At 45.4% G+C, this 144179-nt stretch overlaps 1 protein-coding gene and 1 long non-coding RNA gene across 2 annotated transcripts; both read right to left on the reverse strand.

Annotated features, from left to right (window-relative positions):
* Positions 1-8006: 8006 nt before the first annotated feature.
* Positions 8007-64978, reverse strand: ACOX2 (acyl-CoA oxidase 2). Its single transcript, XM_088478699.1, has 14 exons — positions 64709-64978; positions 62974-63136; positions 54950-55101; positions 52093-52200; positions 47365-47484; positions 44596-44711; positions 39862-40034; positions 29306-29468; positions 27264-27454; positions 24263-24424; positions 15025-15130; positions 11821-12038; positions 11533-11665; positions 8007-8521 (listed from the first exon to the last, which is right to left on the reverse strand). Exons 1-14 carry the CDS (start codon positions 64851-64853, stop codon positions 8459-8461), a joined length of 2013 nt encoding a protein of 670 aa, XP_088334825.1. The 5' UTR covers positions 64854-64978; the 3' UTR covers positions 8007-8458.
* A 22010-nt stretch (positions 64979-86988) lies between these two features.
* On the reverse strand, positions 86989-94186 carry LOC148517425 (uncharacterized). Its single transcript, XR_015879292.1, has 4 exons — positions 93847-94186; positions 91640-91773; positions 88725-88781; positions 86989-87166 (listed from the first exon to the last, which is right to left on the reverse strand). It is a non-coding gene; the product is annotated as an uncharacterized LOC148517425 (long non-coding RNA).
* Between the last annotated feature and the right edge of the window lie 49993 nt (positions 94187-144179).

Here is a 144179-nt window from a genome sequence, read left to right on the forward strand (position 1 = left end):
GACCAGACTACAGGCCACTATCCGCCAAGAAGTGGCTATTATTCAATTGGATATGGCTGAACTGGCGAATAGGATAGACGATCTGGAAGATCATAAAGAGGTGTCCGGTGATGCTTTTCTGCAATTCACAGATGTTCTTTATCATCAACAATCCGAGATTCGTTCTCTTAAATCACGTATAGATGATTTAGATAATCACGGTAGACACAACAACATCAGAGTACGAGGCCTTCCTGAGGATGTTACTCAGCCCAATCTTACGGAAGTACTCACGAAGATCTTTGGCGAGATTTTGGGCCTAGACCCTAATAGTGAGATCCTGTTTGATAGGGCGCATCGTGCTCTCCATCCTAGAGGTCTACCTACCGACAAACCCCGCGATGTCATTTGTTGCCTTCATTATCACAACCAAAAAGAAGCCATCTTGCAGAAAGTTCGCCAACTTGAAGAGGTTGATTTTAATGGAGATAAGATTCAGCTGTTTCCGGATCTATCATGGCATTTATTATTATTATTACCAGCTATTTATACAGCACCCACATATTCCACAGCGCTTTACAGAGAACATTTGGCCATTCACATCAGGCCCTGCCCCAGTGTAGCTTACACTCTATATTCCCTATCACATGCACTCACACATATACACACTAGGGTTAATTTATGTTTGGAGCCAATTAACCTACCAGTATATTTTTGGAGTGTGGGAGGAAACCGGAGCACCCAGAGGAAACCCACGCAAGCACAGGGAGAATATACAAACTTCACACAGGTAGGGCCATGGTGGAAATCAAACCCACGACCTCAGTGTTCTGAGGCAGTAACGCTAACCATTACACTGTCTGTGCTGCCCATACCTTGCAACAAAGGAAAACCCTAAGACCACTAACGGAACAGCTTCGCAAGCATTCCCTGAGATGTCGCTGGGGTTTTCCATTCAATTTACAAGTCACCCACAATAGGAAAAGTATCGTTCTCCATACACCAACAGATCTCCCCTCTTTCGTCTCAACTCTGGGTATCGATCTGGTGCCACTCCCCGATTGGGAGGCCTTGCACAGCCCCTTGGTGATTGCTTCCCTACCCTCAGAAGGAGACCATTGGCAACGAGTATCCAATACAAAGCGGAAGACAAGGCATCTTTATATACCAGCACATTCGGAAGAGACTTGATCATCTCGTCTCGTATTAGAGATTGGTGAGACTGTTCTATTTTTTCCCTGATAAGGATTTAGATCCTAATCCTATATTGAAATGCTTTGCTGACATTACTTATTTTGTTGCTCTTCATACCTTTATATATTTTTAAATAATCATAGTAATTCCTGTGTTTTTACATTATGTGTCTGTCAGCTCTATGTATGTACGATTCTCTTTGATATTTCCTTAATAGGAGTTAATTTAACCTTATATTACATTATTATGTTTAATGGGTTGTTTCTGTTACCGTCCCTCTGAACCCTTTGTGCTGCATTCTACAATATCCTGATATGGAGCAGATTTTTTGTCTCCTGGTTATTCAGATGCAGCATTCCGATGTTTCATTTTCTATCTATATTTACCGTTTTAAATATGTATTTTCTATTTATGATTGTTTTTTTTTCTTTTCATTTCCTTTTTTTACCATTCCCTTTTTCCTTCCTTCTTTCCTTATCCCATACCTTTGTGCCCCCAAGGCAGACTTGTGTAGGTGGGTGACTATTAATATGTTTAGATGGGCTATATGTTACGCTACTTGCATATTGACAAAGTATGTCTAGTCAAAAGCCTGGGTTAAAAATTGTTTCTATTAACGCTAAAGGATTGAATATCCCGGAAAAAAGATCCCAAATGCTTCGGTCTTTTCGTGCAGATAAAGTAGATATAGCTCTTATACAAGAAACGCATTTTAAAAATGGCCATGCCCTTCCCTTAAAGAATTATTACCCACATGCATTTACTAGCGATAATTCAGCCGGCAAAACCTTAGGTGTTGCTATTTTGTTTGCTCGCAATCTCCTGATCTCTGAGGTCTCCATACATAGACTTGTGGAGGGTAGAGGTCTTCTGGTTAAATGCACAATTCACCACCAGCGTTTTTCTTTATTAAATCTTTACATGCCCAATTCTGGGCAGCCTTCCTTTATAGCTTCAGTTTTGGATAAAGCCGATACTTTTTTAGAAGGGATTATAATTGTTAGAGGTGATTTAAACTGGTCCCTTGATACCTTTCGAGACACCTCTAATAAAGCATCACATAGGCCGGGAAGGAGTTCAGACAGGTGAGACGCTCCCTACACAACCACCAGCTGCCTGATTCCTGGCGAATAACCCACCCATCTAAATCAGATTTCACCTTTTTCTCCCGCCCACACCACACTTATTCAAGAATTGATTATTTATTTTTAAGTCATCGATATTTACACCTCATATCTGATACTTCAACAGGATCGATAACATGGTCTGACCATGCACCAGTTTTTCTTACACTCTCCCTCCCCCAACACTTGCTCAACCCTTGGTCATGGCGTTTCACGATCTTCTTATAGAGGACGCTTATTATAAATCCCAGATTGAATCCTCTTTGGATTCTTATATCGAACAAAATTATCAAGATGACATTTCCAAGGTAACGGTCTGGGAGGCACATAAATGTGTTCTGCGGGGTAAATGTGTACAATTAGGTTCTTATCTTATAAAACAGAAAACACAGCAAAGAGATACCCTTCTCGCGGAGATCAAATCCCTAGAAACATCACACAAAGCCTCTTTGTCTCCTCATTACTATTCTAAATTGGAGGAAGCTAGACCTGCCCTCCATAGACTTTCCATGGATAAAATTAAGTTGTCATACCGAAAATGTCGCAATCGCTTCTATCAATGGGGAAATGAACCGGGTAGGATGTTGGCTAAGGTATTACTTGAGCAACGCGCAGTCACATTCATACAAGACATAAAAGACCCACAACGAGACTAAGAAAATTGCTGAGTCCTTTTGCTCCTACTATACTAAACTTTACAATTTAAAAAACACAGGCCATAACTCTGATACTTTCAATCATCAAGAAGCAATAGCAGCGTACCTCCATTCACTTAATTATCCCACGCTATCTCAAGAAGAGGTTGATATGCTTGATTCACCTTTTCTTGTTGAGGAAGTTGACCAGGCAATTTCCTCTTCCCCGGCTGGTAAAAGCCCCGGTCCAGATGGATTCTCTTCAGTCTACTATAAGGCTTTTAAGGATAGACTGACTCGTGATTTTAACTCAATTTCAGATAGGACCCATTTCTCTAAACAATCTCTTGAGGCGCATATCACTGCCTAAAGAAGGTAAGGATCCCACCTTATGCCCTAGCTACAGGCCTATCTCTCTCCTCAACATCGACTTGAAGATTTTGCTAAACTCTTAGCCAACCGATTGAAACTCCTTCTGGCCAAATTGATTCATGATGACCAGGTGGGTTTTGTCCTAGGCCGTGAGGCTAGAGATAATACCACTAAAGTTATTAATTTAATACATTATGCCTCTCTTTCCTCCTCACAGTCTATTATATTATCGACTGATGCAGAGAAGGCTTTCGACAGGGTTGACTGGAAGTTTATGTCGGGCCTTCTGCGCCACTTGGGCTTGGGGTCGGCCTGTTTGCATAGAATTTTAGCTCTATACGATGCCCCATCGGCGAGAATAAGAGTAAATGGGTCCCTCTCTGATTCATTCAACATATCAAATGGCACAACACAGGGGTGTCCGCTCTCCCCTCTTCTATTTGTCCTCTGTATGGAGGCTCTGGCGAGGGCCATTCAACTTAATGAGAACATATCTGGCATACACATAGGTGGACAGGAACATAAACTAGCCCTCTTCGCAGACGACCTCCTTTTGCATTGATTATTAATCCAATTACTTCTCTCCCGAACCTTCTACTAGAATTCCAGAAATTTGGTATGCTTTCAAATTTTTAAATTAATCAATCTAAATCTGTGGCTATGAACCTGACTGCACCTCCGTCCCTGGTAAACTGTTTGAAACAGTCCTTCTCCTTTGTCTGGCACCCTACTAAACTTAAATATTTGGGAGTCTATCTGACCAAAGATCTTTCCCAATTGTTCTCGAATAATTTTACGCCATTATTACAAGTTATTCGTAATGATTATATTAGATGGCGCACCACGCATCTATCTTGGATAGGTAGAATCAATGTGGTGAAAATGAACTCCTTACCCAAAATTCTATAACTTATGCAAACCCTTCCAAGTCATATCCCCCATCTTGGTTTGCGGAAATGGAGCGTCTCATCCGTAGGTTTGTTTGGAACAGTTCCACACCACGCTTTAAGCATGCTATACTATACCGCCGCAAACGTGAAGGTGGTTTGCAGCTTCCTCACATTACTAGTTATTATCATGCTATCATGCTTAAACGTGTGCTGGAGTGGTCTACAGCAAAAGGTTCCAAGCAGTGGATTATGATGGAGGAGAGCAGTCTGGGTCAGGCTACAAAACTTGTCCCTTGGCTCCCCAAACTCCCAACCATTACACACCCAACCATTACATCCACTTTGCGTTGTTTGAAGAAACTTCATCTCCCCCATATTTCGTCCATTACTTCCCCTCTCACATCCTTTCTAGGCAACCATAACTTTTCCCCAGGACTTCACATACTTTCTTTTAAAAACTGGTTGACTAAAGGGTTCTTTCGAATGGGTCAGATGGTTTGTTCATCGGGGGTGCGTCCTTTCACAGAACTCCAAGAGTCTTGTGACTTTCCCCAGTCCGAATTTTGGAAATATCTTCAAGTAAGACACTTTATTACCTCCTCATGAAAACTCTCTGATCTCAATAGGTCTCCCACTTTATTTGAATCTCTATGTTTAGCCTCCCAAACTCCGTCCCATACTATATCTACATTATATTCAGTAATTATTGGAAATTTGTTTAAACTGCCCCCATTATTCACAAAAGCATGGGAAAAAGAACTTCAAGATACAGTTCAGGATATCGCCTGGGGGGTGGTTTTTAGTAATACATTTGCTAGTTCATCCTGTGTAGCTACTTTTGAAACGCTTTACAAAGTTCTAACACGCTGGTATAGATACCCTGTCCTTCTAAATAAAAGGTTCCCGCAGGTTACTAAGAATTGCTGGAGATGTAATTCGGCTCCGGGTAGCCTTCTACATATATGGTGGGATTGTCCTTCCCTAGTCCCATTTTGGAAGAATGTGTTTGAATGTTCTAAATTCTTGGAGGGGAGGTCCCCAGAAACCCTGGGTTTTGGCTTTTGAACATAACCCCCTCTTCCACGGCCTCATATAAGAATTCCCTATTACGGTATCTAAATAATGCAGCTAAGGCCGTCATCCCTGTTTTATGGAAATCTATTTCTCCTCCCTCCATTAAAGATTGGTTTAAGAGAATAGATTATATGGATATGGAGGACATTGTTTCTTTCTCTAAAGGTAGACCTACCGACTTTACTGCCATTTGGTTACCTTGGTTGATGTTTAAAGACTCCATATTATACAATAATTTAAATGGAGTACTTACTACATCCGTTTCTGCAATGTCCTAATTTGTAGTGGTTTAAGTCAGGGAACACTCTGAAGTATATACATTAATCCTAGGCCGGACAACGTTAAATTGTCTCCTCTAATACCCCCGTTTGTCTCCCGTTCAATCCCTTCTTCCCTTCTGACTACCCTCCCCTTATCTCCCCTCCATTCTTGTTTATTTTTTTTAATTTTATTATTTTATTCTTTTATTTCTCTTATAATTAATTTTTTTATTTTTTGGGTTATTGATTGCTATATTCTGTATTTTTTAATCAACTTTTTATATTGATAATTTTATGTATTACTCAAAATGGAATAAGCAATTGTTTATATGTGTATACACTTTATCTATCTGTATTTCATTTGGAATTGCTTGGTTCTTTTTCAATAAAAACAGTTTGCATTAAAAAAAAAGTATATTATAGGGAGGGAGCCCGTATAGGGAAGTATATGGGTGGTGACTGCAAATGGAAACTAGAGACACATGGAGGGGGCTGCACAGGGAGACACATGGAGGGGGCTACACAGGGAGGAGAGAGCTGCAAAGGGAGACACATGGAGGAGAGGGCTGCAAAGGGAGACACATGGAGGAGGGGGCTGCACAGGGAGACACATGGAGGAGGGGGCTGCACAGGGAGACACATGGAGAGGGTTGCACAGGGAGACACATGGAGGAGGGGGCTGCAATGAGAGATACATGGAGAGGAGGGCTGCACAGGGAGACACATGGAGGAGGGGGCTGCACAGAGACACATGGAGGAGAGGGCTGCACAGGGAGACACATGGAGGGGAGGGTTGCAGTGAGAGATACATGGTGGGGAGAGCTGCAATGAGAGACACATGGAGGAGAGGGTTGCAATGAGAGACACATGGAGGAGGGGGCTGCACAGAGAGACACATGGAGGAGGGGGCTGCAATGGGATACACATGGAGGAGGGGGTTGCAATGAGAGACACATGGAGGAGGGGGCTGCAATGAGAGACACATGGAGGAGGGGGCTGCACAGGGAGACACATGGAGGAGGGGGCTGCACAGGGAGACACATGGAGAGGGTTGCACAGGGAGACACATGGAGAGGGTTGCACAGGGAGACACATGGAGGAGGGGGCTGCAATGAGAGATACATGGAGAGGAGGGCTGCACAGGGAGACACATGGAGGAGGGGGCTGCACAGAGAGACACATGGAGGAGAGGGCTGCACAGGGAGACACATGGAGGGGAGGGTTGCAGTGAGAGATACATGGTGGGGAGGGCTGCAATGAGAGACACATGGAGGAGAGGGTTGCAATGAGAGACACATGGAGGAGGGGGCTGCACAGAGAGACACATGGAGGAGGGGGCTGCAATGGGATACACATGGAGGAGGGGGCTGCAATGAGAGACACATGGAGGGGGCTGCAATGAGAGACACATGGAGGAGGGGGCTGCACAGAGAGACACATGGAGGAGGGGGCTGCACAGAGAGACACATGGAGGAGGGGGCTGCAATGAGAGACACATGGAGGAGGGGGCTGCAATGAGAGACACATGGAGGAGGGGGCTGCAATGAGAGACACATGGAGGAGGGGGCTGCACATAGAGACACATGGAGGAGGGGGCTGCACAGGGAGACACATGGAGGAGGGGGCTGCACAGGGAGACACATGGAGGAGAGGGCTGCAAAGGGAGACACATGGAGGAGGGGGCTGCACATGGAGACACATGGAGGAGAGGGCTGCACAGGGAGACACATGGAGAGGGTTGCACAGGGAGACGCATGCAGAGGGTTGCACAGGGAGACACATGGAGGAGGGGGCTGCAATGAGAGATACATGGAGAGGAGGGCTGCACAGGGAGACACATGGAGGAGGGGGCTGCACAGAGACACATGGAGGAGAGGGCTGCACAGGGAGACACATGGAGGGGAGGGCTGCACAGGGAGACACATGGAGGGGAGGGCTGCACAGGGAGACACATGGAGGGGACGGCTGCAATGAGAGACACATGGAGGGGACGGCTGCAATGAGAGACACATGGAGGGGACGGCTGCAATGAGAGACACATGGAGGGGAGGGCTGCAATGAGAGACACATGGAGTAGAGGGCTGCAATATGAGACACATGGAGGAGAGGGCTGCAATGAGAGACACATGGAGGAGGGGGCTGCTCAGAGAGACACATGGAGAAGGGGGCTGCAATCTGAGACACATGGAGGACATTTTGATGCATATTGTTTTTATTTTGTTGACCAATGTGATTAAAGGTAATGGGATTACCTTTGTTCTGTTCAATAGACATAACTGTATCATGAGGTGCAATGTGCAATTATGTGCTTTATCCCCTAGTAACAGGCCAGATGCCAGTTTGTAGCAGCCTAGTGTACCATACAGGTTTGAACATGTGTTGTACAGTCACAATGTTATTAAATAACCACTTTTGTTTATAGAATAAGCTACTTCATTACAAATACACAATTACAAATTGCACTTGGAGCAATGGAAATAAAAGAAGACATTAATTTTTATTGTTTCAAATATTTGACTTTGTAGCTCAATCAAAATTGGTCAGATGCATAAGCCCCAAGTGTCCCAATTTTCATGGGACATTCTCGATCTCCCTTGGGCAAAGTGTCATGGTCACTGAGTAAATGATTACTCTACATTCTTAGTGTGATTAGGTCATACATTTACCATTCATGAATGCTGGGAAAACCATATATTTGATAGAAAATTACAAGTATGCAGGATATTGCTTCTCTACAATACGATATTACATGTGGTTTATTTGCTATACAAAACCTGAGTTATATTTCAGAGGTTTAACACCAGCTGACAGCATCAGAATAGAGTACTGCAGGAGCCAGAAAGTGAGAGGTATATATATATAGATAAGACATGTGACATATTTAAAAACATATTAACTTCACATATCAGGATCTTCAATGTGAGCTCTCTTCATAGTTTTGATTGATTGCTCTGCAAATATGGCTTCAGGCAACTCTCAAACACGGAACTCACCTAATAAACAAACAGAACAAGTATCTTATATGTACACAGTAATTTATTATCTTGTTATATAACTAAAGTATTGTTTACTGAGGCAAGGCCTTTAAAGTGGACCTGTTGGCATCACTTGCGTTATCCTCACTGTCTCTGGGAGGCAGAACTGACCCCAGGACACATGAAAACTGTGATCGACAACACGCCCCCTGTGATACTGGGATCTCAGACATCTAGAGAACCAATAGAGGATCCAAGTGACGACAAATGCATTGACACTTGGACCCAGAAAAAGCGAGGATATTGCAGCCAGGTCAGCAACGGGAACAAAAAGCTCACCACCAGGCCCTAACATTGGGTCTACCAATAGATTACCTCCACTAGCCAGACTCTGAGAACAATTATGGCAAGAACACATATCTACAGCCATGACCCAGGAATTGGGGGTAAGCAATAAAAAAAGGAGGTGCAGGATGCCAAACTCCTGTACTGCTATTTAATGTAATAATATCAATACCCCTGATAAGCGATTTTACAAACTTGCTGGACATTTAATTGTCACAACTATAAGACATTATACTTAGGGCAGCACAGATGGTGTAAATGGTTAGCATTACTGCCTCACAGCACTGAGGTCGTGGGCTCGATTTCCATCATAGCTCTCACTGTGTTGGAGTTTGTTATATTCTCCCTGTGCTTGCATGGGTTTCCTCTGGGTGCTCTGGTTCCCTCCCACACTCCATAAATATGCTGGTAGGTTAATTGGCTAGCTCTCAGCTTATACAGTATGTGCTGTTATTATGCAGTAAATTAATATGTAATTATATGACCCAGAGTGGGTGCTACTATTAGGTAGCATTTATTATTTTGGGGTGAGCGTTTGGGCGTGGGGCCCTGAAGTTGCTCTGGTTGGCCTTTTTTCAGGGCATCACCACTTAATTCACATAGATACTTTTTTCATCACTTTTCTATGTGTTTGTTTATTATTTATGGAATTTTGATTCTTTCTCTTATTATATTAATACTTTATTGATTATCTTTACACATCTATACTTTACACTTCACTATCACCTCCTTTCCCTTTTTCATGCGATGCCCTGGGCATGGTCCCTTGGCTTGACTCTTTTGAGGTGCCCTGCGCCTCAGACGTGAAAACCCCTGAATATTAGGGACGCCAGTATAGAGGAGCCTTGATGCTGGCCCGACGCTTAATCATATATTTGCAAATGTATGCAACCAATACCTCTGAATTTCTATTATCATGTAGGGGTTCAAGTATTTTTTGCTGATATTGTTGCAGTGAAGCTGGAGGGAATACCCTTTTCTTCTGAGGTTAATTGGCTCCCAACAAAATTTACTCTAGCTCCACTTGGGCAAGGACTAATGTGAATGGCCAAATATTCTTATGTAAAGCGCTGCGGAATATGTTGTGCGCTACATTAAATAACTGGTAATAAATAAAATTACTGCCGGACTTGACAATAACCATTTGTGGAGTTCCTTGAACTTATTTCCACATCAAGGGCAAAATTTAATAAGTGTCGGGTTCTAAACCTTGGCGGTTTTGCTATCCGCAGATTTACTAAGGGGTTTAGAACTCACCGCTTAGTAAATTTTGCCCTTAGATTTCAATTTCACTGGGTCCGGCTTACATTATCAATGATTTCATACCAGTTTTCGTAAGAAACAAAATATAATTTAGGATTTTTCTTACTTTAGTTTATTACCTGTTCATTACATTTAATCATTGCAAAGATTTTGGACACATGATGTTGTTTTTAAGAGTTTATATGTACATCGTCACTGACATATTAGAAGTAACTGAGCGCTCACTCTTCACTATGTCTCCAACGTTTAGTCTGATAGTAACTCTGGTAATGGTTCGGTGTGTGTAACCACTTGGTACATAGCTGTTCTTTACTGTATACCTTATAAGTGATTATCCCCAGCTGTGCAGCATAGGAGGGAACATGAATTCCCATGTAGGTTAGTACATCCCTCCTTACACGCTCAGTACGCGATGTAGTCAGAATGTCGACATACAAAGTGTGGACACTATACAGTCCTATAAATTCAGAATGTCAACAGGTTTGGTCAGAATGTCAACATTTAACATGTTGACATTCTCAATCTTGACACTGACAAAACATTGACATTATGAAATTAGGGTTATGCTCTGCTTAGGGTTAAATAGATGTGTCAACAATTATGACTATCGACACTCATAATGTCAACAAAATGATCAGGTCTACATTGTGTCATTGTCGACATTCTAAACATGTCGACATATCATACCACACCACACTCAGACACTTAGGCAATCTGCTATGTAGAGAGATTACACCTCTATTACATCCTATTCCCGGCCCTAACTCCCCTTATATATAAGTAACCTGTGCAGGATGAGAATTGGTACAGTACATGCCTAGCAGACTGAATTTATATTGGTGACAGCTGCACCAATATAGGATGCAATGAATGTGTACTACAGAATGGTAAATCATTTTCTTGTGATCTGGGCAATAGGCAATTACCAGGACTAGTGCACAGGAGAAGATACACAAGTAACTTACTGCAAAACCCCTATGGTGTGGAGGGGATGCATTTGGCACCCCGGCGGTTGGGATGCCAAAGCTTAAAATTACTGGCGCCGAAATCCCCTATGCTGGTCAGATTCCCGGTGCCGGCATCCCGTCCACCGTAATGCCTAAGTGTAAATAGAGGAAATTGGGGGTAGGTTTTAGGCACTAGGGGGACAGGATTAGGTTTAGGGTGCTGGGAGGGGGAGGTTATGTTCAGGCACTAGGGGGGGGGGGGGGGGGGTGGGGTTAGTCACCAATGAGGGGAGGGTTAGGTATTAGGGTAGAGAGAGAGGGAGGGTTAGCATACCATCCAACAAGTGTCGGTATGTTAATACTGTTGGGATCCCGGTGTCAGGATTCTGACTTCCAGGGATCCTGACTGCTGGCATCCCAAACCCAACCCGATCTGGAGCTCTGACAATTTTCCATAACACAGCTGAGCCTCACCTTCTTGTTCTCCGGATTTTTCTGAGCCCACTCCAGCAGATTATGATACACATTCCCGTCATAGCTCCCAAGGGCCGATAATAACTCCTCATCTGTGTAATCAAAGGCATCCACTAGTAGAACTGCATCTTTCCTTCAAAGAGAAGCAAAAACTTTGTGTTGGTCCAGAGCACAACCCTGAATCACTCCGATTCCTGGTCCGATAATAGTGAAGCCAAACGTTATAATAGTTCCATTTACTCTTTTTGTGGCAATATGCACAAAACGCTAAACAGTATGGTTACTCACCGGATCTCGGCTAAGAGGTCCAAGTAAGCTGTAGTGACCATGTCCAGCTGCTTCCCTGACAAGTGGCCGTGTTGCAAGAAATCACCGGCACTTGTAAATATCCCGTGCAATGCATACAGGTCACAGAGCCGCTTCAGAACGGTCTTGATTTCAGGCTGGTTTGAGACTGATTTCAGCTCCAAGATGAAAAACTTCACCGTTAGGTAGTGTATGTGAGCCTATGCATAGATGAGAGCATTACAATTGATGTATGTATACAGTATGTTTATGTTTAATTTTAAGACTTAATATTTTTGTTTGAAGAATTTCACTTTAAAAATTTCTTTAATCCATAAAAATAAAAAGTGGAAGAATATTATCTTTATTTTCCAATTTGGTCATGGCTAACTGTGACAGTAAACATAAATGTGTATTGGACGGCACAGATGGTGTAATGGTTAGCATTACTGCCTCACAGCACTGAGGTCATGGGCTCGATTCCCACTACGGCCCTAAGTGTGTGGAGTTTGTATATTCTCCCTGTGCTTGCATGGGTTTCTTTCAGGTACTCGTTTCCTTCCACATTCCAAAAATATACTGATAGGTTAATTGGCTTCAAACAAAAATGAACCCCCTAGTGCAGTAGTTCCCAAACTGTTTTGAATCATGGCACCCTAGTGTATTAGCATTGTTTTCACGGCACCCCTAAGTTTAAGTTTGTTATTGTGAAATTCAGAAAAAAATGTAGTAAAATAGTAAAGTGTAGTAAATTGTACTTACCTGTCATCCCTAGGTCCAGTTATGTTGTGGTGTACAGGTTTGCGCTTCTCTTTGTCCACATATTAACATTACATTGACTACAAATAATTTGATTTGGACCACCAACTTGAGGCACCCCTGCAAGTGTCCTGAGGCACCCCAAGGTGCCACGGCGCACAGTGTGTGAGCATGTGGTAGGGAATATAGATTAATTAGAAGAAAAAGAAGGGGTTTCTTCTTCAGTGCACTTACCCCTGAATTAACATACTATATTTTATTCTATGGATTGATTATTCCATTTAAAACATAACTTTTATTATTCCTAAAATATATAGTTACAATAGCGTCGAAATATTTGTATTAAAATAAATAGTCGTGAATATAAAGCTTGAAAAGGTGATTAAAGTCTTTTCACTTTAAAAGAATGTCTTTGAGTAGTCAGTTTTATACTTCAGCTCCTATGAATGCTGGTTAGTATACTAATATTTGTGTTAGCTTATTGTACAGCTTATTTATTTCCCGCTTAGTATACTAATGTTTAATGAGGGATCTGTTATTCATCCCTTATCTAAGATGTCTGATTTGTTATAGGTATTACTAGATCGTTCAGATCCGTATGGGGATCTTTTAGCAGTTTGTGTCCAGATAGTACCAATCTTGTTTTGTTACTGAATTATTTACCTTACATTAATATTATGTTTTATATTTCAGTTATCGATGGAATATAGTAGTGATGTGGCTTATATTGTATAATGAAGTGACGGCATGTAGAAAAACAGATCTGTACAAACAGCCATATATATTCCGGCTGTGCGGCCGAAATACAAGCTGATCCCTCTACTGTGACAGCCTGCAGATTAGCAGATTTACAGCATCTAAATAACTACACGTACTCAGGCTGTGCTGCTGTAATTAGATAGATCGCAGCATTGTGACAGCAAAGTAAACTACATCTCATCCTACCTGCACGGCAATAATATATGCCGAATAATACACTGTGATAAATCTATAGATCAGAAGATCCTGTAGCAATAATGTGATTATACACATACTAACTATGCCAACACAATTTATTCTGAACACTGCATATATTATGGCCAACAATCAAACTATGATCCAGTCAATCACATTTATGTCCAACTCTGTAAAAGGCTCTGTACTGTATATTTTTCTTTACCATTTCCTCTCCCATACGGCTTCTGATTGGTTCTACTACTCAGAATCCCTCAGCAGTCATATTAGGATACCAAACACAAATATTCCCAAACTCTGGCCCTGATTCAGAGCCGGACGCTCTGACAGAGCGCTCTCTCTGAATCAGGGCCGTTCATTTTTTTTTTCAGAACGGCCTCCTGGCCGCTCGCATAGCTGTGGGTGACCACCCACAGCTATAGCGAGCGGCCATGATGATGGTCGCGATGGTCAAGACCATCGCGACCATCGGGCTTGCGACAAGACCCTTGTGGTAGGGTCTCGTTGCCGCAAGCCCCAGAGAGCTTTCGGCTCTAACAGAGCTGAAAGCTATCCCACTGACATCACTTGTGATGTCAGTGGGGCCGGCCCCAGACGGTAGGCGCTCCCATGGGAACGCCTCCGTCTGGGCAGCCACGCCCCGGCCAGCCCACCAAAGGGGGCGTGCTGTCACTCAACCGACAGCACGCCCCCTTTGGTACGAGACCCGGAGCGACGGATTGCCCGCCGCTATCCGGGTCTCGCGCATGCGCACGACGGAGCCGGCGACGTCGTGCGTATGCGCTCTGGGCCACCATCGACCCGCTTGCGAGCGGGTCTGGATCAGGCCCTCTATTCTCAAAGCATGTTAACAGTCCAGGTTTTAAGGATATCCATGCTTGATCACAGATGGTTAAATCAAATTAACTTGAGGTACTAATTAAACCCCCTGTTCTCAAGCATAGACCTCTTAAAAACCTAGACTGGCCCCGACACACCAGGCTGTTTTTTGTTTTCACCATTTGCCTGATTCCGACGCAGCAGAACAACAAATTGTTAAAATCACACAGGGATTCCCTACATGTAGTCCAATCAGACAATGCGGCTGACAACTCCATTCAGCAGGATGCGGCAGGGTCCAACATATCAGGCGGTCGGGCACCGGATCGTCCAGTGTGTACGGGCTGTCTGACATGTTGGGGGACACATCGCTGGGTACACACATCGTCTAGCATTAGGGTGCCTTGAGGACTGAGATTGGGAACCACTGCATTAGGTGATGATGCAGCTTCAGCAACACCAAAGTAAAGATTTTTTTTTTACCTAGAAGTAACTTTTATAGACTATGACACAAACAGGAATTTTATCAAACTGAAACACAACTTAAAGCTGCACTACCAGTGACTTATTTAAATGTTTTTGCTAAGTGGCATAACAGCTTTGGAGGACAATCACTGTCATGGCATTTTTATAGGACACTGTGTCATCATTTACACTAGTCCAAGTGACACTGACAATTGAGGCCTTTACAAGCTCCACAGAGTTGTTGTTCCACGCCATGTACGGTTCCATTCCTGACGATACCAGGTTCTCAATTTTTTTTGCTACAGATGCGACCAGTCTGGAAAAAAAGTTATAGATCAGAATTAGAATAATATGAGATATGGTAAGAACTTACCCTTGTTATCTCTATTTCTACGAAGTCCATAGGGTTCCACAGGATACCTTGGGGTATAGGTGTGACGTCAGTCGCAGGGCACCAAAGAGTTAAGCTTTCAGCCTCCCAGGATGCACTAGGTCCCCCTCCTATAGCCCGCCCCCGAGCCAAGGCATCTCAATTAGTTACCAAGCCATAGGCCGGAGGAGGAGAAGGAAGAGAGAGAACAAAGATCTGGACACATACAAGAATCACATTCTCACCAGAGGGAGACGGAAAACCGGTGACCAGAGCAAAGCCCATCTGCAGCACAGGTGCGACAGGGCGGTAGTCCTGAGGAACCCTTTGGACTTCGTAGAAATAGAGATAACAAAGGTAAGTTCTTACCATATCTCATATTTTCTACTTCAGGGTCCATAGGGTATCCACAGGATACCTTGGGGATGTCCCAAAGCAGTATCCTTTAAGGGTGGGGACACTCCTGTGCAGAGAGGAGAATCCGCCGCCCGAAGGAAGCATCCTGAGAGGTGAAGGTGTCAAACCTGTAATACCTCACGAAGGTATGGACAGAGGACCACGTAGCAGCCTTGCAGATCTGGACTGCAGAGGCACCACGTCGAGCTGCCCACGAAGGACCCACAGACCTAGTGGAATGAGCCTTCAGAGAAGGAGGAACCGGTAGGCCTTCATGAAGATAAGCTTCAGAAATAGCCATACGGATCCAGGCTGCCAAAGTTTGCTTTGAAGCAGGCCAACCCTTTTTACGGAAGCCATAGAGGACAAACAAAGCGTCCGACTTCCTAAACGAAGAAGTGCGGTCAACATAAGTCCTTAAGGCCCGCACAACATCCAAAGAGGCCTCACCCACGGTAAGACCCGGTGAGTTAAAGGCCGGAACAACGATTTCCTCGTTAACATGAAACTGGGAAACAACTTTGGGAAGAAACTCGGGCCGAGTGCGGAGTACTGCCCTGTTCCCATGAAAAACCAAGAAAGGGGGTCTACAAGAAAGAGCCCCTAACTCAGAAACACATCTGGCCGAAGCAATAGCCAGAAGGAAAACAGTCTTAGCTGTTAGCCATTTAAGATCCACTGATCCCAGTGGTTCAAACGGCGGTCCTTGGAGAGCCCTCAGGACCACAGCCAAATCCCAAGGCGCCACAGGTGGAACAAAGGGCGGCTGAATGCGGACAACACCTTGCATAAAGGTGCGCACATCCGGGATTGTAGCAATCATATGGTGAAACCAGACAGACAGGGCCGAAACCTGTACCTTCAAAGAAGCAAGGCGAAGCCCATGATCTAGTCCCGCTTGCAGGAAGGCGAGAATCCGAGACAGACGAAACTCCCACGGTGCACAACCTCTCGGTCGACACCACTGGAAGAACGTATGCCACACGCGATGGTATATCCTCGCAGAAGACGGTTTCCGAGCTCGCAACATGGTACGCACCACAGAGCTGGAAACCCCCGGGACCTCAGCATGGCCGTCTCAACAGCCACGCCGTCAAAGACAGCCGAGTCAGGTCCGGGTGATGACAAGGACCCTGAGACAGGAGGTCCGGTCGTAGCGGCAACCGCAGAGGACTGTCCACGGACAGACCCTGAAGGTCTGAGAACCAGTGCCGTCTGGGCCACGCGGGAGCTATCAACAGGAGCGTCCCTCCTTCCTGTTTGAATTTCCGGATTACCCGTGGAAGAAGGGAGACCGGAGGGAACAGGTATGCGAACCGGAACATCCACCGGATGGACAGAGCATCCACCAGAGACGCCCCTTCGTCTCTTGTGCGAGACCCGTACACCGGCAACTTGTTGTTGTGCCGGGACGCCATGAGGTCGATCTCTGGAAGACCCCATCTGTCCACCAGTAGTTGAAAAACGTCCGGGTGCAGGGACCATTCCCCCGGATGAACGTCCTGGCGACTTAGAAAGTCTGCCTCCCAATTGAGCACTCCCGGGATGAAGACCGCTGATATGGCCGGAAGATTGCGCTCTGCCCAAACCAGGATCCGAGACACCTCTACGAGAGCCGTCCGGCTTCGGGTTCCTCCTTGCCTGTTTATGTAGGCCACGGTGGTAGCGTTGTCCGACTGGACCTGTACCGGGTGACCCTGGAGAAACCGATGTGCCTGCTGGAGAGCATTGAAGACCGCACGGAGTTCCAAGATATTGATTGGAAGCTCCGCTTCTGTCGGCGTCCACCTGCCCTGGAACAGATGTGGACCCGAAACTGCTCCCCAGCCCCGAAGACTGGCATCCGTTGTCAACAGGACCCAATTTGGAACCCAGAACGGACGTCCCTCGCTGAGTTGGGTCGTCTGTAACCACCAAGCAAGGGACAGGCGAACCTCCGGGGTGAACACAATCGCCTGGGACTTCAGAGACTGAGGCAGCCCGTTCCACTTTGACAGGATCAGGTGCTGCAGAGGTCTGGAGTGAAACTGGGCATATTCCACCATGTCGAACACCGACACCATGGAGCCCCGTAACCTCATCGCCGAGTGTAGAGACACCCGGCGGCTGTGCAGACAACTGCGCACCCTTGACTGTAAAGCAGAGATCTTTTCCTCCGTCACGAAGATCTTTTGCTGTCCCGAGTCCAATAAGGCTCCAAGATGCAGAATCCTCCGAGACGGGATTAGAGTGGACTTCTGCCAGTGGATTAGCCAGCCGTGCTGTTGCAGCAGGGCAATGGTCAGGTCCAAGTGGCGTAACAGGAGCTCTGGAGATCCCACCACCAATAACAGGTCGTCCAAGTACGGCAACATGCGGACTCCCTGCAGCCGCAGAGAAGCCGCCATGACCGCCATCACCTTGGTGAAAACACGTGGTGCTGTCGCCAGGCCAAAAGGTAACGCCCGAAACTGGAAGTGGTCGCTGCGGATTGCAAACCTGAGGAACTGTTGATGGCGCAAAAGAATAGGGACATGCAGGTAAGCGTCCTGTATGTCCAATGACACCATGTAGTCCCCAGGTTCCAGCGCCAGAATGATGGACCGTAGGGTCTCCATCCGAAACTTCGGTACCCGCAAAGACTTGTTGAGTGCTTTGAGGTTGAGAATCGGACGATACGACCCATTGGGTTTCTGTACCAAAAAAAGATTTGAATAGAAACCCTGGCCCCTCTGGGAGAATGGAACAGGCACTATAACTCCAGCCTGGAGCATAGTGTGCAATACCTTCCGCAGCTCCGTAGCCTTGTTCCGGTCTGATGGTAGACCCGTGGTGAAGAATCGAGCCGGGGGTCTGTGCCGGAAGGAGAGGGCGTACCCGTGGGAGACCACCTCCAGAACCCAAGTGTCTGTCGTAGTGACCGACCAACACTGGGCGAACTGCAGCAGGCAGCCTCCCACCCTGGGATCCCCCAAAGGGAGGCCCGGACCGTCAGGCCACAGCTTGTCATCTGGCTTGGGGGCCGGACGTCTGGTACTCCATGCCTGCTTCCGGGGCTTGACCGATTTCCTAGGGCCAGCCTGACGAGGAAACGACTGTGGTTTGGGCCTGCCCTGGGCCCTAGATGACCGAAAGGACGATGGTCCAGAACCAGAAGGAGCAGCGGCCGACGGGAGACAAGCCGATTTGGCTGCCGCCAGCGTGGCCACAATCTTATCCAGATCCGGACCGAAGAGAACTTCTCCGGTAAACGGCAACGCTTCCAGACCCTTCTTGGAATCTGCGTCCGCCTTCCAGGATCGCAGCCACAAGGTGCGACGAGCAGCTACCGCTGCTGAAGAAATTCTAGACACCAGAGTACTAATGTCTAGAGCCGCCTCGTTGATGTAGGTGGCCGAATCACGGAGATTGCCAATCAACTCCGCCTGTTCGGCCGGACAGTCGGAATCAAAAGAAGCCTCTAATGAATCCGCCCAGCGCTCCATCGCTCTGGCAACCCAGCAAATGGCCATAGCCGGCCGTGCTGCCCCCCCGCAAGGGAATAAGCGGACTTCAGGCAGATTTCCACCTTGCGGTCCGTAGCATCCTTAAGGGAGGACATGGATGGCATCGGCAATGTGGCACTACGGACAAGACGGGTCACGTGAGAATCCACTTGTGGAGGGGATTCCCACTTAGCAAAATAATTATCCGCGAACGGATAAGCCACCGCCAGGCGTCTCTGCGGCTGGTATCTTTTGCCAGGCTGTTTCCACGCCTCCTCTAAATGGTCCACCAACTGACCCGAAAGAGGAAAGACTGTGGCATCGCCCTTCACGTCTTTGAAAAAGGCATACTTAGACTTAGCCACTGGGGGAACTTCGTCCTCAATCACCAAGGCTGTGCGGACCGCCCGAATAAGTCCAGGAATATATACTTTGGACTTAGCATCAGCGTCCTTAGTATGGAGAGGTTCCTGATCGTAAGGATCCAGAATCTCCCCATCATCAGACGTCCCTTCGTCATCCTCATAAGGAGCGGACAGAGACGCCACCGGCCGTTTATGAGGCCGCATCACAGACTCCCCTTGCAACACATCCGACAAGTGCTGTACAGAACTCGTCAGGGAGTTAACCCACGCTGGCTCCTGAGAAACCGGGAGCGGGGAAATAGGGAGACTGTGGGGTACCACCAATTGTCGTGGGAAACCCTGCATGGGTGACGACACCACAGACTGCTGGGACAAACCCATCGGAGTAAACGCGGGCTGCGGAGCTAACTGGCCCACTAAAGCTGTTAGCGCCTGAGCGAAACAAGCCCAGGGCGGCTCCTGTACCGGTGCTGTAACCGTAAGAGGCCGCGCCATGGACAAACACTGCCGGCAAAGGCCCTCCGCGCTACCCTCCCCCTCCGCTAACGGTACTTTACACGTGGTACACTGTAGCCGGAGGGGAAAATCACTTTCAGACATGATGGCACCACGTATGTGACCCCTCTCACCAATTATATATTAAATAGGCGAGAGACCACCCTGCAGCACCGCACCGCAAGGGCTTAGCAGAAAGAACAGGGACAGTAATAAAGCTGACAGTCTTGAGAAGAAAAGTTACAGGCAGCAGCGCTAGCACAGTCACATACAATGCAAAGAAAATCAATTCCTGCACTAACAGCGCTGATCACTCAACTACACAGACACAGGGCCTGGTAGGACACAGCGCTGCATACACAGACCTGACCACAGCGGAGGAGAGGTATGCGGGGGGACCCAGACCACGATGCTTCCAATGCAGGCTTCCAGCAGCGTTCACCATGCTTCTGAAAAGATGGCCGCCGAGGAGCAGAGAGAAGGCTGGCCTGGGGGAGGAGTGCTGACACAGGGCCAGTCAGCACAGTGCAGAGAGGGCTGTGTGCAGTGGGGGAGGCGCCGGCTGTGAGACAGGGAAGGCGCGCTCCCCTGGCATGCATTTAACCCCTGGGACGCCACAGCGCTACCGCTCTGCTGCGGTCCGCTGTCCCAGGGGGTAGTGGAAGCGCAGGTTGGTTGCCTGGCTCCACGCTGCAGCCAGTCCCCAGGGAGCCCCCTGCCTGGGGACTTAGGACCTTGTGATCAGCGGGGACCCACCGCGGGACCCCGCTGCTTACCTCTGTCCCCCTTGAATCCGGTCATGGTCCGGAACATCTGGGGTCACCGCTAGCTGTGACCCCAGATGCCCACCAGCATCCCCGGATCAGTACCGGCGTTCTGGTACCGTCGGGGTGTAGGGAAGACAGCATGGACGTCAGGACTGACTGTCCATGCTGTTCATCCAGATGTGCAGCCACAGCTGCATGAAGAAAAAGCTTCAGGGGCTCTTCTAGCCCCCACTCCAACAGGTGCACCCGACTCCGGCCGGGCACCAAACTAAACTGAGATGCCTTGGCTCGGGGGCGGGGTATAGGAGGGGGACCTAGTGCATCCTGGGAGGCTGAAAGCTTAACTCTTTGGTGCCCTGCGACTGACGTCACACCTATACCCCAAGGTATCCTGTGGATACCTTATGGACCCTGAAGTAGAAATTATATAGCTCTTTTCCGTATACTGCATTTATGTTGCATTTAATGCTGAATTCTCAGAAGTGTCTTCTTGCCAGAAAAAACATGTTCTAACTATTTTATTATTGCTAAATCTAGAAGCAACTCAATCATGTAAACATTACAGTTCATCTGCTTTAACCACTTGTCTGATGTGTTGCATCGTTTACGACCACACAAGGCTGCGCGTTACCCGACATGGTCACAAACAACCAGTCAGAAATGCACATAGGGTAGCTGCCGGAATATACTCCAGCGGCCGCCAATGGCAGAGTGATCTACCGGTCGCTCCCTACCTCGCTGCACCCTCTGCCATGCAGCTGATCCCTGCTGAGAGCAGCAGGCATTGGGAAAATATAAATATTGCAGCCCTCAGCCCCCTAGTGTATACCAGGCGGCTACTCAGAGGAGCAGCTAATAGGGAAATACAAAGTCGTGATGTAGCAATGGTCCGATCATCAATAGTCCAATATATCGATAACCAATATTTAAAAAACAAAACAAAAAAAACAATATATATTAAAAAAAAATGGTTAACTTTATATGTTTTTTTTAAAAAAATGTTTTCATAAAATTGTATTGGATAAGTTATAAATAGATGTTCTCTGCTCCATTAAAATGGTCTTAAGGAACTACTTTTTAATGGAAGAAAAACACTATTATTGCCAATGTTAAGCCACACCCACTTTTACAATTAATTTCAGAAAACTTTGGCTGTGCTATTGTATGTCATAAAAAGATTTTTCAAAGCTTAAGTTAAACATGAACATAGTTTAATCTAAAAATATAAAAAACACATAGATATACAAGAAATGTCCTAAAACCCAAATATGTAACAGTAAAATTGCATATACATGGAAATACACATTGGGCAATAAATTACCATCAGTAAAACTGAAAAGTAATAAATCAGCTCTTAAATTGAAAAGTCTCGCTAGAATATAAATGCAGGTGATGTGTTTAAATTTCTTAGATACGATAGATAGATAGATAGATAGATAGATAGATAGATAGATAGATAGATAGATAGATAGATAGATGAAGTTCATATAGACCAGCACTCTGAATATGATAAAGTTCAGCTTATCATTGTTTAAATGTAGGGAGTCAGCGTGTCCTCTGAGAGAGACAGTGGGTCTGTTTCAGCAAGGAACGCAAAGGAGAGAACGCACGCACTCGGCCGATGTTTGTGCACTGTGCATGCATCGCACTGCGTGTGCGAACTAGCCAGTGCGATCCGGTAAGCGTACGCAGACTACACGCAGACCCCTTCCGATATTGATTGACAGGAGGTGCCGTTTGTGGTTGGTGACAAGGTGTGGTTTGACGAAAGCAGGCGTGTCTGTGAGTTGGGACGCTGTTGCAGGGGCGTGCATAAATTAGCGATTGCAGCGACTTACGCAGTGATTAGACTCCGTGCACGCAGGAAGTAGCCAAGATCCTGCATGAGATCTGATCAACCACTATTATGCAAATGTGGTTGAAGGTTCTCGATGTTACCGATGATTACGCTAGCTTGCGTACTCATCAAGCTGTGAGTTAAGGGAGATGGGCGGCCTAATATGAGGCTGGGCGTCTGCATCTTGTGCTGCTGTCTCCGTGCGTATGCATTGATTAGCATATGCTCGCAGCCAGGGACGGTTCTAGGGGCGGGCTAACTGGGCCGTCGCCCGGAGCGCCGGCCCCTAGAGGGCGCTGCTGAGCCTCCCTGTCATTTTCAGGCTTTTTTATTGTTTTTTTCATTATACTGTAATTTCTGGCCGCCGGGCAGCTGCTGCTACTGGCTGACTGATTTGTACAGTATAGCAGCAGCAGCATACTTAAGTTGGAGTCTCGGAGGCAGAGCCTGAGAAACTCCGCCTCCTTAAGCTCTGCTCTCAGTGCTCTGGGAGCGTCCCGTTCCACCCGATCATGGATGATGGCTGCTAGCAACAAGGAAGTGTGTGGGAGGATGACAGCAGTACAGAGAACAGAGACTACAAAGCCGACCGGAAGGAGAAGACCAGCATAAGGTAAGGATTTTTTTTAACTAGTGTACTGCTGTATGTGATGCTGGTGCTGGGGTGTTGGTAATAGGGGGTTAGTGTGGTGCTGGGGTGTTGGTAGGTGGGGGGGTAGTATGCTGCTGGGGTGTTAGTAAGGTGGGGGAGTGTGCTGCTGAGGTGTTGGTAAGAGGGGGGAGTATGCTGCTGGGGTGTTAGTAAGGAGGGGGAGTGTGCTGCTGGGGTGTTGGTAAGGTGGGGGGGTGCTGCTGGGGTGTTGGTAAGGGTGTGTGTGTGCTGCTGGGGTGTTGGTAAGGTGTGGGTGTGTGCTGCTGGGGTGTTGGTAAGGGTGTGTGTGTGCTGCTGGGGTGTTGGTAAGGGGAGGGGTTGTGTGCTGCTGGGGTGTTGGTAAGGGGGGTGCTGCTGGGGTGTTGGTAAGGGGGGGGTGCTGCTGGAGTGTTGGTAAAGGGGTGATTGTGCTATTGGGGTGTTGGTAAGGGAGTGGAGTGTGATGGGGTGTTGGTAAGGCTGGGAGTGTGTAACTGCTGCTAGTTTAAGGGGAGGGGGTGTTGCTGCTGGTGTAAGGGGGATGTAACTGCTGCTGGTATTAGAGTGTTGGTGAAGGGGGAGCAAGTAATTGAGGCAGGCTCAGCAACATCCAAATACACCTGTAGCACCTTACACCTCCGTAAGTGCTGGGCACACCTCAACGTGTGATGAATTGGTGGTGGTCCGCAAGAACACGCCCCCTGAACCGGCCCTGCTCGCAGCAGACGGGTGCGTGCATCTGCTGGTGTGCGTTCCTTGCTGTATCAGGCCCAGAGTCACATATGATAGGAATAGTTTCTGGCTTACCTCTGTATCTGCCAAGGTATACAAGATACAAATGTGCATAAATGCGAATCTTATGAAACACTGGGAGTAATAAGAGAACTATCTCCTAGAGTCCCTACGTTGTAAAAAGCAACAAACAGACCCGATAAGGACTGCTCCAAGTGTGTTCCACCGTAGAGTGAGTCCCAGGTTTCCAGAGTGCACAGTGTCTGTAAAAGGGGCTCTGTTTACAGTTTGATGATCATATTCTAGCGCCACCAGTGATTTAATAGTTCATAATTTCAGAAAACGGTCATGGAGTTCAAAGGGTACATGTTCACTCATCCGCCACACTGACCTGTAGGCCCTGTGCTCATAGGCCTTTAAATACACATCTGGATTCAGAAAGTCTGAGTGTGTTGTTGCTTGGCACCCACTGGTAAGTGGTGAGGACAGGTAGGACACGGTGGTCGGTAATGGTTTTCCTGACTGGGCCCCGGCAAAACATTTAACCAAAAACCTACGAAAAAATACAATGAATAATAATGATAAAATTATATAAATCTACCATATACCCATACCTCCCAACTTTTGTAGTCCGTGAAGAGGGACCCTTCGCGCGACGGGGCAGAGCTTCACGGCAAATCCGTTTGTGTCACTATAGGGGGCGTGCAGCCCCCAGGCTCTCCCTACACTGATGAACATCTGTTCACCTTCTGCACACCCGGTATCTGCTCTCCCCAACTTCCCCCCCACCACGGGACACTGTGGCCCGCGGGTGGGATAGCGGGACAGTCCCAGAAAAACGGATGAATATTGGGCCTAAATTAGTTGTACGCAGTTAGCATCACTGCTACAGCTTTGGACGCAGCAGCAATGCCAGCACATGTGTAATACCCCAATATTTGAGGTATTACAGCTGCTGCAGAACATTGTGCTTTTCCACACATGCACAAGCAGAGAGGAGCCCCGTGACAGTTAGTAGAAGAGTAGCAGTTGGTCAGAGTCTGGTCTGAGGTAGCAGCCAGGGAGGACGGACCTGCACCACTGTGAAGGAGAACAGTTTACCTCAGAGGATCGAGTGACCTGCAGAGACATGTGAGAGATAATAACTCTGTTTGAGGTAAAACAAGAGGAGGTTTCTGACATCTGGAGAGGGACTGAACCCAGCTACAGTGTGAATCAGATCAGGTCTGCAGCATATTACACAGACCAATTTTCACCTCACCCTTATATGAGGGATCAGCAGCAGAGAGTCACACAGGCATTAGAGTCTACGTAAATGACCTGTATAACCAGGAGAGCACAGCCTTCATCCCTAGTTATAGGAGTATAAAGGACACCTTACAGCAACGCTCAGTAACTTTAGTTAGAGATGTAAGGAACATATCTGATGCTGAATGACTGTGACTAAGATATAGCCAGTGAGTCTGTGACGCTGCATAAACCCTATAGAGCAGGGGCGTCTTAAGAGAGGAGGGGGCCCGTGTGCACTCCCCATGCGGGGCCCCCTCCTTTCTTCCCGGTGGCCGGCAGCCGACTGACGTGGCTGGCCAGCCACCGGAGCATTAGTAGACTCCGGGCACTAGAGTGTGCCTGCAGCCATTTTCCAGTGTTCTGTGTATGCACAGTAAACTCTGGGCACACTCTAGTGCCCGGAGTCTACTGCGCATGCGCAGAACACCGTAAAAATGGCCGTGGCGGCCATTTTCCGGTATTCTGAGCAGCGCTGACAACCGCCGCGGGACCAGGGGCAGGTAAGTTTAAAATAATATGGGTGCAGGTTGTGCGGTGCGGGGCCCTCCTGGACCTGGGGACTTGTGTGCCCCGCACACACTGCACCCATTGTAGATATCCCACTGCTATAAAGCAAAGCAAAGAAATATTGTGCACCTCCAAACTCCTAATCTGAATTGAACTTTACATTCAGCGGAAGTGTGTAGTTTATACTGCAGTATAAATATAGTGAGATACAGTAGGGATTAATGTGTTTAATTGTGTTATGTAATAGAGTATTAGACAACAATATGACACAAAACAGTTTATGGTTTTAGATAACTTGTCATTATTGAATATTGAAAATGTAGTGCAATGTGTGTGTCATGAACTAATCTTTTCTTTCTGGAATAGTTAGCCAGAGGAGGCAACTGTTCCTCCGTGACAAATAAAGTTAAACTAGTTGTAACTATTGTGTTCCTTACCTGTGGTTATGTAAACCTAACCCTAAAGAGTAGTAGGGGAACTTGCCTCTCTGAAATGCTGGGGTAATTAAGGAAGGGAGCAGGAGGAAATCTGATTTACCCATCACTTCATACTAACAGACCTGTTGAGCCACTAATTATAGTGGGCGGTGGGTTTGGGTTACCACATATGCTAATGTTGCAGGAGGTGTCTGAGGACAAGAGACGCCCCAAAGAAGCAACATTGATCATAATCGCGACCAATGGTCGCAACATCGGCCATTTGAGTCAGCCTAAGGCTACTCCAAATGGCCGTTGCAGCTCCATGGCTGAGGCCATTAAATCTGCGTTGGAAGATGCAGACATTGGTATTAGCACTCCCAGATAACAAGGGGTAAAACGCCCCACTGTTTCTCAGGGAACGCTGGAAGTCGCCTACATTCCTTGCCCACAGACCACTGCAGCATGTCAATCATGCTGCAGCTTAGGGGCACTGCGCAGGCCTGGAGACAGGGGATGTACAAGGGGGACACCTGTCCCAGGCTCCAAGGCAGTGCAATAAGTAAAATCAGAAACTGAAAAGTAACCCCACCGGCTACCTAAATGTCATCCAGTGCAATGCACTCAATGACACTGTGGCGCTTCTGTCCCTGCATTCCTGTAACCTGCCCTGTCTCGACAGCCTAGGAGCAGCTGTAGGACCCAGAAGCATACTACACTGCTAGAGACACCCTCCATCCATCGGTGGAGGATTTGCAGTCAGCAGCGGCACACTAGGCAGCATAGCAGTAGTACCAGGCCAGCGATAGCGGCTACAGTGTAGTTTGCAAGAAGAAGCAGCACACTGGCAGGACAGTGGTGGTGTATGTTGAGTTAATTTAATTTCCTTAACCAGCCACCCTCATCAACTTGGTACAAAGTTATTAAAGCACATCATGGCCATCCACACAGACAAAGTGGTGAAGGGGGGTTCGAGGGTGGGGGGCCCCAGAGACAGTGTACCGGGTCCCAAAATTTCTGTTGCCGACCCTGGCACTAAGACTGTAGTCGCAGAAGTAGACCTATACATGTGAAGTGCAGATCCTGTGCATGCGCAGATCCTCAACAATCGAGGTTGTATGCAAACCATCAGGTTTGCATATAACTCTGAAACAGACACATTATTACAAACAGCATTACCTTGCAGCCTGGAGATACAGGACAGTGTTCTCCCCTTCATAAGTACATGAAGCGATAACCTTAGTGTACAGCGTGGGTAAGCCGCTGTAGAGCGAGTAACCGTGGCCGCCACAGGCCCTACGACAGACCTCCACCCCACCCGAGCAGACTTCTGTAGCAAAACCTTTCATCCCACATGTAAGAGCATGGAGCTGAAAGAAAAACACACACATAAAAATACAATGCAGAATGCAATATAGAGGCCTGCAGTTTATCCTCTTTCTCTAGCTATGCACAAATATATTTTATTTTAAGAGGAATTATTTTGGTATGTTGGAGGGGCCTTTCATAATTGATGACAGAACAGTCCTGTTGCGCACTGGATGCTACCATATTTACTTGCATTTTATATCACAGGTGACAGCATAAGACACTTATTACCAGTGTATGTATCTTCCTTATTTTTTATTTTTTTTAACCACTTGCCTGGCACTGTCACATGAGATGAGAGGCGACTATATCAGAGGAGACTGCCGGCAGTTGCTGGAAGCTAATCTTCTAGGAGTTACCAGGCTCAGCCCACCTGCCCAGTCCCTCAGTTGTTGTGGCAACCTCCGTAAAGCTGACCAGGCTATAGAGAGAGTGATCCTAAAAGGATCACATACCCACTTCTGCAGGAAGAGCTTTTTATTTTTTTTAACTGTGTAAAACTATTTTTCAAAAAATTTCTCCAAATTAGTTTTTCTTTTTTTTAAATGATCAAATTATGTAAATAAGAGCTATTTAACCCTTATTCAGTATAATTGTATTAACAAACCTGCATATTTGTTAAGAAAATTATTCTAAATTGGGTTTATATAGCTATTTACACAATTTGATAGAAAAAAAAAATGATAAAGTTTTGATGACTTTTTGGCAAAAATATTAGCCAGTTAAGTGATTAAAAGATTCATTTAGCTGTCCTTAGTTAGTTATCACTTTTATTTCCTACTAAATATATTTATATTACCGCATGCACGAAAGGTGCCTATCCATTAGGCAACCTGGAAGTCTGAACGTCTAGCGTTCAAACCTTCAGGTCGCCGAGGTGCGTTGCCCGCACTGAACGGCGTTAACTGAACGTCATTCAGTGCAGGAGCCCGACCTTCTATCCCTGAGCGTCGTCAGGTTGACGGGCATGTTCAGTAGATAGTAGGGTCGTTCACACGCATCGCTGGTCCTTGCCGGCTATCCATTAGCAGACTTTGTGAACAATGCGACCAAAACCTCCTGGTTTTGTCCGGATCGTTCAGAAAGTAATGGATAGGCCCCTTAACGCTTGAGGGATCGTTATGGAAGTCTTCGTACAACAAAAGATGAATAGTATAACTCGTGTGATAGTATGACTGCAAATAAATTACTCTTACATAATCTCTTTAAAAAATATATATATTTTGATCAGTTCAGTTCCACTTTATTTTATTTTTAGTGTTACCAGGTCATTATTATTATTTTTTTTAAAATCGAACACAATACATGTAAGTTCATCACTTGTAAATATAACCTAAACAGCCAGTAGGAATCAGCTATTTTGTGAGCTGAACTAATATTTGTGAAAGCACAGCCTATTAGGTTACTAAGAAACAGTGACATCATCGAGACATTTAATCCAAAATAACTGCCGCCACTGTCAATAAAGGTGCCCACACACATAGCGTTTTTTTTCCCGATCTGGCCGATTCCGACACATTGGAACGTCAGATCGGGTAAAAAATGCCCAAACCGTGAGTCCCCATTCACGATCACGATGCGATGCGCGCCCCCGCAGGTCGCACATCGCATCTTCAGATCTGCCGTGCAGTACGGCAGATCTGACAAACTAGGACACAATGCACTATAAAAAAGTCTGGCTGCAGAAGATCGTATAAAGATTGGACAGCATTTCGTGTGCTGATCGTGTGCTGATCGTGTGATGAGCTTCCGGGGAGAATTTCAATGGAAATCGGACACATCATCGGATTGTAAGTATATCGGTATGTGTGTGGGCACCTTAAGAGTTTAAATTCAAACAAACATCATGTTACCTGAGGAAGAGAATTAAAATGTTCCATCCTAATTTCTTTGTAGACATCGTTGTAAATGTTAGCCACGTATTTAGTAGTAAAAATAATGGCATAACACGTAGCCAGGAAGGGAAATAACTTTTGTTGCTGGGTTTGATAATCAAGGATTTTTGCTTCTCTGTCTCTAAAATAAAATTTGAAAAGTAAATTAACCACTTTTTAAAATGAAATTAATTTAAACTTTTAAAATATTTTTTTTTTTCTATCATAAAAGCATCAATGCTGGTTCTAAAGCAGACCTACCCCAAACACACAATTGCATATTGTTATAATAAATAATATTGAAAAACCTAGGTGATTGAGGGACAACAAGAATAATAAACTAACAAACTCTGGGGTGGAATTTATCAAAAAATTATTGTCAAAAATAACTGATTTTTGTTGATGTAATGCAACAAGCTTTTATAAAAGCAAAACCAGGCTGCTTTAAATTCAATTGTAAAAATCACCCAAAGAAAACTTTTTACAAATTGATATTCATGACCTACCCCCCAAAAAGGTTTGTATACAAAGTGTAGCAAGAAAAACAGCGCACTTTTATATACTCTACCGCTAAGTAAAAACATTGGTGACACACCTGAATTGTGGATAACTATATACTGTACCTGGGGATTTTCACTCAGAGAAGAACAAAAAAAAATCAAGAGTTATGGTATAACATACCTTAGATAACTCTTTTTCTTCGAGGTCCATAGGGTCCACAGAATCTACCTTGGGGTATGTAGTTGGAAAGATCCATTGCATCAAACAGCTACAGCTTTAAAGCTCCCAGCATGCACTGGTCCTCCTCCCTATATACACCGCCTCTAGGCTTTCCATACGGAATTTGGGCACATGGATGAATCTGTTGAGAGACTTCAGATTCAGGATAGGGAGATGTGACCCATTTGGTTTCTGAACCAAAAACAAATTTGAATAATAACCCCTTCCCTGTTGCGTCACAGGAACGGGGATTATGACTCCCGACCTCAGGAGGGCCCCAATAGACTCCCGGGAGGCCGAAGACCTGACCGGGTCTAAAGGCAGGGTTGTACCAACAAACCTTTGAGGAACGTGGCATCCCCCTCAAGTGACCAACTCTCGAACTCAGGCATCTGTCGTGGTCTGATGCCAGGCTCGAGAAAACTGTAGAAGTCGGCCTCCAACCCTGAGACCCCCCAAGGGGAGGCCCGCCCCATCAGGCAGTGGGCTTACCATCTGGCTTGGAAGCAGAATGCTTGGCTGACCAGGATTTCTTGGTCTGTCTCGAGGAAGACTGTCACTTTGCCCTACCCTGTGGGCAAAAGGATCGAGCTGCCTATACTCAGGGGTAGTTGTAGATGGTAACCCTGCAGATTTAGATGTCGCCAGGGAAGACACTATGTCATCCAGCTCTGATCCAAACAGTACCGTCCACACAAAAGGCAAGGATTCCAGGGCTTTCTTGGAACCTGTATCCGCTTTCCAGGTTTTTAGCCAAAGGGTTCTTCGAGCTGCAACTGAAGCTGTCGATACCCCAGAAGCCAAGATACCTGCGTCAATGACCGTTTCCCCCATATATATAGCTGATTCTCGCATCTGACAGAGGGAAGACAGCTGTTCTCTTCATCTATACTGAGGACAGATCTAACTGTTCTCACCAGAGAGGGGTCATACACAGAAGATTGATGGTCTTCTTCCACTGAGTTAAAGCCAGAACTCTGAGCATCAGAGTTTGATGAGGAGGGTGGGTCAGAATCCTGAGGCAATGTCTGAAGAGAACCGCTCTTATGCCCCTGCTTCTTTACTGCCCCAGGTCTATTCGCCTGTACCACCTGCTGGGGGGCTACAGACGGCAGCATACTCTGACTAGAGTGAGCAGACAAATCAAACCAACAGGGATTCATAGGGGATATGTACATAGAAGGATGCAACTGCTGTGGGTATCCCACAGTAGGAGGCAATATCGTGGTAGGAGCACGCGACACTGCGACCTTATCACCATAAGCAACAAAACCTGCTACCAAGACGCCACCCACGATGGCTCTTGTGTAGGTGTACCAGATAGGAAAGGTAGCTGTTTACAACAGGCACTACACAAGCCATCCTGCACAAAATCCTGTTCAGACAGGCCTGCCAAACAGGATTTACATGACTTGAACACCGGAGGCTCACCCTTCTCACCTTTACCCTCAGACATAACAAATGTGTGATCGGTATAAGGTGTACAGTATAAATGCAATGTGACCCACTTCACATATGAAAAACCCCACACACCTTTTCAGAGGGATGAGGAGAAACACAGTGATAGATATAACTGACAATTTGAAAACAAAAGACAGTGTACATACAGCAGCTAGCATGAAAGTCACATACAATGCATAAATACAAACATTGCTATTGCAATTTGACTCAGAATCAACTGACCAGCCCCGCCGAGGTACTGGCAGGATATAGAGTGCTATATACCAGACCCAGAGGAGAGGTATACAGACCAGACCTCTGAGATAACCAGCCTGCAGCAGTACGCACAACTGCGATCTACAAGCGTCTCACACACGAGGTGGTCAGAAGAAGCAATCCAGAGGCGGGAATCCATAACCAGAAGTTGCGGCTGGGTTGGGGGAGGAGCGGGTGGGGGAGCGCCTATCTCCCCTAAGCTGCGAATTTGATGGCACGGGTACGCTGGCCTCACAGTAGTAGACGCTAACTAGTGCATCTACTACTCATCCCCGGTGGCAGACGATATGGCCCTGGCCGCCTTAGTGAGTAAACATTACACAAGGCCTTCACCTGCAGCCTCCTCTGGTGCATCTCCTACACCGGAGACCTGGACTGCATCGCGCACGATTCACCTCACAAGGAATTGCTTACCTGCCATCTCTATGAATCCAATCGCAGTTCGGACCTAAGCGACGTCACTAGCTAAGTCTCGCTGAGGCCCGCTGAAATCCCCAGGGCATATAGCGGTACTGGCGTTTCGGAAATGGCGGAGGGAGATGGAGTCGCAGTACCTGCGTCCTATTCGGCGCTTAGTACCAGAAACCAAATGGGTCACATCGCCCTATCCTGAATCTGAAATCTCTCAACAGATTCATCCATGTGCCCAAATTCCGTATGGAAAGCCTACGGTCAATTATGCTGGCAATGGAGCCTGGAGATTTTATGGTCTACCTGGACATACAGGATGCATATCTGCATGTTCCGATTGCACGATCCCACCAAAGATTTCTAAGATTGGCGGTAGATCAGCAACATTACCAATTCAGGCTCTACCCTTCAGGCTGGCCACAGCCCCTTGGGTATTTACCAAGATAATGGCAGTGATGACGGCTCATCTCAGACGATAATGGGTCAGGATACTGCCATATTTGGATGACCTCCTGATATTAGCACAATCGCAGGAGTTGTTACAATGTCATCTGCAGATGACCATTATCTGCTTACAAGACCACAGCTGGATAATAAATTGTAAAAAGTCATCTCTCTTTCTCCAACTCAGTGGATAGTGCACTTGGGGGCAGGTGGGGACTACCAGACGTAGACCTCATGGTGTCATGCCACAACCACAAAGTCCTCAGGTAAGGCTCCAGAACGAGGGACCCCTCAGCTGCCTTCGTGGACGCTCTGGTGGTGAGGTGGAACTTCAGGTTGGCATACCTGTTTCCTCAGATATCCCTCCTCCCAAGAGTCATCAGAAAGTTCAAGCAGGAAGGCGACAGGTTAATATTAATAGCTCAGGCCTAGTCCAGGAAACATTGGTTCATTGATCTGACATGTCTATCCATAGACAGGCCACTTCCACTGCCTTTATGTCCGGATTTGCAAGTGCAGGCCCCCTGCCTATATCCGGATTTACCTCTGCTGGCTTTGATGGTGTGGCTATTGAGGCTTCCGTCTTAAAGGCCAAAGGTTTCTTTGCTTCTGTGATCCAGATGATGATGAGGGCAAAGAAGCCTGCTTCAGCCCGCATCTATCACAGAATTTGGCATTCATATTTTAGTCGGTGTTACCAAACAAAATATGACCCTAAGGTTTTCAAGGTTTATAAGAGTACTTGCTTTTCTGCAGGCTGGGCTAGACTTTGGTCTGCGCCTGGCTACCTTGAGGGTTCAGGTTTCTGCTTTGTCAGTTATGTTCCACCGCAGAAATGCGCCCCTGGCAGATGTAAGAACATTTTTGCAGAGGGTTCCTTGACTGCAACCTCCGTTGTCCCTCCGGTAGCACCATGGGATTTATCCTTTGTTCTCAGGGCGCTGCAAGGTGGACTTAAGATGGTTGACGGCGAAGACACTTTTTCTCCTTGCTATCTCCTCAGCTTGTAGAGTTTCTGACTTGGCAGAACTGTCATGTCACTCTTCATAGTTGATTTTTCATCAAAATAGAGCTATCCTTCGTACTCAGGCGGGTTACCTTCCGAAGATAGTATCCCGTTTCCATATAAATCAGGAAATTGTAGTCCCGGCTTTTCAGAATTAAATAGATTAGAAAGATGAGGAACAAGATGTGGGGATAGTAATTTATATTAGGCAGCTGACAGACCATCTGGACCTGGCGTTTTACCTGTAGGCAAACCTTTTATGAGTGACATAAGTTCTAAATCAGTAACTGTGGCCGTTAAAATGTTTCTGTCTTCCTCCGTAAGGGTTGGAAAATCAGCCTTATATAAAAATTCCATACCTTGTGTGGGGTGGTCAGGAGATTCCAAATAGAAAGATTCAAAGTACCTAAGGAAATCCTCACTAATCTGGTTTGGAGTGGAACCCACTGAACCCGAATCTAATTTAATGGATGAAATATGCTTAGGTGCAGTTGCAGATTTCACCAAATGCGCCAATAATTTACCCGGGCGATTACCCCAGCGAAAATATCTATTATTACGATAAGTAATATTCGTTCAAGCTTGTTCTTCACAAAGGGAGTCGTAAAAAGTTTTAGCATCTCTATATGATATTCTATTTGCTTCTGTTGGGTTTGATAATAGGGCAGAGTATTTAGAAGACACTGTATTAGCGGTTTGGGAAAATTTCTGTTTTATAGCTCTTTTTTTTATGCTACATAGGAAATCAAATAACCTCGCACAACTGGTTTCAATGCCTGCCAAAAAAGATTAATATTTCCAACATGCTCAGAATTATCAGATACATAATTTAAAAAAGTCTGTTGTAAATATTGTTGAAAATCCTCAGAGGAGGCCAAATAATCAGGAAAACGCCAATTTGGGGAGGGAAATATAGGAGATTCCAACTGTGGGCCTGATTCAGAGCCGGACGCTCTGACAGAGCGCTCGCTCTGAATCAGGGCCGGCCTTCTGTTTTTTTAGAGCGGCCTCCTGGCCGCTCGCATAGCTGTGGGTGACCACCCACAGCTATAGTGAGCGGCCAGGAAGATGGTGGCGATGGTCAAGACCATCGCGACCATTGGGCTTGCGACGAGACCCTTGCGGTAGGGACTCGTTGCCGCAAGCCCCAGAGTGCTTTCGGCTCTAACAGAGCCGAAAGCACTCCCACTGACATCAGGTGTTCCCATGGGAACGCCTCGGTCTGGGCAGCCACGCCTCCGGCCTGCCCACCAAAGGGGGCGTGCTGTCACTCAACATCGACAGCACCCCCCCTTTGGTACGATACCCGGAGCGACGGCTTGGCCGTCGCTATCCGGGTCTTGCGCATGCGCACGTCGGAGCTGGCTCCGTTGTACGCATGAGCACTGGGCCACCATGTAGTAAGGAATTGGACATCAGCCAATAATCTAATCTGGAAAAACTTTTATGGGGATGGGAGAAGAAGGTATTTTCCCTAGAGATCGGGTGAAGATATCGCCAGGGATCAATTAGCTCCAGGGAATCTAGTAGCAATGCCATGGTAGAGGGAGCAGAACGAGCCCGTCCCTCATGTCTTGGGCCGCCAGACGTCCAACGAGGAGTCTAGAGCTACATTAAGATCACCTCCCATTATTAAGGTGCCCTCTGACCAAACACATTTTAGAACAGAATAGAACAGGGCTGTCATTTAGAAACCGCTGCAAAACCACCACCAAACCCCCGGGGTTTAGAACAGAATAGAACCCGCCACCAAACCGCTGGGGTTTAGAACAGAATAGAACCCGCCGTCAAACCACCACTTAGTAAATTTTACCCTATGAATGCAGAGAGGTGATAAGAATATACTTACCCATTAACTCCTTCTCTGCTGGTCTCCTCTGTCCAATTCAGCTGTCGAGTGAATGGGGGTAAGTGGGCCTCTGTTTGTATATGCGTTTGATTTGGTGAGCCAAATTGATGCTCACACTGACTATGTATAAAATCAATTTATTTGCTGATAAAGAAGTTAAAGAACATCAAAATCATAATACAATAAATAAACTAATATCCAATGTTACCAACGCGTTTCATCCCGTTTACGGGACTTTTTCAAGGGTGTTAACCAGACTGTAGTTCAAGTGCACTTTAAATACCTTATTGATTGCCCACTCAGTCTCTGAGCACCTTTCGCGAATTGCCGGTACTTCCGGGTTCCGTCTTTCGCGCCTGCATATTGGAGTAGTTCTCTGCTCTCTCCGTTTGGGGATACTGCGCTTGCGTTGACTCTAACTCCACGTGTGTTGTTAGTGCTGTAGGGCGACCTCTACCTTATGCTGCATAGATTAAGCTATGCGCTGGCGTCGAACTCCATTCTGGGGACAGTGGAGTTCTGTGTATTTCAGGCTTGCTGGTTCCGTTCCTCCTCTCTTAAATCCTGCACTTGTATGTAGTATTGTCCCCTATATGTAGACGGCCATTTTGTTGTGGTCAAATCCACATTGTATTGGATTAAATTACTGTAGTGGAAGTTATAACAATTCTTATTCCTTCTAACGTATTAACCAAAAGGGAGTATTTTACACAATCCCAATCTCTTCATAATACCACGCATAACAAGATCCTTATCTCACTACTTATTACATTAACATATACTAACTTGTTATTACATTATTATATCATTATTGGTGTCATAAATAATGTCTTATTATCACATAGGGATACAGTGTATTGTGTTCACTCTCCAAACTATGCACTTGTTAAATCTTGTCCCATTGTTATAAATAACGAAGGCATAAATATATACCAAAATATATAACATGAATGAAAAATATTGACTCATATGACATCTATGATCATAAATTGATCATTCTCTATGATGGAAACCCCACATAAATGCATGTATATATACATACAAATAGACCACAGAATTAGAAACAGAGATTATCATGATTGACACTTCTGAACACCAATCAGGACGTATACACGCAACCTGGAACATCCCCAATAGTTATCAAGACCTTTAAATAAGACAGATGGATCAGTAGAACCACCACATTCCCCAGAGGAAGACCAACACCTGGTTGAAATGCGTTGGGAGTATTAGACACACAACTTTCCACATAAAAGGAAAGGTACAGATATCCGGACGGGAGCTCAAGCACTGCAGTGATCACGTGATCCATCGATCGCCCGGCAGTCAGCGTGGAGAGGAGAAAGAAGCATCACGGACAGAAGGGAGATCTGGCCCGGGTACGAAGGAGCAGCCAGCGCGAGGAACACACAGGTGACTCTCCATAGCAGTAGGGATACCCGGCGATCGGCTGTCACAAGCTCTGACCCGACCTACCCCTACCCTAGACGTCGGCAACTTCTCCATGAATGCCAGACACTGGGGGATGTCTGTAACAAGGCGGATCAAAGTGGTCTGGTATCCAGAGACTGAGCCAGGTCCGGAGCCCGTGTAGTTACCTATGCCACAAGCCCTCGGCATCAGTGTCATATCTGGCCCCTTGCGCTGCTGCAAGTGCACCAACTTATTCCTCACCTAACCCTCCACATCTCTAAAAGCAGGACGCCGCTGAGACTTTTACTTTGTCATTTTGACTTTCATTCAATTTTTATCAATTTCTATCAATCAAGTGGCATTTACCCCAACATGTGGATCCCATCTAATTTAATTGGATTCAACAAGTGAGCCTGGATTTAAAAGTACTATTTCGCAATCAAGGACATTAGATGTTATTTGTTTACTTATACCTTGAATATTATATATCTATAGCCTGCGTGCAGATTGCAATTGTGATCCATGCTAAATCAAGTCCTTAGTTCCTACTAAACTCCACTCCATTTTTCCTGCTACATCCAAAATGTGTTGGAGACTGTGGTAAAGAAAGTACATTTTTCCACATTTGGTGGTCTTGTCCCTCTATTCGCCTTTTTTGGAACTATGTCCACCAAGTGGTTAATTAAAATCTCAGTACAGGATTTACCTTGGGTCTGGTGACAGCATTATTGAATGCCCCACTTGTTGGCATCTCCAAAACCCAAGACAAACTGATTACTCATATTTGCAATGTCGCTAAAACCCTTATAGCCATCTCCAAAACCCTTATTGTTGGCATCTCCAAAACCCAAGACAAACTGATTACTCATATTTGCAATGTCGCTAAAACCCTTATAGCCAAACACTGGAAAAACCACCGCCCACCTACGAAGGATGCCCTTGTGGCTAAAATTAACTATATTGCTTCAAAAGGAATATATTTCCAGCTTGCAAACAACTTGATGGCTAAATATCACTCGATTTGGTCTCCATGGTTTTATTCTCAAGCCCTCTCTACACCTGAAATCTGCTGATTTCCCTATCCTAACTCTTCCCTCCCTCCCCTCCCCTCCCGCCCCTGCCCTTCTCCTCTTCTTTTTTTCACAGATGTTATTTTTCTCTCTTTTTTCATTCTGCATCTCATTTTGTCTTCTTTCTATTTTTCATAAACTAAAATCTTGGGGTAACCAGGATTAAAACATTTACATTTATTTTTTGTGTTTCATATACTGTAGTTGAGTTCTGCTAGTATATTAGTTTTACTACCAAAGTACTTATATTATTAATGTATATCTGCTTTGGTAAATTTGTACATTTTGAATATGTTTCAATGTGTTATGTGCTCTGTACACTATTTTGCTGAACTCCTTCTGGTGTCCTTCTATAAAATCATTTTGTTTTAAAAAAATAAAATAAAAATCTCAATATCCTAATGCTTTCTGTAGTGGTAATAACCAGATATAACTAAGGGAGACATTGAAACAGGATGCTCTCAATTTTCAAACGAAGGCGACTGCGAGTGTGCATGTCACATGTTAAGCTGGATACTCATTAGACAATATTTCGGACGCTCCAACGGATCCGTCCATAATATTGTTAATATCGTCTAATGTGTATGCTCTATGTCGCCAGATGCACGCTTCCATTTGGACGTCAGCTGTATCGTCAGGTCGTCCCTACATGCAACTCAATCTGACGATGCGATTGACGACCCCATGCAGCGGTATGCATCAGAGGCCGACATATCAGGCGGTTGGGCACCGGATCGTCTAATTTGTAGATGTGTGTCGATATGTCGGCCCGTCAGAGGGGGGGGCGCCGTTTGCATCGCTGGGTACACATATAATTTAATTTGTACTAAGCTTTAAATGCCGCCCATCAGCCGGCTCTACTAGTATTTCTGTAAGTGCAGGTTCATGTGGTGTGGTGATCACCGGTGATCATCTCTGGATTTCCTAACACTTTCTGTAGTATAGGGTATTATCACCTGGTGATCGTTCAAATATGGGTGTCCCTGTTTTTATCAAAGCCAAGATGAGAGAGATATTCCCCAACCCTGGGCTTCTCAATGAATTCTGAAGTGCAGGGGTGCTCTTTGGTGATACCACATGGTCACAAAAGAGCAACTCACATCTATGACCCCTTTAGACTAAGGTTGGGTACACACTGGAGTGACGGGCATTCACTCCGACATCGAAACGAATGCCCGTCAACAGTGACTGTGCTACCACACTGGACACTTTTAATGAATGACGTAACGATCACCATAGCGTCACTTATTAACAATGTACTGGCCACTAGTGATATTGCTAGGTTTGATGTGCAGCATATCAAATCTGGTGACCGTCACTAACGAACGCAGGAGCGCGCAATCATGCATACACACTGAGCGATGTAGGTGATATGTTGTAACGAAATGGCAAATCATCCAGACATCGCTCCAGTGTGTACCCAGCTTCAGGAGCAGTTGAAATATGTTCTCTGGAGTGATGCATCACTCCGTAGTGGTCCAGCCAAGTGAAATCTTAATGCTGCAGCATACAATGACTAGAGTAATGTGTGCTGCCAACTTTGTACTGATCATCTTGGGAAGGCCCTTTCCTGTTTCAGCATGACAGAAAGCCAGGCACAACAAAAAATGTTTCGGAGAGTTTAGCATTTAAGAACTTGTCTGGACTGCACAAAGCCCCAATCTCAGCCTCATTAAACACGTTTGGGATGAAGTTGGGTGCCAACTGATAGCCGGGCCTTATATCTAACTAATGATCTTGTGGCTGTGTGAATGTAAATGGCCGAAGGCATCTAAAATCTAGTAGAAGCCAAGGCTGTTTTGGCAACCCCACAATCGTTTTGGAATAAGCAGCACACACGGGTGTGATGTTTGGGTGCCCACATACGCTGGCCATGTAGTCGTTTGTATCATTGGTAAGAACTTACCCTGGTTTTAACTCTGACTGGCGTCTGACGGCAGAGTATCGGATAGAGATGGTGCACGCTTTCATCAGGGACTCCACCGCCTCACCGCGGAGCAGCGAGACCCGCACATAAATCATGGAGAAATAGTTTATCTTATCAGTTCCACGCTTAATATAGGATCCATCAGGCAGAACCTGTCATGGGAAAATTAAACACATTTGTATCTCAAAAATAATTGTAACCATGGTTAAGGGTTAAAATAAGTACTATACTAATTATTGTAATATTTCTAAATGTACAATTTGTGAGGTAAAGTATATGTATTTAATTGTATTCATGTACATGGCCCTTCTATAATTTATGTATACAGATATATCTATTTTGTGTATTTGTTTATATGGTACTTCTTTCTTTGGTGGGGATGTGCCTCATTGTATGGGATACACACACACTAGAAGAAGGGACGGAGTGATTTAACTGAGAGTGGTTTGGTTCCTGTCAGGAAATTAAGGGCAGGGACAGACAGAGACAAGAGGAGCTGCCAGCACTGAGAGGGCTGGAGTGCTCACCCCCTGTGTCCCAGGTGGCAGTTGAGTGGTAGCTAGGCTCCTTGCCACAGGGGGGTGGATTTGGAGAGGAGCATGGAAGCTGGTAGGAGCAATGGTTCCTGTCTTGCCGGAAAGGCGTCTGTCAGTGCTGATGTGTGTTAGGAGTGGGTACAGGACAGGGGCACCCTGGCTGGCAGCTCTGAAAAAAGCCATCACGAGGGTTGGTGAGCAGTGGCAATGGAGGAAGCTGCTGGCAGTAAGGATACAGCGGCTGTAGCATCCTGTGACCAGGGGTAGAGAGCTGCAGTGGGAAGGCAGCATAGCACTTTGTCATACAGCTGATTGGCTATTCTATCTGATGAAGGCTCCGGTGGACTTTAGTAAATGGCCGGACCAGCCTTAAGCAAGGCAGCTGCTGGAAGTACTGCTGGGGGCAGGTTGGCAGTGGCTGTGGCGCCCTACCACTAATGAGTGATCTCCTTACACTGCGCTCACCCCGGGCTTAGCAGCGGCACAAGTGAGGAGAGTGTGGAGGCATATGGGTGTAATGGGGGTAATGACCCTGGGCATAGTTACAGGAGAAATTTGGGGGAGTGAAGCAAGTTTCATTAGTCAAGTTGTACGGATATTGGAGGGATTTCATGCAATATATCTATTTAGCACTACCAGAAGAATAGTAGTTGCTGATTAAATATATACTTTCGGTGTTAATGAGTTGTAATATAAGTCTATAGCTGCAGCTAAATTACCGGAGGATATTGGAGCCCATGATAATTACAACACTGCTCCTAGCTCATGGTGCTGGCTTATACATCAGCTGTGATGTCAAAGGAAGTGTATTAGACATTGAAATTTTGGGGAGGAATACTGCAGATCTATATTTGCATGAACCATATATCATAACTTTATACTGAGCTTCAAACTGCAAGGGGCTGCTCCTATACGGGAGGGAGGCTGCTCCTATATGGGAGAGGGGCTGCTCATATATGGGAGAGGGGCTGCTCCTATATGTGAGAGGGGCTGCTTCTATATGTGAGAGGGGCTGCTCCTATATGCGAGAAGGGCTGTTCCTATATGCGAGAGGGGCTGCTCCTATATGTGAGAGCTGCGCTAATTATTTTCCAATTAAAGGAAAACAGACATTGCAAAGAACAATACTTTTGCTAAAACTTAGTGGACTAAAAAAAGACCCATAAAAAAGGTAAATACAATACATAACGACATTTTAACACATGCCTAAAGACCCTCATATAGAGAGTATTTTTTTGTTAGTTAATTTTTTAAGACAACTATAATGGAGTCATATTTGTATAGTTTGTACAGATATTTACATTGTATTGTAGAGCTGTTCACTCGAATTCAATGTTAAACAATATTTGAGATATGTTGTTATAGTACTGTGATTTGCATGTTGTCTCTGTAATGTTTTGGGTCTATTTGCCTATATAAAGAAAAAGTGTTAAGATATATCTAATATTGTCTTACTTACCTGGAGGAGTGACGAGGGGAATCCGAGGTCATCGAAAGCCAAAGACACAGATGGTTTGTTATAATAACTCTACAATTGCAAGATACACAGTATCCTACAGGATAGAAGATAGGGGGTATAGTACTAGGCTTACCCAAGCGAGCCAGGTGAATAGAATACCAGTTAAGATAGCTTGGGTGGAGGCACTGATAGAGAAAAGGTACACCACTTACAGAGAGGTTAAGGGTGGGTACAGTAGACAATATGGGAGTTAGTAACCTGGTGACCCTTTACAGAGGGAAGCGGTATGATTTACCGCCGGACCCCTGCCGGGCAGCTGGAATCCCGACACCAGGAGGCCGGCAGAGGAGGAAATCCCGATAGTCGAAGGTATTAGCTAACCTATTTCTAACCCCCTAACCATAACCCTCTTTAGGGTGCCTAACCCTAATCCCCCCCTCTAAGTGCCTACATCTAACCCTCCTTCCCCGCCGCCTAAACCTAAGTCCCCCGGGGGGGTGCCTAACTCTAAGTCCCCCCCGAGGGTGCCTAACCCTTAGCCTCCCTCCCCCTAGCCTAACCTTAACCTCCAGGGGGGTGCCTAACCCTAAGTCCCCCCCTGAGCCCTAAACCTAACCCTCCCACCCTCGCGGCTGCTATATGTCTGTGAACAACATAATTTACAGACATATCGTTTGTACACACTGGCTGACGTGCACACAATAAATCAGCCAGTGTATACCCAGCATAACAGACATAATAATAAATTATATGAATTATAATACTTTAAAGAGACTACTTTAGGATAACCATCTGCATGTCTCTCTCCCACCACCCTAATGTAGGAAATAAGGTCCAGAAATTCCATGTGAGCAGTTGGTACCGTGGTTTGCTTGTAGAGGAAGGGACTCTTCCTATTGGTTACATGGGTGCAGAGGCGGCTCCAGAGGTGGGGCTGCAGCGCAGTCCAAAATTAAAAAAGTTAGCCACACCAACTGCCACTCCTAACGCTGCCAAACATCACCGGCTGGGACTAACTGGCAGTTGGTGTGACTCCCGTTTTAATTTTGGACTGTGCTGCAGCCCCACCTCTGGAGCCGCAACTGCATGGGTGTATACGGACACACAATGGTGCAGTTATCAATGAAATTAACAGCCAAGTGAAAGCAAATGTGAATATATACTGTAAACATACACTATATATGCATAGTGGCTTAAAAAGGTATTTAACCCCCCTAAAAAGGCAACAGATGTGTCTGTATTACGCTACTACAAATAAAATTTACACTGAATGTTCCAGAAAGTATTTTTATGGCAAACTCGTAGGCTCTTAAAGTACATTTTGAAACTCATAATTCATTATTTGTCTGCAGATTTAAATAAAAATTTAAAACTGTTGCTTACATCCATATTCAACCCCTGTGCTGTGGAAGCTCACAGTTTAAGGCTCATACACCCTTTTAACGATATGTTCCATGAGCAACATCGTTAAGTATTATCCCTTGAACTGCCGGGCTCAATGTCGGGAACGACATTGAGCATACACATGGAACAATATAGTTCAGTGACGTCACGATATTGTCAGGTTATCCTGCAAGTTCGGACGATGAAAGACATTGTTAACGATCCGCGGGAGCGCGCGTTGTTAATGATATTGTGCATACACACTGGACGATCTTGAAAAATATGAATGATAACGATATCGTTATCGTCCAATTTATCATCCAGTGTGTATGAGCCTTAACTCAGATGAAAGATATTGCCCTAATAATTGGCTTTCAATTGGCCTCTACCGGTGAAGCATTAAATGGATAAAACACCCCCTAATTCAAATAACATTAGTCATAGTATGAATGTGATGGAAAGCAAATGAAGCCCAAAGAACTAAATAAGTCTTAAGCTGGCCACACACATAGCGATATTTTACCCGATCTGGCCGATTCCGACACATTGGAACGACAGATCGTGTAAAATGTGGCCAAATCGTGAGACCCCAAATAAATAATAACTAATGATCTAAGGCATGCTACATAGTAATAAGCTCATCTCCTTTTGCACTTCTGAAGAAAATATGTGGTTTAAATACAGAGAATGATTCACTACGGATCGCTGTAGCGATTACGTACGCAGGTCTGCTTCGAAAATATGCTAATGACTGCAATTGCAAAGCCATTGCACGGCGAGGATAGCGACGTCCACTTTGCCTATCTCACATCCGTAATACCTTGTAGTGCTGCGCATTCATCGGTACCATGAAGGAACATCAGCCCCTCACGCACAATTACAGCAGGTCTAACCTTACTCAGAATTTACTAACCTTTCTGCACGCAGTGAGCACACAAGCTCCGTATGCAATTGCAGTGGCTAATTTATCCACGCCCATGTAACGGCGTTCAAACGGACAGGTACGCCTGCATTTTGACAATTTCCCTGTCACCACCTCCAAACGCGCACTGCCTGTCACTCCCTCTGCGATGGCTGACTGTGCTCTGCGTGATCGCAGTTCAGCCACCAAGCACGCAGCACTGCGACGCATGCGCAGTACGTGACAATCAGGCATCTGCATATGCTGTCGCAATAGCGATCAGTAGTAAATCAGGCCCACAGTACATGCATCTCCTGAATTCATCCAGGGTACAGTAGTTTCCTAATTCTTGCCGCTGCATTGTATAAGAAAATCTACCAAGTTTTTCACATGTGAACTCACAGGACATGTAACAACCATGTATGTAGGAGTACCTCGCAGTATTTGCTTAGCATGTTTTCCTTAGGGATACGAATGTTTCTCATCATGAGGAATCCATTGTCAACGTTCTCAAAAGCCATCTTGGGTCCAATGTCACCCACAGTTATTCCTGAATAGAGGTGGAATAACCACAAATTTCACATTAAAGTAGCAAATTGTTAATGGCCTCCAAATGACATTAAGGGGTCTATTTACTAAGCAGTGTTAGGAGACAAGAGTGAAAAGTGATCAGAAAAGTGATAAGGTGCCAGCCAATCAGCTCCCAACTGTCATCTCACAGGCTGTATTTCAAAAATGACAGTTGGGAGCTGATTGGCTGACACCTTATCACTTTCTTATCACTTTTCACTCTGTCTCCTAACACTGCTTAGTAAATAGGCCCCTAAATTAGCAATTTTGATCTATGTAGTTTGTAAGATACTGTAGTACAGACACATAGAGGCTAATCATACAATTTTATATAATAGTTAATATTGCGCCAATGGGTCACATGTGTCCAACGTGATCACTGGTGCTTTCTGCCTTAAAATGAGGAAATTGGAAATAGATGCACTAAAATTAAACTACTGTTACCTCATGGAAAAGTTTTTGCATTGATTGCAGAGGCTTTAAGCTGTGGCACCTGTATTTGTGTGGTAGGGGTAAGGCTGCATACACACACGTAAAGATTTTCTGTCCATCCATCCAACTAGTTGATTGGTTGGAATGAAAATCTGGTAATGTATGGGAGTAACTGATGATCAGCAATTTGCTCCTAAATGCCAGAAAACAGATGAAAATGGTCGTTCAGACAAGTTTGTTAAATGTTTGATCTAAACAATTTGTTCAAACAACAGTTTTTGTCCAGTTTTTGTTATGTGTGTACCCAGCTTAAGAGGCAAATCACTTCTACAGCCTTGGGGCAGGATGCATCGTGCATTGAATTTCGAATGCAATGCATCCCATCACCGATCACATGCATACAGAGTTTTTTATTAACTCCGTATGCATGAAGATTTGCAGTTAAAACTGCAAAGGGCAGCTGTTCTGATAAGAGCGGTCCTCTGCAGTGTTAGGACTTCCAGGTTTACGACCCGGGAGTCCTTATCCACATGCGTAGCCATCAGCTAGTACATACGCAAGCTGCAGAGAACACTGGGATGGATCCTATTGGATCCCTCTCAGGGAAGTCTCCGTTAAGAAGCCCATAGGCTTCTATTAGGCAACGCCAACTATAGATGCCTATAGGGATGATGACAAACACAGCAGCTGCAGAATAAACAGCAGACCTGTGCATGGGCTTTGTATTTGTATGATCCCAGAGCATCACTGTGCCAGTATAGTCACATGAGGTCAGTCAGGTACTCACTGGGGAGGCCAGTTCTCTCTGTATCTGTCACATACATTGCACACAAAGGGCGGAATTCAATTGATTATTCCCCCCTTCGCACCCGACGGAGCTATTCTATTGTTGCTCCTGTCGGGTGCGATCAGCTGCTAGCGCTCAATTTCAGCTCGCAGCCCCAGAGGGGTGCGGGCTGAAATCGGCGAAAAGTGTCCTGTTTGGGCGCCCAAACGGCACTTTTCGCGATCGCGCCCAGCACTTTGGTCGGGGTTAGCCGTATTACGCGGCTAAACCCGACCACTTTGGGTGCGATCAGCGTGAAACGCTGGCACAATTGAATCGCGGCCCGCGATCTCCTGTCACTTTAGACGTGAGATGCGGGCCGCAAAATCAATTGAATTCCGCCCAAAGAGTGAAATTATTACTAAGGGCATGTGGAGGAATAGGACATACAGTAAAAGGGGCATGTATCTGGCATAAATTGGACATGTGAAAGAGTCTGTGGCATAAAAGGGGCCTGCAGAAATTTTTCATAAAAGGGGGTTGTGTGGCATAAAAGGGGCATGTTGAGGAGGCTGGTGGCCTAAAATGAGCACTTGAGGGAGTCTGGTGTCAGAAAAGGGACATGTGGCAAAGTCTGACATAAAAGGGGCAAATGTTTGGCATAAATACGGTATGTGGAGCAGTCTGAAGGAATAATTGTGGCATATGAAGGAATCTGGAATAAAAGGGACATGTGTCTAGCATAGAAGGGACATGTGGAGAAGTCTGATGGCAAAAAAGGGGCATGTGTCTAGCATAGAAGGGGCAGTGTGTAGAAGTCTGATGGTATAAAAGGGGCATTTGTCTAGCATAGAAGGGACATGTGGAGAAGTCTGATGGCAAAAAAGGGGCATGTGTCTAGCATAGAAGGGGCATGTGTAGAAGTCTGATGGTATAAAAGGGGCATTTGTCTAGCATAGAAGGGACATGTGGAGAAGTCTGATGGCATAAAAGGGGCATTTGTCTGACATAACAGGGGCATTTGGAGCAGTCTGAATAAACCTGACATGCCAGTGCTAGCCTCTAGTCTCCAGGCTCAGCTTTCACATTAAGTATGATACCACTGCATTTGTTTTGGTTCATTCTGTCAAAGTAACAAGTGTCACAAATATTCAGAAAGTCATACCTTCTAGAAAATGGTACTTCACCTAAATTGCATAGAGGTCATTTGGTACTTGCCAAAAAAAGAGTTGAGAACCACCATCCTACAGCGTGTACCTAGCTCCCGGGAGACACAGCCTCACTTCTGTCTTCCCCCCCAGTGCTTGCAGCCAGTATACCCAACTCCCACCACGGATTCCCCGGCTGCAGGTGCTGACAGGAGGGTACACTCTTAACCTAACAGCATGGTCAGTACCTGGGTGCTATAAAACTTATACAGAAGACCTAATGTTACCTGGGAGAGGCGAGTGGTCCTCGAGACTTCGGACCTGGACTATGAATGGATGCATGCCATATGCCTTTCCTTTGCTGTATAGTTGGGCCTGGACAATAGCATGAGTGCATGTCTTCCCCACTGTACACGTCAGAGAACACGGATACAAATCACATAGGTTAAAATGTGGCCAGTAATAATCAGACATCATTGGCTTATTATCATTAGCTCTGTATCAAGAACAATGATTATTATATGGAGCTGAGCCAACAGAATCTTAATTGACAATATTCTTTTTGGAGTGTTTTCCCGCTTAACATATCTAAACACAAGAACAAGCATAAGATATATAACTATAAAATGTGTCTCAGAAGAGCAAGCCATGCACTCTTCCATACATGCTTAGCACTGGGTGGCCATATGTAGGAAAGCTTACAGACAACAACAATAAAGAGATAGCCTTAAGGCCCCCATACACGGTGCGATTGCACCATGCGAGGATATAGGGGATCCGTCGACCAACATATCAGGCGGTCCACACACACGGTGTGATCGGGTGGCCGACCGCCCGATATCCTGGGTCCCCCTGTCTCACCCGCAGAGCAATCCATGGGATCGCACATCGCATCCCCTGATCTCATGGTCCTGCAGACAGATCATGGGGTGCGATGTAAGACTCCGCGGGAGCGCGCTCGGCCTGATATCAGGGCCATACACGGAGCGATATAGCAGGCAAATTGCACCAATCAGTCGGATCGCCTGCTATATCGCCCCGTGTATGGGGGCCTTTAGTTATCCGGGTGACCAGTCCCAGAAAGGGCATTCAAATATACTTTGCCTTTACAGAAGTACTGGATCAACATGCTAATTAATTAGACAAATATACTTTATGGCACCATATATTTAGGGGCAGTTCTATGAGCAAAGAAATTGAAAACCCCTACCACTAATAAAAAAAAAAATGTAATCACAATTATTTTATTTGATGCCATTTTAGCTTACTTTTTTATACTTTACTAGAGTATTATTATTATTAAACTTTTTTTTTTTAAAACATATTTTTATTCATATTTACAAGATAATACAATACAAAAACACAATCATCAATAAATAATCACAATTGACTGTTACAATCCATAAAACAGAAGCAATTTTACAAAATTCTCTTTTAAGCGATATCTGTTATGGTAATTTACTATTATGTAAATGGAAGTATATAAAGGAGCCCAAGAAGTAGTCCGGTTTAAGTCATAGCAATTGACTTGTTATTGTCGTAAGATGAAACCTATACTTTATACTTTGGACTTTGCACTAGACATATTGTAAGAAAATAAATTACGTAATCTTATACTGAATTCAAACACTTTACAGATGTTAAATTATATAGCATTATCAAAAGAATCTACATAAGGATCCCAGAAATGTCCCTATATTAACAATTTGTACATGATTTCCCTGGTTTCTTTTATTAGGTCAGCCATTGAGAAGTTTCAATCTATCTCTTCTCTATTAGCTATTGTCCCTCCGCTCTCTTTCATTCCATCTAATTAAGGAAAAACATTCCCTATTCTGGTCTGTATTGGTGTAGATAGGGTTTGAATGTATCCCCCCCATATGTTTCAAAAAACTTCTCAAGCTTTTTTCCTTCTTTTCCGTCTGGATGGATGCTATTATTATTATTATTCTTAATGTGCTTGAGTATTTTAAATTAAGGAAATACTAAATTGCACAAAGCTCTTAGGGGTATATTTACTAAAGGTCGATTTTAATCGATTTAAAAATCGATAAACAATGAAAATTGATGTTATGTTTCTGGGGCTAAAATTTACTAACAAACAAGTTTTATTTAGTTTTTTTTAAGTATTAGTAAATGTGTGTTTTAGCCCCAGAAACACAACAACGATATTGCTCAATTTTAAAGCGATCAAAATCAATTAAAACTGACCTTTAGTAAGTATACCCTTTAGTGTGTGTTTATACTCACTGTCTTTTTCTAAAATAATTTGGACTTAACATTATTTAAATAAAAGCAAAAGATTTACAGTGAGAAACACATTATTGTATGATTATCAGTTACATGCAACTTGGAATGCAGACGCATCCATTGACTTTTCACATACTGTGCATGAGTCGCTGGCTGCACGGGTATCTCTGCAAATGTACGCAGGCTTCAGAGCCATACGCATCTCAGCTGTCTCTCTGCAGCCGCTAAATGCCCATTTCTGGGTGGTAACTGGGCAGGCACAATATGAATGCAAGCAGAACCGTCTTCAGATGGATCTACTTCACCTAGCATGGGGCAGGTGTAAAGGTGCATACACACATAGCGATTTGTTTAGTTAACGATTCTCGTAAACGATTTCCCTTCAGATTTTCCCTTGAAAAATAGAACGAATCTATGTAATGAAAAGAACGATTTTCACAACGATTTCATCAGCGATGATGGCTGTGCTTAGCTGAAATCGTCATGTAGGACAGTCAGAATGGGCGATGAACGATAACTACCAACTACAAACGGGAGCGCGCATTGGTAGTTATCGTTCATCGTTCAGCCCCTGAAACTGGACGATTTTTTGAACGACTTAACGATAACGACGTCGTTAACGACAAATCGTCCAAAACATCGTTACGTGTGTACGCACATTAAGTGCTGATGTTAATGATGATGGCTGCTCTTTCGGACGGAAGAGTGGAACATAAATGTGGCATAAGTGGGTGATAAATCTGTTATTAAGCTATCCACATAAGACTCCATCTTGTGACAAGATGGTGTGTGCCTTTAAATATTCATAGCTTTAAATGTGTAATATTACAAAGAATGATTTCTGCAGAGCTTTGAGCCGAAGAACCTTGACTTCAGCAGATGTGTTCTACTTCTAATATAAGCATGAATAGAATGTGTATTCTATACTCCTATGTGTGCTGACCTCCCTTATCCCCCCTAACAGTTCTCTCCCTCATGTATAAGATAATAATGTAATGAATGCTAACAAAGACTGCCGTAGTGAGATATAATGTGTGAATATTCTGATATGTTGCAATTACAAGAATGCTATGCTTTGTATTATTGTATGATCCGCAAATATAGCCAGAAAGAATCTTGAAGTCAAGTCTGGTGGGGGTGATTCTGTCTCCTGAGATCTCAGTAATGCAAGGGTCTGACATACACTACTGAGCTTGGGCTGGTGATTAATTACAGAAGATTGACTCCGATCTATCAGTGGGGCATTAGGACGTGCATATAGGGACTGCTTTAGCAACTTGGCAATCATTCGCCAGGACAAGTATGTGCACATGGATGGAGTTATGGCATTCATACGGCTTGATCCATCCATTGATGTTTGCAGCGTGCAAACGCAGATGAATCACCTGTTTCTGAACGATCTTTTGCACTCAGCATGGAGTGGGTGCAAGTCCCAAAACTAATGATGATGACTACTGCTACGGACAAAAAAACAGTGGGCAGGATGCACTTCCACATGCCAGGGACGTGCAGTCAAAGGTAGGCAGGGGAAGCAGAGCCTCCCCTGTCATACTCCTAAGATTTGATATCAAAATTATTAGAATACTATAAAGAAGATATTTATAACTTAAAAACATCTTCCTTGTTTATTGTAATAATTTTTATAGTTAACACTCACCAGCTATGTGGAGCTCCATGGGACTGCAGGGATGAGAGATGAGGCAGCAACTGCACAGCCTTGCTTCTGTATAGTCAGACACTGCTTGCAGGGCTGGGGGTGGAGCCACACCAAAGGCAGCAGGCTGCACAGAAAGAGAGCTAATAGAGACATGCCTCTGAGTATGGGGGACATGCCTTGAGCACTGATGGACACCTGGGATGTGTAATGTGACCAGGAAGTGCACTGCAGTGTTTAGAGATCAGAACCCAGCGGCAAGAGAAGACACAGTGCTGCAGGTAGGAGAATCAATGGACATTGAAGTGTAAAGGGAGAGTTACAGTGAGTAGTGAATGACACAGGCTCCCAGCACTCACACCCATCTCCATTTGTACCTCCCCAGCAAATAACCTCACCGCATGTCACTGCCACATGCAGATGCATGGATATTCAGCATACACTTGCGAATTGTTGATTTAGCATAAGGAATTAAGTAGTAGTCTGTTACTGGAAGACACTGGAGGGTAAAGGGAAGAAAGGACAAGCCGGGATCAAACAGCAAGAGTTACACAGTGCAGTATCAGCTCAGAAGACAGAATTGAAGTCAAGAACAAGTCAAAGAATGGAGCACAGTAATACAACACAAGATGTCTGCAGCAGCAGGAACACTGGTGGTAGTGGACCGAACACTCTAGCAGCCAGCAGTGCATGAGACACTGCAGGTTTGAATTTGGTGCCCTTGTGACATAAGTGATCAGCTGACCACAGTGACCAGGGAACACGGAAAAACCACTCAGCCATGCTACAGAGAGATTGCAGGAGAATAGCGCCGGACTCCGAGGCTGGCAAATGCACGCTGGATTCCAGAGATCGGCATGTAACGACAGTTCATTGTCAGAGCACTGAGAATTGCTCATTGTTTGTGTCTGCTTCAACTGCATAAACTTAATAATTGCTGCTTCTTTTACATTACAAGTATGAAAACTCGATGCCAACTGTGAAAATCTTAGATCTTTACACTTTCAACCTAATTCCTGTAGCAAGTGAGAATTAGGTTGAAAGTCCGACTGAAATATGTTACCTAGTTATGTACAATCAGATTTATGCAGTGTGTAAAGGGTCAACTTACAGTCTCCTGGCCACCATTTTGTTGCTGTTATCTGCGGAGTGTCTATTATAAATTCCTGGGTGGCAGGGTCAAAGGTTGCAGTAGTTTCCAAACCACGAAGATATGTTCCTGCAAGCAGACAACAGTGATGCATGAACTTCGTGCCTATAGAAATGTAATATACTTTGTGTTGTGAAATTTCCAACGCTACAAATTGTTTTGAGGATCCGGAGAATGTTCTGAACCCTGGATGCTGTGTTACTGTAATATCTGTGCTGCAAGTCACAACAATCTATTACAACCCCACAGGTCTCTTTGCTGTTGATATCCCGGACAGTCTGACTGTTGTGACTGCCTCTGTACCATCCCTGGATTGTTTGCTGATGCTGTGTCTGTGCTGCCTGCCCTGACTCTATATCCTCTGACTTTGACTCTTCCTCATCCTAGTAATCCATTACCTTGCTCTGTCCCACTGACAGGTGCTCTGATAACTGCATAATAATGCAGGGAAAGCTACTAACTTTGTTTCTAGATTAACAGAAACCTTGCATAATGCAGTTCTCTTAATGCCAACAGTAGGTGTATTAGGGGATTTACCAAATCATGCTTACAAGATATTACCTTCATAATAAAAAATTAATTTAATAGCTGCTGAACCGCATGAAAAACACAATAACCAATCTACAGTATGTGCTAGTGGGCAACAGGGCAGAATTCAGCGGCCGGTGTATCAGGGGAATCGCCCTTCTTCATCAGCGCATAACACTTCTCTGGCTGCTATATAGCAGCGCAGCGGCACATCATGCAGGGAGAGAGCAGAGACTGGCAAACAGTATGGTTGGTATAACGTTTAGCATTACTGCCTCACAGCACTGAGGTCTTGGGTTCAGTTCCCACCAAGGCCCTATCTGTGTGGAGTTTGTATATTCTCCACATGCTTGCAAGGTTTTCGGTCGGGTGCTCCAGTTTCCTCCCACAATCTAAAAAAACTTACTGGTAGGTTAACTGGCTTCTGACAAAAATTAACCTTAGTGTGTATATGTGTACATATGGTAATGGTGCATACACACGGTCAGATTTGTCATATTTGTCAGATGAACGATTTGAATATTTGAACGATTTTACCAAAGATTTGAACGATTGAACGATTTTTGACTGCATTAAAATGAATGGAATCGTCCAAGTCTGACTGCAAACACATCAGATTGCAGATATTGTTATCTGACCATCGGGATCGTTCATCGTTCAGGCATGTCAGATATGTAAGATTTTCCTTCAGATATGAACGACTGAACAATTTTTAAAATCTTTATCATTCAGATCTGAAGAAAAATCTGACCGTGTGTATGCACCATAAGGACAATAATGTAGATTGTAAGCTCCGCTGGGACAGAAACTGATTTGAATGACTGATATATTCTTTGTAAAGTGCTGCTAAGTATGTGTACAGGGTTGGGACGGGATGCCAGCGCTCGGGATCCTGACAGGGTAAGAATACAGACACCTGTCGGTAAGTATCCTAACCCTTCCTCCGAAGCCTAAACCTAACCTCCGCCTCTAGTGCCTAACCCTAACCCTCCCCCTAGTGCCTAATCCTAATGCCTAACCCTCCCCCTAACCCCACTACTTACCGTCGGGATGCCGGCACCAGGATTTTGACAGGTGACGGGATTTCGGTGCCGGCATCCTGTCAGTATTATAACTACGTCCCTGTGTACATTATATAAATAACTGTTAAGTGATAATTGACATTATTTTTCAGTCAGTCATCAAAGAAGGCACTAATGCTCACATACAGTACATTACAATTTTGATCTGGCAGCAAATATAATGTACATAGAAGGGGGATCGGTATGAAATACCAGCGGCTCAAATTCCGACAGCAGGAGCAAGACAGGAGGGGATCCCGGCAGCAGCTGGTAAGTACCCTAACCCTCCACTCTTCCCCCCCAACCCTAACCCTCCCTTAGGGGTGCCTAGACCTAACCCCCCCCCCTTCCCGTACTGTAAACCTAACCCTTCTGGGGGGTGCCTAACCTACCCCCGGGGGTGCCTAACGCTAATCTCCCCCCCCCTAAAAAAAACTTAACCCTAACCCCGCTACACTCCCTAAACCTAACCCTCCCCCCCCCCGCGCGGCTGACGCTAAGGACGCCCCGGAGTTACCTTGTTCAGGCTGGTGTCCTTTGGCGTCGGGATTAAGATAGGTGTCAAAATACCGACGCCTATCTTAAATCCCCCGTCGGGCTTCTCCTGTCGGGATATAGACTGGCGGCATTTAGTCCGCTCATTTATAACCTGCATCCCCATAGCAGGCTATGTGCATGACAATCCAAAGCAAGCAGTTTTTACTTGTGTGTGTTAGAAATTAGTAACATAATCTAAAATAATCCTGGTTTATCCATCACAGAAAAATCTAAAAAAAGCATTTGTGCACACTTCTCAGTAAATATAGATTTTAGGGGTCTATTCACTAGGTAGTGTTAGTAGACAGAGTGAAAAGTGATAAGGTGCCAGCCAATCAGCTCCCAACTGTCATTTTTCAAACACAGCCTGTGAGATGGCAGTTAGGAGCTGGTTGGCTGGCACTTTATCACTTTTAACTCTGTCTCCTAACACTGCTTAGTAAATAGATCCCATTATCTTGTGAGCAGGGCCCTCTTAGTACTACATTTATCTGCGTTTTAGTAAAGTGGAGGAACATGTTGGCGCAATATAAATAAATGTTAATAAATAATAATATTAATTATTATGTATTGATATATTATTCTTAATAGTACTGTATTTGTTATGTTCTGTGACAAAAGATGGCTAACCAGAGCAGTGTTTAAAAAAAAACAAAAACAAAAAAAAAAACACAAGACCTACTAGTACATACCATGTCCGAGTTCAGTTTGGGCATAGGTTCCTATAATCTTATAATTAGTTGCAAGGGGGACCCACTTGGCAATTTGGTCTTCTGTCCCCAGAGTGCTGATGGTTTTTATGAAGATTCGGTGGATGTTAAGGCCAGTCTCTCCTCCTAGCGCCCTGAAATGACACGATCAGAAGTTTTAAAGATGGACAATAGGAAAATTTAAACCACAGCAAACACCGAAAAACTTATTTTTTATTATTATTATTATTAGCATATGATTTACAGCAATTTTCCTCCAAAATAATTTGGACAGCAATACTATGAGCAAATCCACAGAAACATCTACAATATAAAGGCAAACTGCAGTTCATTTCTTATGTAATATAGGGCCCCATTTAATAATGAGACATAGGACCTCATTCAGAGTCGGTCGAAGCGGCCGCACGGTCGTACGCCACCGATGTTCGCTATACTGCGCATGCGTAAAGTTCGCAATGCGCGTGCGCAAACTAGCCGCTCCGATCAGAAATTTCTCTCTCCTTGAACACAGCCAGGTCGGTAGTTTGAGTGACAGATTGAGGCGTTTGTGGGTGGTAACAGGAGAAGGTGCTTGAAAACGGGGGAGTGGAGATCCGAACGCAGGCGTGCCTAATTATGCGAACGGCGTTTTATGGGAGTGCATACAGTTTATGGGAGTGCATACAGTTTATGGGAGTGCATACGGTTTATGGGAGTGCATAATTAACAAAGTAGCGTCATGTCACATGTGACATGGGAGGTTTTAACACTGACATGATTGTAGAGCTTAAGAGAGGGTATGGTCAACCTTAAGCTCTACGACCAGTTCCGATGGTTCCCGATGGTCTCGATTAATCCTTATATGCCCGGAGATGACGTGCAATGCGTACGAGAAGGGGGCGTATTTTTATTAATTCCGGCCGCTTCCTCCCCTTGGTCGGCCAGCCACCGATCCGAACTTAGGGACGCAACTTGCGAGGGAATCATTTGCATATCCGTCCCCTTTTCCCGTACGACCGTGCGGCCGCTTCGACCGACTCTGAATGAGGTCCATAACCCCTTTAGCACTCGCTAAAGGGGTTATGTCCTCCTTTCAGTATTCAACAAACAGTTGTCAACTAAGGGGGTGATTCAGACCTGGACGCTAAGCCGCGCTCGCTCGTATCCAAAAGGGGCCGGGTATGCAAATTCCGCAATCGCACTGTCTGGTACTAGGACGCCCTCTATGTCTTAGAGAGCTACGGCAGAGTGAGCGCACGCCAGTATAAAGACGCCCACTTTTCTTACTTAGCACACGTCATCTCCAGGAAGTGCATGATTAATAAGAACAATTGAGAGCCATCGGAGCAGCACGCAGCGCTTTAGGTAGACCTTAACCCGCCGCAAGCACTGCAATCACTGCAGGCTGAAAAACAACCAGGTGACATGTACAATGATGCTTCCATGATAATTATGCACACCCATAAAACTCAGTTTTGATGCCGACACGCCTGCGTTTGCAGCACCACTCCCCCGTTCATAAGCACCTTCCCGTTACCACCCACAAACGACACTGTCACTCAAAGTAGCGCTCAGGGGTCTATTTACTAAGCAGTGTTAGGAGAAGTGAAAAGTGAAGAGTGAAAAGTGATAAGGTGCCAGCCAATCAGCTCCTAACTGCCATCTCACAGGCTGTGTTTGAAAAATGACAGTTGGGAGCTGATTGGCTGGCACATTATCACTTTTCACTCTGTCTCCTAACACTGCTTAGTAAATAGACCCTCAGTATTTGTGCTACGAGCGCACGTTTCCCAATCGCAGTGACTGGTTTGCGCACGCGCACTGCAATGCATACGCATGCGCAGACGGCCGACAATCGCCCATAGCAAGCGATCGCGGCTTATCGTCCGGGTCTGAATCAGGCAAAAAGTTTACCGCTGTTTGTCACTGTATCGCTTACGTGATCTATGGATAGCTATAGATAACAAGAGTGATGCAGTCCCCATTGCTGGCAATGAGGACCCAGTGCAGCTTTTCTGGCGCCATCAAAGCCTTCCAAGCACTGCTGGGTCGGTGGAGCTTATTTCCCCTTTCGCGCTAGGGACCTGGAAGTGACGTGCAGTGAGGGCGGAAGTGCGGTTCCATGCCCGTAAAGTCCACCTAGAGAAGAAACTTGTCCCCTCGCGGGCTTGCTACACTCGCCACGATATTATATTCCCCCTCTATGTCCACGTGGATGGTAGGGAATGACTTTGGACAGTAGCTGATGACATCAGGGTCCTCTCAGCGAAGGGAATCTTGACACTACCCTGCCGGGTCCCTGCCGGATGAAAGGGACTGTCACGCACATGCGCAGACTAACCGTCGTGCATGCACATGACACAGAAGCCCGTCACTGGCAGCATTAGGCTGCCGGCAGTTAAGCGGAGGAGAGGGACGTCGCTGCACCTGGCTGACGAGGTAAGTTTTGTGAAATACCAACAGCATATTCGTTAGTACCACTGCGATACTAAACAAAATATGCTGCTTGTATTAAGATTTGTTAAATGGTGATTGTAGAGGGGCGGCGTGACGCAAAATCAGAATTAGGCCCTAAAGTCAAAAATTCTGTAGAAAAGTTTGAAAATGAATGAGATTGGTATAGGACAAGTTGGGAAAAGACTTTTACTAATTAGGAGGTGACAGGATTAATGTCCAATACCCAACTGTCAGACGGCTTTCTCCTTTGAACGGACACTTGTTTCCGCTCTCTCTGTGCAGGCTAAGGGCCTGATTCAGACACGGCTAAGCTGCGAACGAAGGCAATGGCCGATAATCGAAAGTATGCGTAAATATGCACATGCGCGAGTCACTCACTGCGCTCGGGAAATTGTGCGCTCGTAGTACACAGACTGGACGCTAATTTGAGTGACAGATAGTGCCGTCTGTGGGTGGTAACAGGGGAAGGTACTTGTGAACGGGGGAGTGGATGTGCGAACACCTGCGTGTCTGGGCATCGAAACAGTGTTTTAGGGGTGTGCATAATTACCAAAGAAGTGCCATTGTACACGTCACTTGGTTGCTATTCAGCCTGCAGTGATCGGAGTGCTTGCGGTGGGGTAGGGTCTACCCGAAGCGCTGCATGCAGCTCCGATGGCTCTCGATGTCACCGATTAATCACACACTTCCTGGAGATGACGTGTGCTAAGAAAGAAAGGTGGACGTCTTTACACTGGCGTGTGTTCGCTCTGCCGTCGCTCTAAGACATAGAGGGCATCCTTCCACCAGACAGTGCGATCGCGGAATTTGCATACCCGGCCCCTTTTGGCTGCGTTCGTTCGTGGCTTAGCGTCCTGGTCTGAATCAGGCCCTATGTACAAACTCATGTAGCTGTGTCTGACAGATCTTTGCATGCACTCTGCCATAACTTCAATTCCAGACCTTAATTAGACTGAAAGAAGGGCTATGTTATGAGATAAAGGGATTATGGGAAAGAGAAAGCAAATAATGGAACTATACTAAATGGTGAGTTTATCAAATATAATTAATAAGAGATTAAAAGATCAGACATTTTCTGTTGTTATGAAATCTGCAAGGAAGGGTGCAGCTTTGTCTTCTATATAAATTTAAATAAAAAAAGAAACTCTACAGACGGAACTGGGGCGACTTCATCTCTCACAAAATCAAAATGGGGTGTACGCCACCACCAGACTCATGCCAAATATTTGTGTCCAGCATCAGAAATTATTATAAAAATTTAAATGAAATACAATGATGAAGCAACGGCCGTTCCTCAGTAATCCGATCGCTGGTAAATTCTCATTATAAATGGATAAACACACCTTATAGTAATTGTGGGGAATAATCATCACAATTCTATTTCATTTACAATTAAATATAATTATTATTTATTAATGTGGTAATTAGTGCCCTTAAGGTTTTCTTATATATAAAACGCAATTTATACAACTTTGTATTAATATGTAAGAAAGCCTATTTATTTATTTATTTGCTAAATGGTACAGTTGAAATAATGAATTTGTTTTGTTAATACATATGTTCAGCTCGCTGCCTGTCTCGTCATTTAGGAAGATGGTGCTTCTTCATCTTGCAGCAGTGCAAAGCAAAACTTGTGTGATTGGCTAGTAATTCTCCAAGACAACAGATATGCAACAGAAACAGACTGCAATAATTGAGTTCATAAATAAACCAAGGACAGTAATGTCACAGAAATAAACCAGACACTTTTTTTTGCAGTGACCAATTAAGTCAGGGCAATGTCATAAAGATGTGACTTTTTGTTCTCACTGTTTGTACTGGTGGAGAATTAATTAAGGGTCATCTCGGGGGCCATCCAGCGGAGCTGCCGTATGGGGGTGCCATCTCATAGGGGGCATAGTGCGGCCGCTGCCTAGATTTACCTCGGGCAGCATCCGGACACCTGCTCCCTCCCCACAGCAATGCATCCAAGAACTGCAATCACCCTGTAGACCTCAACAGATTGCACACAAGGGGGCAACGCTGGAGTGGATCATTCACCCTAATAGGATTTAAGGAGAGAGGGTGCTCTTCCCCTTCCCTTTCTAGTGGTCCACGTGATCTGCCTGTAGTAGGTGTACCTCCTCTATGTAACAGGCAGCCTCAGTAGAGAGGGAGGCTGCGGCAGGGCGATTAGCCACACTGACATCCTGGTCGAGTGGCATCCCCTGATGGGTCCTGTGCAGTCTGGGACATGGTGTATAGTAACTAAAATGCTGGCTGGCCTGTCCAGATGTGGTGGGACTTGTAGTGCCGGAATCGGTATGTAATGCCGGCGGCTGAATAGCCGCCAGATCACGTACCGTCAGCAAAAGACCGAAGGACCCAAATCCCGACTGGAGCTGGTAAGCACGCTAACCCTCCCCTCTCCTTAGCCTAAAGGTGCGTACACACTGGGCGATATTACTGAGCGATTGCACGATTACGACATCGTAATCGTGCAAACGCTCAGTAATCGAGCACTATAATGACGGAAATGACCAGTGATGCGCACTCCCGCTGGTTGTTTCCGACATTGTCCATTGCCTGAACATGCAGCACAATCTGTCGATAACAACAGATTGTGCATGTTCAGTTATGAGGGAGGGAGCCTACACTGAACAACTGATCGTTCAGTGTAGGCACTACAGGGGACCAGGAACGACTGTACGATTATGATGTTGTAAGCGTACTGTCCTTCCTGATCGCCCAGTGTGTACGTACCTTAGCTCTCCCTTAGTGGTGCCTAACCCTAACCTCCCCCCTAGGGCCTAACCCTATGCCCCCTCCCCGCACCTTAAATCGCCCGGGGGCATGCACAACCCTACCACCCCCCCCTAGTGGTGCCTAACCCTAACCCTCCCGGTGGTTAGGGTTGGGCTTTCAGTGTCGGGATATCGGCAGGCAGGATAGCGCCCGCCGGTATCCTGACTACATCTCGTAGTGCCATCTCAGATGGAAAGGCCCTGGCAGACAAAGTACACCAACATATCATGGTTTGGTATAGATAGACAGACAGACAGACAAACTTTCTCATATGTAAACCAATTCTTGCCAGCTAACTTCCCAGGTGCTCATTAATTGATATGCTTGGGGGACGTTGCAGTGTATTGAAGCCTATTGTCTGCAGGGGAGAAGCGAGGGTGGTTCCAGTGGAGCATGAGCTCCGGGCACCAAAATGGACAGAGGGCGCCATCCAGGGTTCCGGAATTCAAGGGGCGCTACACAATATGACGGCCGCCTTTTAGTTTTATCTCGGTTAGTTTGCTCTATATCCTAAATAAGTTACGGATTTTTAAAAATATTATTAGGAAACCTGGAATAATAATAATGGTGGTAGACAGAACATGGTTAGTAGTACTCACATTAATATAGGTGCAATGTATATTTGCTAAGTAGGAGTATAGCTGAGAAGGGAACTTCCCAAAGGTGTCCCCACTCCAGTGATAGCTGCTTGGGGCAGTAATTGCAGTCATAAGCTGTGCACCCTGTGGAATCTCACTCTAGCACATGTATTCTGTCAATTTAAGTTAAATGAACAGAATATATACAGTAATACAATCTGCTCTATGACTAATAACAATTATTCAAATGAGATAAAAGTCAGATCCTAGGTGCTATACATAAATAAAGTAGTGCCAAAGGAGCTACCCCATAATGTCAGACTAAAGCATTCCATTCCCCAATGGGACCTCAACGGCCAGCATAATACTGCCACTGCTGTTTTTCTCTTCACTTCAGTATTCCCCGGCAGGCTGGCCATACCCCACTGGCACAGTTCAGTATAGGGAGAGGTGCGCTATGACATGCACTTTCTCCGGGCGCCATGGTTCCACGCTACTCCTCTGATTGTCTGAGCATCTGGCACTTACCCGATAGATAGATAGATAGATAGATAGATAGATAGATAGATAGATAGATAGATAGATAGATAGAGTTAGAGGGATGCATGCCGCGTTACTTACGCCGGTATGCATGACTAAAATCACAAAGGACAGCCCTCTCGGTAAGTGCTGCCCTTTGCGAATGAGGGACTTCCGGGTCTATGACCTAGAAGTCCTTCTACGCATAAACAAAAGAATGTTCGCCACGGGGGTTGCTGGGAGGGGTCCGATTGGATCCCTCCCAGGAGGGGGGGTCGCGAATAGAAGCCCATAGGCTTCTATTGGGCAGCTCCATCTGAAGATGGCATTGCCCACCGCATCGAAACCCTGGAATGTATCGAATTCTGGAGCTTGATGCATATGAGAAATGAGTTAAAATCCCAGAAAACTGCATTTTTGGGGGGTTTAACGCATTTCTGATGTTAGTGCATCCCGCCCCTTGTGCAAACAAGTTTGGGAGGGGGTTGGTGTTGATATTAGTTTTCATGGGGATGACCCTGAATTTATTGCTCAATCCCACTTTATATTTTAACAGAATTGGGTTTGAACAAATATGGGCAATTGGCAGAGTAGTGAATGGTTGATGAGTGGCCGTCATACTTGCCAAAAATCTAAAAATGCCCTCCGGTAGAAGGATGCAATTGGGAGGTGCAGAGTGTATGGGTCTGTAAATCACATCATCGCTACCCCACCTCTCGCTTCTCAATGGCACGAATCATATTATCAAGCTCCTGGGCCTCTAATATCTAATAGTAAAATATTGAAATGATGGAATGATATGTGTATAAAATCTAGCTATGGTTTTGTGCCTACAGTTCCAGTCCAAAAACCAAACCTTATAGAATCAAACAAGTCACCAATCGGTGATGAGATGTAAGGTATTATTTGTCACCAATAGAGAGCACCAGTGGGATAGATTCAGACACATATTATTTGAAATGCTTTATGGAAGAAGCTTATTCAGTTCTGTTGTGGTCTCCACATTGGATACAATTTTGTCATATTCCATGGCCAACACAAATAAAGAGAAATCTCCCTGTGGATATAATTCCATTACTAACTAATAGAATAAATGAGAAAGATAGCATTATATATTGCAGTAAAAGCTTTTTACATTACAGTATAAGCCAATGAATTTAAAGCCATCCAAAAGGTAGAAAACACTTTTAGCTCCCACTTTCTATTCTATTCTCATAGCATAATGTCTAAATCTCCTTCACGGAGAGGACCCTGACGTCATCAGCCAGTGTCCAGCGTCATTCCCTGCCATCCAAGTAGGCATAGAGGGGGAATATAACCATGTGGCTCGCGTAGCGAGCCACCGTGCCCGAAGCATGGCGAACGCAGCAAGCCCGCGAGGGGATAACAAACTTGTTTAAGTGGGGACAAAGTACTTCTTTAGCTGGCTCTCATGGGCAGGAACTGCACTTCTGCCCTCACTCACATCACTTCCAGGTTCCTAGCACGAAGGGGAAATACAGCCAACCACTCTCATAGGCACAAGCTAGGAAGGATGAAAGGGATTATTAAACTGCATTCACACTACTTGAATAAGCAATACCTGCAAAGACCTGTCTATAAATTGAAAGCCTGCAGGTGTAGAACATGTACATTTATAAAGCGATCTCCCCTGTAATCCCTGGGTCTGCTATGAGGTAAGAAGATAACCTGTAAACATATGCAATCTCTGGTCCATCTTCATCCCATCCCAGTGCCTTGATTTTGTTCTTTAAATAGAACGTGTTCTGGACTGCATTTTCAAATCGCTCTGATCGGGTCTTGAAATATAGGTATTCCCGGCTGAAGACGGGGTCCTTGTTAATGACACTCACTGGGGGGAGATACAACAGATTTATGTATGCATTGTTATACATAATATTTTTAAGGGATGAATCTGTAAAAGCTGTGACAGTTCTGGGAGATTAGAGATTAGGACACATGTACAGATGTGTCCTTGCTCATGGAGCCTCAATACGTCATGCAGCGCGATATGCCTGGTGTAAGTGAGTCGCCAGGTCCCATGTAACTCTGCTAGCATGGGGCGTCTTTTCTGCGCCTAAGGGCCATATTCAATTTGAGGCGAAAAGTCAGTTGCCGGACTTTTCGCCATCATCTGAGGATTTGGAAGAGAAAAAGTATCGGGCGCGTGCACGCGTATCCCCGTATTCAATTTGAAATAGGCCGAAAACGGGACCTGGCGGAAAGGTAAGTAGCGAAAAGTCCTGTCACTTTTGGGGAAATCAGCCTGTCACCCCCCAAAAGATGCACTAACATGGGGGATCAACATGGTACTCCCGAAAAGCCCTGCTAAAGGTATTTGGGGTTTTTAAACGCTCTCTACAGGTGCTTTAGTGCGTCTTTAACAAAGTGGTGAAGAATAGCATTTAGCAACTTTTTTTTTTTTTTTTTAAACTAGTCCCATCAAATTTGGGGTACATGAAAATGGGTGCAAGCATATTTTTAAGTCCCTAAAGGGAACTTTAAAAAATCGTTAAAAATCCACCTGCCGCAACAAAAAAAACACCTGCCGCATACTTGGGGACCCCTCCGAGTCTATTTCGCTAGTTTATAAGTTTGTCCCCCAACTTTTTTTTTTTGCCCTCAAAACTAAACCACTTTTTTTGGGGTGCCCTATGGAACTTTTAAAAAAAAAATTGACACAGAATACCTTTAGGGGACATTCCAAGGGGTGCAGGGCACTTTTTTTAAGTTTGTACCCCACAACCTCTATTCTGCACTTTTTTTCGCCACCTATTCTATGGTGAAAACTTATCTATGGATTTTGACAAAGACTTTTCACAGCTGCGAAAAGTCTTTGAAATTGAATATGGGGAAAAGTGAAAACGGCGAAAATAATGACATCAGCGATAAAGTATCGCCGATAATGAGTTTTCGCTGCCTAATTGATTATGGCCCTAAGTTGCAATGTGATGCGGCTAGGAGGCACCAGGAGACTGTGCTGATTAATTTGATATGCGACACTAGTATATCTGTGTGCGATGAGTCTGTAAACGTTACTTGGCGTGAAAAAAAACTGCGACCGCTGTATCATTGCATTTCTTATGCTGATTGAGCGATTGAGTCGCACACAGATATAGAAGTGTTGCATATCAAATGAATCAGTACAGTCTCCTGGTGTGTCCTCGTCGTATCACACTGCGGCTTAAAAGTAATTTCGGCAGAGTCTCACGGGACCAAGGACATTGAGAGGGGCTGTTTGGCGTGACTGCAGCAAAAACCAGTGAGGACACAAACCATGCCAGCTGCTCTCTAATCATCAGAATCAACACTGAGATTTGCACCCCCCAGAGAACAACAATGGACATGTACTGTAAGGAGGGTAAGATATTACACAGCACATAAATCATCTTATCCTGACACTGTATATGCCACAAGAACTTACCCACAGATCTCCTAAGACGAGTTTCTTCAACACCTCCGTCCACAATGTTAGTTAGGGTTTCCACATGGAATGAAGGGGAGGCTCTCTCGCTGGCCAGGTCAGGGTTAACATCTTGCCCAGCAGATCTCGCCTTCCACCAGGCCATTGTCAGGGAGCAGACTTTAAACTTGTGTTGTGTGAGCAAAGTCTGTAACTAATAGTCTCAGTGTGAATGTACAGAGCAGACACTTGTGACTGGTACTGGGTTGCTAGCCTGCCCTGCTACTGCAGGCCACACCAGGGGGCTGATACTTTGCAACTAGGAAGCACATACTGATTGTGTGACAGCCTTGTCACTGCACTCTGTGATCCCTCCCTATTTGCACAGTCAGGACTCTGCATGTATCAGATTTATACAGTCAGTAGGATGGTTTACAGCTATACCTCCCCTATTAACTCCTGCCATACCACACTGTGCCTATGTACGTATACTGTAGTTACAGTACACAAGAGCTGTTAGTGGAACAGGTGGGGAACTCTCTGCAGCAAAAACATTCTGCATATTCTCCAGAATTTAAAAAAAAAAAAAAATTATATATATCTAGTTCTGCAGCTATTCATGTCTTCCAAGTATAATAAAGCTATTATATGTATGTGATTATTGGAATGGGTAGGCAATCCTAATATAGACATCATAATGTCGACAGGTACATTATGAAGACAACCAAAATGTTGATAATCTATATGTAGACAATCAAAATGTAGACGGGGATATAATGTAGACAATGTATTGACAGGTTAAATTGTTGACATGGACAATATCGATAATCAAAATATTGACATTGATGATCAAAATGATGACAGTCAAAAAGTCGATATGCTATATTTTGACTGCGGGTTAAACTACTGTATGTGCAGTTTACTATATAGGTTGAGTCTCCCAAATCCAAATATTCCAAACTACGGATTTTTTTTTAGCATGACTGAGATAGTGACACCTTTGCTTTATGATTGTTCAATGTACACAAACTTTGTTTAAGGCACAAAATTATTACAAATAAAGCATAAAATTACCTTTGTAATTACGGGCTTTGTGTATAAGGTGCATATGAAACAATGTCCCTGATTCAGACCCACTCGCGAGCGGCTGTCCGCTCGCAAGTGGGTCGATGTTCTGCACTGAGCATGCGCACGACAGAGGGAGCTCCGTCGTGCGCATGCGCCAGACGCGACGAGCAAAGGAAAGTCCTTCGCTCGTTGTGTCTGATCAAAGGGGGCGTGCTGTCGATGTTGATTGACAGCACGCCCCCTTTGGTGGGCGTGCCGGGGGCGTGCCTCCCTGACGGGGGCGTTCCCACGGGAACGCCTCCCGTCAGAAGCCGGCCCACTGACATCACTAGTGATGTCAGTGGGAGTGATTTTGGCTCTGATAGAGCCAAAATCACTCCGGAGCTTGCGGTTGAAAACCTCAACCGCAGGCTCCGGCTCGCAGTTTCGATGGTCACGACCATCGCGGCCATCAAACTGCACGCTCGTATAGGCTGTGGGTGGTGACCCACAGCTATACGAGCGTCCAGGAGGACGCTCCATTTTTATGGAGGGCGGCCCTCATTCAGAGCGTGCGCTCTGCTCAGAGCGTACGGCTCTGAATGAGGGCCAATGTGTGTATAAGGTGTATTTAAAACATAAATGCATTCTGTGTTTAGATTTGGGTCCCATTCCCAAGATATTTCATTATACCCCTGGTCCCAAGCCGGGGGCATCTTTAGAGAGGAGGAGGCCCGTGTGCATCCCCCAACACGGGCCCTCTCCTCTCACTCCGGTGGCTGGCAGCCGACTGACGCGGCTGGCCGGCCACCTCAGAATCAATAGACTCTGGGCACTAGAGTGTGCCCAGGGTCTATTGTGCACGCACAGTTCGCCAGGGAAATGACGCGGCCACCATTTTCCCGGCGATCTCACAGCGCAACACGACGGAAAAATGGCGGCGGACATTTTCCGGCGTTTGAACAGCGCTGGGAGACCCGACGCGGGACTTCGGAGAGGTGAGTAATACAAAGTATGGGTGCAGGGTGTGCGGTGCAGGCCCCTCTTGGACCCAGGGGGCCCGTGTGCACCGCACACCCTGCACCCATTATAGATACACCCCTGTCCCAAGCATTTTGGATATGGGAGATATGGGAGACTGTATTTTGAAGTAGCTGGGATTCCTGGCTCTGCCCGGGTTGAAGACTGGACCCTTAAGTACACCTGCAGCCTTTATTTGTTTACATTGTCCTCGCTTATAACTCCATTCCATTTATCCTGCTAACATCCATGCAAACAGTGGCGTAACTACCGTAGGTGCCAGTGGCAAACGCAGGATTTCCAGAGGGGGGTTTAGAGCGAGTGTGGCCTGTCAATGAAGAGGGCAGAATTAGTACTTAACCGGCTTTAAGAAGCGTCATACAAAGTGTATTGTGTGTATTAATACTAGCATATACAGGACCAGTGATCACAGTAAGCCATTAGATGCACCAGTAGGGCCATCCTGCCTCAGCTGAACATATTTATTTTAGATGTGGGCACCATTCTAGACTATTGGAGCAAGTCCGGGAGCCTGGAGGAGCAGTAGAAGAACCTAGCACTGTCCTGGACATACTGTATATGTCCATATTGGGCTCTATAGCAGTGCATCTCTAACAGTGCATGTTTTCCAGATCTTCTAGCTGGTGCACAGTTTATTTATTACTGGCTGATACATGTTAAAAGATCCACAGGTGGTGATAATTATTTAATTTGTGATACTGAGAAGAACATGCAGCACTAGTAACAATCTATTATATTACTATTTCTATTGTGGTCATGGTGTGGGCTGGGAAGGGGGGTTTCCAGGCAGCCGGAAACCCCCCCTGCGTTTGCCTATGGGTGCAAAGGATGCAGCTGCTATGGTGCCCAAGCTGCCTCTGTGGCCCGCTGCTTCCCCTGCACCCATTCAAACACACATGGTGTGATTACAGCTGGCTGATTACAGCTGGCGCACTGTTAGGCAGATATGGAGAGACAGTGGAGCTTATGCACGGCCGCCTCGATGTTTTGCCGGCTCCCTCGTGCGCATGCGTGAGACCCGCTACGACCGACAGCGCTGGTCGTAGCGGGTCTCTTTCCGTTTGGAAGGCGGGCCGGGGGGGTGGCAGGCCAAACGGAGGCGTTCCTATGGGAACGCCTGCCATTTGGGGGAGGCCCCACTGACATCACTAGTGATGTCAGTGGAGAGCTTCCAGCTCTGACAGAGCCAGAAGCTCTCCGGGGCTTACGACAAGTGAGACCCTACCCTAGGGTCTCGTCGTAAGCCCCGATGACCATCGCGACCATCACCCGAGCAGTCGTTAGAGCTGTGGGTGTTAACCCACAGCCTAACGACCGCAACAGAGGCGGGCGGTCAGGATGCAAGTGGCCGCCCAGTTTCTGAGCGACCGCTTGCATCCTCCGACCGCCTCTGAATGAGGCCCAGTGTCTTCAGTCGCAAGGCAGTCAGAGCTGGCAGACCAGCAGCCAATGAGCAGTGGTGGCTCCTGATTGGCTGCTGGTCTGCAACCTCCGATTGGCTTACGACCGGAACCAAATTCAATTGTGCCGGCACTGTCTGTCCATGTATGCAGCCTCCTGCTGGTGTACCTGCTGTAATTAGCTGGTGGCCCTGTCCCAAATCTAAATCTGCTGGCTGCTGATGGCACACAGGGGAAGGCATGAGGCTGCTGGAGGGAGATGGGGAGGTGAGTTGCTGGGGGAGCATAATGTGTAAGCGGCTTTACTGTGTGACATAATGTGTATAAGGGGCACTACTATATGGCATAATCTGTAAAGGGCATTAAAGTGTGGTTGGTATAATGTGTTAGAGACATTACTGTGTAGTGTAAGGGGCACTACTACTGCATGGCATAAGGTGTATAAGGGGTACTACTGTTTGGCATAACCTGAATGGGTTCTGTGTGGAGGCAAATGTATGTGGGGGTTTTTTTTACCTCTGGGGGAGCCTTTTAAGATCCTGCTATGTGGCCCCCAAAGATCTAGTTACACCCTTGCATGCAAAGTAAACGCAGAGGGCTGACTAATATGGAATAGGTTTGTAATGCCGGCGGCTGTTTAGCTGCCAGATCAAATACCGACAGCAGCGGGTAAGTACCCTAACCATCCCCTCTCCCCCCCTAACCCTCCCTTAGGGGTGCCTAACCATAACCTCCCCCCTAGTGCCTAACCCTAACCTCTCCCCATTAGTGCCTAAACCTAACCTCTCCTCCCTGCACCCTAAACCTAACCCTCCCGGGGGGTGCCTAACCTCCCCTAGTGGTGCCTAACCCTAACCCCCCTTTACCCTGCCCTAACCCTCCCGGGGGGTGCATGTCCCGATGTCCCCCCGGAGGTCCCTAAACCGAACCAACCCCCCTCCCACGGCTAGACGCTAAGACACCCGGCATACCTTTGTTCAGTATACCGGGTGTCAGGATTCCGTAGTGGGGCTAATGATAGGCGTTGGGATTTCGACGCCTATCTTTAGTCCCATGTCGGGATGCAAGTGTCAGAATATCGGCGGGCGGGATATCGCCCGCGGGTATCCTGACAGCATGCCGACTAATATATTTGGTCACTTTAGAAAGGACTAATGGTGCATACACACGGTCAGATTTGTCAGATGAACGATTGAAGGATTTGAAGGATTTTACCAAAAATTTTAACGATTTGAACGATTTTTGACTGCATTAAAATGAATGGTATCGTCCAAGTCTGATTGCAAACAGACTTCAGATATCGTTATCTGACCATTGAGAACGCGCATCGTTCACCGTTCAGGCATGTCAGATATGTCAGATTTTCCTTCAGATATGAACGATTGAACGATTTTTTCAATTGTTATCCTTCAGATCTGAAGAAAAATCTGACCCTGTGTATGCACCATTACTCTGGATTTAACTTGCATGAGTCATCAAGTTTGACACTTACTCAGACTGTGAAGTTAAAAGGATACTTTTGTAGCTTTCACACAGGTTTTTAGCAGACTGCCAATCTCCACTTGAGCCAGCCCCAGAACCTGTGTAATTTAAGAGTGTCCCCATTTTTACAGATTGAGTGACAGTGTGGCCCTGACTAAGGGCCTAATTCAGGCCCGCTCGCGAGCGCAGGATGCTCGCAAGCGGGTCGATGGTGCCCTAATGCGCATGCGCACGACGGAGGGAGCTCCGTCGTGCGCATGCGCGAGACCCACAGAGCGACGAGGAAGCCGTCGCTCCGGGTCTCGCACCAAAGGGGGCATGCTGTCGATGTTGATTGACAGCACGCCCCCTTTGGTGGGCGTGCCAGGGGCGTGGCTGCCAGACGGAGGCGTTCCCATAGTATTAGTTCGAATTTTCCCGCCAAATTTGGATTTTTCCCACCAAAAATCGGCTCTCAGAAAGAGGCAAAACGTCATCTTTCATGGACTTTTGTCCAGGAATGATGATGTTTGTCCATGAAAGATGACGTTTTGCCTCTTTCTGAGACCCGATTTTTTGCAGGAAAAATCCAAACTTGGCGGGAAAATCCGAACTAATCCGAGCCTGCACATCCCTAATAAAAACACATCCCCTCCCTGCCTTTTATCCATGGCATGTCCTGACAGTCGGAGAACAATTGGTTTGGCAGATGTCATAGAAGACATTTTCAATAAACCAATATAGAGGATGACAACTAACCTTACAAAAGTTATGGCAACTGGTCTGGAGAATCAGGTCTTCATGATGTCCGGAGAATGATTTCTTTATTCATCTTCTTCTCATTTATAGACTGTTTTGCTCTTAATTTTAACCCTATCTGATGCTTTTCTTAATTATTTGCTGCTGAAGATCCACAGCACAGAACTCGCCCACTCCGCCACCGTTGTCCCAGGCAGCCCGCAGTTGAAACACCGGGCATATATTCCAGTGCAGTGGAAGGCTTCACTGGCCCTCTCTGTGCCGCATAGTGATGTCATATAGATGTAGCCCCATCCCCGGTCTGCGTCCAAAAGCAGCCGAGCCAAAGCTCTGCTCCATGACTTCAGCCCAGCCGGGTGTCTTATCCTTATACTAAGCTGTCAGTGAGTCCTGCAGTGCTGACTGCTGCTGATGTGGGTGTCGTGTGTATCCCGTTGCTAATCACTGATCAGTGTGTCCTGCTTCAGCCTGAGCCTCAGTGAGTGTCTCTTTAAAAGGTATGCAGGCACAAGGAATGATAGAAAATGTTAATAATTATATTTCTTGAACCAGTTTCATACATTTGTGGTCACTGTAACTTGAAGGGACATCTTTCCACTTTCAGGGTTTTTTCCAGGGCCACCTTAAATTCCCAATCCGCCCCTGCTCCCATAGCTGTCCCATGACTCTCCCACAAGACAGAACAGTTCCTTGCAATCTCATTGTTGAAGAGAATTAGAGAATAATTCACAGCACTAGAAAAAGTAAATATTACTGTCTATGGGCCTGATTCAGCAAGGACCGTTATTGCGACCGCAGCTGCGATTACACACGCAGTTCATGCGTGATAGTATGCTAATTCATTGCGATCGCTATGCCGTCGCAGCACTACATAAGGACGCCCACTTTACCTTACACACATCCGTAATGTTTAGCAAGACTGCAAAACCATCGATACAATAGAGTACCATCGCAGCCTCACGCACACTTGTACAAGGCCTGCCCTGACTCAGAAATTGCTAACTTCCTCGCACGCTATGAGACCTCAGGCTGCGCAGGGCATCGCAGTGGCTAATTTATGCACGCCCATGAAACGACGTTGAAATGCACTAGCACGCCTGTGTTTCACCGACCACCCTCCGTAACCACCCACAAACGGCACTTCCTGTCAATCACTCTGCAATGGGTCTGCGCAGTCCCGATCGCAGTGAGGTACTCGCGCATGCGCACTGCAATTCATAAGCATGCACAGAACGCAACAATCGGTCGATTGCATGCGTATTAGCAACTGTGATACTTGCTGAACCAGTCTGAACCTATATGAATAGTTATGAGTGCTGTGTGTGTGCGTCTGCAGGAGTGTGTTAATGCAGGGAGCTGCAATTTAAGATTAGCAATGGGTGATAAGAATATCACTGGTTGATAAATCAGTACAGATCGCAACTGCGATTGCAATAGCGATTACGCACGCAGTTCCACTGCGAAGACATGCTAATCCTCTGCGATCACTATACCGTCGCAGCACAACATAAGGATGCCCACTTTACCTTATACACATCCGTAATACTTAGCAAGACCGCAAAACCATCGGTAACATCGAGTACAATCGCAGCCTCACGCACATTTTTACAAGGTCTAACCTTACTCAGGAATTACTAACCTCACCGCACGCAGTGAATGTCCAAGCCGCGTATGGCCTCGCAGTGCCTAATTGATGCACGCCTCTGCAACGGAGTTCAAACGTACTGGCACGCCTGCGTTTTGCCAACCATCCCCGTCACCTCCCCCCAAACGGTACTTCCTGTCAATCACTCTGCGATGGGTCAGCGTAGTCTCTGCGATGCATACGCATGAACAGAATGCAACAATCGGCCAATTGCATGCGTAATCACAGTTGCGATCCTTGCTGAATCAGGCTCTCAGTATGGATCGCAACTGTGATTGCAATAGCGATTACACACGCAGTCTCAATGCGAAGCCATGCTAATCCTCTGCGATCGCTATGCCGTCGCAGCACAATATAAGGATGCCCAACTTACCGATCCTTGCTGAATCAGGCCCTTAATGTGGTACTCAGGGACATATCTAATTAGGTGCGAGTTTACCAAATATCTTTGGTATTCAGTTGGGTGCGGGGTTTTGATGACTTAAAGTCAGAACATGTTGGATTTTGCTGAACTGTTTTGCTCATCTATACATCAGGTGTGTCTGTGTTGTTTTGTATATATATCTCTCCAGCAGGGATAGAGGGGCCTATTCATCAAATGACAAATGGCCCGACAACCATGCGGAAATGCTAGTTTCCGCATGTTTTAGTTACTGGGCCATTCATCGTCAGGGGTTCGATAGGACCCCCTTATATTCAGCAAACTCCGAAAACTTAAAGTTTTCAGAGTTTGCCCATGAGTACAAAGGCCATCTTCAGACAGCGCTTGCTCTCGTAGCCATGCTCTTCCTATGGGAAGGTGTTCCGGGGATGCGAAGAGGGATCCGAGCGGATCCCTCCGCCGCCTTCTCACAGACTCCCTGGCGGCAGGGCGCATGCGTGACCGGGCCGACGGGGAGGAGGTAAGTAACGCAGCTACATCTGTAGTTGCGATACTTACGGAGGGGGCAGCTGCTTTTCAGAGCAGTTGTCCCCGCACCCGATGATGGTGAATAGGCCACATAGTCACTATCGTGGTGCAGACAATGCCGGCGAGCAGAATTCTGATGGCTGCGATCACAATGGTGAATATTAAGGTTAGATTTAGGTTAGGCTGCAGGAGGGAAGGGTTAGGCTGCAGGAGGGGAGGGTTAGGGTTAGGCTGCAGGAGGGGAGGATTAGGGGAAGGGTTAGAATACTTACCTGCATGCGTCAGGATTTTCACCATCGGGATTACGCTGCCGAGATTCTGACCGCCGGCATTGTCAGTGCCAGGATCACTTACCCACCCCCTCCAGCAGGTAGGAGAAAATCTGCCTTAAATAATTCCAGATCAGTTCATGACTTACCTCTCACTGTATTGGACTCTTATGCGTAAAGCAAACTTTAAATCTTAGTGAAATCCACGTTATTGTGTGAAATATTTAGATCTGACTTTATTAATATGTTTTAGCTGACATCTAGATGGTTCAGATGCAGCTCTGGTTCATAAAATAAACATAAACCTAATCATTTCACGTCAGTGATACGTTATCAGTTACAGTCATCAACTATCACATAATTACTGCAAACTGCCTACTGAGATATCATTATCTTACAGTAAGACAAAGTGCATTGGGTAGGGATCACATATACAAGTACAGCTAACTTGTGGCTTGTCGGAGTGCTGAATATAACATTGGGCCTGATACAGAGGCACACGCATACAGAGGCACACACATACAGAGGCACATGCATACAGAGGCACACGCATACTGCACATAATGCCGATACTCCAGTAGTTCAGCAATTATCTGCTACTGCACATGCACAAAACAATTCAGAAAACCTCTACGGCGCATTCTAAGTACAAAGGTGCTGCTGCGATCAGGTCATACGGTATCAGAAATGGTGCAGCACAGTGATGGACGCTCCTGGGCGGTGACTGGGAGGCTGCATGAAGTGAACACACAAAAAAAAGTCCATCTTGTGGGCATGTTATGGGAGTGAATGCGGCTGCATTCTCAGACTCACAGCCACTTCCACAGAGGCCATGTTCAGACAGAGAAATTGCACCTGCTATAGGGCTGGAGCAAGTGTTGATAGTGCGTCCGATGATGCACCGATAACGCGTCTGCAGAGGAGCTGAAAGTGGACGTCTCAGGGCCTGCTCATACATGAGCACGCTTGTACACTAGTGGTAGGCTTATCGCAACTCCTCCAATAGAGCGGACGCAGCGGTGCTCACCTTTGCATCAGACCCATTATATGCTGTCCATATAACACTGCCAGAAATCAAAATTAATAAAAAAAAAAATATATATATATATTTTATATCACTCAAAATAGACAACGTAACATGGCAGCTGGGAGTCCAAACCAATTTTAATACAGAAACTTGCACAACTGATTGGGTCCTGGGATATCAGCGTAAATTGGTCACACATGGCCTGATGATGACATTGGGCACCAACTTCAGGTTTGGCCACAGATATAGTAGTCACATTGGATGTCATTCGGGCACTCAGGCCTAAAGGTCAGATCTCTTCTGGTATGAGTAGGACCCTGTTTATACAGCAGGAAGGTGACCACACACAGGTCTACAGTCAACTTCCATCCATGGCACCATGCCCCCCGGCCCAGCCCGCCACTGTAATGTATTAACGGGCCCAATTCTGTAATTCCAATACAATGCTCATCTGCCATTATGGTCATTTTCAGAGACATGTACTACAGCCAACAATTGAGTTATTATTTCAGCTGCTCTACAACAATGTGCTATACTGCGCATGAACAAGCAGAGGGGCCCCGTGATTGGCTAGCTGGAAGGCTGGGGACAGCTGGTAAAAGAGAAAAGGCAGTTGGTGAACTATAGTTGGTGAGTAGTAGCTACTCTGAGGTACCTGTGATGGAGAGAGCATGTGCTCCCCCACAGCAGAGTCTGAGGTACCTGTGATGGAGAGAGCATGTGCTCCCCCACAGCAGACATTGCGTCAGGCTCCTGAGGTGCGGCTGAGTTGTGAAAGCCGGCACCCATACAAGGGAGGAGGAGGCAGCATTGATCAGGCCCTGGGGAAGCGCAGCAGCCTGAGGTAGTAGACTGAGTGGAAGAGCCTGTGAAGTACAGTGGAGAGAGCTTGCAGCAACTAGCTGACAGGAGTCGATGCCAGATCATCTTGGCGCAGCCGTGAGAAGTGGGTGGATACTCCCAGTGGCCGGGCACCTGAGGTAACACACACTAATCAAGTACATGGGAAGAGATTAATCGCTGCTCCAGAGCGCTCCCTCTCAGACTGACATCATAAATAATAGGGAACACTGAAACATAGGCATCTCAGTTTTATGTACTTTCCAACACATTTATGTCTTGCAATTGGCATCACTCTAGCTCAGAAGCTTCGGTGTAACTACCATAGGTGCAAGGGGTGCAGCTGCTATGGGGCCCAGAGCTTAGGGGGGCCCGTCTTCCTTGTCAGTTGCATGTGTTATATACACTTTTCACCATTGGGTGGTACTGTACATAAGGGCCCTTACAAACATTGGACCTCATTCAGAACAGGTCACAAGCGCTGTGCACATCATCCAGTTTGTACCCATCTTAAGACTGGAGGCGTTCCTAACGGAGCGCTTACCGTTTTGTGGGCGGCCGCACTGACATCAGCAGTGATGTCAGTGGGGAGTTTCCTGCTCGATCAGAGCAGGAAGCTTCCTGGGGCCTGCGGCTGCCGAGACCCAACCTTAGGGTCTCGTCGCAAGCCCCGATGGTCGCGATGGTCTTGACCATCGCAACCATCACCCTGGTCGGTCGCTAAGCTGTGGGTGGTAACTAAAAAAAAGAAGCGGCCGCCCTCATTCAGAGAGAGCGATCGCTTCTTGCGACCGACTGAATGAGGGCCATTGTGCTATGGTGCCTCCAAATACCTACTTACGCCCCTGAGCAATATACCACATTAACAGTGTCATAGACAGTTTCATATATAGGGCCCCGTTTAAAAACGAAACGAAATACCAGTGGGAATATTCGTTTAGTTTCACTGTGATACAAACGAAAATTCCACTGGTATTTAGTAATACCGCAAAGTCGAAGGCCTCAGCGAGGTCCTCCGCTGGGCTGCTGCCAGCGACGGGCCTCCAATGTTATTCGCATGCACGACGGTCCGTCTGCGTATGTGCATGACACAGAGACCCAGCAGTGCCTGGAAGGCTTCGCTGAAGCCGGATAATCACCGCCGGGTCTCCATTGCCGGCAATGGGGCCTGCATCGCTCTCGCCATCTGAAAGATGGCGAGAGCGAAGCTGTAAAAACAGTAGTGATCTAAGATTACCGCTGTTTACTAAATACAGAAACCTGGCATAACCCCTTTAGCGAGCGCTAAAGGGGTTATTTTTCGTTTGTAAATGGGACCCATAGAGGAGTTGGGTACGGGGGATACGTTCAGGATTCCGGCATTCAGAATACAGATGCCAGAATCCCGATGCTTATCAGAAGACCGGCGCTGGCATCCTGACCGCCGGGATCCCGAAGGTAAGTTATGGGGTTAGGGTTAGGCACTATGGGGAGTGTTAGGGTTAGGCACTAGGGTGGGGAGGTTTCGGGTACGGGGAGGGGGAGGTTAGGTTTAGGCACTAGGGTGGAGGTTAGCTTTAGGCAGCGGGGGGGGGAGGGTTAGGGGTAGGAGTAGGGGTTAGTTACCAACAGTCATCGGCATTGTAACCTGGTTGGGATGCCAACATTGGGGTTCTGACCGCCGGGATCCCGAGTGACGAAATCCCATACCCATCCTGGGTACGGAATGCCGGCACTCAGGATCCCGGTGGTCAGAATCTCTACGCCGGCATCCTGACGGTTAGGATACCGACACCTGTTGTTCAGTATCCTAACCCTCCCCCTCTCCCTACCCCTAACCCTCCCACTCCGCTGCCTAAACCTAACCCTCCACAACTAGTGCATAAACCTAACCTCCACCGCATCCTATACCTAACTCTTCCCTCCTAGTGCCTAACCCCAACCTCTAAACCTAACTCTCCCCCTAACTTACCATACTTACCATCGGGATGTGGCGCCGGCTTTCTAAGCGCTGGCATCCCACACGTCAGTATTATGACCACATCCCAGGATACAGGCACTAAAGAAGAACAAGGTTATCTAACCCTGTATGCAGCCCGCAGTCACCACTTACCCAGAGATTGTGTTGCTGACTAAACAACTCTTCATCATCTCAGAGAGTATGAAGTAGTATAAAACATAATTACAAAAGAACTGTGGGAAGGAATTGCAGAGCACAGAATACTCCATCTTAGCCAGTTGTTCATCATTTGGTCAGAAGCCTATTTCATTTAAGATATGTACACTTCATAGTATTATATAACCTGAAGTAAATTGGATTCTGATCTATTTGCATTCTCTAAGCTGATACGGTTTCATACCAGGATAATAATACCTACATGTACCAAGCCCTGGCTTATATTAAACAAAATAAATAATGGAATGGGCGCCAAGTTGTTGCAACAATACAGAGACTCCAAGTAAATTGAGCAGGCCTAGCTCAGACAACAGTCTTAAGATGGGTACAAACTGGATGATGTGTACTGGGATGATATGACGGGCCATCGGGCAGACATATTGTACCGCAGGTACACATCAGAACGATGACTAATTTCATCCTTCATTAACATGAATGGGGCCGCATGCGATATCGTGACGTTTGATGTGCAGCACATTGCATGTGACCACGGGAGCGTGCATATTGTGCATACACACTGCACAATATGTCGTTAAGATTTGGCCAAATCGTAACGATATGTCGTTACGATTTGGCCAAATCGTAACGACATCTTCCCAGTGTGTACCCGGCATTAGATTCTGAACTCATAAAGGAAGACGTTCTGTTATAATTATCATAAGGTTATAAAGCTGTTATTTGTGCATGAAATGTGTTGTTCGTATATGAAATGTAAATATATATAAGTGCGGCCAATGTTTGTAAAGTGTTAAATGCATGCATTATAGAAGTGTAAGGGTTAAGGTTATTGAATATAGCATTATAGGAGAAACTGCATTCTGAATTTCTAGTTTAAGGAAACAAGGACCTGTGCATAAATTAATGTCAAAGTTGCATTGCATGTCAGTAACCTAGCTGATTTAGCCTTTAAAAGGATTGTCACTTTAAATATACGGGAAGGCTCACATAAATCCCCGGAACGTCGGAAGTTCAGAGGCTATTACATCTAGCCCTAAAACTTACCTTTCAAGGAACCGTCTGTGGAGGACCAGAGAAAATATTTACCTGTTATCTATTTAGTGATTTACTTATGTATGTGATCCAAAGTTGCATGTTTTAAAGTGTTGCTTTAATAATTAAAGTGTTTTATTTAAAGTAGAGATGAGCAGTTTGGTTTTGACTCTGGTCTTTTCACCAAATTAACGAAAGTTCGGATTTACCTTATTGGTTATCCAAAACACGAGAGCTGGATAGCCAATAAGATGCCGTTTTTGAGACCCGAACAGAACTGAATAAAACCAAACCGCTCATCTCTAATTTAAAAATCTTTATTGTGACTGGGGTTGGGTTCCAGAAAGCACACCTGTTGCAGTGTACCTGATTCTCCATACCTATCCAGACCACCAAATCCCATTTCTGGGGTGTTACAGACACTGCAATTTGCCCGATATCAGATTAAATTTCGGGGTGTAGTTTATATCCTGGTTGATGGAATGCCAGCGCTCAGAATCCCAATGCCAGAATTCCAATACCAGTCAGAATCCTGGCATCAGTATACCGACCGCCGGCATCCCGACGGTAAGTATTGGGGTTAAGGGGAGGGTTAGGCACTAGGGGGAGGGTTAGAGATAGGCTGCGGGTGGGAGGGTTAGGCTGTGGGGTGGAAGGTTAGATTTAGGCTGTGGGGGGGTTTAGGCAGCTTAACAGTGATGGAGACAAGTGGCCTGATTCAGGGGTAGATGCAAATCCCGTTGCCATTACGTCTTTGTACACAGCGGCATTGAGAAGAAATGCTAATGTGGAAGCAGCCGGGATTTGTACAGAGACGTCCATCGGCTGAGTCTTTGACCACCACTTGAGTACAAAGACACACAATTGGTCACACAACGGTCTCGCCATCGATCCTCTGATCAACCCTATGGTTGCTCAGAATGTCTGTCAGAACTAAGAAGCCGGGGCCAATAGCAGGATACAGTCGCTTGCTCGACATGTCATTGAAACGGTTGCGACATACCTGCGTTTGACCTTCCACAAGTGCTCACTACCTATCATTCTGCATCCAAATCCACACTATGACCGCCATCGTAAATCCACTGGGGCGCATGCGCAGTGCAACTCAGACGCATGAGCAATAGGAAAAACATCAGTCAACTGCTAAAACATCGGCATTGCGTCCACCACTGAATCAAGCCCAAGGTTAGAATAGTCAGACGGTAATTAATGTTCGGGAAATGTGTTAATCCACAAGTGTCCGTGATTCACTCATTTGTTATTGGTGCAGAACAGATTATAGATGCCCTGAAATGTAGCAATTTTGATCGGCAGGTTGGTTGCCTGAGACAAAACAAGAAATCCCATTTAACATCAAATCAGCATAAATCCGATGTTGATTTGGATTAGATGAAAATCCCATTGACTACAATCTGCAAGTGTGTGATATATTAATCTCACTGCATTAATACACCCCCATGTGATCTATTCTCTCAGCCATCCACGCCATACAATTTCTCCAATTACCTGCGTGGCTATATTATGAATGGTATGCAATGGGGAAGCCGACTGCCTAAATACCGGCAGCCGGCTTCCCGACTGTCATATCCCGGCAAGGGTGAAATGCCGGGCGTCTAGATGTAGACGCCCGGCATTTCCCTGACGCCGGGAGACCGGCGCCCGGCATCCCGATCGTAGAGATGCCAGGCGCCGCGAGCGGACAGCCACGGGGGGGGGAGGGTTAGGTTTAGGCCACCCGGGGGGGACTTAGGGTTAGGCACCCCCCCAGGAGGGTTAGGGTTAGGCTAGGGGGAGGGAGGGTTAGGGTTAGGCACCCCCGGGGGGACTTAGGGTTAGGCACCCCCCCCGGGGGACTTAGGTTTAAGCAGCGGGGAAGGGGGTGGTTAGGGTTAGGCACTTAGAGGGGGGATTAGGGTTAGGCACTTGGGGGGGAGGTTAGGGTTAGGCACCCCTAAGGAGGGTTAGGGGGGTTAGGTTAGGTTAGTCTATACTTACCTATCCACGATCGGGATTTCCAGTGCTGTCGGGCTTCCGCTGCCGGGATCTCTGCTGATGTCGGCCTGCCGCTGCCAGGAATGTCATACCATTTCCATTATGAATAGACCATGTCATTCTGCATTGATTGATATGATGCCAGTCATGTGTCATCTAAACTAAATAGTATGGATTAGACATTCATAAAGCATAAATCACTATGGTCTAGTCCATAAACCTATGGGGGCTGTTTTGTGGTCAGAAATGGAGGGACCTCGGCAGATATGGGAGCTCTCTGCTACGGGACCCATAATATTTGCAGGTACCCCCTGAAAATTATATAAACAACAACAAAACTTGCCCTTGGTACACAAGGTTTAAGGGAGCACATGCTGTGTGTATTGTAGTAAAGCTGCAGGTTTATAGAAACAGGGAAAACATCTCAAACTTAATTAAATAAAATACATTAATCTTTAAGAACAGGTTTGTAATTTATTTCCATCCCTGTGAAAACAGATGTTTAATAACTATGGACCTCATTCAGAATCGGTTGCGAGCGCCGATGCGCTCGTAACCGACTCGATGATTAGGCTTGCTCACGCGCAGCGGCCGCACTGCACGTACGCAAGCCCCGGAGCGACAGAGAAACTCCAAAGGTAGGCGGGCCGGGGGGGTTGGTTTCCAAAACTGAGGCGTTCCTTTACGAACACCTACCGTTTTGTGGGCGGCCGCACTGGCATCATCAGTGATGTCAGTGGGGAGCTTCCTGCTCGATCAGAGCAGAAAGCTCCCTGGGGTTTACGAGTGCCCAGACCCAACCTTAGGGTCTGGTCGTAAGCCGCGATGGTGATCACCATCGCGATCATCAACCTGGTCGGTCGTTAAGCTGTGGGTGGTAACCCACAGCTTAACGATCGACAAGGAGGCGGCCGTTCCCGATGCAAGCGGCCGCCCTGATTCAGTGCGACCGCTTGCATCTAACGACCGCCTCTAAATGAGGTCCTATGTCCTTTTAACTGAGCTAAAATGGACACTGCTCCTTTAGAGACCTTAACCACTGACGTTAAAACATGTGCTACTCCTACTGGTTCAGTGGAAAAATGCATATCTTCTTTTGCAATATTGTATTGTGCTATTACATACAGGCAGACCTACAATGCATGTACAATGGGTCTTATTCTAAATCACATGCTATGCCGATATAACATACTTACCTACTCTCCTGGAACGGCCGGGAGTCCGGAAAATTGGATGGTGTTCCCAGTGACCTGGAAAAGTGGGCAAGTCTCCTGGCCGGCTGCCACTTGCCCTCATACCCCAGGAACCACCCTGCACCCCCATATACAAACCCCTGCCACCGGGGGGCCAGAGGGAATTATGCCTCATTGTGGCCCTGCCCCCTGCTTCACAATGCCAGTAATCTCAACATTGTGCAGCAGGGACGAGGCCACAATGATGCGATTGCACAGTTCCGCCCTTCCTGCTCCGTCCCTAATGCCGCAGAATGTCCCTAACCACACACCCATATGCTGCGTCATGCCCCCCGCTGTGCCGACATGGCTGCCCCTACCTGGAGAGTGCAGCCAGAATTTTGGCAAGTATGTGATATGCACGTAGATGGCAGATATTTTAGTACTGCGCTTGCACCCGAGTCGCAATGCGGACGCGTCCTGATTGTTACTGCACTGAGATGCAAAGCAAATGTGGCTGTAGGGATTGTGCATTTTAGTGGGCATTCCTGGGATGGGGGTTGGTTAGGCAGATGCTGGAGTGCCCCTAAAGACGCACATCCTCTCACACAGTACGCCATAGGACAGGTGCAAATTTTGTTGGTGCATCCGATGGTGAGCCTAAAGACGCACTGAAACAGATTTGCACCACTGCAAGTGGGTTTCTCACTATTCACAAAATTAGCCACGGCATTAGCATTCGCAGCAATCGCACTTGGAATTTATATGTAAAAATATGCTAATGCCTAATAATAGACTCTCCGCCTGACATAGTGTAGTGTGCGAAGTACTGAGCAAATGTTACTACACACACTTCCCCTATCTGCGTTGTGTGCAGATCCTACAGGGGTTGAGAATACACCACCATTGAAGCAGTATCAGCTGCACATCGACTCCTTGAGTAAACCCTGGGCTGCACAGATTCCAATTCAACTTTCTTTCTAACACTGGTCTCTGAGACTGTGGTTCTGTGATTGGGAATGCAGCTGCGAGCTCAGACACTCTTGGAACTCCTATAACACGCTCATAGTCCTGCCTCCTGTTGTGACCACCCATGGAACACACTGGTCTGCTCAGGACCTTGTGGTCACGGAGACATTGCGAATGCTGTGTAATAGTACAGTTCGCACGTGCGCAGTGAGACTTTCCTCTGCGCTTTGCGCATGAGCAGTAGCAAAAAAATCACTCAACCGCGAGAACATCAGCACAGATTACAACTCTGAATGAGGCTCATTGACAACAACTGTTTTTTAGTTTGACTTTTTTTTATCCATATAGGACAAGTACTGTATATTGCCATGCAGCTGGTAACCTGGAGAGTATAAACTGAGCACAGGATTGATTATTTTGCATTTTGTTTCAATATATTGCATACTGTTATCTTAGTATTATTATTATTATGTTTCTTTAGTGTTGTTCTGGTATACAGTACAGGTTGAGTCTTCAATATCCAAAATGCTTGGGACCAGGATTATTTTGGAAAACAGAATATTCCATATTTTGGAATATTTGCATATTATAATGAAATATCGTGAATGGGACTCAAATATACACACAGAATGCATTTATGTGTTATATACACCTTATACACACATTCTGCAGGTCATTTTATACAATATTTTCAATAATTTTTTTGCTCAAACAAAGTTTGTGTACATACATGAAATTCATTTATGTTTCATTTACACCTTATACACATCCTGAAGGTATTTTTATACAATATTTTTAATAATTTGTGCCTTAAACAAAGTTTGTGTACATTGAACCATCAAAAATCAAAGGTTTCATTTTCTCAATCACGCCAAAAAAATTCCGTATTTCGGAATATTTGGATATGGGAGACAACCTGTAGTATGGATTTGTATCAACGGACACTAATACACTATTATTACAGTCAGCTTTGAAGAGTTACAGAACAAGATCTTCACTGCATGTTTATCATTTATTACTGTTATTTTGCTGGACAACTTCCAATCACAAAGTAACCACACACAGCAGACAAGGTCATGTCTGTAAATCAATGATCATGTCAGTCACATTGTCACGTGACAAGCCTTAACTTTGCTCTATATAATGTAACTGTTACAATGTACTTTATATTCCTAATAGATTAGGAATACAGGTTATTGTAATTTTCAATTCTAAGATGGTCCCACGTGTTATAACTAGCAAGAGTTGCCATTGTATAAAAGTACAGGCAGGGAGCAGTTACTTAACAGACAGGAAATTGCACCCGCTTTCTGGCTTTATAATCTCTAAGGTAATTCATCACATATGATACAACTGTATAATTTTTGGCATAGATTCTAGTTCCCTGGATGCAGCTCGGATCAGAAATGCATGCTATATATATATATATATATATATATATATATATACATACATACATACACACACAGAGCAGAAAAAAAATTATAATATATATACGCATTGGGGCTTGCTGTGTACTTCCTGCTATAAGATATAGTTATCTTTTTGACAGAGTTCTTTTGTGATAAGTACATACACCATATGCACTAGTAGCACTTGCACTTTATATTGGTGTATTGCACGGTATGGCACCACAGGAGCTCTGATCCAATTCCATGTTTTCCATATATATATATACACACACACACATCGGGTAAAATAAGTATTGAACACATTAACATTTTTCTCAGTAAATATATTTGTAATGGGGCTATTGTAATGAAATTTTCACCAAATGTCAGCAACAAACCCTGCAATCCACACATGCAAAGAAATTAAACCATAGATGTCCATAAATTAAGTTATGTGTAATATTGTGTAATGCCCCCATGTCTCTCCAGCAGCTTCTCACCTTGTCCTCCTGTATTGCTTCAGCAGCCTCTAGCCTGCATCAGCAGGTGTGGATTTGGGGGTCACACGCTCGCACTGACGGCAACCGTCCGCAGCCCTTGAGAGAAAAAGCGCCATTGTTAATCGAATCTGGTGCCGGTTGTAAGCCAATCAGAGCTCACGTACCAGCAGCCGCTGCTGATTGGCTGCTGGTCTGTGAGCTCCGATTGGCTTGCGACCGGCACCTCATTAAAATGACGGCAGTGCTGTTTCTCTCGAGGGCTTCAAGCGACCGCGGCCTGTGCAGACGTATGGCTCCAAAACCACACCTGCTGCAATCCTTGGAGGCCAGTCCGGCCTACTCCTGTTTCCTTGGCCCCACTTCAAATCCGACACCCTGGGCACGCGCCCCCCTCGGTCTGCCTCCCAGTTGCAGTCACCCTCACTCTAACCTGGCCACCCTCTTGGCTGAAGCTAGATGTAAAAGAAATAGTAGAATGTGTAGTGTTCACTCTAGCTCCGGCGCGAGGCAGGGCGCCGGAGCTAGAGAGGGCACGTTCGTAGGCGCGCATGCGTCCGAAAAGGGGGCGTGTCTATAATACGCATCCCCTTTTCGTCACTCTTGGGGGCGTGCCCGGCACTTATGGACACGCCGGGCAGCCCCCAAGCCCTGCAGACAGTGAGAACAGATGCCGGGCGCATGCGCCCGGCGTCTATTCTCCGGCGGTGACCGGGTCACCGCACATTTCTTCACCCGTGGGACACTGCAACCCGCGGGTGAAGACGGCTCCCGTAGGCTGTTAGGGCAGGGAGCTTTTTGCCCTCCTTCTGGAGGGCAGGGCGCTTTTTGCCTTCCAGAAAGAGGGCAGGGCGCCGCGCCCCGCTAAAACAGCCTAGCGGGAACGCTAAATGTGTCACTCTCTCCTTTATTTTTACCAGGGGCTGGCTGGTAGCTTTCAGCCTGGGGAGCAAACACAAGCATGTGGCCCCAGGAATTCTACCAGCAAACTGCAATAGAAAATCTCGCCGAAGTGGTTTATCTAATATGGCTTTGGTGTAAAATGTAAAAAAAATATTGAAATATATAAATAATTGACAAAAAGTGATAAACAAATACAAAACCTACCAGCCCCGTCTTAAAAAACAGTGACTATTCTAGTGTCCTCTATTCAATACAGAGAGCATAATACTGACTTCAAACAATAACCAGATTTAAAATCAGACCCGAAATATGATCGCCCCTCTTTGTTCTTTAAAAATCGAATGCCATTACTGACCCGTCTTTGTTTAAAATCAGACCCTAGTTTTCACCAACCTCAACCTTCCTAATTAAAAATCATACCCCAGATATGACCTCTCTGCCACATAGACCTGGTTAGAAATTACACCTATGATCCAATCCCCCTTTTCTCTCATGAAAAATCAAGACCAAGATTTTCTGTTTACACACACACACACACCTATTTATTTACTAAGCAGTGTTAGGAGACAGAGTGAAAAGTGATAAGGTGACAGCCAATCAGCTCCTAACTGCCATCTCACAGGCTGTGTTTGAAAAATGACAATTGGGAGCTGATTGGCTGGCACCTTATCACTTTTCACTCTGTCTCCTAACACTGCTTAGTAAATAGACCCCACACTCTCTCTCTCTCTCATTCAGAGATGTACTGTATGGTAATGCAGCTGTGCATAAATATGCAATTGTCGCAGTCGCTGGCATATGTATTGATACGCCAACCGGGGGCCATCGCAAATCCAAGCAAGTGTGTGCACTTTCCATAATCGGCCATCTGAGTAGCGTTGTTGTAGGCAGAATGGCCGCCTGAACTGATGCATCAGAACCACTTTATCTGCATACGGGATCGCAGTTGTAGGCTGAGACAAGCCCCGAAAATGGTTACGACAATACTGCGTTTTTGCCACCACTCCCCGTAACCACACCAAATGGTCCCTGACAGTCAACCATTTTGCAAAGAAATTCTCACTGCGAGCGACATCACTAAGGTACATTTGCGAGTACGCAGTGCGACCATGACGCATGCGCAGTTGGCCAATAATGGTTCAATTGCATAAATATCGGCATTGCATACATATCTAAATCGGGCCCTCTGATTGGTGGATAGCTCCAGCCATCCACCAATCAGCATTTAGACTAACACAACCAGATGCTGCAGGACATGCAACCGAGATATATGCAGAAGATGCTCAGACTGTATTCTTAACACAATTCGAGCGGCCAGGGAGTTCCTTCTGCCTATCTCCCGACCGCCAGACGTGATGCAGCATGTGGCTGCAGCCAACTGGTGGCCCTGCAGCAGTAATATTGTAGTGGCCTGGTGAGCAGATGCCACTCTAACCCCCTTGCCCAGTCCACCCCTGAATTTAACCATCAAGTTTTGAAACATCCCAGAGGCAATATGGTTACACATATCTCTGATTAAAAAGTGTGTGGAGACATAATGGGGCGGGGAGAATAAATTTAGCGTGATGCGGAAAGTACCATTTAATATGGTACTGTAGCTCAATATTGTTAATTTTCCTGTGCATCTTTATGGAGAAAGAGAGAGAATGAGCGATGTTACTGCCCGCAAGTGCCTTTGTCACCCATTTACAGAGATACTTTGTGGCCATTGCAATTAATTGAATTCCACGATTACCAATAATTTAAATTGTTTTTTGGGGGGAAGGGAGGAAGGGTCCTAGATGTTTTAGTAAACAAAATAAATTTACAATAAAACAAGAATGTTATGCTTTCTTTATTTCATATCGAGTTGGCACATAATAAATGAGCACAAGAAGCACCAATTTGATATTAGCAGATCCATGTGGGCATAGAAATACTGTGACACTGAATGGAAGACATCATAAAATGGCCGCCAGCTTCTGTGTTATTTTGTTATTCCCCCAGAGGGAGTTGGAGGCAGTAATATATCCTGTAATAAACAAACATAAGAAGCACACATAAACCCACTTGTTGAACACTAATATATTAAAACCACTGTATTACTGAGCACAAAATATATTAACAGTTATTTGTATAGCACCAGCAAATTCCTATGCTCTTTACAATTGGGAACAATAAAGTAATGACATGAGGGTGGTATTAATAGGTAAGAAGGCCCTGCCAGTAAGCTACCGTATAGGTAAATAGGAATTTGATACGTGAGGATAAGTGCTACATGCTGCAAATGGTCCTTACAAAGTGAAAGGGTAATCTATTGGTTATGGTCCAGTCATACAGCAATGTTGATCTGGGTTCGAAGAGCTGTGTGAGTGTGCAGGTGGGTGGCTGCTGCCTCCGGTAGGCTTGCCCTCTCTTCCGGGAGGCCGGTAGCACAGCCCAATTTTCGGGAGCTTCCTGGCTATTTCAGGAGGGTAGGAAGGTATGGTGGATTATGGCGGTTATATTATGGTGGTTTAGGAATTTTATAAGCTATCTAAAGGGATGAATTTCAGTGAAAATGGCTTCTATTAGGGATGGACATTGGAAGCCCGGCATTGAATGGTTGCTGGGCTTTCCGACATCAAATCCCGCAATGCGATGGCAATTAGCCATCACATCGCAGCCATTTGATAGTATAACAATTGCAATAGTTATACTTGCACCCAAAAAGGGGGCAGATCCTCTGTGAAAAGGGGCGGAGCCTTGCAACACCCCTGGCTACATCACTGTGGGTGTGTGTCCAGCAGTCTCTGAGATGCTGGGCTGTCCCCAGACTCCCGCACAAGGCATCTATTTTTCCACTGCAGGAGGAATGATTTAGCTGAGCTGCAGACACCATTTCCAGGTGTCCGCAGCTAAATAAACAGCCAGTCATCGGATGGGCATCGGAAAGCTGCATCCGATGGCTGGCAACCATTGAATTCCCACCTATTCGATAACCAAAGTACTTCCATCGAATTGGATACATCGATGGTTGCTAACCATCAGCTTCTGATGTCCATCTCTAGCTCCTATGTGAACAATTCTATGTATGCAACCACTGTCAGTGACACGCCCACAACACTCCCATAACCTGCCCATAAGACGGCCCATCTCTGTGTGTCCACCTTCCTGTCATCTCCCAGGAACGACCGATACATTTTCAAAACATTTATGGGAACGTGCGTGTATTGTGTGCCTAAGTCACAAATCTGGAATCTGGATATGGAATCTGGAGGCATGCGCAGAAGAAAAAAAACACTCCACTATATCCGACATCAGAATCAAGCCCTTAGGGGGAAGATGTACTAAGCCTTGGAGAGAGATAAAGTGGAGAGAGTTAAAGTACCAACCAATCAGCTTGTGTCATTTTTCGACCACAGCCTGTAAACTGACAGTTATCAGCTGATTGGTTGAAACTTTATCTCTCTCCACTTTATCTCTCTACATAGCTTAGTACATCTCCCCTTAAGTTTCTTTTGTAATGAAAATGATCAAGCATGCTTACCATCAATGTTATCTAAGAACACATGACGTAATATTTTCTAATGAAAAATAATTGTTACTACCTGTGGAACCATTGCTGATTCAGATGATGAGGAATCCACTTTCCTACCAGAGCGAACCTGAAAATGGGAAAATGTTAATAACTAGAGTAGAAGTTGCCTGGATATTGCCCATTGACTTACAGCACATGTTCTTTCTACATCTTATCCCCCTCAGTCTGCGGCATTACTGCAATATTTGAAAAATCTCAGCGGTTATTGGCACAAGTGTTTTTTTCCAAACCACATTGCAGAACCATATGCTAATCATTCATTGGGGAACCATATGCTGCCACAAACCAAGAAGTTTTAACCCTACTTTAAAAGTTATACTTTTCATCAGTGGTTCCCAAACTTTCTCAAATCACTGATCCCTAGAGTCTCAGCAATTTTTTTTTAACGGCACCCCCTAATCCAAAAGTTTTTAATTGAGATAATCAGCAAAGCTCATTATATGAATTACATTGTACTTACCTAACATCCTTACATGGTTGCGATTCTGTTTGTCCACATATTTTATGATCGGCAGCCACCAGCAAAGGTTTTGCCTATCACATTGACCCTAAATCATTTGATTTGGGACTGGACCATCAATACGTGGGGTGCCACACCGCCCAGTTTGAGAACCACAGCATTGATAAAAAAATTAATGTTTATATAATAATTTACTGGGTTTTGATGTGGTAAAGTAAATATTTGAAATGTTAAAAGATTTTTGTTTATATTACTGTTTAGGTAAGAACAGGATGGCAAAGTGCACACAAGTGGCAGGAGAAGATATGTTGCTGCAAATCTTGGTAAGCTTGTTGTTTTTATTCAGTCTCTCCTAGATGCTGTGTATCATTGCAGAAATTGTATCTTATCCTCGCAGGTGTAAAGCCGCTTATACAATGAGCAATTGAATGATAACGATATCGTTATCGTTCAATCGCTCATTAATCGGGCATGAAAATTTTGAAAACGACCAGCGATGCACGCTCCCGCTGGTCGTTTTCGACATCAATCATCGCCTGCACATGCTGGTCAATCTGCCGGTAACGACAGATTGACCATGTTCAGGGATGAGGGAGCGTGTCTGCACTCAACGACATATCGTTCAGTGTAGGCACATTACAGGATGAGGAACAACTGTACGATTACAATGTTGTAATTGTACTGTCGTACCACTATCTGCTAGTGGGTACACACCTTAATAGTGTAAAGAGATGTTAGGTATACTAGAATAATAGAGGAAGGTATAGAAAAATGTATATACTATATAGCAGGGCCGTAACTAGGGTAGTGCGGCCTGTGCCATGGCACAGGGCACCACAGGGCAGGGGGCTCTGTTTGGGCCTGTCACTTTTCTGTTTATTATCATTCTCACTTGTAGCTTCCTCTTACTTTATCCCCAGCATCTCCTGGTCTCCCCTATCTCTTACCTGGCCCTTCCCCATGAGGCCATTCCCCTTTTTTTGGGTGCGTTATGTACCTATTGGAAAAATGAGGGGGCGCCAATGCTCTTTCTGGTACAGTGCACCAAAAAATCTAGTTACGGCTCTGCTATATAGCAATAAAAGTCTAATAGTATATAGCTTGGCTTTCCTTTCTCCATGAAAAGAAAAAGGATTATGTACAATCATGATAAGACAGCATACAGAAAAAAGGTTTTACACTAAACACTAAAACTGTAATTGAAGAATATCATCAAATATGCAAATACCTGTAGTACAATTTCCAAATCCTGATTGGCATGTCACAAATGTAATATATTGTATGGGGTCAGTTGAATTAATCACTTGTCTGGCGTGGCTGCATCATTTGCGACCACGCCAGACAGTGCGTTGTCTGATATGGTCACAAACGACGCGACCTGTCAGTAACGCACAGTGGGCGGCTGTCAGAAGATAATCATCCAGCAGCCGCTACTAGCAGACGGACCTCCCGGCACCTCTGTATCCTTGCAACTGCCCCCAGTGACTCCTGTGCTGCCAATCACTGTTGATAATCCTGACACCAGCATTATAATATGCACCACTATGGTGCTGGAAACTAAAATGTGCGATATAGGGGTGACAACGGAGCAGGGGCGTTTCTAGAGAGGAGGGGGCCCATGTGCAGTCTCCATAACGGGCTCCCTCCTCAGTCTGCTGCCCGGCAGCACACTGAGCGCCATGCGGCCAGTGCCACACCGATAGACTCTGGGCACTAGAGTGTGCCCAGAGTCTATAGCGCATGCGCAGGTCACTGGGAAAATGGCCACTCCTGTACTGCGCATGCACAAAACAACGGGAAAATGGGCGCGGCGGCAAGGTGTGCACCCATTATAAATACGCCCCTGCATCGGAAATATTTAGGGGCGATGTAAGGTACTATCACAATGGCACATCACAGGCATCGTCCCTAATTGAATCGACCCCCCTATATATCTTTCACAGAAGCAAAGCTTACAAATCACAGTAAGAACTTGGCAGAGGTCGGCTTAGAAGCACAATACTGTAGTTACAGTACTTCTGCTTTATATATTTTTTACTTTGTATCAATAGGTATTAAATGAGTTGTCTCCCAGCTTCTTCAATCTGTCTCACTGGAAGATTTTACTGTAGAGTTGAACTTGGTATTATATATAGCACAGGTTCTCAAACTCAGTCCTCAGGACCCCAAACAGTGCATGTTTTCCAGGTCTCCGCACAGAATTGCATTCGTTAGCTCCACCAGTGGATATTTTAAAATGTGTCAGTAAGTAATGAATACACCTGTACACCTGCTGGGTGACCTGGAAAACAGGAACTGTGTGGGGTCCTGAGAACCGAGTTTGAGAACCACTGATATATGGCAATGGGTGCTTCTAGATTGGTGTATTCTCGGTATAGTTACCATAGTGACAAAGCATAAACACCTAATTTAAGCATTATTTATCCAGTAGCCCACTAGGAAATGACATTGTAAATTTAACGAACCCTTATATTTTGTTCCTCAGTGGCGTCACTGTTGTCCTCATGAGCACATCGTCCCACAGAACACAGTCTGCCTCCTCCGTGTTTCTTTCCCACTATGGCCAAGAAGGCAGAAGCATCTGATTTTTTCACAAATGCTGATGAGAAATAAAATATTGGTTTTAGTTATCATCAGTGATTTATTTTGGGGGGTGGTTACTCGGGGCTATGAAGTATCGGCAACCTTGTATTGGTCTAATTTCTAATTCTGATAGCTAGTTCCAGATATGTACAAAAATAAATCACTGAAAACATTTAATAAATAATTAAATACAATAAGGGGTATATTTACGAAAGTGCAGGTTTTTAGAAGTGGAGATGTTGCCCATAGCAACCAATCACAACACTTATCTAGCACCTTCTAGAAGATTATAGCTATAATCTGATTGGTTGCTATAGGCAACATCTCCACTTCTAAAAGCCTGCACTTTAGTAAGTAAATATACCCCTAAATATAACACTTATCCAGACTGTGGAGGCAGCTATACATCTTGTATCAACATGAGTCGCAGCTCTTTTTTTCATAGAAAAAAAAACAAAACTGGTTATAATTTACAGAATGGGACACGCCATCAATTTTATTTATTAGCGTGTTTTTTAACAAGCAGATGTCACCAGGTGGTACGTTATACATTAGCGCTCAGCTGTCCTGACTATATTTTATTGATAACATGTTGTGATAAGTCATTTTCGAATGCTGCCCATCCACTTAATGATGCATGGGACGACGCACGATTACGATGCCGTCGTGTCCCGCGGGGTGAACCGCATACACTGAACGTTCAGACGTTCAGTGTATGCAGATCAATCATCCCCGAACATAGCAACCTGACGGCGGTCGTCAGGTTGACCGTCATGTTCAGACGATGATTGATGTTAAAAACGACCAGCGGGCGCGCGCATCGCTGGTCGTTTTTAACCTTTTGCTGCCCGATTTGCGGGCGATTACCAAGCGATGGAGCGATAACGACCGCCGATATCGCTCTACCGCTAGGTTTAATCGCCTAGTGGCTAGGCAGCTTTATTGTCACAAAAGAAAATCCACATTATAGTTGAGTATTTGTAAACAGACCCAGATGTTTGGTATTGCAGGGAGACTTGTGTACTACAAAAGTGCTGTAAAGTGACTACAGTATTTATCAATGAGTTTTATCATATGCAACGAATTTTATAACTCTAAAGCTGCATACACACCCAATGATTTTTTGAACGATTATCGTTAAATTATATCGTTTAACGATAATCGTTTGAAAAAATTGTTCACTTTCTGAGTCAAACGATGAACGATTATCATTCATGCGCGTTCACGTTTGTAGTTTGTAGTTCAGTCAGACTTGTCAACTCAACGATTTTCATTAAGGGAATATGCAAAAATCGTTTGTAGTTCAAAAAAATCGTTCATTACACTTTCAAAAATCTGACAGATAATCGGACAGAAAATCGTTCATAAAATCGTTGGTAACAAAATCGTTGTGTGTGTATGCAGCTTAATGGTGCTCCAGCCAATCAGCTCCTGTCAGCTGTTTGAAAAATGGCAGTTGGGAGCTGATTGACTTGAGAACCATTTATCATGATACACTTGTTGATAAATGGTCTCCTGTGTTTTGATTGGCATGTGTAGTGTGAAACGGCTTCATACTGAAATATTAATTATAAAGCATAATATAATATATAATTTCTATATATCTATAATAATTGACAGGAAATCTTGAAGATTCATTGTACAGGACTCTACAATCGTATAAAGAAAGAAACATACCATCAACTGTCAAATGTCCATTACTACTAGGTAGTACCACAAAGTGTGATTACAGTTACCAAGGGCATCTTGGCATTTTAGCCAAGAGATGCTACAATTGGAAGACCATGTGGCAAATTGTATCATACAACAATCTCCCCTGTATATGATATATATCCAGCACTCCGCTCAGTTTTCCTTATTTGCTGTCCCTCTCAATCTTGTTTGGCTCAGTAAATAAATATACACAATACCTTTAAGACCCTTGATACTGTTTTTTTAAAGAAAACTTTTAAAAACACTGTTTATTCCCCATATACAGTATCTGCATTGCTAGGGCAAATTCTAATAATAAAAAGTTAGAAACTTACAGTAGACTATGATAAAAATTATGTGCTTGTAGCATTATAATAAATGACAGTCCATGACTTACCTGATTGTGTACAGTAAGAGACAAGACAATAGCAAACACAGAGCGCTAAGAGAAGCTTCATGTCTCCGTCTGCTTATTACCCAGCTACACAGCCTTTATATACGCATCTGGCTACAAGCTGGCAGTGACTCCAGGATTAAACTTTATTATGTTATTAATACGTCTCTTCACATACAGGTGCTTCTGTTGAAGGGTGAGGGATATGTTTCAGAGGCAAGACTAGTTTTACTGGGCTGAGATTTAAAAGTTTACCCAGTAAATATTTTTTTTTACTGTGAAGATATATGACACCCTAGGCAGAGGTACCCAAACGCGGTCCTTAAGGCTCCCCAACAGTTCAGATTTTAGAGATATCCATGGTTGAGCACAGGTGGTTAAATCAAATTGACTGAGGCACTAATTAAGTCACCTGTGCTCAACCATGGATATCTCTAAAACCTGAACTGTTGGGGAGCCTTGAGGATCTCGTTTGGGAACCTCTGCCCTAGGGTTAAGGCCCCCATACATCAGAGATGGATTGCAGCAATCGTGCAATTTGCAATCGATTGTGTATAAAAATCTGCAATGTATGGGCTTCACAGATCGCAGATTGCAACCAAAAAGTGATTGGAATTGTTTAATCAGATTGTCCAACATGTTGGATTTCACAGATCGATTGGGGCTGTAAATTGCTAGTGTATGGACATGATCAGCAGATTTGCAGACCGTTTCTAGCAAAATGATGGGCCTTTCAAGATTGCCAGATCTGTGTTTGCTGCAATCGATCTGCAAATCACTGAAAAAAATCTGTAGTGTATGGGCGCAGATTGCTCGATTGGGAAATCCTAAGATCGGGCAATTAATCTTCAAATTGTTCAATTGTGGTTTTCAGATTGCTGATGTATGGGGGCCTTTACTTAACACAGATTAAAGAGATCCATAATCACTTAACTAATTACTTTTTTTTTCTCCAAAAACTGCTCATAAATGTAAGTTTTTTATTTAATAAAGATTGAAATGTATTTTTATAAACATATTGAAATATTTTATTAAAAAAAACATAACTAGGAAGTGTTTTTACACTCCCTCCATGTCAATACGCCCCCATGATAAAATCACCTCCCACCCTTCAGAAATAGCCCCCCAGTGGAAAAATATCCCCAGCATTAGTGGTAATAAAAAAATTGTGGCACTCCACCCTCACCCCCAGTGTCAATGGCCACAGTTTAGTGCCCTCTCCCCCTCCCCATGTGTCACTATAAATTTATTACAATTTTTTTTTAATACATTCCCCTCTACCCCGGCAAAAAAAAGTTTTAGTGGGACATAACCCTACCACTTCAGTGCCAAAAGATGACCCCTCCAATATCCCTACTCAGGGGCTGGCTGGCAACTTTTAGCCTGGGGGCAAGTCCAGGGCACTGACCCATAAACAACGGCTTATTCTTAAATAGAGATTGCATGGTCTTGCGCGCAAACTGACCGTGAGAGTGTGTCCTAATCAATGGCTCAAATAGGGATGTTAATTTCAATACATACACTTAAATAAAACATTATAAGAGGAATATAGAATGGTGGATATTTCTCAGAAACAGAGACAATATAGGGCCCCATTTAACAACGAAAGAGATTACCTTTAGCACTTACTTAAAGAGGTTATGGTTCTGTTTCAGTATCTAACAAACAGCAGTAAGACACATTCCCTAGCCCCAGTATGTCTCTGCCTCATTCCCCCAGACCCAGTGTGTGTCTCTCACTCATGCCCCCAGTGTGCATCTCCCAGCTCCACACCCCCAGACCCAGTGTGCATCTCTCAGCCCCACTCCCTCAGACCCAGTGCAGTGCCCTAGTCGTGCCCAGTATGCAGTGCCTCAGTAATGCCCCTTATGTTGTGCCCCCAGTAATGTCCTTAGTAGTGCCCCCAGTAATGCTCCTTATGTTGTGCCCCCAGTAATGCCCCTTATGCAGAGCCCCCAGTAATGTCCCTTATGCAGAGCCCCCAGTAATGCCCTTAGTAGTGCCCCCAGTAATGCCCCTTGTGCAGAGCCCCCAGTAATGGCCTTAGTAGTGCCCCTTTATGCAGAGCAACCAGTAATGCCCCTTATGCAGAGCCCCCAGTAATGCTCCTCATGCAGAGCCCCCAGTAATCTCCTTAGTAGAGACCCTTATTCAGAGCTCCCAGTAATGGCCTTAGTAGTGCCCCTTATGCAGAGCCCAAAGTAATGCCCCTTATGCAGAGCCCCTAGTAATGTCCCTTATGCAGAGCCCCCAGTAATGCCCCTTTATGCAGAGCCCCCAGTCATGCCCCTAATGCAGAGCCCCAGTAATGCCCCTTTAGCCAGAGCCCCCAGTAATGCCCTTAGTATTGCCCCCAATAATGTCCCTTTATGCAGAGCTCCAGTAATGCCCCTTATTTTGTGCCCCCAGTAATGCCCCTTATGCTGTGCCGCCCTCCCGGTATAGAACACGCCCCACTCACCTGTCTGTGCAGTACTTACCTTTCTTTATGATGGCCGCTGAGCACCGCTACAGTCCACGCCGTCCCGCGTAGAAGCTGCTTCTGACTGGATATAATTAGATCCAGAGCGGCAGACGTAGGCTCCGCTCGTCGCGGGCGATGCGGTTGATGTCATGACGTCACCCGAGCACTGCATCACTGGGAATGCTGGCCTCTGAAGCGATCAGAGGCTTCTGATTGCTTCAGAGACCACTGTTGCCAGCCTTTACTGCTGTGCTCCGATCGTGGCAGGGATGTGGGCCTCATGCGGCCCGCGGGCTGACTATAGCTGCCCGATCGGAGCTCAGCGGGACCGGCCCAGCGGGGATCAGCCCGGGGGGCAGATGGCACCCGACCCAGCCTCCACTGTCCCCACTCCCCCTGTGACATAGCCCTGCCCTCTCACCTTGTTGCAGAGCACAGTAGACCAGTTAAAGCACTCCTCGCATCTCTTGCATTATGGTGCGTACACACGTAGCGATTTAAATGAGCTATTTGAACGATATCGTTACCGTTATTGTTCAAATCGGTCATTTAAATGGTCCCTACTAACTCATCATTGACCAGCGATGCGCAGGCACGTATGGATGATATCGATATTGTCCATCGGCCGTGTATGCCGGTCAACTTGCTTGATATCGAGCAGGTTATTACAGGGACCCGCGATCATACATGTGTATGCACCATTAGTGTTGGGCAAGTGGTTAAAGGATCATTGGTGGCAGTGGAGCTCCGAAAGTATCATTCCTTATCACCAGATAAATAGTACAGCAATAAGAAATTATTTTTCTTAGGTATTTAACCTGAATAGAGGCTGCTGGGGAAGAGTTAGATCAGGGCTCGACAAATTTTTGTAAAATCTAGGAGCCATCTTCAAAGTTTAGGAGCCAGACCATCGTCCATTACCAAAATTATGAAAGCTTGTATAGACCACCACACATGCTCTTTCAGTGCCCCTCAACCTAGTAGTAATCCCCCTGTAATAGTGTCCCCAGTAGTAAGCCCCTTGTAATAGTGCCCACAGTAGTAAGCCCCCTGTAATAGTGCCCCTTGTAAAAGTGCCCCAAGTAGTAAGCTCCCTGTAATAGTGTCCCCAGTAGTAAGCGCCTTGTAAAAGTGCCCGCAGTAGTAAACCCCTTGTAATAGTGCCCCCAGTAGTAAGCTCCATGTAATAGTGCCCCCGGTAGCAAGCCCCCTGTATTAGTGCCCCCAGCAGTAAGCCCCCTCTAATAATGCCCCCAGTAGTAAACCCCCTGTAATAGTGCCCCCAGTAGTAAGCCCCTTGAAATACTGCCCCCAGTAGTAAGCCCCTTGAAATACTGCCCCCAGTAGTAAGCCCCCTGTATTAGTGCCCCCAGCAGTAAGCCCGTTGTTATAGTGCTCCCAGTAGTAAGCCCCCTCTAATAATGCCCTCAGTAGTATGCCCCCTGTAATAGTGCCCCCAGTAGTAAACCCCCTGCAATAGTGCCCCCTGTAGTAAACCCCTGTATTAGTGCCCCCCAGTAGTAAGCCCCTGTATTAGTGCCCCCCAGTAGTAAGCCCTTGAAATAGTGCCCCCAGTAGTAAGCCCCTTGTAATAGTGTCCCCAGTACTAAGCCCCCTCTAATAGTACCCCCAGTATTAGTGCTCCCAGTAGTAAGCCTCCAGTAGTAAGCCCCCTGCAATAGTACCCCCAGTACTAAGCCCAGTTTAATAGTGCCCCCAGTACTAAGCGCCCTCTAAGTGTGCCGCGCACACACACAAAAAAAAAAACAGAATACTTACCTTAGGCCAGGATCCTGCGTCCGCTACCGTCTGCCGCTCTTTGGAACTATAGGAGAAACGTCATGACGTCTCTCCCATAGTGCCCGTGTAGAAGCCCGACGCTGGAGCTCAGGAGTGAGCTCCGGCTGCAGCTGCGGGGAGTCGGGTGCCCGCTGGTAAAATTTCAGCGGTCGCCCGACAAATGGAGCTTCTCGGCGGCGGGTGGGGGGGGGGGTTTGGGTGGCTTGGAAATCCCGGTCGCCAGGACTAAAATCTTAGTCGCCATGGCGACCTGGCATCCGGGATTTATCGAGCCCTGAGTTAGGTGATCACCTTATGGCAATGCTTTTACCATAGGTTAAGAGAATGGCTTTAGCTATCGAGGTAAAACTCGTACCCTTACTGTATTGTCATCTACAGGGTCTTCTGTATATTATTATTCTGTATATTAGTAGCAGGGGTGGTTTAAGAGAGAAGGGGGTCATGTGCAGCATCCTGGAGGGCCCCCTCCTCTCCGGCAGCACTGTAGACTGGCTTTGTGCAGAGTCTATTGCACATGCGCAGATCTCTGGGAACATGGCGCCCATGCTAAGGTTCCTGAAGACATCTCTAGAGTGCATGGGCAAATCACTGGCAAAATGGCCGCCATGCCATTTTCCCGATGATTTCAGTCTTCAGCACTCGCCGACGTGGGATTCCGGAGAGGTAAGTATGATAATTATAAAGGTTCAGGGAGTGCGCTGAGGGCTCCCATGTGCAGTGCACTCCCTGCACCCATTATAGATACACCAATGATTTGTAGTATAGTATTACAGCTCCTATTGGACTAGTCTCGTATTCTACTGGTCCTTGGACATCAAAGCCTCTGTGGCACTTGCTACTCTATGGACCATGAGATTTACATACACATGTGGAACGCTTGTGATTTAACTCTACTCTGCACACAATGGGTTGCCATCAGTGGCGTATCTAGGGAGGGTCCAGCGGGGCACGTTCTGCCTCTGAGCATCTGTGGTGATCACAAGTCTTCCCGTTGTCTCCTCTAATCTTGCCTATCCTCTCCATTCATTTGCTAGGGTGAGTCAGGCTTCTTATATGTCCCTTTATAGCATAAACCTTTAAAAGTACAGCGTTTAAATAATTTTTCCTTTTTTTTTCTCTATCCAAAATTTGCGCGGTCGTTGTTTGCCAAAGTGCGCAACTTCCGAATTTTTTGGGGGGTCATTTATCATTAAGAGGGTGCCCAAAGGGCTCTGAAAGAAATCCCCACATTTTTAGCCAAAAATAGGGATTTTGAATATTTTTTTTGCCTGCTCTGGAATGGATAAAACTTTTAGCCAGTTTTTTTTTTTCGCCAATTGCGTTTTCGCCTGTTTATTTGGCAAAAATATTGCCCTTTTTTTGTCGAAAAATGTCAGTTTTCGCCGCTAATTGAATATGGCCCATTATGTGGTTTCTAAAAATATACCGTATGTCATAAGCTGTTTTGTCAACTGGTGTACATGGCCAGTAGTCCACAGTAATGAATAAATATAAATGTACTAGTAAAGAGACCCAGCATATGCCTGGTCAACTGGCCACTTATAAACCCACCGGTTCCCGGTCCAGCAACCGATTCACCTCCTCCCATCGCCAAACATGCCCTCTTACAGCTCTGCCCCCTGTTCTGTCCTGCTCTGTCTGCTGCTCTGTTCTGTCCTGCCCTGTACTATCCTCACCCTCTCTGCCCATTCCTTCTCGCGTCCGGCCACGCTGTCTGCTGCTCTGGCTCACTCTGCCCCTCCCCCTACTCTTCCCACTTGCGGTTGCATACTTACCTTCCGGTCCTCCTTTCTTGCTAGAGTCTATCCTGATGCTCTATCCATGGGTGCCAGTGGCATATCAATAATGGGTGTGAGGTGCACATGGGCTCATGGGTCCAGGGGGGCCCCACACTGCACACCCTCCACCCATGAGATAATCTGTGCAGCAGAACCCCCTGTAAGTGATCCCAGCGGCACCATCTTTCCATAATGTATTTGGAAAGATGGTGCAGGCACAGCAGGCAGCAAATACTCTGTCACTGTGCCAGAGTCTTTGCTCTCTACTACACATGCGCCCAGGGGCATATTAGGAGAGGAGGGGGTCCTCTCCTCTCTCCTCGGCTGCCATCGGCGAACCGACAACAGCAGTAGACTCCGGGCACTAGTTTGTGCCCGGAGTCTACTGGGAATGGGTATGCAATGCCGGCTGTTGGGATGCCTAATGTCAGAATTCCGACAGCAGCATCCCGATGGTTGGTATCCTGACAGGGGTTGGGTGAGTATACTTACCATCCCCCCTTCCCTCCTAACCCTAAATTTTTGTAGCCTAGCCCTAACCCTCCCCACCCCGCACCCTAACCCTCCCCTTTAGTTCCTAAACCTAATCCTCCCCCTTTGGTGCTTAAAGTTGAACCTAACCCTCCCCCCTTACTGCCTAAACCTGACCCCCCCAGTGGTGCCTGACCCACCCCCGGGGGTATCTAACCCTATCCTCCCCCTACCCTAGCCTAAACCTAACTCTCCCCCCTCTAAACAGCCTCGCTATACTCATGTTCGGCATCCTGGCTGTCTGTATTCCGGCGCCGGTCTTCTAGCCGGGTAGTGTCATTCTTCAGCTGGGATGCCACACGTCGGTATTATAACTGCATCCCAACCACTGCGCATGTGCAGGTCACCGGGAAAATGGTGCCGCAGCCATTTTCCCAGTGATTTCCTACTGCGTATGCGCAAGATGCCTGGAAAATGTCCACGGTGGCCATTTTCCAGGTGTTTTGTGTAGTGCTACTCTGTGGGACTTCGGAGAGGTAAGTATGAAAAAAAAGGATGACTGCACCTAGTATAAATATGCCTCTGCATGCGCCTTCTTTTTGAATAAGAATATAAAGATGCTGCGGCAGGATCACTTACAGGGGGTTCTTCTGCACAGCTGCTGACATAGGTATGTTAAAAGTTAAAACACCCCTGATAGGTGCCGTTGGAGAGACGGTGCACACTCCTTATCCCACTGTGCATGCATGTAGGATATGGGACAGACTTGACAGAATTATTATATAGATATTTACCAATGTACTTTTATTAATATAAAGAATGTTTAGGTGAAAGATTATGAAATGTGCAAGGAATAAAGTAAAAGTAAATTGCCTACAAATATATTTTTACTGACCAGCAATTCATGCATTACAAAAAATTAGCATATTCGCCAGTATGGTCATAGGACCGCCTGCAAACCATTTGTGTAGTTTCATAGCTGTCATCATCATCACCAGCGAGCACATGCACCAGCGCTACATCTAGTGCAAAAGATCTGGCTGATAACAGGGGTAATTACATGTACTCCCAACTCTGCAGTCACCAATTCCAACAACACGTCCTTTCTAAACTTTTAAACTTTCTAAACTGCCTGACTCAGAAACACCAGGACTTGGCATATTCGGCCAACAGATCATGCACAGTACGAATACACCCAAGTCATGTCTGCGGAACTGACTTGCACTTATCATCAGCCCAGTCTCCGTCACGGGCCCCCTCCTCTCCATTCGGCGGCAGGCAGTGCACTCAGCAGTGCGCGGCCAGCGCCGCACTAATAGTCTCTGGGCACTAGAGTGACTATAGCGCATATGCAGGTCACCGGGAAAATGGCCGCGACCATTTTCCAGTCGTTTTTTACAGCTCAGACACCTGCGCCGATGTGGGACTCCGGAGAGGTAAGTATAATATGGGTGCAGGGTGTGCGGTGCGGGCTCCCCCTGGACCCAGGGGCCCGTGCACCCCGCTCACATTATAAATGCGCTCCTGCATCAGCCCCTGTATGTTTTATCACATGAAAACTACTCAGAATCCAAGTAAATAGGATTAAAGTCAGAGTAGATTAAATACAATGTAATACATTGGCATCTGTATAACAACATTTGATTACTTTGGCTGTATTACAACAAAACACAAAGTCTTATTCAATTCTGGTGCTTCAGAGGTCTATAGATATTTTATGCCCTGGTCATATTCAAGAGACATACAGGTACTTAAAGTCTGATTAATTAAAAAACTTAAGATTTTCAGATAATCTTCTTATTTTCTGAAATTGCTTTAATATCATCTTGCACTTTAATACATTCCAGTGGATATATATATTACTGAGGCACCCGATTCTGGACTCAGATGATAAAGAGAATATAATAGTTAACTCACAGACAGAACATTGTATTTAATTGGCCCAGTCTTTACCATGAAGGTCATACCTTGACTTGCATTTCTGGATTCAAAGGGATTAAAAGAAAAAAAAAGTTTTGTTCTACAATAATAATAATAACCAAGGGCTCGTCCAGATGAGTGGTTTCTCTCATTGTATGCCAAGGAGAACACGATGACATACAACAAGGCAGGCCAGACATCTGATGATCATTGGGCCTTAAGCTGGGTGCACAATATATGTTATACCATTCTCGATGGTTCAGAACCACCATCGTATGGTGTGTACCCTGAAAACCACCCAATGCATTGCACAATGAATTGGGTGGTCATATTTTCCCATTGGATGTGCTGAACATCAGAAGGGAACGTGTGACATATGCTGCAGTATAGATACATTAAACATGTAACCAGTGGTGGATCTTACCTAGGGATTGTGAGGCTGCAGCCCCCCCCAGTAAAATCATCCACTTCAGTGAGCCAGTGCAGTCCGTGACTGTACTGGCTTCACTGTGACTGGAGGTGGCTTCCTATTGGAATCGCCACCTGCCAGTCACGCTGAAGATATGCAGCCAGGGGGAGGTGTCTCCTCCCCCTCGGACTGCCAATCCTGGCTGCGATCAGGCTTCTCTGGGCTGAAAACAATGCAGCCCCGAGAAGCTGGTGTTAAGTGTGCACATGTGCGGTGCCACCACCACTCATGCGCATGTTCCGATGCCTGCCAGATTCATTGAGCAGGCATCGGGACCCAAGCCAGCAGCAGGGGCAGCCCCCCTCAGGTAAGAGGGCAGGAGCTGCTGCTGCATGTATCCATATATATCACACTGTCGTACAGCATATCGTGCAGTGTGTATGGCGATGTGATATATCGTTAAATCGCATCTGATAATCCAGGTGTTTACCCAGCTTTACAGCAATATGAGCAGGTGATGAGGACATAAGAGGTCAGAGATGAAGCACTTTAATTGCCATCTTACACTACTGCCTGGATGGTCAGACCAGCATATGTAAAGGGGGAAATGTTTCTTCTAAAGAGGAGAAGTACAGGTCAATACAAATCCCAGTGTCTGCGACATTAGCATATTTTTTGCATATCCACTGCGTACAGGCATGCAGCAGCAGCAGCGGCATAAGCGTACACTCTGAGTCATGCCCAGTGTCACCTGGAGATTAATTCTTATTTTCAGCAGTAAAAAGCTATTTAAATCATATTAACTCACTATGGGCGGGATGAACGAAGCGTTGCATTTTGCATGTGATGTATCGCGTCAATCATCACATGCATGTCGGAGTTAATAACGCCAATATGCATAAAGAAAATCACAAAGAACAGCTCTCCCGATAAGAGCTGTCCTTTGCCAGTAAGGGACTTCCAGAAATCCCTCTGCACATGCGCAGAACGATGGGCGTGCCGCCGGGGATGCTGATGAGAGGGATTCAGTTGGATCCCTCTCACAGTACTTTACAGAAAGAAGCCCATAGGTTTATATTGGGTAACACCATCTAAAGACTGACAGAAGACAAAATTGTTTAGTATTCACTAATGATCGGGAGTCTGATCAGAGGGCCTGGTTCATCAGAAGACCCATTTTTTTATCACATAGATTCCCTATGTTCGGGAATCTGCGCATGCACCAGACCCGTAGTGCGCATGTACAGTATGGGTTTGCTGCCGTTTTAGGGGCGGACAGCAGCGGCCTGTTTCCCAAAACAGAGGTGTGTCACCGCCATTGTGGGGGAGTGACAAGACCAGGATTTCCATTGGCTCGCAGAGATTTCCTGGCCTCTTTTTAGCATCTGCGGTGGCCGGCTTGTGTGACCCCTTTGGTCACTTAGCCGGCTGCTATTATCGCAGACGATTTGTGGCAGGATGCATGACGCATTGCATTCCGGATGCAATTCATCCCACCACCTTTGCATGCATGCCGGCGTTAGCAGCGCCGGTATGCATGATGAACACTGCAAAGGACCGTTCTCTCAGTAAGAGCAGCCCTTTGCGATAGAGGGACTTCTGGGTCTATAACCCAGAAGTCCCTCTGGCGTCCTTCTGCACATGCACAGAAGGACACACATACAGCAGGGGGTGCTGGGAGTGATTCCTCTCACAGCCTTCTCCCATTAGTAGCCCATAATGCACCTCCTGCACCCTCCTGGCCCTCCCAGTAAAAAGTACGGGAGTCGGGACACCGGGGTTTGGTGCGCAAGACCACGCCCCTTCCTGCATGGCCTCCCTGTCCGCGAGGCCACAGCATCCTTCCCCGCACCAGGTAACATTGTGGGGAGGAACGCCACTGGTCCGGAGTCTGAGATACACTCAGCCACTCAGGGGTCTATTTACTAAGCAGTGTTAGGAGACAGAGGGCCTGATTCAGACCCGCTCGCGAGCGATGAGCAGGGGGCGTGGCTGCCAGACGGAGGCGTTCCCATGGGAACGCCTACCGTCTGGGTCTGGCCCCACTGACATCACTAGTAATGTCAGTGGGAGTGATTTTGGCTCTGATAGAGCCAAAATCACTCCAGGGCTTGCGATCACCGAGACCCTACCGCAGGGTCTCGTCGCAAGCCCGATGGTCGCGATGGTCTTGACCACCGCGACCATCATCATGGACGCTCGCATAAGCTGTGGGTGGTAACCCACAGCTATGCGAGCGTCCAAAAGGCCGGACGAATAAAAAACAAACACGCCCTGATTCAGAGCGGGCGCTCGTGATAAGAAAGTGATAAGGTGCCAGCCAATCAGCTCCCAACTGTCATCTCACAGGCTGTGTTTGAAAAATGACAGTTGGGAGATGATTGACTGGCACCTTATCACTTTCTTATCACTTTTCACTGCTTAGTAAATAGACCCCATAGTGAGGTAGGCATGCTATAACATATGTTTGTAATTAGCATTACTGCTGTTGCTCTTATTAGAATGGATCCACAGCCAAACTTGCGGTACATCCGGTTTGTGCATTCCAGCTTGGAACACAAACCTGAACAGACACTCTGGAGCGCCACCAGTACAGATAGGCACTCAGTCACCCATGTAGCCGGATTATGAAAGGTGACCTGATACTAGTGGATGCAGTAAGTGTATATTTGTGTGACATTTGATGGTGGGGCTTAGTCTTAGAGTTACCTATGTTTACACATGTGATAATGACGTCCTCTCCGGTGGCATCCCACAAGGTGATCACCTACTGCAACTAAGGTGGGCTCCTGTGCACTTGGGTGATGTTGGTGGTATCACTTGGATAGTGGAATGTCTTGACGAAGGTCTCTTAAATTGCTGATGTGAGTAAAAATATTTTTCCTAATGAAGCACCCTGCTGAGAGCACTCTTTTGTTTTTAAAGTACAATTGTTATTTATATAATACACTGGGTATTATACTGATGTATGCAGATCAATCATCCCCGAACATAGCAATCTGACGGCGGTCGTCAGGTTGACCGTCATGTTCGTGCACCTGCATCGCTGGTAGTTTTTAACCTTTTACTGCCCGATTTGTGGGCGATTACCAAGCGATGGAGCGAAAACGACCGTCGTTATCGCTCCATCACTAGGTTTAATCGCTTAGTGGATGGGCAGCGTTAATGAGAGCACCACTAAAAGTTGGCTCCCATGGTGGTGGCTTTGTATACAATTAGAGAAGAAACATATAGAATAAGTATTTTATACAGTAGGGGGTTCACACATGTGTATTTTCATTATGTGAAATCACTTATACTTGAGTCTGGATTATACACAGATGGAACAGGCCATGAAAATAAAGCATTTTATAGAAATCGGAAAAGGGGAAAGGATTTTTGTATAATGGCGCACAAAAGATATATAGAGTACAATAACATTTTACTTTTATTCATAAATTTAAAAACCTTGTTCAGTAAAATAGTAAAATCTTATAGAAAGAATGAGATAAAGTGAATCAAAGTAGGAATTGTGATATATTAAAATATTATGCCGACACACTGTAAGATGTAATTATATTGTGAATAAGCCACTATTAAATATTATGAGTATCTATGACTCTCAGTACTGATCTATGTATGATTAGATTCGAAAAAAAATATATATGTATAATTATATAGAAGGCAGTACAATTGCAGTTTTGTAAGGTTTTATTTAATAAATCAATAAGGGTGTTATATAAGGTGTTCCTGCGCTTTTGCAGTCAATGCCTCCTGCCAGCCGGACTAGGGGGCATTTGCCATCCTCTTACTTTTTTTGGTGTTAACAAGCGTCATCCACTTTTTATTCAGGGATAGTATCGAGGTCCTGGCCCCACCTTGTATGATAGGACTGGGGTGTCTCGTGGCCAATTCCACATCTTTCCACAAACTTTTTATATATATTTCCGAAAGCTCATCATAAGAGATAAACTCTTTCAAGGTGATGATCACGCTCGCAAGTGCTTCCGTGTCCTGAATGACCTTCAGGCTTTTCACAGCACTGAATAGGAGTTTTTTCATGCGCTGTCTTCTTGCCAAGGTGTGATAGATGACCTCCTCATATCTTGGGTCACTGCAGTCCGGAGTCGTCCTCAGTACTAGGCAGCAGTGCAGGGCGATGGCTGCAGCATCAGATGTTTCCTGGTTATTGCTGTGCATTGACACGAGTAATGGCAGCAGTTGATCTTTTATAACTGTCTTGATGTAGCAGCCTGGAAACTGCCTGTAGCGCTTTACAAGGTTCCCAAACAGCCTAACAGCAGAAAGCTGCACTAGTCCATCAGGAGACTTCAGGTACGGCAGTATGTGATGCAGGATTGCATCATATTTATGGAGACTTTTACTATTGTCCTTCAGGACTATTTCCTCCAATGTCCGAAGCAGCTGCTGCAGCATTTCTGTCGACGTTGTTTTCAGCTCTTGCAGCAGACTCTTGGAGGTTTTGACGTCCATTTTAAGGTAAAATTGAAACAAACAACTAATTGAAAGCTCAGTACAATTTTCTATGACCAATTGTCACAAAATGGCGCTGGCCATGGCTAGTCCCTTATATATAGGGCTGTGAGGCTTTGTGACATCACTGCCCAGCATCACTGGATTGTAATAACACTGACCAGCACTGCTACCATGTCACTAACCCACATCACATTGGACCTTATATGTAAATAAAACCTAAAAAAAAACAGTATATTGCTACGCTATGTATTCGGTTTTAAGGCCTGGTGATTTATACCATATGCTGGGAGCCTTCCTGCGTGATATGGAGTTAATTCAGGGGCAGAACTATGGGAGACAATGGAGGCCGCCGGGCTCCAACACTGAAGGGGCACCTCATCCATTGCCCACAATATATTCATTCCACTTTGGGCTGTAACTATGTACCCAGAGAGTACCGTCATGGACACCCAATACCTGGCACCTGAGAAGCCACTATACACTAGTGGAGAGCTCTGCGTCAGACCATCAGCTGCCGCCTCCGTCTATCTATAGTCTGTCCCTACTCATTGGTGTCGCTGCTCCTCAGCAGCTTGTGTTGTCAGTGTAACACATACGACACACTCTTCACCTATAACTCTCTGTCTCACTCCTCCATGGCATGCCTTTAGTCTGTGTGCAACTGCGGGTGTATCTGCTTGCACAATGCTAAATTACAGTGTCACCGGCTGTGGCAGAGGGGCACCAAATTATAACTTGCCTCCGGGCATCTGGGATGAATTTACGCCACTGAGTTAATTGACGTGTCTTAAAAGATACACAGATTAGCCACATAATTACTAATTCGTGGTACGAGGCAATCCATATACTTATTGCCCACTTTGGTGATTTTGTTTTAATTGTTCTCCATGAAAGGATCTTCTCATCTCTCTTCATATCTATCTATCTATCTATCTATCTATCTATCTATCTATCTATCTATCTATCTATCTATCTATCTATCTATCTATCTATCTATCCGTTCTTCTGTACATATAACATACTGAGGTTGGGAATGAAGGATGAATATGAAAGTATTGCACCCTCTCATCTGAGCCAATTAGTCACCTAGAGAAGATGCTGCTGACATCAATGCTGCAGACTTATGGTCTGATTCAGAGATGGAGGCAACACCGATGTATACGCAGGTGAGCGATTATCGCTGGTCTGAGTCGCGTTGCATATGTGTCTAGTGTCATTTACAAATTGATTTGCTGTAGCAATATGACAAAAGGTGGCTTTTATTATTAAATCTGAAATATTGACAATAGCATTATGTATAATAAGACCATACAATTATAAACTCAGCTCCTATCATGGGCTGTTTGCATTCCTAAAAACATATGTAAATAATAATTGTGAGACTGAATAATGTAAAATACTATTACACTGTGGATCTCTGTCCTTTAAAAAAACAAATAGAACAAATAAACAACACAAAAACAAGCAATATAAAAGAACACAGGTACAAAAAGAATATGCTGCTTAACATAGTTAATAATATTACAATTTTGATCAATAAACCACAACAAACTGCATCACAATAACAAGTTTGGTAAGTTATGCTGCAAACATTAACCTTTTATTTCTGTATCTATACAGCTAATCAACAGAAAAAATCCCAATCACTTTAAGCGTACCATGAGTAATACAATAAAATATTGTGCAGAGCGGTAAATAAAATATAGTTCTAGACCACAGATTCTCACACTCGGTCCATAGGACCCCAACCAGGGCATGTTTTCCAGGTCTCCTCGCAGAATCAGTGAAATAATTAGCTCCACCTGTGGATCTTTTAAAATGTGCCAGTAAGTAATGACTACACCTGTGCACCTGCTGGGTAACCTGCAAAACGTGAGCTCTGTGAGGTCCTGAGGACCGAGTTTGAGAACCACTGCTCTAGAACAGAGCAGTGGGCTTGCGACAAGACCCTGCGGTAGGGTCTCGGTGACCGCAAGCCCTGGAGTGATTTTGGCTCTATCAGAGCCAAAATCACTCCCACTGACCTCACTAGTGACGTCAGTGGGGCCAGACCCAGACGGTAGGCGTTCCCATGGGAACGCCTCCGTCTGGCAGCCACGCCCACCAAAGGGGGTGTGCTGTTACTCACCATCGACAGCACGCCCCATTTGGTGCGAGACCCATAACAACAGCTACCCTGTCGTTATTCGGGTCTCGCGTATGCGCACGACGGAGCTCCCTCCGTCATGCGCATGCGCACTAGGGCACCATCGACCCGCTTGCGAGCGCTCGCGAGCGGGTCTGAATCAGGCCCATGGTCCGCTTTGCCCAAAGGGCGTGTCTAGCTCCACCTATGGCCATATATATTCCTATAAGCTGAGACCCTAGCTCCCCCACTGACAGAGCCGGATAAAGCCTTTAGGGGGCGGCCTCCTCCACTATCAGCGGGAAGCAGTTGGGAAGGCGACGGCTGAATTCCCGGCTGTCTAATCCCGGCAAGGTACAAATGACAGGCGTCGAAATCCCGACACCTGTCATTAGACCTACACCGGGAGCCCCACACACGGCTTACTGATCGCAGGTAAGCCTGGCGCCAGGCGTGGACAGCCATGGGGGGGGAGGGGGCCGGGAGGGCTAGGTTAGGCAACGGGGAAGGGGGGTTAGGTTTAGGCACTTAGAGGGGGGTTTCTCTCTGAGGAGCTGCCGTGCAGCGCACAGCATGTCAGCTCCGATCTCGTACCACATTTTCTGGCCACTGTGAGGTTTCTCCAACGTGTGAGGGGTTCCTGTGTGTGCCTCTGCGGACAGCAGCACCACAGCTGAGTCTCAGCACCTCCAGGGGTACTTGCCCCCTGTACCCCCCCTTAATCCAGCTCTGCCCACTGACATTAAGATATCTCTGCCCTGCCACATATGCATAAACACTCCATCTCCCCCTGTCACATTCACATTAATAGACACACACACACATTCACATTACTAGATGCCCTCCACACCCACACACACTTACATCACTAGATGCCCTCCACACACACATTTGCATTACTAGATGCCCTTCACACACTCACACACTTACATTACTAGATGCCCTCCACACACACGCTTACATTACTAAATGCCCTCCACACACACACTTACATTACTAGATGCCCTCCACACACACACACACACACACACACACACACACACACACACACACACACACACATTACTAGATGCCCTACACACACACACACTTACATTACTAGATGCCCTCCACACACACATTTGCATTACTAGATGCCCTTCACACACACTCACACACATTACTAGATGCCCTACACACACACACTTACATTACTAAATGCCCTCCACACACACGCTTACATTACTAAATGCCCTCCACACACACATTTGCATTACTAGATGCCCTTCACACACACTCACACACATTACTAGATGCCCTACACACACACACTTACATTACTAGATGCCCTTCACACACACTCACACACATTACTAGATGCCCTCCACACACACACACACACACACACACACACACACACTTACATTACTAGATGCTCTCCACACACACACATTACTAGATGCCTTCCACACTCACATACTTACATTACTAGATGCCCTCCACACACACTAACATTACTAGATGCCCTCCACACACACACACACATTCACATTACTAGATGCCCTCCACTCCACACACACACATTACTAGATGCCCTCCACACATACATTCACATTACTAGATGCCCTCCACACAAACACATTCACTTTACTAGATGCCTTCCACACTCACATACTTACATTACTAGATGCCCTCCACACACACTCACACACATTACTAGATGCCCTCCACACACACACACACACACACACACTTACATTACTAGATGCCCTCCACACACACACACACACACACACACACACACACACACACACACACACACACACACACACACACACACACACACACTTACATTACTAGATGCTCTCCACACACACACATTACTAGATGCCTTCCATACTCACATTCTTACATTACTAGATGCCCTCCACACACACTCACACACTAACATTACCAGATGCCCTCCACACACGCACATTCACATTACTAGATGCCCTACACTCCACACACACACACATTGCTAGATGCCCTCCACACACACACACATTCACATTACTAGGTGCCCTCCACACACACACATTCACTTTACTAGATGCCTTCCACACTCACATATTTACATTACTAGATGCCCACCACACAAACACATTCACTTTACTAGATGCCTTCCACACTCACATACTTACATTACTAAATGCCCTCCACACACACATTCACATTACTAGATGCCCTCCACTCCACACACATTACTAGATGCCCTCCACACACACACACACACACATACACACTCACATTACTAGATGCTCTCCACACATACACATTCACATTACTAGATGCTCTCCACACATACACATTCACATTACTAGATGCCCTCCACACACACACTTATATTACTAGATGCAGTATTCACCCCAGAAAATTTTTCCAACTGGGTGGTATCAAGAAGTAGCCAAGTGGGGGCCTTCGCAATAATATGACCTTATAATGATTTAAACTTGAAATAACATTTTTACATATTAGTTCTCCTCTTATTAGAGGCCCAGTTGTCTGATTATGAAAACATGCAAAGTCTGTAGGATCTGGTCCCTTTTATACAGTTCCCAGATACTGTCCCCACTTGCAGGCTCCCAAAGTGCCAGGTGGTGCACCCGCAAAAAACAGCCTGGGTAGAACACTGCCCTCCCTTACCATTCCAGCCTGACAGGTCTCAGGCTGCTCCCCCCCTGGTTCTCAGTCAAATGTGCCCATTATGCAGTGCCCCCTGTATTTGTGCCCTTTATACAGTGCCCCCTATAGTTTTCCCCTTTATTTATTGCCCCGTGTAGTTTTCCCCTTTATACATTGTCCCCTGTAGTTTTCTCTTTTATGCATTGCCTCCTGTAGTTTTGTTTTGCCCCTATGCAGTGCCTCCAAACTGGCCCCTTATGCAGTGTCCCCAGACTGGCCCCTTATGCAGTGTCCGCAGACTGGCCCCTTATGCAGTGCCCCCAGACTGGCCCCTTATGCAGTGCCCTCAGACTGGCCCCTTATGCAGTGCCCTCAGACTGGCCCCTTATGCAGTGCCCTCAGACTGGCCCCTTATGCAGTGCCCTCAGACTGGCCCCTTATGCAGTGCCCTCAGACTGGCCCCTATGCAGTGCTCCCAGACTGGCCCTTTATGTAGTGTCCCCAGACTGGCCCCTTATGCAGTGCTCCCAGACTGGCCCCTTATGCAGTACCCTCAGACTGGCCCCATATGCAGTGCCCCCAAACAGGTCCCAGCCCAGCCCCAGCCCAGAACTTACATTAATATGCTGCTCAGCGCTCCCACTCTCGCTGCCTCTGCCTCACTCTGACTGGATCTAACTAGATCCAGCAGGCCCGCAGGGCAGGCTCCTCACATCGTGGGTGACATCATGACGTCACCCGCGAAGTGCATCAATGGAAATGCTGGCTTCTGAAGCGATCGGAGGCTTCTTTAGCCTTTGGTCTCTTCAGAGGCCAGTGTTCCACAGCAGGAGGCGGAGCGCGGAGACGGAGGGTGACCGGGAATGCGGCGGGGGGAAGTGCCGGATGGTAGGCTGTTTCTGCCGGGCGATGCACCCACAGAAAAGAGCCTGGGGAGAACACTGTTCCACACACACATTCACATTACTAGATGCCCTCCACATACACACTTTCACACATTCACATTACTAGATGCCCTCCACATACACACACACACACACACTCATTCACATTACTAGGTGCCCCCCACACACACACACACATTCATATTACTAGATGCCCTCCACACACACACATTCACATTACTAGATGCTAAGGATACTGACTTTACACCTCTATATGCTCCTGTCTATACCTTCTAAAAACCTGCCTATACCTTCTAAAATTGACGCTATTTGCATACGCAGTCATACTGTAAAATATAGACTTCAGACCTTGAACATGTGTTTCCAAAGCACAAAGTGTTATTCAAGCAAAGTACAGATAGTTACACGCTGTGATCTAAGTACAATTTAGCGCAAAGAAATTATACAGACCCGAGGTACAGTTATACATACGCACGCGCTCTGGGACCAGATTCCGGCATCAACAAGAAACCTCCATCAACAGCATCAGCATGAAGACTCCAGATTGGGGTCAGAACACACATATATATACCCTTACAGAAATAGACTATACAATAGAAAAGTTTGGCATGATTTCATTGGTTCCCAGTGCGGGTGCATCTGTTACAGGATATTTAACAGGTTGATTCAAATGGAACACAGGTCAGCCTCCGACAGCCTATTGTCTCCCCTATTATCCCTACATGCAATTCTAAGCTGTTAATTTTACAAAGTACATTTTAGTGTTTTAATTCTCTACAGTTCATAAGTTGAAAATGCAAGTTGAGATCTTCTCACCGATGATACCGGAAAGCTGTTGAGAAAGAGTCGATCAGTACAACACCAAACACTGTGTGCTTATCATGTACTAAACCTTAGATACCAAATAATCTCTTATTTCACAGCATTAGTAATACATGGATAAAACTTGAATCTTATACTTTGAAGCTATGGAACCTTTTATGTGAATGTGCAGTGTGTAAGAATTAGGGGTTTGGGAAAAGACGCTAGTTAACTTGGGGCAGATGCGTACGCACGAAGCTAATAAACAGTGTCCGCATGCGGGGTATTATGAATTAGCTAATGTGCGACATGTTAACAGCGCAACTGTGCATAATGTGCGGTGTTTATGCATGTGATTCTATTTATGATGGATTTAATATATATATATATATATATACACATATATATATATCATTCCTTACTAAAATTTTAAACTGCAATGCAATGTGTTATGGGCAGTGAGCTTCACTCTCAAACAGGGTGGACACCCCCCGCCGATTGCTGGTGCCATCCTGTCTGAGAGTGAGTTTAAAAGTTTTCTTCTGCCTAATTAGGATACCTGTGTCAGTTCTTTTCAAGCAGATTTCTAACCATTGTTCATTCAGTCAAATTCAAGTGTCTGGGCTATATTACAATTGCCACAGCTACACCTGTCCACATGTGGGGTCTCTCCCTTTACATGCAAAAACAACCACAGTTCCTGGTGTATTGTCTTTTCTAATTACTTTTCTCAGGAAGCTGTTTTTCTAGACTCTGCGTGAATACTGTGTTTGTTATGGTATTTTTTTATGCAAGGTTGTCCTAAGATACATCAGGGTATGGTTTCTGAAAGGATTATTAAAACATTGCCATATGTACTGAGCTCGTGAGTTGTAACTTAAAATGGCGCTGGCGTTTCGATCTAATTTTAAACTGATCTTGTCTCAGCCAATTATCCAGCTTCGACAATGCCCTCCACACACACACACACACATTACTAGATGCCCTCCACACACACACACATTCACATTACTAGATGCCCTCCACACACACACACATTCACATTACTAGATGCCCTCCACACACACACATTCACATTACTAGATGCCCTCCACACACACACACATTCACATTACTAGATGCCCTCCACACACACACATTCACACTACTAGATGCAGGGACGCCGAGAGGGGGGGGGGAGCGGGTACAGATTACCCGGGCTTCCTGAGGGGCCCGGTGGGGGCCCGGGTCTGGCGCCGCTCCCCCCCTCATAGCAGCCCAGCACACAGCGTGTACTGAGCTGCAGTTGGAGACTGCTCGTGGCTGCTGAGCAGCAGCCACAGCAGTCTCCTATGCCTGTGCGGGGGAGCGATCACACTGATCGCGCCCCCCCTGACTTTGCACCGCGCTGAGGGGACTCAGAGCGCCCCCTCTCCCACGCTGCAAATCTTTATTTTTATTTTTTTTCTCGCAAGGGGGCGTGGCCACGCCTCCCGCGGTTAGGCCACGCCCCCTATTACCGGGGCCCGCTACGGCTCTTGGCGCTCCTGACTAGATGCCCTCCACACACACACAATCACATTACTAGATGCCCTACACACACACACACATTCACATTACTAGATGCCCTACACACACACACATTCACATTACTAGATGCCCTACACACACACACATTCACATTACTAGATGCCCTACACACACACACACATTCACATTACTAGATGCCCTACACACACACACATTCACATTACTAGATGCCCTACACACACACACACATTCACATTACTAGATGCCCTCCGCACACACACACTCACATTACTAGATGCCCTCCGCACACACACACTCACATTACTAGATGCCCTACACACACACACACATTCACATTACTAGATGCCCTCCACACACACACACATTCACATTACTAGATGCCCTCCGCACACACACACTCACATTACTAGATGCCCTCCACATACACACATTCACATTACTAGATGCCCTCCGCACACACACACACTCACATTACTAGATGCCCTCCACATACACACATTCACATTACTAGATGCCCTCCACACACACACACATTCACATTACTAGATGCCCTCCGCACACACACACTCACATTACTAGATGCCCTCCACATACACACATTCACATTACTAGATGCCCTCCACACACACACACAGTCACATTACTAGATGCCCTCCACATACACACGTTCACATTACTAGATGCCTTCCACACACACACATTCACATTACTAGATGCCCTCCACACACACACATTCACATTACTAGATGCCCTCCACAAACACACACTTACATTACTAGATGCCCTCCACACACATTCACATTACTAGATGCCCTCCACACACACACACTTACATTACTAGATGCCCTCCACACACACACATTCACATTACAAGATGCCCTCCACACACACACATTCACATTAATAAATTCCCCCTCCACCACACACACACACACACACACATTACTAGATTCCGCCTCCCCTCCCACCACACACACATTATTAGATCTCCCCTCTCCTCTCCTGTGGCACTGATATCAATAGATTTTGCAGAAGGTAGAGTGAGCTCTAATGGTGGGTACACACTACACGATATGCTCCCTGAGCGATATTGTATAGTGTTGTCCCCGGCAGGCTGTGCTCAATGTCGTTCATGACATTGAGCACAGCCGCTGAACGATATCATTAACGATATTGTTCAGCGCCGGGCTCTCTCCCCCATTCCCTGACATGCAGCAATGGCCTGCATGTCAGCCCGATTAACGATGATGACGAACGACCCGCGGGAACGCGCGTCGTCGTCATCGTTCATCTGTTTGGTGTTAAAAATGGACGATAAAGTGGACGACTGAACGATAACGATATCGTTATCGTTCAGTCGTCCACTTTATCGCTCAGTGTGTACGCACCTTAACACAGGCTCATGCAACTCTTCAGTCCTCTGGCATCGGCTCCTCCACCCTCTGTCCTCCGTTATTTCTGGCTGGCCAGGGAATGCTGGGAGCATCAGTCTCTCCCAGCAGTCTGTATGTGTTTGGCCAGTGAGTAAGCTGGGTGCAGGGGGAGGTGTCTCCGGGCCCAGTAGCAACCGCACTCCTGACTCACATGCGTCTCTACGCATTCAAGCTCAGGCCCCGTCCTTTTCACCTCCGGAATCGTGCATGCGCAGTCCGAATTTTTATATGGGGCAGTGGGACTGAGGGGGATTCAGTATGCTTTGTGGGGTAGTGGGAGCTCCCACCTTAATTCGGGAGGCTCCCGCGGAATGCAGGAGGGTAAGCAACTCTGCATAAATTGCTGTCAGTTTTGGCCTCCAAATATCCAGTGATAATACCCAGTGGTTTGGAGGGTTAAAATTCACATCGCTGTGTTTTGTGGCAGATTTTAATGTTCAAAATCATCATCAATTTTGGCAAAAACCACCAGAAAATGACTGGCCGGCAAGATTTCTGAAAGAGGATGAAGTATCATCTGTCTGTTTAGCCAGAACATTATAAAGACGCACATTAAACATGTGCATTAAATTGTCGCTAATTAACAATTAAGTGTCCCAAACAATTAATATATTTATGGGGCGCAGTTATCCAATTAATTTATTACTGGGGCAAATCATTAGCAGATCATCGATGGTCATGATGACTGAGATGGTGATCAGACCCCGTGTCTACGGACGCTGTTCTCGGATCACAGTTCCGGCAAGGAGGAGCCTATGTGCTGCAGGCACCTCTTGCTGCATTTGCATTTCAGTTGGATGATATTGCTCAGCTGCTTCCTTGCGGCTGTGCAATACTGTCCATCTCTGAATCAGCCCCTTTCACCTGATCTCCCCGCCCCACATAAAGCAACAACAAACTGACAGAAACAATATGTGCTTACGAGAATGAGCCTTTTATTGCATATGAGGAGTATTCTTGGTAACAAGTCACAGTTCAAGCACAAAATGTTCAATCAATCAAACTTGAGTTTTTAATATAAATTCATGTGCTCCTCGTTACGGCCCAGCGGCACAATGTACAAAGGAGATGCATTGTGGGCCACTATTTAAGTGTTACTGTTCACAGTGAAGGCAGCCATTTTGTAGGTCAAATCAATCCATGGGAATACAGGGCCTGATTCAGATATGAATGCAAAATCGATGTTTACGCAAATGGACGATTGTGTTCTACTGCACATGTGCCCTGGTGGTCCTGTGACGGCAGTTACAATGAGGATTTATTCCCAAAGTGACTGACAGACAGGGACCATATATGGGTAGCAACAGGGGGTGGGGCGATTCAAATGCAGACTTTGCCATTTTGGGGCGTGTCACAGATTGTCACTGCGATCCCATGTGCAGTAAAAATGGCTCTGGAGTTTTACTTCCGATGGCCAGTCTGCATGACCATAGGGTTAGTCAGAAGTTCAATGATCGCCTAATGTACATCCGATTGTTGAATCTTCCTGCACCAGCGGCAGATATGAGACACCAACCGTGGGCATCTCAGTTAAAAAAATCCGGCAGCTGAGACATTTACATATTTTCGCACATCTGCGTACGGGATCGCACCTATAATGCCATTTGCGTGCATCTCTGAAGCAGGTCCATAATTGTGTGCAAGAAATAATGTCTAACTACTTAAATAATCATTTTGGGAGTAGATAATTAGTGAGTTATGGTGCATACACACGGTCAGATTTTTCTTCAGATCTGAACGATAACGATTTAAAAAATCGTTCATATCTGAAGGAAAATCTGACATATCTGGCAGATCTGGCAGATGAACGATTTGAACAATGCGCGTTCCCGATGGTCAGATAACGTTATCTGACATCTGATGTGTTTGCAGTCAGACTTGGATGATTCCATTCATTTTAATGCAGTCAAAAATCGTTCAAATCTTTGGTAAAATCCTTCAAATCGTTCATCTGACAAATCTGACAGTGTGTACGCTCCATAACATTTTCCTGTTGTTTGTTTACATTACTACAACTGCAGTAACTGTGAAAGTGGAAGGTTTCCTACTATCCATACAAGTTGTTATATATTTGTAATGAACCAATAGTACCGCTAATGCTGGCCATACACGCTACAATTATCGGGGCGATCCGCCTGATATCGGCGGATCGCCCCGATAATTGTAGCGTGTGGGGGGCGACCGAGGGTTAAATATTGCTCGGTCGGGCATGCCGGATTGTCCAGCATGCCCGTCCGATGCGATATTTACCAGGTAAACTGTCGGCCGCTTCGGGCAGTGTATGCCCAGCCGCGGCCGACAGACAGACATTTCCTGTGTTCCTTCCTACGGATGGAACAGGGAAATGTCTCCTCCCCCGGAGGCGGAGCGCGGATGTCGGGCTGATACACTGTGAGAGAAATCTCACAGTGTATGCCGGCGACATCTGCAGCTGGCAGGCTGCCAGATAAAATGTCTGTCGGTCTGACAGACATTTTATCTGGCCGTGTATGCCCAGCATAAGTTGGGACTTACAATGATCAGGTTCAAGTAGATCAGAGAGGCAAGCCCGGTGTAACGTGTTCCCCTTTTCTTACGGACACAATGACCACACATTGAAGGATTGTCCAACGCTATTTTATTTCAGGCTCAGGAGTTAGCAGTAAGGGTTTTGAGAGGAAAATAACCCAAAGAAGTTATACATAATACAGTCTTTACAAAATAATACAGCTTTCAAATAGTTAACAAAGACATGTCACTGAGGTAGGTGGTTGTGCTACCTGTAGTGCACCAGTGGGGGAAGCATGTAAGCAGTCTCTCAATCACATACAGTATAAGCAGCTTGCTGCTTTACTTGCAATGCACCTGTGTGAGAAAAAATAAGCAGTCAGTATTGCAAACAGCGCAGGCAGATTGCTATGTTACTTGTAGAGCACCAGTGTAAGAAAAATAAGCAGTTTCTAAAGTACAAACAAAATGAACAGGTTATTGTGTTACTTGTAATGCACCTACATGGGAAAATAATCAGTATCTGTATTGCTAACTGTATAGCAGGTTGCTATGTTACCTGTAGTGCACCTGCGTGGGGAAATAAGCAGTCTTTGTATCGCCAAAAGTGTAAGCAGGTTACTATGTTACTTGTAGTGCACCAGCGTGAGAAAAATAAGCAGTCTCTGAATTACAAACAGAATAAACAGGTTACTGTGTTACTTGTAGTGCTCCTGCGTGAGAAAATAAGCAGTCTCTGTATTGCAAACAGTGTAATCAGGTTGCTATGTTACTTGTAGTGCACCAGCATGAGAAAAATAAGCAGTCTCTGAATTGCAAACAGAATAAACAGGTTACTGTGTTACTTGTAGTCCCCTGTGTGGGAAAATGAGCAGTCTCTGTATTGCCAACAGTATAGGCAGTTAACTATGGGCTTGATTCAGAAAGGAACGCAGTTGCGTATACGCACACAATCGGTCAATTAATTTGCACTGCGCATGCATCACAGTACGCGTGCGCGAGCCAGACGCTCTAGTCAGAACTGCATACGCCGACTGTTTACAGAGTGATTGACAGGAAGTGCCATTTGTGGGTGGTAATGAGGGGTGGTCGAGCGAACGCCAGTGCGTTTCAATGCCATTGCATGGGCACGCATAAATTAGCCACTGCGCTACCAGACGCAGCCTGAGGACTCATAGCGTGCACAAAAGTAATCAATTCCTGAGTGAGGTTTGGGCTTCCTTAACTGTGCGCATGAGTCCGATGTTACCAATTGTTTCGCTATGTTGCTCTAGTATACGCAATGTGAATGCACACATTTAAATAGCACCGCTGATATTAGCAACTGCGGTGCGTGCGTATAAGCAGAATAGCGATCCTTGCTGAATCCGGCCCAGTGTTACTTGTAGTGCACTAGCATGAGAAGAATAAGCATTCTCTGAATTGCAAACAGTCTATGCAGAAATAATAGCTTTTAACAGACAGGTAGGATTTAGCATGGTATCCTGGGATCTGTAGTCTCCTCGCTGTTATAAATTGAAACAATCTACGCAGAAATAACAAATATACCATTTGTCAGCATATGGAAGACTGCAAGACTTTTCAGCATTAACATTTAAGCTTGCAGGTAAAATCAGGATAACTGTAAACATTTACACAATTAGCAATATTAGACTTTGTCATTTCGGCAGCACATGTTCAATAATAAAAGAAAAAAACAGTTCACTGGAGACTAGTTCAGACGAGGCTGAGGTTTGCTTCTTATTCGGCCAGCTTCTTAATTGTTATTTGTGCTCCAGTTTCTTATTCAGAACATGTTATATTAAAGCAATTAAACCAAATTGGATCAGTAAGTTTACATTGTATAAACAAAAAAGAGTGTATTACACAAATTTAAATTATATCGAGCTTGGCCCACAATTTATACATTTGAATAAGCTGCTGTTGTGCAAGAGTTAAATAGTCTTTTACATCAAATGAAATTTGGAACCCATACAGGGCGGGGTCACTTATATATGACTCACTTGCAATTGGCCTTGCCCAATAAGGTTTTGGGCATGAAATGGGGTGGCAAAGTGGGTAAAGGCACCACATTTTATATATTTGAATAAGTAGCTGTAGTTGTGCAAGGCTTAAATGCCAAAGCCTTGTTGGGCAAGGCCAATTGCAAGCGAGCCCTTACTCTGTAGGATCCAAGTGTCAAATTTGTTGCCCAAGGCTATTCAACACTTGCACAATTACAGCTAGTTAATCAAATGTTCAAAATCTGGTGCCAGTGCCCACTTTACCACCCTATTTGACTGTACTTCTGCCATCTCCGATATCCTGCACTCCTACATATTCAGCGCCTTTGGGGTAGCCCACCGTATTGGGCTGCGCTTTCTTCAATGGTCCACGGGCAGGGGTCCTCTGCGGTCACTGAAGCAGAAAAGTGCCTACCACCATTGCAGCTGTTTCAGTGGCTGCTGCAGTCACACTCCTCTGTGCACTTTGTCAGCTCCCTTCAACCTCTGGGAGTCTTCTGCTGTAGGTCTGGCAGGGGCAGCTCTTTTCTCCCCAGTGGGGTCTTCTGGTCCACAGCAGTGCGGGTACCATAGTGAGGTCTTCTCTTCCCTTCAGCAGTCCTTTTGGTTGGGGGTCCTCTCACCGGGGTCCTCACTGGGAATATCAGACTCCTCCATCGTACACCATAATACACCTCCTCCGGGCAGGTCTCCACAGTCCGGCGTCCGCACACACACAGCAGCAACTGAGGTCCTCTCTATTGGGTCCTCTGCACTGTGGTCCTTCAGTGGGGCTCCTCTCCTGGTCCAGCAGCCGCAATATCCCTTCTGGTAGGTGTCCATGGTCTCCACACTCCGGTAGCAGCAGCCTCCTCACATGGATTAGCGGCAGCCCTTATGGTCGTTCAGTCTGAATCTACTCCGTGTCCTCCATCAGGCTTTTCCCTCACTGCAGGGGTCCTCTTCTGTCTGGGGCAGCTAACTGCTGGGGGTCTTTTTTGCCAGGTTTACTCTGGGTCCTAACCCTGGCTCTGTTCTCTGCCGGCCCACTCTGCACTCCTTTCAGCTACATTACCACTGCTATATGGGCGTTGGTTTTATGGTCCTAAGTGGAATAAAAGCTGTTTTTATGGAAGACGTCTTTATCCTCTATGGAAAGTGAGCCTCAAAAGATACCTATACTGTATGCGCAAGAACCAAGGGGGACAAATGGTGAGTGTTTGTCCATAGACTCCTAGAAGTATGATATGTTGAAAGAGAGAAGAAGTGTAAAAGAAACCTTTCAGTGTACATCATAATATTCCTTATGGTGAGTTCTATCCATTATATGTGAATAAGAACAGTCCCCATATTTGGAATTAAGGATTTCTGAAGCTATATATTGAGACAGAGGCGGATACCTTAAAGATCTTACACAGTGACTGCGCTATTGATACTATCTTCTGTGTTATTAAGGTTGTATGTTGAGGTTTTGGGTGAACCTAAAGATAGGACACAGCAGCAGTCCGAGGTTGCGAGTTACTACTATTTTTTCCTTATCTTGTACATTACCACTTAGACCTAACCATTCCTAAACAGATCCACAGGTGAGTTCCCATATGTGTTGTCACACTTTCTTCAACTGCTGCACTTTTATATGACCGACTGCCAAATGGTCTGCCTCTGCTCCAGGGTCCCTTACTTCTCACTGGCTCTGGGTCCCCAGGGATGATCGCCCCCAGGCTCCTCTGCCCTGCAACCCTGACCTCCAATGAAGAGGGGGAAATTTTTGCTGGGTTCTTTATTTGGTTTCCGATCAGGGTCCAGTCTGCCTGAGCAGTCCAGCTTTAGAACCTACCAGCCTGGCTGTGGGGTCAGACAAAGTTCACCTCATCCCCTCTATAAGGTTTAGTGGGATGTATATATATATATATATATATATACAAGGGCTGATTGAAAAGTAATGAGAGTGCCTCTGTTTTTCAGAGAGGATACCGGTTTTCCTGACATCGATTGTGACGTGTGATGAATTCGTCATTATGATCCAGAATCCCAAAAACTGCTCAGTTTTTGGAAACGCGCGAATTTGCCTCCGCCCAAAAAATTCTGTTTGATTCCTTTCGGCGTGTAGAGTCATGCTTCTGTTGTTCTTTGATGCAAACGGTATGATCCTACAGCACTGGGTTCCCTGTGGACGTACAATTAATGGTGACTTCTTTCTGATGACTCCACGCAAATTGGTTTTCAGGATGTTTGCATAGAAAAGACCACATTTCCTGAAGAAACAGTGGTTTTTGCTCCAAGACAATGCCCGACCACATGTTGCTGCTGTTGCAATGGTAGCACTGACTGACAATAATAGGACAGCACTGGAACGTCCTCCATATACCCCGGACGCCCTGTGATTGCTGGCCATTCCCAACCCTGAAAAATCAACTGCGCAGAAAGAAGTTCTCAACAGATGATGAAATGAAATATGCCACAGCTGCAACACTAAAAGTCTACTGCACGTCTTTGAATCGTTGCTGAAACTCTGCAAAAAAAATATTGAATGTGACTCTACTTTGAAAAAGAAAAAATGTTCAGATCCTCTGGAGTCATCTGATTCTGAATAAAAAATCCAGTCTCATTACTTTTCAATCAGCCCTTGGATAGATAGATAGATCAGGGCCGTAACTAGGGTGGTGCGACATGTGCCATGACACAGGGCACCGCACGGAAGGGGGAACTGTTCGGGCCTGTCAATTTTCTGTTTATAATCATTCTCACTTGCAGTTTCCTTTTTTTTTTTTTTTTTTTATCCCTGGCGACTTTTGGCCGCCCTATCTCCTCCCTGGCCAATTCTCCCTCCACTTGGCCACTTTCCCAAGCACCTTCAGACACTTCCTATTTTATTTAACACACACATTTCAAAATAATGTAATACCCGGGACTTGAACCTATCACCTCTCACATTGCATTCAGAAACCTTACACATAGGGGTCAATCCTATTAGGTGCGAGTTGCCAGTTTCACTTCGAATTCGCATAGCGAATTCATTTTCCAATCCAATTAGCAACTCGCACTGAATCAGTCAGGCTGTATTCGCAACTTTCCACTCGCACCTTCCTGAGGGTGAGAGATGGAAAGGAAAATCTTTATTTTAAGGTTAAATTGTCGGGACACTGTGCTAAACCCCTTGGACACCCCCCACCCCACCCCTAATTACTAATTAGGCATTTGGAAGTTTCCAATTAGCTTAATTAGTCCAAAAATTAAATGTAATTTTTTGGGGTAAAGAAAAGTCCTCAAATTACCCCAAAATCAACTTTTTCATTAGTTTAGGCATCCAAATGTAATTTCAGTATTTTTTTAGTTGAAAAATAATTGTTTTTATAATTTATGTGCCCTCAAAGTACCCAAATTCCCCTTTTTTCCTACTTTTCTTTTTTTTTTTGCATTTTTTTTTTTAATTCATTTGAGATTAAACGAAAAGTTTTTATAATTTTCTTGCATTTTAAAAAATAACACAAATCAGCCATTTGACACCATTTCAAAACCTAGAATAACTTCCTAATGGCCACAAACAGACATCTATATGGTCCTGCTCTGCTAAATAAATTATCCATTTTGGGGGGTCCAGGATGGTCTCCCCACATTTTCATGCATTTTTCGCAAATCTCATTTGGCAGTCAATTCGCACCATTCCGCTGCGAGTAGTGCGAACAGACATTTTTAATTGGATTGGAGAATTCTCGGGAGCGCGCTTCACTGCGAAGTGTGCGAGTTTCAAGAAACAAACTTGCTACTTGCAATTCACACCTAATATTGACCCCATAGATCTATCTGCAACGCTATTTCTGATGGCAGCCCTGATTAGTGACACCTAGATAACAGCGTTGCAAAGGGATTGGTACCCCTTTATCATCAAATGGGACAAATCAGATTTGTCATGGCCCTTCCCCATGAGGCCACACCCCTTTTTTCGTACGTATCTTATGTCCTTATTTGGAAAATAAGGGGGTGGGGCGCCAATGCTCTTTTTAACCCAGGGCACCAAACAGTCTGGTTACGGCCCTGAGATAGATAGATAATATATGTAACCATAGGTATAATAAGTTCATTTCTACATGTCGCGAGCAGCAGATGTAGTATTTGTAAATGTTTATTTTTAGAGAATGGCCAACTGTTAGGTCAAACAGGACAGTAAGGGATCTAGGTGCAGTGAGCTCATAAGAAACAGTCGGTAATAGAAGTACCATATATGATGTGAGCAAACCACATGCCAAGAATGGTCAGTGAGAGACACAGAATAGTGTGGTCAGCAAGAAAGAGAGTATATGAAGAATGTGGTCTGAGGGAAGACGAGGAAGAGAATTCGTCAGAAGGAAGAATGGAGGATTCATCCAAGGCAGTAGAACAACATGCACCTGTGCTTAGATGTCTCCAAGTGTGACCATCTGTATTATCGATATGAAGGAAACCTTCCATGAATGAAGATAATAAGGACATATTTGACCACATTTAAGTTGAGGATTGCTTCACCAATAGACTGTATTTCTACCTCTGTTTTGTTCTTTGATAATAAACTGATGTTTGTTTATATAACCTTATAAATCTGGTTATGCATATCTTTACTCAATTACGTGACATTTCTGCACCGATAACCATGTGTCCACTAGAAACAGTGCAGTGCACTGGGAACAATATAGATATATATAAATCAACAGGGGCTAGAGAACATCTATGTGTAATACACCCCTTCACTGGGGACAGTGGAGGGAAAAGGGTGACCCAATCTAACAGTTGGATTAACCCAATAATTTTGGGGGTACCACATATTGATAATAGCTTAGAGGACAAATAAATATTAATACCAGTTGACTCAATATAAATAGCCTTTTTTTTTTACAATTGCCATTTATAACACTATAGCAAAACTTCCCCAAATACCAGGAATTAGCTGCATAGTATTGCCATTTGTAATCAGCAGGCACAGAAATTTTCCTTAGATGTCCTTCAATGACCTTACTAACATGAATACTGTTGTGCACAAATAGTAAATGTCCCCACCTTAAGGGCTGCCATGTGGAGAGTATGGGGGATACCAATACATGGGGCCTGGACTAGTCATGGGGCCCTCTGATGATCCCAGACTATCCAGGGGTCTCAGCCATTGCTCTGAGATGGCAAGGTCATGCCCCCAGCAGCATGTAATGAGAACCCTAGTATTTCCAATTTGGCATGGCCACACACCCACATGCTTGGCTATGCCCACCAGTATCGGATACCAACAGGTCTCACGGTGGCCCTGGCCACATTCACACAATTTTCTCAGATTTCTTCAGAAGTATGTTTGCATATGTTTTTGTGAATATCGCCCTTTGTGTATAAATTGAATTATATTGTGTTAGAGGTCTTTTAACCTACTAGCTAGGGACTGCTACATGCAGCTATTTTTCTGTAATACAAATTAATTTTGTCAACTAACATTAAATGGTGATTAAAGTGACCGGGAGAACCAATCACAGGTTGCTTATTCTCCATTGCCCTTCCAATTTCGGCCAGGACTGTGAGAGAAACCAAGGAGCCTTGGAGAATCAACGATGTTTGGAGGTGGGGTCCCATCAGAAATATATTCTTCTAAGTGGTAGTACCATAGGCCCTATGCGCAGATGTCATAGTGTTTATATAGTTTGGAGAGTTTAGGAGTCAGAGAAAACTATCAAGTCTACATCTGATGTAATTTTGAACTGGTTTTTACATGTTACTGATAGTGCAACTATAATCACAGAATGGAGATTCAATTTCAGACATTTAATATATTGTTTAATAGTACATGTGATATTTTCTTTAAATGGACATTGCAGTATCACCAGTGGCGTAACTAGGGTATATGGAGCCCTGGGCAGATGTAAAAATGGATACGCCAACCAAATGCGCGTGCCAAAAATGGGTGTGGTCACAAGAGGCGTGGCCACTTAAAAATGGAGCGTGTAAACATGGCCCCTATCTCGTCACTCCATATGCACCTTAATGCAGTGCCCCTTATACTACCCCCAGTAGTGGTCCCCCTTACACCGCACCCAGTAGTGCCCCTTATACAGTACCACCAGTATGCAATGTCCCCAGTAGTAATCCCTCTTATGCAGGCCCTCAGTAGTGCCCCTTATACAGTACCCCCAGTAGTGTTCCCCTTATGCAGCCCCTTGTAGTGCCCCTTATACAGTGCCCCCAGTAGTGGTCCCCATTAGTGCAGGCCCCCAGTAGTGCCCCTTATACAGTGCCCCCAGTAGTGTTCTCACCTTATGCAGGCCCCATGTAGTGGTCCCCCCATGCAGGGCCCCTTATACAGTGCCCTCAGTAGTGCCCCTTATACAGTGCCCCCAGTAGTGATCCCCCTTATGCAGGCCCCCAGTAGTGATCCCACCTATCTAGTGCTCCCAGTAGTGATCCCTCTTATGCAGGCCCTGAGTAGTGCCCCTTATACAGTACCCCAAGTAGTGTTCCCCTTACGCAGCCCCTTGTAGTGCCCCTTATACAGTGCCCCCAGTAGTGATCCCCCTTATGCAGGCCCCCAGTAGTGATCTCCCCTATCTAGTGCCCCCAGTAGTGGTCCCCCTTATGCAGGCCCCCAGTAGTGATCCTCCCTATCCAGTGCCCCCAGTAGTGATACCCCTTATGCAGGCCCCCAGTAGTGATCCCACCTATCTAGTGCCCCCAGTAGTGATCCCTCTTATGCAGGCCCCCAGTAGTGCCCCTTATACAGTACCCCAAGTAGTGTTCCCCTTACGCAGTCCCTTGTAGTGCCCCTTATACAGTGCCCCCAGTAGTGATCCCCCTTATGCAGGCCCCCAGTAGTGATCCTCCCTATCCAGTGCCCCCAGTAGTGGTCCCCCCCCAGTAGTACTCCCCGATGCAGTCCCCCAGTAGTAGTCCCCCCCCAGTAGTAGTCCCCAGTAGAGGTCCCTTCCCCAGGATGCAGTGCCCCCAATAGATAAACACACAAGTAAAAAAATAAATATTACCACTTACTTCAATCCCGGCTCCTGCTCCCACCATCCGTCCGCACCACCGCAGTCCTCCTTGGCTGGCGTGCTCTGCATTATGGGAGAGACATCATGACGTTATCTCCCATAACCCACTGCAGGGGCCGGAAGGCGGAGCTCATGAGTGAGCTCCAGCCCGGCTCTTGCAGTGGGCACAGCAGCAGCCAATGAGAGTCTGTCTGACCTCATTGGCTGCTGATTAACACACACATCACCGCCGCACACAGGGCCTGACTCAGACCCGCTCGCGAGCGCTGAGCGCTCGCAAGCGGGTCGATGTTGGGCCAGTGCGCATGTGCACAACGGACCCGGCTCCGTCGTGCGCATGCGCGAGACCCAGATAGCGACGGGCAAGATGGGTCTCGCTACAAAGGGGGCGTGCTGTCGATGGTGAGTGACAGCACGCCCCCTTTGGTGGGCGTGCCGGGGACGTGGCTGGCCAGACGGAGGCGTTCCCATGGGAACGCCTACCGTCTGGGGCCGGCCCCACTGACATCACAACTGATGTCAGTGGGAGTGCTTTTGGCTCTAATAGAGCCAAAAGCACTCCAGGGCTTGCGGGAGCCGAGACCCTACCACAAGGGTCTTGTCGCAAGCCTGATGGTCGCGATGGTCTTGACCATCGCGACCATCTTTTTGGGCTCGCTGTATCTGTGGGTGGTCACCCACTGCTATGCGAGCGGCCAGGAGGCCGCTCTAAAATTCAGAAGGACGGCCCTGATTCAGAGCGAGCGCTCTGTCAGAGCGTCCGGATCTGAATCAGGGCCACAGTGCAATATTGCGCCATACTTAAGGGCAAACACAATAAATATAAGGTGTATATAAAGTCATTGGCAAAAAAACTCACTGGGAACAATGGCCCTCATTCAGAGCCGCTCGTTAGCGGCAGTACGCTCGTTCCGAGCGATGTTTGCACATCTGCGCATGCGTACGGTTTTTAGTACGCATGCGCGAACCAGTCAGTGCGGCCGAAAGTCGTTGGTACGCAATATAGCGAGTGCCTGCTATTTTGAGTGACAGAATGAGGCGTATGTGGGTGGTAACAGGGGAAGGTGCTTGAAAATGGGGAGTGGAGATCCGAACGCAGGCGTGCTTAAAGGTCAAAACGGGCGTTTTATGGGTGTGCATATTTAAAACAGCAGCGTCAGTGACCACGTCACTGGGTTATTTTTTAGCCAGAACTGCTCGCAAATTTGTGGTAGCAAACACCAACCACAAGAATAGCGAGCAGTTCATACGCTGGTCGATGTACTCGATTAATCTAATAAATAGCGGACATGACGTAGGATGCGAGCGGCCAGGGGGCGTTTTTAACAAATAAACGAGCGTATGTTTTGCTCGCTCGTTCAGACTTAGAGGTGTGAACAGACTACAATGTGCGTACGGATCATTTGAATAGCCACCCCTTGTTTTTAAACGAGCGACCACAAATAGCGAACGGCTCTGAATGAGGGCCAATATGTTAAAGATACCTGAAGGGGAATAGTCTCTTTATCATTTTAAAAGGTAAATTCATAATTTTTCCTTTACATTGATATCATCCAAATAATAGCAAGCTGGTTAGCAAAATAAAAACGTTTTATTTCTGCTGCATTATGACTGAAATATAGCTTTGTTGATTGTAATCATATTTTCCATTTTACAAATTAAATCCTCATCAGATTCTAACCATTTACTTTGACATTTTGGCCTCACAAAACATTGTTTAGACAATGTGGTTAAAAAAAAAATGCTGATTGCACTGTGTGTCACCAGTTCCAGGGGTGACTGTTCTTCATATTGCAAAGTAACCGTAAGATAAGAGCCTCCCTACATTTCTTCTGGCACAATTTGTACGAATAAACACTACCTAATTCCCTCAAACACCCCCTCAATCCGCCCCCTTTCAAAACAACCATGCAGACTTTTTGAGGACGCTCTTCCACCTCTCTGTAAAGCAGTGGCTTTATTATTCCTGTAACAGGACAAATGTAATGTAAAATTGTCGTCTAATATTTTAATGAAGATTATGCTACAAACTCCAAATGATCAGTCACCGTTATTGGCTGCTCGCACATACATGAGCACTTCCGGTCCAGAACCAGGAGGCAAAGTGATAGCATTAGCGGTACTGTATTTTTAACACAGGAACAGACTCCTATCCCCCCCTGTCCCTGTGCATGTTTTCTAACACATTTGTGCAATACAAATAAATGTGATTCAGTAACATAGCGTTTATGCTCCAAATGTCACAAGACATATGGTGAGACTTAGACACAGCAGCACAGCCAATTTTTGGATCTTTTTCAGCCCCCCAGCTGCATACCAGTAGACCTGTTGTGTCATTTTGACTTTGCACTTTTGTCGCAAGCGTGGCAGTGTAATTTGCGTAATACTGCGTGGTAGGATGACACAGCTCCGCCATATTGATCTCCAGTCTCTTGTCTTTTTCCAGATTTGCAACTTGTTCTGAGTATGCATACCTTTGCATTATCAGTTCAAAAAAGATGCTTATTTGGCAAAAAAAAGACATGTTATTTCATGGCATGCCAAACAGGAGTATTTCAAGATAAGTGTATGTGAACACATCTGTAATCTCTTATTGGTAAGATAAGTAATTATAATTATCGGTTCTAAAACCTGATAATAAATATGCCCCTACTGTAAATGGCTTTAGCCAGTATTCCTGCACTGGGCCCACATCATGCCTTGTTGCCCATTCCTGTATGAAGACCGCATGGAGATTTGCAGCATGTACACTGCTTTAGGAATATACATGTGTGCTGTTACCAGGGCCACCCACTGACCAAAGAGCTCACGCTTTACTACAACAATCCTCACAGATGATATCACAGCTGCCAATTGTATTATTGCATTATATTACATAAAGAATAATTACTGGACAGTAGCAAACTTGCCAATGGGCCTGATTCAGACTTGTACGCTACGCCGATGTTTTCCCAGTGGTGTGATTATCGGCAATCTGCGCATGCGTATGATATGCGCTGTGTATGTGTAAAAGTCCATTACTTTGGTCGCAAGCAGCGACTTGTTATCTGCAGAGTGGATGACAGATATAGGCTGATTGGGGGAGGTAACGGCGTGTGCTGCCAATAACGCTGGCGTGATGCGACCATTTTTGGAGTGTGTTGCTGCCTGTGTCTATGATCCCGTACCCACAATTCATGGTTCTGGCATCTCAGTTCAGGTGGCCATTCTGCGCGACCATAGGGTTACTCCACAGGCCGATCAACGAAGGATCTGCGTATGCAGCTGCATCTAATTACAGAATTGCTGGGATTTGCGATGGCGCCTGTGGGAAGGTGCTTCATGATATATGTCATATACCGGTATTAGGCTATTTTTTATATTTTCTTGATAGAAGCCCAATTTTTATATTAAATGATATCAACGTCTTTATCTTAATAAACCATATTTCATTTCCTTTGTGTACCTGATTATTTCTGGCAGACTATGGGCTGAGTTCTTGTGATTGTAGTGTTGTTACCTTTGTGAAGCTTGAAGAGCCAGTGGAGGATCTAGACTTTTCTCTAAAGGGGGTCAATTTACTGTTTAGCACAGACTCCTCCCCTTTCCAGTCCCAAATCCTCCCCCTCCAATTAATTTAATTTACGCCTTGCCTTGCCAGCCAATGAAGTAAGTGGGTGTGATAGTGATACAGTGCCAGATATATCTGTGCCCTAGTGTGAAACCATGAGAAAGCTATATTCACCATTTCCAACAAACCTTATATATTACAAACAGGACATATTATAAGACTTAGGCCCTCATTCAGAGCCGTACGCTCTGAGCAGAGCGCACGCTCTGAATGAGGGCCGGGCTCCATTTTCATGGAGCGTCCTCCTGGACGCTCGTATAGCTGTGGGTCACCACCCACAGGCTATATGAGCATGCTTTGTGATGGCCGCGATGGTCGAGACCATCGCGACCATCGAAATTGCGAGCCGGAGCCTGCGGTTGAGGTTTTCAACCGCAAGCTCCGGAGTGATTTTGGCTCTATCAGAGCCAAAATCACTCCCACTGACATCACTAGTGATGTCAGTGGGCCGGCTTCTGACGGGAGGCCCCCGTCAGGGAGGCACGCCCCCGGCACGCCCACCAAAGGGGGCGTGCTGTCAATCAACATTGACAGCACGCCCGCTTTGATCGGACACAACGAGCGAAGGACTTTCCTTCGCTCGTCGCGTCTGGCGCATGCGCACGACGGAGCTCCCTCCATCGTGCGCATGCTCAGTCCATAACATCGACCCACTTGCGAGCGGACAGCCGCTCGCGAGTGGGTCTGAATCAGGCCCTTAGTCAAAGCATGCACACACACACAGATATGCACACACAGATAGCCACATATATCCACACAGCCACATATATACACACAGATAGCCACATATATACACACACACAGATAGCCACATATATACACACAGCCACATATATACACACACACAGATAGCCACATATATACACACAGCCACATATATACACACAGATAGCCACATATATACACACACACAGATAGCCACATATATACACACAGCCACATATATACACACACACAGATAGTTAGAATTGCAGTTCAATTAAAAAAACATAATATAACATCACATAAAATTCATCACATAAACTTAATTTATGGTGTACTCATAGATATATAATTATTAGTTAGAGGTACACTGAAAGAAACATCCCAAAGCAATGGTTATAAACATTAGCAAATACAGTGATTGAATGGTGATAGATCCCCTCTTGTTGCGGGTAAAAATGAATTGAATAAAGTAAAGTAGCTGTTATAGTCACCAGTGCGGACCCCAATATCGAGGTTAATGTCCTGTGGGTTACCTTGCCAGCGGTATGCCCACCCACACAGAGAGGACTCTGGTATCCAAATGCAGCACCGCTGCGGCACTCACCAGCTCCGGCGTATGAGTAGAGACAAAGGGCCTGATTCAGAGCTGAACGCTCTGACCAGAGCGCTCGCTCTGAATCAGGGCCCTCCTCCATGAAAATGGAGCGGCCTCCTGGCCGCTCGTATAGCTGCGAGCGGCCAAAAAGATGGTCGCGATGGTCTTGACCATCGCGACCATCGGACTTGCGACGGAGACCCTGCGGTAGGGTCTCCCTGCCACAAGCCCTGGAGTGATTTTGGCTCTATCAGAGCCAAAATCACTCCCACTGACATCACTAGTGAACACCTCCGTCTGGCAGGCACGCCCCCGGCACACCCACCAAAGGGGGCGTGCTGTCAATCAACATCGACAGCACGCCCCCTTTGGTGCGAGACCCGGAGCGATGGAAAGCCCGTCGCTCGCCGGGTCTCGCGCATGCGCACGACGGAGCTCCCTCCGTCGTGCGCATGCGCAGTGGGGAACATCGACCCGCTTGCGAGCGTACTGCTGCTCGCGAGCGGGTCTGAATGACCCCAAAAGTACGATAGCAGGTGCAGTGTACCGCTCTACTGTATGTCCCAAATGGCCGCTCCAACAGCTGATAGCTCCAACGTGTGGAAAGGAGCACAGTCCGGCTGCTATGTTGGTGTCCCACACTGAAGTGTGTCTCAGAGCTGTGCCGCTCCAGCGGCTGTAAGCTCCGGCGTGTAGAAAATGAAGGTGGGATCCGGCTGATATCACATCTCACCACGCTGTTGAGCGGAGTGTTGTGGGGTAAATAATTGGAGCTTGCAAAGTATAGCTGCATTACCTTTTGAAAAAACTCCTGACATAGGAGAGAAACGCTTCAAGGAAGGATTTTAGTGGACTGCTTTTTATTTGTGCATCACTTTTCTCCAGCCATTTGGCACAGAAAGCTATTTATATTTGTATGTTCACCAGCGGTGCCTCCGGTGTATTGGATACCAAGCTATACTTTGCAAACTCCAATTATTTACCCCACAACACTCCGCTCAACAGCGTGGTGAGATGTGATATCAGCCGGATCCCACCTTCATTTTCTACACGCTGGAGCTTACAGCCGCTGGAGCGGCACAGCTCTGAGACACACTTCAGTGTGGGACACCAACATAGCAGCCGGACTGTGCTCCTTTCCACACGTTGGAGCTATCAGCTGTTGGAGCGGCCATTTGGGACATACAGTAGAGCGGTACACTGCACCTGGTATCGTACTTTGGGGGTCATTCAGACCCGCTCGCGAGCAATGTTCGCTCGCTAGCGGGTCGATGTTGTGAGAATGCACATCACTCCTGGGCTTGCGGCAGCGAGACCCTACCGCAGGGTCTCGTCGCAAGCCCGATGGTCGCGATGGTCTTTGACCATCGCGACCATCATCATGGACGCTCGCATAAGCTGTGGGTGGTAACCCACAGCGATGCGAGCGTCCATAAGGCCGCTCCACATTTAAATAGGACGGCCCTGATTCAGAGCGAGCGTTTTGCTCAGAGCGTTCAGCTCTGAATCAGAGCCTTTGTCCCTACTCATACGCCGGAACTGGTGAGTGCCGCAGCGGTGCTGCATTTGGATACCAGAGTCCTCTCTGTGTGGGTGGGCATACCGCTGGCACGGTAACCCACAGGACATTAACCTCGATATTGGGGTCCGCACTGGTGACTATAACAGCTACTTTACTTTATTCAAATCATTTTTACCCGCAACAAGAGGGGATCTATCACCATTCGATCACTGTATTTGCTAATGTTTATAACCATTGGTTTGGGATGTTTCTTTCAGTGTACCTCTAACTAATAATTATATATCTATGAGTACACTCTAAATGAAGTTTATGTGATGCATTTTATGTGATGTTATATTATGTTTTTTTATTGAACTGCAGTTCTAATTACATGTTTAAATAAATTCATATAATTAATTACACCTGTACATTTGTGTATAGACGACTGCGCAGACATCTTTTTCCCTTTTATCTATATTATTGAGGGTTACTGGCAGAATACCCTCTGGTGTCAGCAGCAACTGTCTATACTTAACAGTAGTTGAGCGGATTTAGCGCACCCACTTTTTCTTTTTTGACACACACAGATAGCCACATATATACACACAGACACATATATACACAGCCACATATGCATACACAGAGAGCCACATATATACACACAGCCACATATGCACACACAGAGAGCCACATATATACACACAGACACATATATACACAGCCACATATATACACAGCCACATATGCACACACAGAGAGCCACATATATACAAACACTGAAATATAAGGAACTTATGTGCTGTTATTAGATTGTAATGGAATATTAGATTGGATCTACAGCCAAACTTGCGGTACATCCGGTTTGTGCATTCCAGTTTGGAACACAAACCTGAACAGGCACCACAAGTACAGATAGGCACTCAGTCACCCATGTAGCCCGATTATGAAAGGTGACCTGATACTAGTGCAGGGGTGGGGAACCTTTATTCTGCCGAAGGCCACTTTGGTATATATAACATTATTCCCGGTGCAGGCCACACCCCCTCCGTGTGATGTCACACGGGGACGGGGCCACAATCGCCAGTGATTACAGCAATGCCTGGAGCATCCTCCGGGGAGCTCTAAGGGCAGCGGTGTGACCGTCTGAAGCGTCCTAAGGACGCTCCAGGCGGCACTGCTGCATAGAGTCTGGCTGCAGGGTCCCATTCTAGGCACCCTGCTAGCCAGATGAGGCTAGCATTAAAAATCTCAGAGGGCCAAACCAATTGGCTCCGTGGGCCTTATAGTAGTGGATGCAGTAAGTGTATATTAGTGTGACATTTGATGGTTGGGCTTGGTCTTAGAGTTACCTGTAAGTCTAGGTTGTTTACACATGTGATAATGACGTCTTTTCCAGTGGATTCCCACAAGGTGATCACCTACTGCAACTAAGGTGGGTTTCTGTGCACTTGGGTGACGTTAGTGTTATCACTTGGATAGTTGAATGTCTTGACGAAGGTCTCTTAAATTGCCAATGTGAGTAAAAACATTTTTCCTAATGAAAGACCCTGCTGAGAGCACTCTTTTGTTTTTGGACTACAATTGTTATTTATATTAATCACTGGGTATTATACTGATTGCTCAGTCAGATATCTAAGCATTCCTTTTCTGAGGTATATAGTGGAAATAATGGGAGCACCACATTGTATACCAATTAGAGAAGAAACATATAAAAAAGGTATTATGGGGCCCATTTATCGTTTCATATTTGCAGCTTAACCCCTGAAAACACCCGTTTTCGGGGGTTAACTGCAAATATTAAGTATCCCCCAGATATACTGTGAAGGAGGGACTGCAGAAGATATCTCTGATACCTGCTGCGATCCCTCCATTCCCTCTGGCAGCGGTTTCCCCCATAGGTTTCTATGGGGGATGTGATGCTTCCAAATATACCAACTTCCGGAATGCATCGTATTGGCGTTAGCCGCTGTAGCCTATGGGCTACACTTCGCGTAATTAGCCGGCAGAGGGTCCCCCCACTACCCTCCCCGGCTATGGCGGCCACATATGTGCAGTCTGCGTGACTACACATGGGCAGAAGCCCAAGCAGCTCTCTGGGCACATAGCAGGATCGGGCTTCTTTAGGAGCCCCTAACCCTGCGTGTGCCAGATGATACATCCCAGCGCTCTGATTGCTGTTTGCAATGTGATCATGGCCGGCAATGTCATACGTTGATCACATCGCAAATGTTATCATTCATAAATGGGCCGCTATATACTGTAGGGGACTCACGTGTATTTGCATTATGGGAGGTCACCTGTACTTGAGTCTGGATTGTACACAGATTGAACAGGCCATGAAAATAATGTATATTATAGAAATCAGAAAAGGGGAAAGGATTGTCATATAATGGTGCACAAAATATATTATATATTGTTCAATAATGATATATTAAAATCTTATAGAAAAAGATTAGATAATGTGACTCAAAGTAGAAAATGTGATATATTAAAATATTATGCCTACACCCTGTATTAAATATTATGAGTATCCATGAATCTCAGTAAATAAATGTTTCAGTAAATAAATATTTTAATATGTTACTGTAAAGCTGATACGTTTTTACCAAACAAGTGTTGACATTGTGTAATACATTGATAATAGTATAACAATATTTACTACTGGAGATGTATTAAGCCTTGAAAAGTGATAAAGTGGAGAGTGATTAAGTACCAACCAATCAGCTCCTAACTGCCATTTTTTAAACACAGGAATGAGAACACAGAATTGCTTGTATAATATATACTGTGGTGATACCGCTAAATAACAAGCACATACTGATGACTTAATACCCTTAGTGTTCCAAGATATATTTTTAGTTTTACCTAAAAATTGATAATAATAATATAAATAATGGGTGCTTTATACATTACACTGATATATCTGCATATTAATACTTGTGGTATATACTGCTAATAGCAGAAATTGGACAACCAGTATACATATAACCACCCCACAAGTCTTATGACTTGTAACTTCTGACATCAAATAGTTCCCATTGTTGTGAAACTTAGGTACATCAAATACACTGGGATGATTAAAGACCATGTGATCTAGGCTATAACACAGTATAAATTTGTAACAACTAACTATATATATATATATATATATATATATATATATATATATATATATATATATGTAGTTGTAATAAAATATATCTATGCTTTCTAAAAAAAAATCAGAGACAACTTATTATTTATTAAGGCTTTATTTACTAAAGCAATAAGGGTGTTATATAAGGTGTTCCTGCGCTTCTGCGCCCTCTGCCTCCTGCCAGCCGGACTAGGGGGCATTTGCCGACCTCTTACTTTTCTTGGTGTTAACAAGCGTCATCCACTTCTTATTCAGGGATAGAATCGAGGTCCTAGCCCCACCTTGTATGATAGGACTGGGGTGTCTCGTGGCCAATTCCAGATCTTTCCACAAACTTTTTATGTCCATTTCCGAAAGCTCATCATAAGAGATAAACTCTTTCACGGTGATGATCACGCTCACAAGTGCTTCCATGTCCTGAATTACCTTCAGGCTTTTCACAGCACTGAATAGGAGTTTTTTCATGCGCTGTCTTCTTGCCAAGGTGTGATAGATGACCTCCTCATATCTTGGGTCACTGCAGTCCGGAGTCGTTCTCAGTGCAAGGCAGCAGTGCAGGGCGATGGCTGCAGCATCAGATGTTTCCTGGTTATTGCTGTGCATTGACACGAGTAATGGCAGCAGTTGATCTTTTATAACTGTCTTGATGTAGCAGCCTGGAAACTGCCTGTAGCGCTTTACAAGGTTCCCAAACAGCCTAACGGCAGAAAGCTGCACTTCTCCATCAGGAGACTTCAGGTACGGCAGTATGTGATGCAGGATTGCATCATATTTATGGAGACTTTTACTATTGTCCTTCAGGACTATTTCCTCCAATGTCCGAAGCAGCTGCGGCAGCATTTCTGTCAACGTTGTTTTCAGCTCTTGCAGCAAACTCTTGGAGGTTTTGACGTCCATTTTAAGGTAAAATTGAAACAAACAAACTAATTGAAAGCTCAGTACAATTTGCTATGACCAATTGTCACAAAATGGCGCTGGCCATGGCTAGTCCCTTGTATATAGGGCTGTGAGGCTTTGTGACATCACTGCCCATGCATCAATGGATTGTAATAACACTGACCAGCATTGCATAGGGCTGTGAGGCTTTATGACATCACTGCCCAGCATCACTGGATAGTAATAACACTGACCAGCATTGCTACCATATTACTGACCCACATCACATTGTAGCTTATGTGTAAATAAAACTTCAAAAAAACAATATATTGCTATGTTATGCATTCTGTTTTAAGGCCTGGTGATTTATATAATATGCTGGGAGCCTGCCTGAGGGATATGGAGTTAATTGACGTGTCTTAAAAGATACACAGATAAGCCACATAATTACTTATTTTTGGTCCGAGGCAATCCATATACTAATTGCACACTTTGGTGATTTTGCTTTATTGTTCTGCACAAAAGGCGCTTCTCATCTCTATTCATATCCTATGTATGTATGTATCTATCTATCTATCTGTCTATCTATCTATCCATTCTTCTGTACATATAACATACTGAGGTTGGGAATGAAGGATGGATATGAAAGTATTGCACCCTCTCATCTGAGCCAATTAGTCACCTAGAGAAAGATGCTGCTGACATCAATGCTGCAGACTTAAGGCGGGTATCCACTAATAGATATACAAACGAGAGCACGATTACGACATTCCAGTTGTGCTCTCTTTTGTATATCTAGTGATGTGCCTAGACTGAACGTTCACTCGTTCAGTCCAGGCAGATCCCTCCATCCCCGCACATGCTGAACCTGACGAGATCGTCAGGTTGACCAGCATGTACGGGCGATGTCGGGTGTCTGAAGTGACCAGCGGGCACGCGCACCGCTGGTCGCTTCTGACCAAAACATGCCCGATGCATGCACGATGCATGCGCGATTTACAAACGATTGCACGATAACGACGTTGTTATCGTGCAATCGCTTGTTAAAATCGCCTAATGGATACCCCCCTTTAGGCTCTGAGTCAGAGATGGAGACAACGCCATTGTATAGGCAGGTGAGCGATTATCGCTGGTCTGAGTCGCGTTGCACATGTGTATAGTGTTATTTCCAAATTCACTCACAGGGAGGATTCATGTGCAAATTAATAGACAGACAGGGACTAATTGTGGCGTCAACTGGGAGATAGTGACAAATGCAGGGAGTTGTGACCGTTTTTGGGGCATGTTTGTCTGCAACAGCGATCCCGCACGTAGTGACATTGGCTCCGACGTCTCAGTTACGGCGGCCATTCTGTGCAACCATAAGGTTACTAAGAAGTCTGATAATCGGCTGATCTGCAGTTGAGCTGTGTCTTTGTAGGCAGTCACTTGGATTGGGTGATTATGACCTGTGATGGCGGCTGTGTATGTGTACGCAATTGCTGGGATTTGTGATGGCCCCAGTTGTCACCTCTATACAAATCCCGGCGGTGGCAACATTTGCATATTATCGCACAGGCGCTGCAGACAACTCACAGCTGTGGTGACATTTGTGTACATCTCTGAATGACGGTCAGGCTATGGGACTTGTACAAAATATTGTCAGCTGCCCAAATGGATTTAATAAAATGTATAAATAATTATTCCCTGAAGGACGTACATCAGACTGTGTAAATCACCCTGAGAACCTTCCTGACATTACCCGTCACAGCGCCATCCTGTAAGCGCAGTGTCAGTAAGCCGAAGCTGATTAACAACTATCTCTGGTCCAGTATAGGGCAAGAACGCGTCACAGACCTTACCATACTTTCATCTGAACAAAAAGTGGCAGAAAATTTTAGGACATTTTGGCTCAATAAAACCTCACAATATATCACTATGTTCAATTAATATATTCATTTATTTCAGCTGAATGCTTTAAATGTATATACACTTAATGCCTTTCTTTAATTTAATAACTCAATATTTTTCCTACACACAAATGCTTAATTATTTTCCAACAGTCTTTAAGATGACCTGCAAATTATTAATTCCTTTTCCCAACTTGTTGTTAGTTGATATTTTCAGCCAGCAAAAAAAGAAATATTTAAAAAAAGCATGCTTATTGTGCACAAAGATATTGAAAAAGACCTTTTTATTGTTTAATAGGCAGTCACTTTGTAACTATAATATAAACCAACAATATCCTTTTCCCAACTTGTTAGTTGTTATGCTGGCCATACACGGGACGATTGATCACACGATTTGGGCAGTTTCTACTGGTTGGACAGACCAATCATTTGAAAATAGTTGTAATTTGAGTCTTCTGCGACCCCGATGCGCGTCCCCGCCTTCGTCTAGTTTGATCGCAGATTAGATGGTTTTGCAGAGAGATCTCAACTGATCGTGTAGACATTGACACACATTATGTGATGTGATTGATCAAATCGTATGGTCTTATGTGAAATAGTTGCATTTTATATATATATATATATATATATACATTTTTAGACACTTTTATACATGATACATCCATAAGACTTTAATACATATTAAGATTTGGATACATCTAATCTTTATGAATCTTATCTTCTAAACAGTAAGGGATCAAATATCTTGTCCCAAAGGGCAATACTTCATTCCAATTATTATTAATCTCATTACCTATATAATATATCATACACCTATTATCTAGGTATTCTTAATTGTCATAAAATTAAAATAATTAAAACACTTTCTTAGAGTTATGTGGATAGACATGGCCTGGCTTTTTAGTAAATTGATAAAGAAAGTGTGTTAATTATTATATTATATTATATTATATTATAACTGATAGAAATGAGTACTGGTGACAGTTAAGAAGAATCTGCAATTTGACTGGTAGTTATTGTCACCAGACAAACTAGCGCCCTAATATATATTTATTTGTGGCTCAATAATAGCTAGAAAAGTGACATTTTAGGTGTGTGGTGACAAGACATTAACTTTTGTCAGGGGTGTCTGGACCCCCAGTTACAGTATGTCACTGCTAACATGACTATGGGGCTGTTCCCTATTCCTGAGAGGAACAGAAGGACAAGAGCATTAGAAACAATATCTCAGTAGATGGTAGTGCCACTTCCAGTAAATATTTTTATTTAATTTCTTAGGTCCCTTCCACCCAGGTGACAGATGAACATTGATTGGACAGTTTCTGCTGAGCTTCTCCAACTGTCCAATTAAAACAATTAGAGCTGTGTTCTTTAACCCTAAGGGATTGTTACTGGCAATGTAGGGTAAGTAAATTTGGAACTGTGATGGTTCTTGATAAAAGCCCCCCAGGTGTTCTGCTTCTTGCAGCCTGGAAGATTTGTATCAAAAATAATTTAACTGCGCAGTTTCATTAAATACATTTTTATATTTCTTTATTTCTTAATAATTCAATCGTTCTATACAAGGCAGATATATTAAGGGAAATTATAAAACATACATTGTTGCTCTAAAAAAGTGCAGTTTAACCATAGCTTTATGGAGGTGAGCCCTTAACCACAGACAACTATTAATTTCTAAGCAAATAAACAAAAGGCATATAAGATCTGAACATACATTGTATCAGTTGTGGGTTTAATTACCACAACAAGCCACAAGATGGAGATAATGCCCATACGTAATGTTGTGCAGTCTGTACCAGACAAATGTCTTCCCCTGTTCTGTAATAGAACACTTGTTTTGGGAAAATGTGCTTCATTAGATGTCCCCTGGTCAGGGATAATTTTCTGTAGCAATATGACAAAAGGTGGCTTTTATTATTAAATCTGAAATATTGATAATAGCATTATGTATAATAAGACCATACATTTATAACCTCAGCTCCTATCATGGGTTGTTTGTATCCTTAAAAACATATGGAAATAATAATTGTGAGACTGAATAATGTAAAATACTATTACACTGTGGATCTCTATCCTTTAAAAAAAACAAATAGAACAAATAAACAACACAAAACAAGCAATATAAAAGAACACAGGTACAAAAAGAATATGCTGCTTAACATAGTTAATATTACAAGTTTGATCAATAAACCAAAACCGCACCACAATAAACTGCATCACAATAACAAGTGTGGTAAATTATGCTGCAATCATTAACCTTTTATTTCTGTATCTATACAGCTAATAAACAGAGAAAAAAATCCCAATCACCAATTAAGCTTCCCATAAGTAATACAATAAAATATTGTGCAGAGCAGCTAATAAAATATAGTTCTAGAGGACAAATACTGTTATTAATCATGGTAAAATGTAATCTTGCCTGACTGTGACACACTGCTTATACATTACTGTAAAGCTAGTCTTTCCAAATTAAAGATGTAAAGCAGTGTACTATATATAACTATTGCTGTTGATCGAATGTTTGGATGCCTGTATAAAACATTCCTTTAATGCAAAGAAAACTGTAATGTGATCACATTTCTGCCATTGTGCAATGATGAGTCTAACCAGTAGATGGCAGAGCAACAAAGCACAGCAAAGACTACACAGGACTTCACATACGAAAGGGGTCATGTAAATAAACACAATTTGGGTGCAAGTTCAAACTGAGTTAATACCCAGTGGTTTGAAGAGTTAAAATTAGAGCTATAGGGGGGTGTGGCTTAGCCAGCAAGCTGAGCCGGTGCCTTGTAGTACAGATCCTCCATCCTTTCAGTGGACCTGGAGCCGCTAAAGTCTGTAGTGCCTTATCCCCGGAGCAGGTGAGAAGTCAGGGCAAGCAGCCTTGCATTAGAGCTGCACTCCCCACTTATCAGAACTGCATTCCCCACTCCCCAGCACAGCCTAGCTACTCCTCCGGGTAGGATCTTTATTTTACTCCCACTGCAGTACCTGTGTGCGACATCGGGTGACGCTGTCAGTGCTGGCATGACCGCTCATTGAGAGTGCCATAACAGTATTCTCTATATCACTTTACATGCACTAATTCCACGCCCGGGAGTCCGGATGATGTTTTCAGGTTAAATGTGGGGTTTTTTTTTTCTCCATCATTCCTTCATGATACAAGTTCCCTATACAAGTTGTTCTCTGAAACTGATCCTGATATAAACGCAATTTGATATTCCAGTGTTTCATTCTACTATCACCTACTGGCCTTCCCATGGCACATAACGTCAGAAAGATCCAGCTGTATTTCCTCCAGTAAACTTCTTCAATCACTTCCCATCCTTGCAAGGATTCAAAAGTCTTTCTATACAGGACAAAGGCCCTAAACAACAATCTGCACTTAGCGCGCCATTTGATTCTAACCGCACAATCTCTTCACAGCAAAGTGATCTAGGCGATGACGCTCCACTGACCTTAGGCTCCATGAAACAATTATTGGCCTCTTTTAAAGAAGACATTTCTGCAGATTACAAAGCGGCCCTACAGACATGTCAGCAGTCAGTCGATGCCATAGGAGATCGTACTGATCATCTTGAAAATAAACTCGAAGAAGTGGTCAAGTCACATAATGAACTGTTTACCCCTCATGAAGAACTTCAAGCAGAAGTTACCGTTCAACAAAGTAAAGTTGGGGACCTGATAGGTCGAGGAGTAACAACATCAAAATATGCGGCATACTCAAATCAGTATCTAACACGGATCTTAAAGAATATGTAAATAAGCTTTTTGTGAATTTACTTCCTACAACCCTGATCACGGA

This window comes from Taudactylus pleione, unplaced genomic scaffold (genome assembly GCF_031769625.1).
Source record: "Taudactylus pleione unplaced genomic scaffold, aTauple2 ptg000217l, whole genome shotgun sequence".
In the NCBI taxonomy this organism is placed as follows: domain Eukaryota; kingdom Metazoa; phylum Chordata; class Amphibia; order Anura; family Myobatrachidae; genus Taudactylus; species Taudactylus pleione.

Bases quoted from the DNA above. Each gene is read 5' to 3' on its own strand.
- ACOX2 (XM_088478699.1), bottom strand. From the start codon at position 64,853: ATGGCCTGGTGGAAGGCGAGATCTGCTGGGCAAGATGTTAACCCTGAC. The intron at 63,137-64,708 runs GTAAGTTCTTGT...ATCTCCCCCCAG, and splicing joins TCGTCTTAGGAGATCTGTGG to TGAGTGTCATTAACAAGGAC. The intron at 40,035-44,595 runs GTACTCCTACAT...TTCCCATGACAG, and splicing joins TGCTAAGCAAATACTGCGAG to GTTCTGCCTGATGGATCCTA.